This window comes from Zootoca vivipara, chromosome 4, assembly GCF_965207765.1.
Source record: "Zootoca vivipara chromosome 4, rZooViv2.hap1.1, whole genome shotgun sequence".
Taxonomy (NCBI): domain Eukaryota; kingdom Metazoa; phylum Chordata; class Lepidosauria; order Squamata; family Lacertidae; genus Zootoca; species Zootoca vivipara.
Window position 1 is genome coordinate 47,915,157 of NC_142587.1, and position 126,571 is coordinate 48,041,727.

General features: G+C 43.2%; 1 protein-coding gene and 1 long non-coding RNA gene across 4 annotated transcripts; both read right to left on the minus strand.

The window, feature by feature from the left end:
- Positions 1-264: 264 nt before the first annotated feature.
- On the minus strand, positions 265-75,611 carry AGPAT3 (1-acylglycerol-3-phosphate O-acyltransferase 3). Of its 3 annotated transcripts, XM_088667822.1 has the most exons (11): positions 74,086-75,611; positions 45,498-45,544; positions 25,340-25,566; positions 23,342-23,442; positions 14,407-14,576; positions 13,485-13,646; positions 11,844-11,997; positions 9,862-9,964; positions 7,641-7,716; positions 5,794-5,992; positions 265-3,523 (listed from the first exon to the last, which is right to left on the minus strand). In XM_088667822.1, exons 5-11 carry the CDS (start codon positions 14,566-14,568, stop codon positions 3,435-3,437), a joined length of 945 nt encoding a protein of 314 aa, XP_088523948.1. In that variant the 5' UTR covers positions 14,569-14,576; positions 23,342-23,442; positions 25,340-25,566; positions 45,498-45,544; positions 74,086-75,611; the 3' UTR covers positions 265-3,434. The 3 variants fall into 3 exon arrangements, with proteins under 3 accessions (XP_088523948.1, XP_034970679.1, XP_034970682.1); XM_035114788.3 differs by lacking the exon at positions 23,342-23,442; XM_035114791.3 differs by lacking the exons at positions 23,342-23,442; positions 45,498-45,544.
- An 8,460-nt stretch (positions 75,612-84,071) lies between these two features.
- On the minus strand, positions 84,072-85,032 carry LOC148685934 (uncharacterized). The gene is made up of 2 exons (XR_015949845.1): positions 84,905-85,032; positions 84,072-84,521 (listed from the first exon to the last, which is right to left on the minus strand). It is a non-coding gene; the product is annotated as an uncharacterized LOC148685934 (long non-coding RNA).
- Between the last annotated feature and the right edge of the window lie 41,539 nt (positions 85,033-126,571).

Below are 126,571 nucleotides of genomic sequence, written 5' to 3' on the forward strand. Positions count from 1 at the left end.
AAAGGAAGAGGCACAATATGGCATTATGTCAGCTGCGTAAAATGGAAAACAAACAAACCTCACGGGGCATGCTCAAGCTCTTGAATGTGTCTCAAGCAGGTCTTTGGATGCCAGCCTATGCATTTAAAAGTTACATTTTAATCCAAGACATCAAAACACAAATGGTGTGCTGACAATGGAAGGAAGGGGAAAGGGCTGCCACATTCTAATAATGATTAAAATTGAATAATGAAGAAAGACCAAAAGAAAAAGGAAAAGGAAAAGTTCATGATATATTTTGTTTATTATTGCTCTCAAAGGGCTTGGTAGTCAAATATACAAGCTATGTTCTATTAAACCAGAAGAAAATAGTGTAAGGTATAAAATCTATGCTCACTGTTCCAATCCAAACCGCTTGATATTCTTCATGAGACACACTTACTGCTGTTTCCAGTAATACTCTCTCACACGTACTCTGCATATTTATATAAAAAACTATTTGAAGAGACAAACCAAAATTTTAAGCCAAAAAGATGAGCTGCCATGTACTAGATTGTGCCAGTTGTACACTTCAGTTTTCAAAACGGATATGTCTTTCTAAAACTGCAAACAAATTAATGTATACTTTGCTATGTCTTCAAAAACAAAATATGATCAATATGTCATGATATGAAAACAAAACAGAAGGAAAACATCTGCTTTTTCTCTCCATAATGTACATGCAGTACTCCCAATACCTTTTAGCAGGAGCCATTTGCGCTAAGTGGAGGCTGGACACCTATTTTAACAGATCTGTACACTCTTTGTTTCCTTGCAGCGTTTCTTCCTGCACGACCCCCGCTTGCCCCACTTAATTCTGTTACAGTGTCTGGCCTTATCTATCAATACAGAACTCCTTGCTCACAAGCAATAGCAATGCACAGCCAGGGGACTTTCCCACTTTGTTTTTGTTATTAAGTGCATTTAAAATATATTCAACATCTTCTTCAGAAAGCAATTATACAGCATCTGTTAAACGGAGAAAAAAACAACCTTTCCAACAAGGAAGTGTTATTTATCAAGTACTTTTAAAAAACACAATCCTGCCTGTTCAGTCCTCGTGTTAGATAACAGAGAAGAAAGCTCTCTGCTTAGCTGTATAACTGTTTAAAAACAAAACAAAAAGCAGAATATATTTACTAAGTAAAAAATAGTCATGGCTGGATTCTCCCCAAGAAGCACAGGTTCAACTTCCAATGAAGTTAATAAGTTGTCTGCCCTTACAGTCAGGGTAGATTTTATTCCCTTTCAGGAAGCGTAGCTTACCGATTCCGGGACTGACAATACAATGTTATGCTGGGTGAAAGCAAAATTCATGGATACTGTGGGCTGTGACTTAAGAAGCCAATGAAGATCTTTTGCTGCAATAGTATTTCCCTCACTGAAGAGGCAAGCAACTGTTTTATTTGAAAAATGGCTTCTCTCTGCAGAAATAGGAACTGGTAGCGCAGTGTTCTAGCTGCATGAACCATTCTCTTGCATGCCATTTTCTACATGTTTGGATATTGGATGCTTTGATCATGGCTCCATAGGACAATTCCAAAAACCTTCCATATAGAAATCCCTAAGCAAACATTCATCAGCATGAGAAAGCTAAGATAAGCCATTTCCACAAAAAACCTTTCCAAACTTCAGAGTGGCAAGTTGCAAATAAAAGTATTCTCAAAATGAGCTCCTGCAAGTGAGGAAGAATAATTTAAAAATGCTAACATTTGGAAAGTAAGATGTCACACATTTACCCCCCGGCTATGAGAGGATGTGTGTGTTACTATCACATCATAAGGAGCGGTGGGGGCCCAATTCTGCTTTGAATCCCATTTATAGAGCTTAATTCCTATTGGGGTTTTTTTTTCTGGCTGTGGATCTGATTGCAAAATTTGGTCCCAGGACTGGAAGATGATATATGCCACTGCCATATACTTTCAAATATTTTTGTGACACAGAAATCAATTTGCAAAGCCCTATTAAAGGCAGCTGCACACAAAACAGTATCTGAAGGGAGACTTTGTGACTAGTCATTCACCTACAACATTCGTTATATGGAGTAAACCTAGAGATGCTGTGAGTCAAGACATGGTTGACTTGAAGGCTGTGTCAAGCAAACAAATGACTTTCCACAGGGAAGCAACCTCAATGCATTGTGACGGAGGGCAGCCACCACATCAAAAACCTTTCTATTTAGCTCTTATATGTGTTTTCGGAGCCAGAGATTGTTGAAACCAAACCAGTAGCTCTTCATGTGTAGCAGAAAATCCTCAAAAAGTCTGAACCTTTTAAAAAAGCTTCACTGATTGCTGGTTGACCTGGCGATATCATGTGATAATGTAGGCAAACTGACCATCCAGCCCTAAACACATTTGCCTAGAAGAGATTTTGACCTAAAATCATTAGTTTCCTTCCAAGTAACTGTGCTGAAGGCTGCAGAGGTACAGTACCAACCCTGTGTTATCTACTACAATTAGTAGCTTTTTGAATATAACTTCTTTCCAAGTTCCTCTGTTGTTTTATGCTGTTTTTCACCACAAGCTATACAGGAGATTCTGAGAACAGATCTTTTTTTTGCAGTGGGGGTGGTACTGCCAAGATTAAATGACTGAGCAGCCATAGTCACATTGGTAACAATTTCAGGGCCGTCATATAAGCTTTTTGTTTTGTTTTTTTAAAGAAAGAAATAGCAAGTCCAAGATCTATGTAGGAAACTGAGCTAAGCACATCCCTGTTTCAGCTGGGAGTGCATGAGGGGTAAGGAATGTGTTTGTCGAGTAGGGAAGCCTGGAACCGCATTAATTCTAGTGCCTTGTTCAAAGTATGTGCTTATCAGTCAGGTACTGCTGCCATTGGAATGCCACAGGTGTACAGAAATGAACAAATATTAACCTAAAAATGAAACATCTGCAAGGATGAAGTAGCTTTTCCCAACTGCTTCCTCCCCAAGGAGCAGCTGTTATTTAACTTGGAGATTGTGTTTTGCTGCAATTCATGCTGCCTTGCTTGTTTGTTTGTTTTAAAAAAAGATGCTATGAATAAGAAAATATTAAATTAGTTTTAGCAAGAAGAAACATTCAGTAGCTCCTCTTGCGAGCAAGTGTTGTACTCTTGAAAGACAAACCAGTTATCTGAAGATGCATGTAGCTACACCCATTAGTTCCCCCTCCCACCCACAAGAAAGCCAAAAATAAAATGTTAGCCCAGATATTTTTTTCTCCCCAAACTTATGAACACAGGGATCCTTGGGCAGGTAAGTAGTCAATTGTTTCCTCTTCCTCTTGAATCTTCCAATTTCTTCAGTCTTGGCTCAAGTATTAGTAGTTATCAGTTAATAAGAAAAAAAAGATAAGTTTTCTAAGTGTCTTTCTTTCAATGAAGTTAATTTGATACCATAGTCTTGTTATATGTTTGGAACTGTATCTGTGAAGTTACTTATTTTTCTTGAATTCTTGGTTGCCGTAGCTGGAGCCTTTCTCTATTTCTGTTACGCCGATCAGTCTGCGAACTCCAAATGAAGCTTTAAAACAGAAAGGAAAGAGAGATGACTGAGTTATGCCACTCCTTGTCAATTAACGATCTGTTATATACTGTAAACTATAGTGAAGGTAGCAAAATGTGTGCATATACATAATGTGTGTGTGTACACCCATGCACACTGGGCTCTGTGTGTGTGTGGGTGTGATATATATGTGTGTGTGTTGTGTTGATTCATTCTACACCAAAAAAACTCCTAAATTCCTAGCTGTTAGAAAGAGGAAGGACCAACTCAGCATGCTAAAGCCCCAGCTACTAGGAATCCCACTCAGCACTACCATGCCCCATCCCATAAACTCCACTTCTGAGTTTTCACTCGTTTTAAAGTTATCTACACACAGCCAATAGGAACCGAAAAGGGACAGGGAAACTACAGCCAGGGATAGGGAAGAAATTTTATTCAGTTTGTATTTAAAGGTGAATCAAATTATTTTGCAATATCCAAAATAATATATAAACTGAATGTCAGACATCTTTCTAAATTTGCAGTGCCATTTTCTAGCCAAGTAATGTAAACAAAAATGCACACAGTAAGGGAAACTGTGCATATGAATGCCTATCTTTGTGAAAACAACATACATAAATGTACCATATTATGGGAAATTAAAATACTAAGGAAATTAAAATGCATGTATTGCCAAAATTGCATAGTATGATATTGTATATTAGGAGAAAACTGCACTCCATTTGCAGATTTTATTTTTTTAAAATTGCAAACTGATGTGAAAATGTGGAGAACTTAACTTTAAGGTTGGAAAGATGAGACAGAGAGAGAAACCAAAATTGGTACCCATTCCTACCCGTGGCTTACCAGAAGTTGATGGACTACAATTCCCATCATTCCCATTGGCCATGATGGCTGGAACTGATGGGCATGGGAGTGCAACAACATCTGCAGTGCTGCAGGCCCCTTAGGACCCTGAATTTTGCATCATTAAATGCTACATCTGCACAGAACACCAGTGCAGAGATCAAGCATCTGATGAGGACTCAAAGGAGTAAAAGGCAAGAGCAGGTATAATAATAATAATAATAATAATAATAATAATAATAATAATAATAATTTATTTATTTATTTATACCCCGCCCATCTGGCTGAGTTTCCCCAGCCACTCTGGGCGGCTTCCAACAGAACAGAACATTAAAATACAATTATCTATTAACCATTAAAAGCTTCCCTAAACAGGGCTGCCTTCAGATGTCTTCTAAAAGTCTGGTAGTTGTTTTTCTCTTTGACATCTGGTGGGAGGGTGTTCCACAGGGCGGGTGCCACTACTGAGAAGGCCCTCTGCCTGGTTCCCTTTAACCTGGCTTCTCATAGTGAGGGAACTGCCAGAAGGCCCTCAGCACTGGACCTCAGTGTCCGGGCAAAACGATGGGGGTGGAGATCTATTTAACAATCCATTCAAACTGTGAGTGTAGCATTGTTTTTGTTTATTGCTATGTTATGCACTTTTGTGTTTTTATACTGTAAACTGCCCAGTGATCCTCAGATGAAGGGTGATATAGAAATACAACAACAACAACAGAATTGCAGCCTAAAACAGCACAGGCTTTAGTACAAGGAGAAAACTATATATACCGTAGGTGTCTATGTGATGCAGGGGTTAATGTATTAGGTTTGTCTGGATGGTCTTAGGAAAGTAACTGTTGCTCAGCCTAAACTTCTCATAGGGCTACTGTAAAAAGAAAATGAAGTGTATATTGCAACCTATCCTGAGCTCTTGACTGGGAAAGATAATCAAAATACAGTCGTACCTTGGATCTCAAATGCCTTGGCTCCCGAACAAATCAGCTCTCAAACGATCGAAACCTGGGAGTGTTCCGGTTTTTGAACAATTTTCAGAAGGCGAACATCCGGAGCGGATTCCACAGCTTCTGATTGGCTGCAGGATGCTACTGCAGCCAATCAGAAGCTGCACCTTGGTTTTTTAACGTTTCCGGGAATTGAACGGACTCCTGGAATGCATTCTGTTCCGAGAACCAAGGTACGATTGGACAAGATTCCGAGTACACTTCTCAAAGTGCTAAATATTACGTCTAACAACCACTGTGTTCCAGTACAGATAGATAGATAGATAGATAGATAGATAGATAGATAGATAGATAGATGAATGAATGTAGTTCTTATTTGTCTAACACAATCTTCCTTCCCCACCTCACTGCAAGTCAGCTAACAAGTTGAGCAAATGACCACGGCGTCTGGCTGTATCACAGGATACAGATGTACACATTCAGCTCGGCGTTTATTACCTGCTCCAACAAAGCCCATGAATGAAATAATCAGGAGAGGAGATCCGCTTGCAAAAATGCCAAAACCAAATTTGAAAAGAGGAGACAGGACAATGGTGGCCCAGAACAGGAAGTTGAGGAGAGTCCATGGTCTTCTGGGAGGTTTGATTTGCTCTCCAGGAAATGTACCCTCTTGATTATACTTCTCTTGTAAAGCATCCTTGAAGAGAGAAAGAAAAACCTTTCTAAATTTGGGGACACACAGAGGTGCGTTCATATCATTCAATGCCTGTACATTTTAATATGGTCACAGAGGCAGGTCTCCGTGACCCAGTACTCGTTGCTGCAGGAGCAATTTGTATTTTCTCTTCCATCATGATTACTTAAAAAGCAAAAACACCTTTTTAGTGTTCTAAACTAAAGTTTTAGGCTCTGCTACTCTATTGCCAACCAAATCCTTTCTATATTCATTGTGCCTTCTTCTTCATGCCATCACTGTATGGATAGGAGATGCGTCCCCTGATGGTAAAATGTGTAAGATGTGTTCCCTGATGGCAGGATATGGTAAGGGAAAAAATATATAAATAAAATACAGTCTCCCAGGAAGCTGAAAGGTGTGTCAATGTCACACTTTACATTATTCATGTAACCTAGTCATGAAGTGTTAACCTGAAACTACTGTTAATTCCATCAAGTGTTACGGCTACTGCTTAAACAAAACACAACTTCTCCTTAGAAGTATGTGGCAATGGATAAACCCAAGTTATTCTCAGACAGCCCTGAGCATTCAGGGCTCCATTCACACAATCAGTTGCAGAAAGTTAGAAGGTAGTAAACTTAGGCTGCATTTGCATGTAACCCCAAACCTTGGTTTTAGAACTGCATGAGCCCATACAAGCCTCAGGCTCATGTGCTTCCATTCTTGAGGCTTCTCCTTCGGTGTCTATTATGCACCAATCCCTTACATGAAAGTTGCTGTTACCGTGTAAAACCATCTTCTGTTTAAAGCTTATTATTCCCCTAAGGGGAGCTGCATCAAATGAGCTGTAACTGTATCAGGTTACCTTTTATTTCCCCCACTTATTTAACTGCTATATACAATACATGGTAATCAATCTCCAACTATTTCCACTGACAAGGGCAGCGTAAAGAAGCAAATAAGAATGCAGAGTGCCGCTGGTGAACCATAGTTTGCAGATCAGATTAGCACAGACCCCTCAAACCCTTTATCTGGTGCGGGTGAGGATTTGACTTGGGCAGATTCTAAAACACTTAAGAAATCAGCCCCATTGATTTCAGTGGGATTTTTATTTCTATGCTGCCTTAGGGATGGAATGTGAAAAATGAAGGAAAACAGGCCACCCAGCCGAATGGAACCTTTATTAGCAGAAGTTACAGTTTTCTCTTGAATTAGTATTCTCTCTCATATAATGAAGTATCATCTTTAGAACAAATCAGATTCCTGACGTTTTGTTCAGTGTTAGTATACCCATTTCCCCATATATATTTTTGCTACTGTGAAACCCCATTGGTCAGTAAAACTCACATGATACAGAAAAGACAGGATTGGGGCCCCATTTGTGGAGGAAGCAACGTTTTGCATCAGCATGGTCTAACAGTGAGTACTGTGTATACATTCAGCTTTGTGCACCTTTATCTTGAGGTACGAATGTGGACAAACGTCAAAGCACTTTTTGCGTGGTAGAAAACATGTTTATGTTAAAAGAACCATGGGAGATCTTCCATGAAGGACCTTCCATATCACATCCAGTTGCTCACTTACACATATAACAACGCTGTCTTCTCTGAGAATTCATTCAGTTAGCATATTATTCCAGAAGATCTTAAAGGCAGGACAAGTGATTTACCTTTTCCTGGTAAAGTTTATGGAGCCACTTTGCTGCTTCCTTTTCATCCAAAGGGATATCTTCTAGTGGAAACCTCCTAGTTTTGTTTTGGTTTTTTTAAAAAAAAATCAATAAAGAGCATTTAATAAAGAAAGACCATCACAATTATAACTTCTGTGCTACTTATACTAAGTGTTCTGCTCTAGATGAACACAAATACAAGTGAAAACCCTGTATTGTCACATCCGTACCATGAATTTGCCACTAGGGGGTGCCCACAGGCAGAATACATTCTTGCTTTGTACAAAAAAACGGATGGGTGAGTTTATTGAGAAGGAAGTGCTATATATATATATTTTTAAAAAATAGTGGTATGATTCTCTTTCTTTCACCCAAATGAAGGCTACAGGCCAATGGTGACCAAAGCTTGGGTCAGATAACCACAAGAACTTGAAGAAGTTAATGAAGAAATTCCTGTGGTCCTTCTCCTCTTAAGTAACAACAAAGGACAATAGAGATTCTGTTGAGGAACCACACGGGCTGTGATTCTTTGGAGCTTGGCTGCCCCTGTTATAGCTGTATAACAAATAATGTCGTTTTAGTTTGTTGGCTTGAGGAAGCTGGGAACATAAGACACAAGTTGTCCGTTGAGCTGAGCATTGTCTGCTCTGACTGGCAGCAGCCAAGGGTCTTTCTGAGCACCTTCTCTGGAGCAGGATCTCACCAGGGAGCCTTTGGATGCAAGTGGAACAGACTCCCACAAAAGGTGGTGGACTCTCCTTCCTTGGAGGTTTTTAAGTAGAAACTGGATGTTCATCTGTCTAGTTGAGATTCTTGCACCACAGGGGATTGGACTAGATGACCCCCGGGGTCCCTTCCAACTCTAAAAAAGGTAAAGGACCCCTGACAGTTAAGTCCAGTCGTGAATGACTCTGGGGTTGGTTGTGATGCTCATCTCGCTTTACTGGCTGAGGGAGCCGACGTATGTCCGCAGACAGTTTTTCCCGGTCATGTGGCCAGCATGACTAAGCCACTTCTGGCGAAACCAGAGCACACGGAAACACCGTTTACCTTCCCGCCGGAGCGGGACCTATTAATCTACTTGCACTTTTTTGGCGTGCTATCAAACTGCTACGTTGGCAGGAGCTGGGACCGAGCAACGGGAGCTCACCCCGTCACGGGGATTTGAACCACTGACCTTCCGATCGGCAAGCCCAAGAGGCTCAGTGGTTTAGACCACGGCGCCACCCTTGTCCCCTCTTCCAACTCTACAAATCTACAAAATCATGTGCTCTCCTACTGAACTATGACCCCTCGCCCCAAAGCACATGTCTTTCAGAACACAGTACCGGTGTGAGTAAAAATGCTTGCTTTTTTAAAAAAATTATTATGGTGGGAGAGGCAAGTAATGCCATGTCATTCCATGAGCTGTACAAAGGGCAATGTCTGGAGATGGTCAGTAATTTTTGTGAAAGGTGAGCTGTGGACCACTTTGGGGATCCCCAAAAGCCCCATAATCCTTCAGGGCTTCCTGTTTGACAGCCCTGAACTAGATAATCCTTCTTTTCCAAGGGCCATAAAAAGCAAAGACAGTGGCAAGCATGATGACATGTATATCTGTGGGGCACCAAAGAGATGACGAAGTCTCCATCATCACCATTCACAAGGGTAGAAATGACTTGCTTCAGATACGCCTGAAGCGGATCCAGTCAGAAAGCATTCCTGGCAAGTCTTTTACTGAACGAAACAAAGGCAGAGAAGATGGGCCATCTATTTATATGGCTGAACAGCAGGCCTAGCCGAGAAAGCGCAGGCAACTGGATCTCAGAACTTCGAGCCAGACTGGACTCAGCTATCTAAAAGACATGAATGACTGTACAGTACTATGCAATTCACCAATCTTTAAGAGAGGGCAGTACGAATTTATGGAGCTTTACATAATGTACTTTCCCACGACCACATGGGTCTGTCAAACCAAATATGGAAGATGCTGAAATGGCAGGCAGAGCCAAGTATTACTTTTACAGAATTCGTAGTTGTGCTGGATGCACGCAACAGCCTTCATCTTCTCTAATATTAATGGCGGGAAAGAGGCTCTTCCGTACTAAGCTTGAACAGCTGAAGTATCCCAAATCCATGCGGCGAAAGAACATGGGGAAAAGGAGGCAGGCTTATCACCATATTTGGACATTGTGACAATTCTGAAATACGTGCCAAGCTCTCAAAAACATGCCATGCTCACCTGACACACATATCAGCTTTGTATTTCTTCCCATAGAGGATTCCTAATAAGGAGGGGTTCTTGTTTCCTCTGAAGTTTAACGTTACATCGTACACTGCTGAAACTGTTGCAAACGAGAAGACGTCACCATTACTTTAACCTCTAGGATCCAACTTATTTAATTGTTATAACAAGGCTTACAAACAGAGTTCCAAATAAGGTGAGGCTCCTGAGACTGGAAGCACATCATTCATCATTCTCCATCATTCTCCCAAGTACAATGCTCCCAAGTACAACGACGTCAACACAAAACTGTGCTGCAGCATTTAAATGGGTTCGGACCAGCCGCATTCGTTGCATTGAGTGGGACATGAATAAGCATCTTACTGCTTTCTCAAAATTCCAAAAGTGTCCCGCTGTTTTACTGCTACCGAACATGTCTCTGGTTCATGCACTCCCCATGCCCCTCTCCTCCTTTGGCACAGGAGTGAAGAGAAGTTAAGAAGCAGCGTTTGTTTCATCTGAATTGGGACAAACAGTAGTTAGCTCAACTCATGGTTTGTCAAACAAGCTAAGATCAAACCACGGTTTCTGATATTCGCTTTCTGTGGTGTGGGGGGGGGGGAACATGATAAAGCTAAATGCAATGGTTAGTGAACGCTTTTGATCTCTTCCTTGTAGTCAAGCCTGGGGAGGGACAGGGAGCAGGTTCATGCATTTAATGCTAAACAGTGGTTTAACATGACATCTGAAGCAACTTGTGTATACAACACAACAGCAAACTATGGTTTGCTGCAAAAACCGAAATAATGGAGAGAACCAGATTGCTTGAGCATACAGGGAAGAAAAAGAGATGAGGGAGCTCATGAGTCAGAGCCTCCTTTATGTAACCCTAAGTTTGGTGATTAAATCTGAACTCAGCTTTAGTGTTAAGCTAATGGGTGTGAATCTTAGTCATGTTGCAGCCAACAGAAGTGAAAGAACCCTGAGATTATATATACAGGAAGACTGGTATCTATATGTGACTCACAGAAAAATTACTTCACATATAGAAAGAAAATAATAATAATATTAATATAAGGTATCTTCACCTCTCCAAATCTCACAAGCATGCTGAAATGCATGCTAACATATTTCCCATCTAGCAGAAAAGGGAAATGAATCAAAGGCAGTGTTTTGCTCAAGGCAGTTCTTCATCCAGATTCAACTCTGTTGTCTTTCCTAGATTCGAGTGGCTCTTATGGATTAAACACAATCCAGAGGAAAGTACGTGTAAATAAGTGCTCCTGAATCAATAATATTTAAGCACTTAAGTGGAAGCTAGACACTCTTTTATTTCCTCAAGATTTAAATCGCATTGATACTTCTCTGGGTTGTGCTGTGGAGGTGGGAGATGATTTCAATTTGCAAAGGGAAGCTCCATAATCTTTTATCAACAGAGTCTTTAAAAACAGTCACACTTTTAGAACACCTGGATAGATTGGGAAGGGAGAGGAATGTAGATGAGGAATGACATAAAATAACATGCTAAACCTTCCACCACTAAGTAGGGAAGGGGACACTGTGACTTTTTATGTCTTCCTAACCTCCCCAGATTCTGCAGAACAGATTTGATGCTGTTGTCTGGAAAGACATAGCAAAACTTGTAACCCACAATTGTATTTGGCCAGCCATCTGTCCTATTTAACAGCCTTGTCTGTGTGGCATAACACAAACTTACACCTCACATGCACACTGGGAGCATTAATTAGTCAATGTTTGCACACCACTTTAGAAATGTGAAGTGCTAAGTAGCAGTATTAATTTCTCTGAATTCAAAGGGGAACTAATTAACATATTAAGAACTAATTACGAAATAAAATCCAGCGGTCTAAAACGTCAACATTAAAGTCAATACCGATTTTCCACTGAAGAAAATAATAATCATCTGGGGACCAACAGCAATGAATGTGCTCAAGAATCACATCCACAAACACTGCAAGGAAGGCCAAGGAAATAGATACCTGTTCCCCTGAGACACTGGACGGCAGTTGTGAAACCTTTGGTTCTGGGCAGCAGGTGGTATTTGAGTTTAGGCAATCCTTTGGAATCTGCCACTTCCATACTGATACGATGCTTGGTCTCTGTAAAACGAGTTCCTTCACAGTACAAAAGAAACTATGGAACAGAACAAGAGGGGAGGGGTGGAAGAAACGTCCAAATGTTACTTCTCAAATAAAGAAATCATGTGGAGAGTTTGCTGGGGACCAGTATCTGGATTCAGAAACTTCTGCATCAGTGGAATGATTGCATGACACCAAGGACCCTGCTGGGTCAGGCCAAAGGCCCATCTAAGCCCAGCAGCCTTTTCTCATAGTAGCCAACCATATGCCTAAGGGAAACAGCACCCTGCCTACCTGCGGTTCCAAACAACTGGGTGGCCACTAGGCATAGAGCCTCCAACTATGGAGGCAGAACACAGCCATGGTGCCTGGTGGCCACTGATAGACCCTCTCCCTCCATCATTTCAGGCAGCTGCCACTGAAGGGAGAAGAATCCTTGGGCACCATTGCTTTTATCAATCATTCCTCTCCAGAACTCCCCTCAGCTTCTCAAATCTCTCTCACCTTCAGTACCATGCCAGTCCCAGAGCTGGCAACACGAGGAGACTTACCAGCATGGTTAGAGCATGGACCTCAGAACCAGAGCATCACCACATCTTCCGTGGGGAGGTTTTCAATGCTACACTCCTCCCTGCTGCACTATTTTATCCCCCCTCTCTGGAGACCTTTAACCAGCACTAGACTGCCACCCATGACTATTTGCTTGCTGGACGTATTCTGTTGAAGTGTTTTGCCTCCCGTCCCCATCCTGACTTGAACAGAGGGCGCAGCACTTTTGCTGATGTCTGAATTCCACCTATTAGGTCTTAAGGCCTCAGCCTCAAATAGGAGACCCTGACCCAGAACTCATTTAGAATGAGAACATGCCCATACCTCAGATTTCCTCACATGCTCAAAGCATCCTCTTTAGGGTCATTTCATCACTTAGTTCTCCAATAAAGATATTAAAAACTGTATATTTGGGTGGGGGGGGGGCGTGGATTCCCAACATGTAAATTTGGAGCACATCAGACCATTTGTGCATTGCGTGTTATTATTCAGCATAGTAATACCATATCCAAATGCAGTGATCTTGCAGGGTCAGTTCTGCAAAATCTGTCCCTTATACTAAAAAAAAGGGGAGAAATTCAAGATAACACTAAGGAGACTGTTCTGACTGATCTCCCCCCCCCATGTACTATTCTGGGGGTTTTCCTGACTGCTGCTCCCCACCAAGCCAATTTAGGGGGTTCAAGGGAGGAGAGTGGAAGGCTAACTGGGCTAGTTAGTTGAATCCAGCCCATACTTTTGTACCATACACAAACATGCCTGCCAATTTAAAGTTGGAATTCATTGAATAAGCTGTGCACATGAAGGGTTTAGACCAAAGAAGGCTGCACAACCTACCTGAGGTGAGACATTGAAGGCTATATACTATTAGACATGAATCAACATACAGATTTGTATATAAAATCTTAATATGCCCCCCCACACACACCATGCAGGAAGACCACACCATTTTGTTCAAAGCGCCAAGGACAGGCCTTGCAAAACTTAACTTACCCACATATACTCTGGATAATCGGACAATCGTTTTAGACCTTCAACAACTTTCTCTCTGTCTTCTTCCCATTTCCTTTTGCAGAAAACAATCTCCAGGAAGTACCATGTCCAGCCAATTAGGGGTACATACAACAGCTCTTTCTTAGCAAGAACTTTTGAACTCTGAAAGGAACACCACAAGATAGTATCCATTTGTTTACAACACATCATTTACAAATAGTGCCATTTCCAAAGCTGTTCTGTTTGTTTTTTGTTTCCTGGAAATTAGTAGTCACATCATATTATTATTAACTTTATTATTATTATTATTATTATTATTACATGTATATCCTACCTCCAAGGAGCTCTAGAAAACATGGCTTTCTCCCCATTTTATCCTCACAACAACCCTATGTGGTAGGGTGGGTTCTGTGCGTTTGTATGTTTGTGTGTGTAAAAGGGAAGAAGGAGAGAGATTGGTCCAAGGTCAAATGGACTGAATTGGGGATGTGAATCTCTGTCTCACCTGTCTGAGTCTGAAATGCTCAATCCTACTTTTGGATCGGATTCCTCTACCGGTAATTGCAGTCGTTAACAGCCATCAACAGGTTTACCATACCCATTGAGTCAATCACTCATCTCCTACTACCCTCCTGAAAAAAGGCCCACCCTACCCTCCCACTATATATAAGGGTCTGGTGACTTCTGCTTCAGTGTGTGTGTATATATATATATATATATATATATATATATATATATATATATCAACTGCGTCAGACCAACACGGCTACCAACCTGAATCCAAATTTTGCTGTTAGTGGGAAGGAAATTTATCCAGTGTGACCATTTAAACACCCACTCCAGCTGCCTCCCTTTCCCAAGGTGAAAAATAAACCTGACCCTACCCCTTAAATTAAAAGATATACAAGTTCAATGCACTCACCCCCAAAACGCCAAATCGCTCTGTCATGGTCCAGCCACACAGAAAGTCTATTTCAAAGTTGTGGTTCAGGATGATGATGACATGCTCTTTTCCGAACTTATCGACTGTGGCCTGGTCTGAGAACAAAGTGCATTCTGTACCAGACCACCATTCCAGCAACATCACTAATTCTAGGTCACAGGAGGAAACAAAGAAAGTAGATTAGGCCTTAATGTTTTACACCACTGTATATGGCAGACTATTATTTCCAACCTTTTAAACTCTGTTAAATGTGCAGTTATATACCATATATACAGGGCAGAAGCAAACAATTTGCAGGGGTTTTGTTTTGAACACCCTAGTTTCTTACTGATGACAATTTTCTTTATTTAAAAGCTCCACTTTCAGTCTTAAAAGATATGAATTTCAGGGCTGTGAGAGCACTTTTAAATCAAATTGACCGAAGTTTACAATACAGTTTCCAATGCCATAGAAGTCAGCCATTCTGATCAAGATGAAAATCTTTGATTCAAAAGCTGTTATGATTAGCCAACCACATTATCCAATTTCAATAATTTTTGCTGGGATATAAACATAACTCTGCCATTAAATTAACTATATAATTAAGTAACTGGGAGTGGTGCACATGACAGTTCATTTCTTTCCTCCACTCACTCTCTCCCTCTGTCCTGCAACATACATTTTCCCTGCAGGGCGTAACCACAGCTAACCCAGTTAACATTAACTGCAGCTATGTCGTTCCTTCCCTGCAATGTAGCCCAATGAATAAAGGCACCCAGGATCCCACCAGACCATTGGGAATCTTTGTCTGTGTTCACACATTACAGTAAACCATAGTTAATGGTCTACAAGGAATACAGAGATCACTCCTACTTCACTTCTCTCCTAGTGTGAGCAACAAACTACGACCTGCTGGCTTAGTGTTCTGCCCAGAGAGAGGGCTGTGGTTCATCTGGAGTGAAACAAATCTACAATCTCTCATTCGGATGTAACACTAAACTAGCAATGGTGGTTTGTTGTTTCTATTCTTGCTAGAGGAAGAGCACTTTCACTATGGCTTACATTGCTATGCAAACACAGCCACTATTTGCCTGTCTGCTTTTCTTAAGATAGGAACCCTCTGTTGCTACTGGACAGCCTGAAGAGGAACTTTTAGACTCCAGAAGTATTTCCCTATCTTTTCTGACAGTTCTTGCCAACAGCTTGAGGGGGAAGCAAAAGGAACAGAGAATTGGTTCTGAAGAAATGTTTGTAGCCTGACGTACTGACTTCAGTAGTGTTGGGAAAATCCCGAGATCCTTTTGCTTTTCCCGAGCTTTTACAGCTCCAATATTGACATCTTAGAAACTGAATTAATTTTTTTTACTTGTTAAGCGCTGTACAGAAATGCCCCACCCCAACAAATCTGACAGTGGTTCCTGATGTATTTTTCCAGTGGTGCATTTTATTCTTGTGTGGTCTAAAGTAGGAAAAACTGGAAGTCAGAGAAGTACATAACAATATACTTTACAGCAGGAATGGGAAACCTCCCCCACCCAGATGTTTCTGAATTACAACACCATTCATCCCTGGGAACTGGCTATGCTTGTTGAGGCTGATGGGAGTTGTAGTTCAGCAACATCTGAGGAAGGGAAGTTCGCTGGAGGTGAGGAGTGAGACAGAGACAGAGAGTGATGCTGGTAGGTTCAGCCTTAAGTATCACAACTTATATACTGCCCTGTGATCTTTGGATAAAGGGTGGTATACTAATTTAATAAACAAACTTTAAATACATTTTAACACATGTATAAAACTTTAGCTTTGTGTTAATCAGCTGGTCTCCAAGTTAATAAAATCCCCCCGTACCTGTTGCACCTGTGGAACGCCCTTCCATTAGATGTCAAGGAAATAATCAACTATCTGGCTTTTAGAAGACATCTGATGGCAGCCCTGTTTAGGGAGGTTTTTAATATTTGATGTTTTATTGCTTTTTATTATTATTATTAAAAGTAATAATCTGTTGGGAGCTGCCCAGAGGGACTGGGGAAACCCAGCCCAGATGGGCGGGGTATAAATAAATGAATAAATAAATAAATAATAGTCTGAATATTTGAAGAGTAGAACATCACTTAGCCTTAAAATGAAAAGAATGCCATGGCATTTTAAAAAACTGATTATACAAAACAAAAAACAGAAAAAGCAGCAGAGGGGAGGGACTCAAACACATCAAAAGTAATAAGGTCCAACTCCACAATTTGCTAAGCTGCAATGCACAAAAATCTTGCAAACAGCATACTATCCATTTAGATTTGGATGGAGGTATTGTTGCTAGGAGAGTAAAAACTGAAAATGCTGAGCTCCCCCCCCTTATTCTTAAGTCATCTGGAGGTAGCTAGAATGAATAAGGCTGGAATATAGATTGCCCTCATGAATTAAATATGCAGCAAAGTGTTTTCTCTTTGCAGGAAGTCAGACCAAACATCCGTGCTGCTCTACAACAGGAAAGAAGCTTTTTCAGAGAAGTGCAGCCCTGATCATTTTAGTTAAGAGCGGCACAGCAAGAGCTTCAAATCTCTGAAGGGAGCCAGTCTGTGAATGACTTTCACATGGCTGGCATCCCATGGTGAGGAAAAGGTTTACGGTTCTAAAATTACCTCATCAAATAGTTATACTGGGGTTTGTTTGTTTTTTAAAGTATGCAATGTATATGAAGCTCTTTTTTTTAAAAAAAAAGTTTAAATTAAGATATCCTTGAAGAGCAATCTAGAAAGGGGGATCTAGTCTAAAGAGGTCAGTTTATTCTGCACTATGTATGCAATGATCACGATGAACTTGCATCTCTTTCCACATCACACTAAATGCAATGCTTGGTGGTTCACATGCTCAGTTGCGAGTCCTCAAGAGACCTGTTATACTGAGTGTTGTGTGAATCAGCCTGCTTAAAAAGCATAGATTGAGCTCCAAAATGCATGGGTGCTTCAGCTGGTATACATAGGGGGAAAGGGCAGCTTTTCACTACAAACACCAATTTACTTTTCACAGCAAAATCTGCATTGGGGAAAAGAGAGGTGTGGGGAGTTGCAGCATTTTAAAATCCACCGACTTAGCATCCTCTAAAGCAAGGTCAAGAAGCTTGTGGTCCCTACAGATGTTGTTGGAGTTCATCTCCCATCAGCCCCAACCAGTGTGGTCAAAGATGATGGGAGTTGCAGTTCAACAACATCAGGATGAACACAGATTAGTCAGTCCTGATTAAGAGCCTGAGAAAGAATGCTAAGAACGCAGCAGTCATCACGGTCAGCCTAGTCTCAGGGGTGGAATTGGTATAAGACCTGGATTTTAACTGGCTACTTAAATGCTAGAAACCTTCTATTGCATCTTTGCTTTACAGCTGCAAGGCAGCTATATAAAAACCTAGTTATTTCTCCCCCTCCAGGTACCAAACAGTTACCTATGAATACAGGAAAGCCCTCAATATCCCACACAGCCAGCCAGCTAAACAGGTTTGGGAGATGACCTGTATACTCAGCTGCATTACGGAGAAACAGAATGTCTAGTCTAGCTCTATCTAACTATGATGGTTCAAAGCTCTCCAAGAAGTTATTAAGTAAGTAAGTAAAACCTTTATTGGCATCAAACAAACTCGCATACAAAATAATAACAGATTAAAACTGTCACTGTGGCAAACGCTGTGCCAAGAGAGGGAAGGGAATAATCCGCCATCCGCTTTCACGACAATGGGGCTTCCGGCGACTCAGACGACTGCAGAGTACAACGCCGAGAAAATAGTAAATTAAGATATTGAGCCACCATCTCGGTGAGAACCGGGTCCTTCCCCAGCAAGAGGAACCGCAAGATTTCCCGCTCTGGTCTCCCTCTGGGAATGCAGAGCCGGTCCAGGAACCGTTGACGAAGGTCGACGTAAAGGTTACAATGAAAAACCATATGTGGAAGGCTTTCCACCTGAGGGTCATGACACGGACAGATCCTCTCATCCTTCGCCCTGCCCGAGAATCTTCCCCACAGGAGGTTCGATGGATTTGCATTGAACCTGGCCAACGAAAATGCCCTTCTTTCCTGTGGGTTCAGTAGGAAGTCAAGATAGTTAGGTTTTGTTTCATGAGCCCACGGGAGGTGGAAAAGAAGGGGGGAACATGTTGTGCCTGCTGCCGCTATAAGATCCTGTCTCTCAATGTCCCACAACCTAGTAATGACTGTGGCTTTGGCAGATTGTAAGGACATTGAGCGGAGGAGTTCTATTGAAAGCCCCAGTTGCAGTACCTTCCTATTGAAGTGTTGCAGCCCTGGGGGGAGGAAGGTGTCCGAAAGCATTACCTGGAGGAAGGGATCTCTGTCAGAGTTGAGGCAGATTTTTAGCCAGAATATAAGGAATCTTGCCCAGGCGACAGATTCCACCTTGTGTTGAGCTCCCTCTAGACATAAAACTGCATATGGGACGCATCTTGGAACAGAGAAAATCTTGTAGAGAAAGGTTGATTGCACTTGCTCTACTGTCTGGGTGAACCCCGGGATCCAGATTGGAATGCCGTAGAGCAGTTGTGAAATGGTCTTGGCATTGAAGATCTTGAGCGCAGAAGGGATATGTGAGTTGCCCCTTGTTGTAAAAAATCGCGTAATTGCCTGCGTGGATATCTTACTGGCGTTCACCACCACGCCTCGATGTGGAGACCAGAGGAGCCTATGGTGATAGGTGATTCCTAGATAATTGAATTTAAAGACCTGCTGGATGGGTTTACCTCCAAAAACCCAGCTATAACTTGTGCGTGAGTTACCAAACACCAGGATTTTGCTTTTTTCAAAGTTCAAGCATAAGTTCATTTTGGCCATGTACTCAATGCAGGCAATTACCAGACGCTTTAGACCTATTCTGGTCCGTGAGAGCAAAACCATATCGTCCGCGTACAGGAGGATGGGAATGTTTATGGCCTGGAGTTTTGGAGTGTGGGCATCCACCTGCTTTAGTAATGGGGCTAGATCGTTGAGAAAAAGATTGAAAAGCGTAGGAGCAAGTACGCAGCCCTGTTTAACTCCTCTGTTGATACTGACTGGTGTTGTGATTTCATTCCCAGAATGGATTTTTATGCAGCAGGTGTTATTGGTATAAAGCTTTTTGATCAGGTAAAGAAGTCTGGGTTCTAAGCCCATAGCCTCCAATTTGGCCCAAAGCAACCTCCTGTCAATGGTATCAAATGCCGCTTGAATGTCCAGGAAGGCCACATGTAGATGTTCTTTATAGAATCGTGTGGATTTGGCGACTAGGTGAGACAGCACCGTGCAGTTTCGTAGGGTCGATTTTCCTGGTCTGAACCCAGCCTGTTCAGGGCCTAAGATGTTATTGTCATCGAGCCAGGTAGTTAATCTGTTTAACAGATGCTTAGCATATAATTTCCCAATGTTAGAGAGAAGACTTATTGGCCGATAATTTGCTGGCAGCTTTTTGTCACCTTTTTTGAAAATAGGGATAATTATGGATTGTTGCCAGGAGCTGGGCATAATTCCTGAGCTATCGACCAACGTGAACAAATCAGCCAATATCGGAGCCCACCACTCCGGTTTAGTTTTAATCAGTTTAGATGGAATGGCGTCCGGGCCAGGGGCCTTCCCTACTTTCATCTGATCAATTAAATTTATGATTTCTGACATGGATACTGGAGGCCACTCATCTAGGAAAGAGAGAGTGTTCTGATCTTGCCTGTCCGGTGGGATGCAGTTGTCGAAAAATACTGACTTGAAATGATCTATCCATGTGCCCGATGGAATTGAGGTTAGCTGCTCATTCTGTGGCAGTGGGGGATCTGCTACGGCCTTCCAAAAATTTTTGTGATCTCTAGATTGTATGGCTGAGAGTAAAATTTCCCAGCTTTTCTGGATATGTCTTAACCGGCCGAGCTGGATGGACTCCCTTAGTTGTTGAGTTCTAGAAAAATAGATGTCAGGTAGGCGGGAACTGCCCGAATCTCTGGATTCTCTGTACAGTTTCCTGATTTCGGCTTTCATAGCTAAAGTCTCTTTGTCGGTCCAATCACCTGGGCTCCTTTTCTTAGGAGGCCTATGTGAGTGCGTGTGGGACAGTTCTGTTATTAAGATGTTAATAAATTCCTCGAACCGAGTAATTCCCTCAGCTGGAGTAAGAGCACCTTTCTCTGCTGAAAACAATTGGGTCACGCGGTTGGTTTTTACCAGGCCTTGGAAGAGAGACAGAGTGTGTTCGTTGGTTTGTATCCTTGGAAGCTGGAGTCTTGGTTCCTGGGGGAGTGGGCTGTTTAACTGTACAGTCTTGCTCAATGGAAAGACAAGCTTGCAGTGAAGAGGGAGATGGTCACTGAGCATAGGATCGCCTATGTAAAACTCATCCACGAATGGCGTCATTCCAGCAGGTATTATAATATAGTCCACCACGCTGTTCCCCTGCGGGGAGATATGGGTGAAGTTCCCGGAGCCTTCCCATTCCGTTAGCCCATTAAGCCATGTCAGGGCCCTGGTGGTAGTCAACTTGGTGAGACGCAGACCCGCCTGGTTTATTACTGGATCCAGGGATCTGCGTTCCCAAAGACAGAAATCTGGGAGGACAGAAATATCCAGGAGCTCCCAGGCTTTTGTGTACACTTCCCACCCTTGGCCTAGGCGAGCATTAAAGTCTCCAGTTAGAATGATAGGTAAATCAGGGCAGATGAGGTCCAGATTCTCGAACACATGTGTAATGAGATTCCATTGAAGGTTCTTGACTGTGGCAGTGGGAGTGGGAGGAATATACACGTTGATCAGTAACATTTCCTGGTTCTCCAGCACTATCTTTGTTACTAGTAGTTTACAGGTATCATTTGTCGACAGGATGTGTTCGCATTTTATATGGGGAGCCACTAGAGTTAACAATCCACCTGAAGGTCTGCCTTTCTTGTGGCTTTTAGTTGCCGGAACAGAGTAAGCGTTGAAACCTGCAAATTCGATGTGATGTAATGACCAGGTTTCTTGTAAACAAACTACATCATGAGCCCTTAATAAGTTTGAGAACTCTGGAAGGCATAGCTTTGGAGACCACCCTGCCACGTTCCATGATATCATTTGCAGAGAATTGTGCACCTGACTCCTAACCGCGGCATCAAGTCAATCTAGGTGAATATCAGGAGGATGGTTATCGCTTGATGTCCCAGGCGGCCCCAGGCGCGTTTCCACCACTACCGTTGGAGCGTCAGTTATTGGTCCGTGGGCCCTGGAGTCTTTTGCTAGGATGATTTGGGGGACTTCTTCACTCTGCCCCGTATAAGGATTCCGACCGGCCTTAGATTGCTGGGAACTGGGAGACTGAGATGGCTTGGGTTGAAAGGCCAACAGATTGATGTGGCCGAAAGGGTCCTCGATGACTCTATTGCAGGTTACATGGCGTTCCGGATTTGTTTTGAAGGCATAGACTTCACCGGGTGGTGTAGATTGTAAAAGGTCAGCAACTGTATCTTGGGGTGGATCGATTAGGGGATTAAAGTTTAATGGGTGTTGTGGCTTGTCGCCTTGTATTGGGCTGGAGGTAACGGAAGTCTCCAGTTCAGGCATCGAGGCGTATGAAGGAGAGTGCATTTCAGATTGGAGTTGCTTAGGCGGACCGGGGGCGGGCGCGTCACATGGAGCGTCCTGGGAGCCAAGAGGAGGGTGTAAAAAGTCAATTAAATCAATTGCAGGCAGACTTTGGTACAGTGCACGGCTGTCCGAGTCCTGTTGGGCGATGGTGTTGCCCATACGAGAAGGTCTCGATTCCAGCCCCCCGTTCACTGGTTTCTTGAGACAGACAGGCCTAGCTTCAGAGCAGATGGCCCCTGTCCTGATGGGTAATGGTTTGCAGATCTGGTTAGCAAACACTCTTGTGAAATAGATATGCCATTTCCTTGTGCAACCGTTTAGTTTTAGGATTCTAGCAGGTGGATAAGTAGATCTAAAGTTAATAACCAGCCGCTTCAGAAAGGACCCAGTGGGCAACCATAGAATGTCCACAATCTCTGATGGACGTAGGACGTGCCCCAGCAGTTGGGACAGAGAGTTGGCAACTGAGAGTTTAGCTACCCAATTGTTGTAATTCAAGGGGTGGTTTCCCACTAGCACAGCCAGTTTATGAGGCTGGAGTTGTAGATTCAAGTTATGTGCTTGTTCGTCCGGGCCCTTTGCTTGTTGTGCGGAGTCGACCTGCAGACTTGGGCGGGGGGGAGCCGGACTGGCAATGTAGTCAAACTGGGGAGGAGTGGGTGGTCGTTTGGCCAGGCTGAGCACTTCCTCGAGCTTCTTTTCAATGCCGTCCAGCCTTTTATACAGGTTGCTGATTGTATGCGATATCAGTTCAGATTGGCAGGTTAGCAATTCCAACATCTCTCGATCCGCAAAAAGTTGGGTGGATGGTTGTGGTATTTCGGATAGAGAAGTTTGGATTTGCTCAGAGGGAGGGGCCTCCTCTTGTAATCCCGGGGCTGGCTGCCCCTCGCCCACCATACAGCCAGTCACTTTATGGGCAATACTAGAGGCAAGAGCAGCGAAACTGTTTTCAGTAGGGAAACTATTGCAAATCTCTGCCAGGTCATTATTGGGCAAGAAGTCACTGATTTTCATCTGTTTCTTGGCTGCGTCCACTGTCTCATTGGAATGGTGCCTGGAACGCTTTTTCCCTCTCATACCAGCACAGACGGAGAGGGGGAGAAACCCCACTTAGCCCAAAGCAGAGTGAACTGTGCTAGTTAGTGTGCGTTCTCTTTAACAACTCACTCCCTTTCAGTCTTTATCTACAACGCTGACTTGCAGGTTTGCAGATTTGCAGGTATGTGGGAGTGGTGAAAGCATAAAAGTATAAAAACATAAAAACAAGCTTAAAACAATCTTAAAATGCCATTAGTACCCTCGGAAAAAAGCTTGTGAGGCTTGTGAGGCTAAGTAAAGGAGAATAAGGAAGAATCTTTACCAGGCACTCTCCGAGGCTACCTTCAAGACGCCATCTTATTCCCAAGAAGTTATTGTTCTCAAGATTTTTAAACTGAAGATGCCATGGATTGAATCTGTTCCCTTGATACAAAAACAAGCTCTATCATTAGTAGGATGTCGTACCAATGTTCCTTCTGAAACAAGCCCAAATGGCCAGCTTTTGGCATTGAAGACAAAACTCCCAACCACCTGCCTGTTATCGATTCCCATGTCTCACTAAAAAGGTCACCTAATGAACCTGAATTGCCATGTCCTTCCAGCCTGCACACACCCCTCCAGTGTCAGCTGTCAATCTGCAAGATCCACCCTGAATGGGAGCTGCAACTGGAATTGTATGTTTGTAGAGATAGCCTTGTCATAGTAATATTCAGAGTTCTCAGAGTAAGTGAAAGAAACAAAGGGAAAGAATAGCAGGGGAAATGACCGTTCAGCAAAAAGCTAACATTTCTTCATGGATAAAGATAATAAAGTGAACAGTCTGAATTTAAGAATTGTTAGTGATATTAGTGCAGTGCTAGCCAACACAGTGCCCTCCAATTGCTGTTGGACTACAACTCCCATCATTCCTGACCACTGGTCAGGATGGCTAAGGCTGATGGGAGTTGGGAGTCCAACAAGATCTTGAGTGAAAGTGTTTGGGTACAATAGAAGCCCATTTAATGCTTTAAATGGTTTCCTTTTTATTTCCCAGTACCCTCTTATAAACATGAAGATAAGAAAAAAGTAAAAAAAATAAAAAGCACCCTTCCCCAGCCTGTTCCTGCCAGGTTGGTGGAAATGCTACTTTGGCATTTTTCAAAATAAGGACCCAAAGAGGAGAGCTTCTAGGCGACAACGTCAAAAAATGTCGCAAGCAATCTCAGTAATGAACTTGCTTCTGGAATAACCTAGTTAAAAAAATAGCATTTTAGCAACAGTTCACTATGAGCCAGTTCAACTGGATTGTTTGCTGGGTCTGTTTTCCACCTTAATAATTTTTCAGAGGAAAACTGTCCCTTAGAGCACTTTAAACTTTAAAAGATTTAAAAACAGTTAAATATTTAAGGTTCACAAGACTATTTTATGTGTGTTTGCTTTAAAAAACAAACAACTGAGATGGCTCTGCCTCTGGAATTTCTGTCTTACCTCAGGCTCTCTGAATAACCGATGCAATGTGACTACAACAGAAGACGTTTAAAAAAACTTTTGCCCCAAGTTACAAACTTGGGAAGCACTGCAGTGAATACTAGGTTAGACAGGCTGGTAGGGAGTAAGAAAACAGGCATTTGTGCAATAAATTTGAAAGTAAAAGACAGTCTGAAGGACTGAGAAATGAGACAAATGAACGAAAACAGGCACTAGAAAAGAATGAGAAAACATAAAATATACGTATGGGGGAAAGGTAGGAAAGCTGTAAGCTAGGAAATTACAAAAAATGAAGAGTGGAAAGAGGAACAAGGCAATAGGATATTTCATATCTCCTCCTCCACTGGCAACAGAGGGTGTATGTGAGAGTTAGGCTTGTTGGGACTAAAAGCAATGCCACAGGAGGAAGGAACAATACCCAACCACCTGCTGTATGGTAGGATGAAGAGCCTATCCTAGCTATGCATGCAAGTGGTTTTTCTGGAGGGCTGAGAGGGAAACAGCAGAGCTGGAACAGGGCCCCTCCAGATAGCTGGGGTTTTTTTGTTTTTTTTTTGTGTGTGTGTCTATATTCTGCACAACATGCCATTCCTGCAATAATAGTGCTTCAGAGAGTTCTCACCTCAGCCCCTGCATTTAGGTGCAAGGACATGGAAAAAGGGGAAAATATGGTACATGCAGAAAAGTCCACTGTGCAAGAACAATTCCCAACGCCTAGCACCAGCAACTATAGATCAGTGTTTCAGCATCTGCACCCACAAACATTGTTCCCCACTGCTCCTAAGGAGGCCTACCCGCTATTGCTGAAGAAACTACATTCCTAGTTGGCACATAGAAATCAGAGCATACTCACGGCTCCACAATGAGTAGGAAAGGCGGCAGTTCACTCTTCGATAAAACTGCTTGTTTATAGGCCAGAGGATTAGCGTGCATAGCTGGATGAAGTTAATGATGAACCCACTCACAACGAAGACAAACCCAATCAGGAGGTGAACTATAAACTGGGTCTTCAGAAACGCAATTAAGCCCATGATAACCACTTAGTAGCGCTTGCAAGGTCCTTCACTCAGAATTACCGTCCTACAGAAAAAAAAGAATGAAAGAAACAGCTTGCTTAGCAAACAAAACATTCCTAATCCAGAAGGGGAGGGGAATGCTGATATATCCTCCCTGCCAAGTAGCAGCTGGGGAATCATAAATGACATGTTCATCGCCAGGCCAATTTCATCCAGGTCAAGAGTTGGTTAGCACTATATTGCAGATCATGTTGGGAAAATGGAAACCATTCAGCTCTTGCACACCTGCAATTCCTACACAGTTTGATTTTCCAAAAGCTCCAGCTTCTGGTGTCACAATATATATGATGGTTTTGCATGGGCATTAACAGCGAAACAGAACCATTTTGCTTTTACACGTAAACAATGGTTTAAAAACCACCTTTAAGACAGCCTCCTCACTTAAGACTTTCAAATCATCCGGGGAGTTGGATGGGGAACACTGAGCCTTTTCCTATTCACTAAAGTCAAAAGGTCATCTCCCTCTACAAAAAAGGTGTGGGGAACAGGTAAGGGAAATGAATATCTGGAAATGGTGGGCCATGGGCCAAATGCATATTTGTGAGAGTGCTTTCTGGCCCAACAGTTGTCAGCCATAGAAGAGGCAGATGTGAAAGAAACATTGACTGTGGTGGTGAAATCTGTTGCTTTGGCCCTTACCCACACTCAAAATACTGATACTCTTTTTGCAAAGCTAGTCACTGAATGGGGCAAAATACCCTCAAATAGCATAGATGCTTCAGATTCTCACTAATTTCAGGACTATCTGTAATCTGATAACATTCGCCACCAAAGTCAGCCAAATTCTGCATCAAGAAAAACTGAATCCTGTGAAAGTTTCCATGCTTCATATCTATCGTTAAAGTAAGAGGGATCGGCTTAAAATGTGAAAAAACACCAATCATATTTAAAAAACAAACAAAAAACATTTGTCCTATTGCTATTAAATTTGGTATGCAAAATTCCTCAGGTATGGGGTCACCAGCAGTCCAAATTTCAAGTAAACTGGATTAAATAAACAGCTCGCTTACATCAGTTTAAGAGTGCCCACCATGACAGCCACATTTTTCTCATAGCTGTTTCTCATGATACAGAAGAGGCTTAAATTCATCTGTATGGAGCAGTAAATTTATATATATTAAAAAGAAAGAAAAAAGTGGTGTGTGCGGTGCAAAGATGTATCTTTTGTTTAATTTTTGAAAATCTGTTGTGTTTGGTAGGCCCCATGTTTTCCAGATTCCGCATTGTTCAATGACCTTAGTTTACGGATGCTGGGTAGCACCTGCCACTAGGGGGCGCAAGGAGAAAGGGTAAATTTGTAGTTGTCAGAAAAGAATTATGGTATACATACAGTAGTTTGATGTGAACAGATCTACTCTGCGGGGTACACCAGGTCTGCTAAAAATGTGCCACTGCATCCACTCTCCAAACTCATAGAAAAGAACGGGGTGGGTGGGGGTGCCAGGGAAAGCAAGCTTTATTTTGAGCGTAAATGTAGGGAGAATGGAAAATGGGAGAGGAAGTAAAAGCTATGCTAAATGACCGATGGTGTGTGAGAAAGCGGGATAGGATTTAACTGGGTGTTAGTGGGGAAAAGGAAGATGTGCTTGCCTGGGCTTCTGGGCAGGGGACAGTACTTGATTAAAAAGCAATACACACAAGCTCAATTCTGACAAATAATGCTTAGAGAGCTTGGGGCCTTAACCTGCCACAGCCGTCCCGGTCTTTTAATCCATCACTTACAGCCTGATGTGGTACAGCCCTTGTACACCATGAAGGCTGTCATTTGTTGTACAGACACACACAGTGTGCTCACCCACAATCGAGTCTCCATGTGCCTTACACTTTGTTTTTGCCTTCCAACCTTAATCCTTTCCCTTTTCAGGTAAGGAGAAAAACCAAAGCTGATAACAGGCACAGGGGCACCCTGCTTTCTCTCAGCTTTGGGTCTTCTCAGGCTGCTTGGTCGCCCACAACTCTCACCATATTGCCATCTAGGTATGATTAGTGGCTGAGCTCTCTCTGGATAGGAATTAACAAAACTCTGCATAGCCCAACAGCCAGGCCCTGAAACGTATTTTTCACTCCCTTAAAATCCTGGTGCTAAGTGTTCCTTCGGGGGAAAATGACAGTTTCCTTATTAAAAAGGCAAAATGATTCCAACTCCTACTCATCAGTTGCTCCCTTCCAATTGCAAGAATGCATCTCCTTGGTTTTCACACCACGGAAAAGCTGAGTGGGCTTTGATTCGTTCCAGAGTCAGACCAGGGAGGTGCATAGCTGCCAAGTTTTCCCTTTTCTCGTGAGGAAGCCTATTCAGCATAAGGGAATTTCCCTTAAAAAAAGGGAGAACTTGGCAGCTATGGGGAGGTGGCAAAATATAGTAAGAAGAGACAAGCCCAAGGCTCGCAAAGCAGGGGTGGCAAAGGCCTGGACCTCAAGGTAAGTTAACTGAAGGAAGTTTGAAGACAGAAAGTGTCCTTCTTCACCTGCCCCCCTGAGGCCCCCTAACTGGGAGTGCTCAGGGTCCCCTTCTGTACTTGGAATGGGGCTCAGGGAGCTGATGGAGAAGAAACATTCATTCATGGTGCTGTGACCCAAGAGTCCTGCAATGATCACAACACAGAGTAAATAAATTGTAGAGTACCTTGCTGCTGGAGATTAAGGGACCACTGAGCCTAAGCCTGACAGTATCACACATGACAACCAGCCACAGAGCCAGAACCTTCATGGACCCTCCTGTGAGCCCGAGAGCCATAGCTGCCAAGTTATCCCTTTTTTAAAGGGATTTTCCCTTATGCTGAATAGGCTTCCTCGCGAGAAAAGGGAAAACTTGGCAGCTATGCCGAGAGCCCAAATCAAGACCTGGTAGGTAGTAGGCTATAAATCACAGGAGTGGCTGTCCAGATCAGGGTGTTGGCCCCTTAAGAATCCAAATTCTCCACCATGCAAGTAGGAGCTTAAAGGGGCTCAATTTGCTTTCTACCTTTGTTGGGCACAGAACACTCTGTGGTTCTGCAGCTTCTGCCTTGTTCTCTTGCCCCATGGGCTCCATCCCAGCCCAGGACAGTACTTCCGTGAGTGCCTTACGATCCAAGCCCAATCTTGTGTGATTTCCACCTACCCCAGAACCCTAATCCCTATGCCAAATCCTCTATTATTTAGAAGCCCCCTCCAACATTCTAGAGAAGGCAGAAGTAGCTGCAGGGAGGATGGTATAGGCAACATTCCACTCTGAACTTCTTTAAGTTTGCTTATCATAGAATCCAAACCAGTTTGTCCCCATTTGAGCTACTTTCATTCAGATGCCAATGAAATAAATTATATCAGATAGGTAGATAGGCAGATAGATAGTGTACAGGCTTCCCCCCACTTACACGTGATCGACTCTCATGTGACCACATACATGCATATTGCCAAGAAATAGTTAAATAAATTCAAACCTGGAAATGACAGGAGAGAGCTGGAGAGTCCTTGTGGCTCATGAGGAGACCTTCCCTGGAGTCCAAAAAGGACATCAGTGAGGGTGGGGGGGAAGAGACCAGAGGTGCAGTGGGGCTTTGATTAGGCTGCTCAGCTTCCCCACCTAACAGCTGATGTGCAGGGTATCACAGCAGCTGCTACTTTCCTGCACATACTCCAGCCTCCTGCCAGCCCCAGAGCTTCAATTCTGGTTGTATTTTGGGATACAGTATTTTTTATATAGATTGGCGAGAGAGCAGCAAAGAGGGTGTTTAGAGGCTTTTTAGAGGGTACACCCCATTTTATGCAATTTCACTTATGTGTTCGGGGGACCGGAACTAACCCCTGCCTAAGTGGGGGGACACACACCTGTATATAAATTTTCATTACATAATGTAAGGATCCTTTTGCTTTCTACACTACCTACATAATTTCAACCTGTATCTGTAACCCTAAACACACTTATTAGGGATCATGGTGGAATTTACTTCCAAGTAAGCATGCCAAGGATTGTGCTGTTTTTTTCAACTAGCAGGAAATTATCTCTTGATGATGATCAAGCAGTCCTGGCACTTAGCACCAAAATTATCACTTTTCAACAGACAAGACTGCTCCCTTTGGATATGCTATTTAAAGTCCAGAAACAAGAAGCAAACAGCAACTGGGTAAGAAGAAGGCACAGTTGCCCACACATGTGGGTAAGTTACACCACAAAAAACAAGCCAGCTAACTTGACAGAAGGCTCTGTGAACAAGACGCAACAGCAATCTAGCATAATTAGTTACTTCCTCACACCATTACACATTTATAATTCCCAAACAATTTGATATTTCTGAAATGAATACTGCTCTGTTGTGCTGCCATTCTCTCACAGGGCAGAGGAATGAATTGGCCGCTAGATTAGAAAGAAATATTCTTGTTAATGTCAATAATGTTCAAATCAAATCATGGAGGAAGTCTAATAGGTTAAGTTCTTGAATCCGTGTATTAAGCTGTAATTTCTGGGCATTGATTTTTCCATTTCAGCACGTAGACATCACGACAAGTACTCAAGATAGCCTTATCCTTCCAACTCTACAATTCTATGAATGATCCACAAAGAATGAACTACTATCAACCTCACTGTGGACCAAACAACTGGCCATTTACATAGATTCTCCAAGTATTTCTGGCTTGAAGAGCTGACAACACAGAGCACATGCCGACGTAAAGGTAAAGGGGCCCCTTGACCATTAGGTCCAGTTGCGGACGACTCTGGGGTACAGCTTCTGGGTCATGTCCGGCGTACAGCTTCTGGGTCATGTGGCGAGCATGACTAAGCCGCTTCTGGCGAACCAGAGCAGCACATGGAAATGCCATTTACCTTCCTGCCAGAGCGGTACCTATTTATCTACTTGCACTTTGACGTGCTTTCAAACTGCTAGGTGGGCAGGAGCTGGGACCGAGCAACGGGAGCTCACCCCGTTGCGGGAATTCAAAGCGCCAACCTGCTGATTGGCAAGCCCTAGGCTCTGTGGTTTAGACCGCAGCGCCACCCGCGTCGAACATAAAAAGCAGCAAAAAAGGACATTTAGTAAAGCAGGCATCACAATGATATCTGGCGTAAAGCACTTTGATGTCCTCATGTCAAGACTTCAAATCACCTTGCAAGGCACTGCTAAAACCAAGTTAAGAGGCTTGCTTCAGAGACAGTGGCTATATACCAACAACTCATTCACCTAAGGAAACTGGTACATTTGGAGTGCTTCCTCTATCAAGTAATATGTGTTTTTAATGGAAAAATTGTATTACTATTATTAGTTTTCAAAGTTCTAAAGAAGCCCTTTGGAATGGGCAGGAAATAATAATACTTGAGAATATCCTATTTCCTTTCTTATAGGAAGGAAAGTGGTTCAAAGTACTGTACATACACTGAGGGGATGTGGGGAGGGGCAGGTTTTAAAGAAAAAGCATTACATTTGCCAGGATTGAATCCAATGGGGATAGATAAAACTAACCCAAGGAAGTACAGTACAAAGATAAGGCAGATATACTGTAGTTCTGGATTAAGAAGCAACAGTGGATTGAGAAAAGTTAATTTTACTAAAGCATGTGTGATTTAAAGTAAATACAAAAGTAATAATGAGTTTCATTCTGGGATACCAGTTACGGTAACAAAAGATGGTTCTGCTCTATAAATCACAAGCCTCATAATGTGATCAACCCAATATTAAATTTCAGTCTGAGGATCTTCTGAACTAAAGTTTGTGAAGAGATCAAACTGGAACAGGATTCAGTGCATTTTTTATGTGATCAAATGCACAGTGAAGCCACCACTATCATATTTCTATACAGCAGCTGTAATGTTTATGCTTTGGCATCTTAGTTAGGTATGTCAGGATCTCCCTGTTCTGCTGGCCACCGCCATGCGGCCACCACCAAGATGGCCGCCGGGCATGCGTAGAAGTGACTTCCGGTGCCACTCTGCCCGATTTCCGGTGCCCACATGGGAAGAGCGGCCCCGGAAGTTGCTTCTACACAACCTCTGGTGCCGCGCCGCTGCTGATCCCGCATTTTTCAGCGGGAGACTTGGCAGGTATGGTCCCAACCCACCCCCCACTGCTTTGGCTGTCTCAGGGTTCTCCCTCCCCCCCATGGCTATGTGTTTCCCCCCTCCCTTTGTTGTGCCTCATCCCTGTGCCCCCCCATTGTGAAAGGCCCTATTCTGTGTGTTTTTGCCTGTGGCCTACTGAATGGTGCGGCCTACTCAGTTTTCCCTGCTTGGCAATGCTGCAGCCTATTGAAAAAGCTAAGCCTTGTTGCTGCAAAAGGACTCTTTTCAGTTGGTTGCTGTGGAATTTTGTGATGTCATCTGGCGGCGCAGCTTTGGAGGCGGCAGGGTGCGAATCTGCCTTTCTATTGGATGCTGCTGGAGTTTTCAGAGCTTCTGGTGGTGACGTCTAATTTGGGTGCCACTTTTTTGTGTTTAATCATTATTTTAGGTGTGAAAGGTGTGGTTTTTTGGGAAAATTTTAATGCAAGATCATTCCCTGATGGACATGGAACATTGTGGCCAAATTTGTTACGTTACGGTTCAGCAGTTACGGAGAAAGGCTGTGACCTCCGCACGCGCAATGCCTACATTTATATACACAGTGGTGCCTCGAAGGCAATCCGTTCCGCGACGCTCTTCGTAAGTTGAAGCCTTAGGTTGCCGAAGCATCCATTGTGCGCATGCGCGAAGCGCAATTTTGCACGTGCACAGAACGCGCGCGGGGCGAAAACACTTTCGGGTTTGCCGACTTCGTAAGTCAAAACCTTCGTAAGTTGAGGCATTCGTATGTCGAGGTACCACTGTATATAGATTCAGTGGTTTAAAAGAAAAAAATCAGGCAAAAAAGAACCAGACAGTCAAAACGAGCCAATCAAAACTTTGCCAACTGACGTGTTTCTTTGGAGCATGCTTTTTAAAAAATCTATGACCATTGAAGACATCCTTTTTTATGTTGCTCAAAGCAGGAATGTTTATGGTTAGGAAAGTTAACTGTACAAATCACATAGCTGTCTTTTAAATTATACCACTGCTGTTTAAATTTATTTTTAAAATCTGTTTAAAATCTGGAAATATGTTTCCAGGGTAGTTTACCTTCACAGGTATCTTATTAGGCAGCCATTCAACAACAATGGCCTCATTTCTAACAGTAAAACTGATTTACCCAGAAAGCTGAGAATTTAAAAGAAACTGCCAAGGAAAATGTCAATGGAGCTGACAAGTTACCCCCTTTTTGCCACAAATGTATTTCTCAATTTTTCCCCCATATTATTTCCTCTTTAAAATCACAACCGCCCTGTGATCTTCAGATGAAGAGCGGTGCAGAAATTTAATAAATAACAACAATAATAATCTGCTTTTCTTCTTTAAATTGTATCTTCAACGGGATTACAATAATTCACAGCATGTTTGATTTTGACCTTGGTCTACAATTTAGAAATGGCACTCCCCATTTCAATTTCCACCTAACTTGACTTTTCCCGTTCAAACCAGCGTGCAGGCAATTTAGACCATGCCAAATTTTATTCTGAGCTGCTGTTCTCCATATATGTACAGTAAGATCTAAGATGGGACATTGCTTTCCCCTTTCAATGCTATTGCAACAATTAACAGTGGTGTACCCAAATATGTCCAGCTCAAACAATAAGCCGATTAGCTGAATGGGACTGAATTGCAACAAACAAAACCAAGCAACCCAACTGTGTGTGCTTAGCTGGCAGGCTGAAGACAAAGCCAAACTGCACAGGGTCAGGAGGGGCAGGGAGAGAGTCCTTGAAGACAAATATGAACTTAAGAAGAGCCTGCTGGCTCAAGCCAAATGGCCCATCTAATCAAGCATCCTGTTTTCACAGTGGCCACCTAGATGCCAAGCAGGACCGGAGCACTATTCTTTCCTTCTGTGGATTCCAGCAACAAGACAAAGTAGAAGACAGGACATAAAAAGACAACTGCAGTTAACGCCACGCATTCTGAACGGTGCCTATTTTGTTCCACATACGCTGTGAAAGAGTTTCAACACACGGATAGGAATTATATGTTTGTTTAATTCTATTTATGAATTGCTTGATATAAAACATCTCAAAGTGATTTAACAATAGAGGTGGATCTCATCTTATGCTGGTTTTACAGGAAATGGTTTTTCAGAAAATTTGAAATTAAAAAGGGGCCGGAGAGCAGGGGGGAACCCTGAAAGGGCTGTCCGAGATCTAGTGGAAGCCCTCATGTGACTTTCCAAAAGCCTGGAGAGCAAGGCTGAGAAGGGGCTTAAAAAGCTGTTTCCACCTAGTGCTTTCATGCCATGGAAAGAGCTGGAAAGGCCACATGAGACTCTGAGGGAAGCTCCCATGAGTTCATGAAACGACCCAACAGGGGGCTTTTAAAGCTTGCAGGCCCATCCAGAGGCCTCATGTTTCCTTCCCAGAGCCTGGAAAGCATGGTTTTAAAAGCTCTCCACTTTGTGGGACAAGGCCCATTCAGCGCCAGCTTCAGACAGGTAGGGATGGTCACGCAGGGCCATTCCAGGGGTTGTTCTGGCCTTGTGCAATTTTTCTTACACGCATGTTAGCTGCAAACGTAACCCTCGTATATGATGAGATCTACCTGCACAAATACAGACTGCGTCAAGTTACAGGTAGGTAGCCGTGTTGGTCTGAGTCGAAGCGAAATAAAAAAATTCCTTCAGTAGCACCTTAAAGACCAACTAAGTTTATATTTTGGTATGAGCTTTCGTGTGCATGCACACGAAAGCTCATACCAAAATATAAACTTAGTTGGTCTTTAAGGTGCTACTGAAGGAATTTTTTTAGACTGCGTCAAGTTAAGCACAACTTTATGTTCCGGTGTGAGTGAGGTCTCTTATGCTTCTGAAGTAACAAAAAGAATCTATAAAACCATGAGAAGAGCTTGCCGGATCAGATCAGCTGTCCATCTAGTCCAGCATCCTGTTCTCCCAGTAGGGCATCTGCAAGGGAGGACCTGAGCACAGCAGCATCCTCTCCTGCTGTGGTTTCCAGAAAATGGTATTCAGATGCATACTGCCTCTGTCTGTGTAGGCAGAGCAGTCATCATGGCATGTGGCCGCTGAATTAATCTTATCCTCACTTGAAGCCATCGTCTTTTAAAGCCATACCTTCCATTGTTTAACTATGTGCCATATGAAGAAGTACAGTACTTCTATCTGTTCTGAATATTCCGATTCATTGGATGTCCATGAATTCTGGTGTTATCAGAGAGGGGGAAAAACTTCCTTCTAGCCACTTTCCCTATGCCATGCATAATTTTGCAAACTTCTATCATGTAGCCTCTCACTCGCTTTTTCTCTTAACTAACAAGCCCCAAACGCTACAACCTTTCCTGCAACCTTGATCATTGTGGTTGCCCTTTCCTGAACCTTTCCAACTCTACAAAATCCTTTTCTGCACAAAGTCTACAAAATGATTAATTGATTTCAGTGGGACCTAAAGTCAACCAACTAGACTGGATCAAACTCAAAAAGACAATACAGCAAATACCAACAGCTGTAGAAATTCACCAAATGGAGGGAAAATTTAGACCTTGAGGTAAGGTGGATGGTGGGTTTTTGGTTTTTTTCACAATAGCCGGTGCCCCTACAGGAAAAACACTTCTCTCCTCCTTAATCTAGGCTCACAATAGGAAGGTATACAGAAAATTGTGGAGGATGGGGAAGAATGCAAGGGAGAAAGTCACTCCCTATGATACACAGATCTAAGCTATTTAAAATTTTAAAGATAAATCACTAGCACTGAAGTGAATAGGAAGCCCATGCAGATGAGCAAAAAATGGGCATATTAAATTCTCTGTACTTTGCACACTGACCTCTATTGTATACCCCGTTGATCAAGCTATGCCTATTGTGCCAGAAAGTTTAGCATTCCTAGCAACTAACTACAGTAATCAAATTTCAACCAGGCTCCTGCTCTCTGCATTTCATCTACATATGAAATGGACCCTGCTAACAAATGCATATCAAACAATTGCTTATTGTTGGCTCGGACACACCTGTGGAGTTTGGCATCACACAAGGTTAGAAATCTTTCCCTACTTTGAAGGGAGCATCTGACTGGCCATGGATTTGGGTGTCTGTTGGCTGAGCAGTACTCACTCAGGAGATCTCTTCCACCTGAGGCAGAGGCTAGATTTTGCTCTTTAAGACACCTTTTTGGTAAAGGATGCAATTTTTAGTAGCCTACGTTTTACACCTTGCTCTGCAGTTTTAGAACTGCAGTCCTAAAACACACTTACAACGGAACAAGTTCCATTGCCAAAAACACACATGGATATAATTCACTGCAACAATCCAAATTAAAATAAAAATACTAGTAAGAATTCTATCTTATGTGACTGAATTTAGGTTTCCCATTCCCTACCCCCTCAAACAAATATTGTATTCCCATTTGCTCCAGTCTGTTCAGAAGCTGTGGTGCTCACAAAATCTTCTTCTTGTAAACACAGAAGAAAGTGGCCAGGTGCAAAAGAGGAGACAGCTCCTGCACCCCCAAATAGTTGTGTAGAAGAGGGAATTTCAGAAAGCCAACTCAAGTTAAATAAGATACACACCGTCCCTGATCAGTTTTCCTTCCAACTGTCGTATGCCTCAGTCTAAGCTAAGGCATACACCTAAGAAGTAGGCAATGTGGTACCCTGCAGACTTTGTTGGACTCCAACCCTCACCAACCACTTCTGAGCATAACCAACAGCCAAGGATGATGGAAGTTGTAGCCCAGCAATGTCTGGAGGACAGCAAATTGGTTTCCCCTCTCCCAGGGGACAAAATAGTGGTATGTTCCCAGAGTTCCTTGCCAGTAAAACTATTGTTAGCCTACTCCCGTCCATGTTTAAAAAGCCACCCCAGGGAAATTCTGAAAGCACTGCAGTTCAAAAGTATAAGTTGTTGTTTGGAAAATAAGTAGGGCTCACTGCAGCCAAGAATCTAAGGGTTTATTGGCAGCAGGGCTGTCATATACGGACCAAACCAGAGGGTGGGTGGGTGGGTGGGTGCGCACAGGCACAGCACCATCTAGTTCAAAGCATTCAAGCTCCCGCCAAATCTATTAAGAGAACAGTCCTCAGCAGTACATTGAACTGTCTTCTGTGGTAACCTACAACTGCATTTGGGGCTATCAATATCCCAACTGAATGAGCAAGTTGCTCATTTATTTAGCATCTCCATCTGTCCTGACGGTAAAGAGATACAGAAATCTGTGCTTCACAAATGGCAACTTAAGACAATACTTTTTTTAAAAAAATGGACAGCGATCATAAGATTATTTTGTAAATGTTATATTTGAATGGTTTGATGGGCAATGAATCTTATGAGAGGCTTCACTCCAGAGAGAGCCAGATGTTTGATTTCCCCCCACCACAATTCGGTGCATCTCTGCTCAGAATTAAGTCACACAGCCTCTCTCTGGCACAGGCAGGAAAAGGCAGGAACCATCAGTTCCTAAGTATTTGTTTAAACACAGCTTATGATAACTGAACCAAACAACCTTGGCAAGTATTTGAATCAAACCAATTTCAAACTGTCGTTTATGAAGAAAGTTTCTCAGCAAAAGAGTTAATAATAATCACAGATGAAGATTCAAATGTAGTGTTAAACTTGTAGTTAACTGAAGATTGGGTCTGAAACCTTCCAATCTCCTCCTAACAGGCATACCAGAGGAGAGGGGTAGAATACATGAGCTTGCAGAGAGGTTAGGCTTGTCTCCCAACATGATAAGCCATGGTTTATTATTCCAGCTGAATGCAACCATTATAGTTAATGAGGCTTACTTCCACGTAAGTGTGCATACAATCTCAGGCTGCATTCAGAAGGGACTTTATTTCACCTTCCAGGCAATTCCTTACTTACTAATTTCTGAATTTTATATTATATTTCCTCAAGATGTAAAAGCTGCTTCTGGAAGTCTAGTGGAAGTTTAGCAGTAATTTCTGTGTTAGTTTGTTTCCAGAAAAAAACAAAACGGTTTGCAACCCTTTTTGTTGTTTAGTCATTTCCGACTCTTCATGACCCCATGGACCATAGCGCGCCAGGCACTCCTGTCTTGCACTGCCTCCCGCAGTTTGGTCAAACTCATGTTCATAGCTTCGAGAACACCATCTCGTCCTCTGTCGTCCCCTTCTCCTAGTGCCCTCAATCTTTCCCAACATCAGGGTCTTTTCCAAGGATTCTTCTCTTCTCATGAGGTGGCCAAAGTATTGGAGCCTCAGCTTCACGATCTGTCCTTCCAGTGAGCACTCAGGGCTGATTTCCTTAAGAATGGATAGATTTGATCTTCTTGCAGTCCATGGGACTCTCAAGAGTCTCCTCCAGCACCATAATTCAAAAGCATCAAACCCTTTTAACTCAGAAAATCATGGGAGCTTTGCACTGTAATTTCACATGGTGAAATTTGGGGTGGTATTCTGGCATACAGTACTTTCCCACCATTTAAAATTTAGCACAGCTAGGCAATATAGCCATCAAAAAGCCACAATTCCATAACGCAATAGGAACTGCAGTGTAAAAGTGATGTTAGAAATTAAAAGAAAAGTGCTAGCATTATTACCAGTAAAACTAATAAAATAAAGGCCCTCCAGTAGTGTGATGGGGATTCCCCCCCCTCATCCCATGCACCCCCAGTGTGCCCCCAACTGGCTCTGGGGAGGTCAGAAGAACCCCCAGAACAGCATGTGAAGGAAGGAAAAGGGGATTGTGCTAGCTGTCAAGGTAAAATGCTTGTGCTGATGGAAACGATTGCCATGCCATTAGGTTGAATTCCTCTGTGTACATATGTATACACAATAATTCTCTAATTATATTTTCACATTTCATCAAATTCTGACTTTAGTACTGTTATCAACCTCAGACCATTTGGAAGGAACAAGCTGTAAATACAATCAGGAAGGTTTATTTTAACTGTTAAGTGACAGGTCAAAAGGCTATCATTGGCAATAACAAGTTCTTAAAAGGGGGTCATATCAACACTTCTATTCAAGAGTATTCACACGGTGCAGGAACTCAGAGGTCAAATCTGGCCAAGCCCTCATTTCCCCAAGTCCAGTAAAAAATGTGCACAAAATTATACTTCTTGGCCCAAAGAATATAAAAGCCAAGAGGTTATAAACTCAATTACTCTCTGTAGAACTACAAAGGCCTTTCAATTTGAGAGGCAACTACTGTATATAAATAATTTTTATTTTTATTTTTAAAAAGGAAAGTCAAACAAAATTTGATAAACTGGGAGAAACAAGACAAGTGATTGCCTGGATATACATAGTGTACAAGTGACAATAGTATATAAAGTATATAAAGGTTAGCAAGCAGCACATAGGATAACCATTTGATCCAATCAAACTGCTCCTCTTTAAGAGTTCTTAAAATATTCCAAGCATGCAAACTGAAAATACAAGCATAGATAAAATGGGAATAGTCAAGGGTCTTAACCTAAAACTAACCAATGTATGCTCTCTATGAATTGCCCTTATACAAAATGCAAACAACTAATCATTTAAAAATATTTCCATATAATGCTCTGCAGTCTCTCTCTCTCTCTTTAACTCCTTCCCCATTTCTTCCAACTGCAATCTGAAAATGCAATAATTCTCAGTCTATAAAGCAGTGATGGCCAAACTTGGCCTGCCAGCTGTTTTGGTACTACAACTTCCATCATCCCTAGCTAACAGGACCAGTGGCCAGGGATGATGGGAATTGTAGTCCCAAAACAGCTGGAGGGCCAAGTTTCGCCATCACTGCTATAAAGGAATGGGTTTGGGAGGTGGGAAAACACTTGCAAAATGGCAAATAATAAATTGCCGTCTATAACACAGCACAGAAAACAAACCAACTGCTGGAAAAGGTTTAATTTAGTTATCCTCCAATGCTCTGCACAACCTCAATGGAAGGTTAGGTCATGTACCATTTCTTGGAATTGTTCCCATTTGTAACTGATCAATGTGAACAAGACTAATCTAGTTGTCAACTACTTGGCTAGTCCTAGAGACGTTTCAGCATGTTCCAAGCTGACAGGACACCATCAACTCCCTGAATCAAATCCTTATTGTAACTAGAACCTCTGCAGGTGTGAAGAGTGTCAGTTCCGATTTGTGACCTTCTCTGTGTCCCTTGTGAGTCTCAAGATTCTGCAGAGCAAAAGCCCTGCTAGATTCCTCGCGGCATCTTCCTAGTGTCCATTACTCACAGGGTTGCTCTCCAAGAGTAGTCAGAAACGACCACATAGCTGTTAGAATTAGGAGCATTTCCTTATCAACTGCTCCTCCTGCTCCTCTCTTATGGATACAATCCATCAGGGCTGGGAACCTATGGGCCTCCAGGTGTTGATAGACTTCAACTTCCATCCACCCTGACCACAGGTAATCATAGAACTGTAGAGTTGCAAGGGACCACAAGAATCATCCAGTCCAACCCCCAGCAATGCATGAATCTTTTTGCCCAACATGGGACTCAAACCTATGACCCTGAGATAAAAAGTCTCATGTTCTACCGACTGAGCTATCAAGCTATCAGCTCATTGACCAGGCCGCATGAAGCAGATGGGATATGGAGTCCAACAGCATTTGGAGGGCTAGTTTTCTCCAGCCCTGTAATATATAGCCCAAACCTGGCTGTTGCTACCTGACCAGAAGAATACCACAGTACCTTTCCTCATTTCTAGAAACAGGTCCGTCTTAAGCAGGTCGGGCGCCCTGGCGCCGTGGTGCGCGGATCGCTCCGGCGCCTCCGCCCCGCTTCTTCCCACGGCTGGTGGGCGGGCGCAGCGTGGTTTCCGCGCGGCTTCGACATGCAGCGCCCCCCTGCCGCCCCGCGCCACCCAGCCTACCCCTAGAGCCGGCCCTATCTAGAAAATAACCCAATCCAGCTTCTGCCCTGTGCTTCACAGTTCATTCCCTAAAAATGTGTTCATTTATTTGTGGGATTTACACCCCACTCTCCAAATGACTTTCCCAAGACAGCTTGCAATGAAATATCAGAACCACAAAGATACGTACAAATAATAAAATGTCAGAGAAAAGTTAAGCAGCAGATAAAATGTGACATAGTATCAATAATGAAAAATAATGCCATGTTTTTAATTGGGGATGAGGAAGTTATAGCCTTCCAGATGTTGCTGGACTACAGTTTCCATCATCCGGGAGCACTGGGCACCTTGGCTGCAGCTGATGAGAACTCTAGTGCCATCACACCTGGAGGGCCACAGGTTTCCCATCCCTGTTTTATAGGCCTAAGAGAATAGAAATATATTTTGCCCAGGACTGCAAAAGTAAGCAACAGGCAAGACCCAGTGTAGGGCTTATTTCCTAACTGCAGCACCAACACCATCAAGACTCTTTCTGCATCCAAGAAGCAAGAGGCTCAGTGCATGGAGAGGCTCACACGTATAACATTGCCTTCCTCATTTTTTTTTTGAGAAACTGTGAGATCCATATTTTTACCTAACTTAGTCTCAGTTATTTGAGAGAGTTGTTTCCTATAGTTAAGTAGGCTGCTTTGACCTCAATGAGAGCAAGAGACCACTGGCAGAATAACAGCAAAACCAGGTTAATCTCCCAATATGCAAAGCTGGTAGTCAGCAATCTCTGGTGTCATCTGATCAGTTCATCCTGACTGAAAAGAGCTGAGAGCTACACGGGCAGAAAATCTCAAGTATTTTTAAAAAGGAACACACACTCTCAAACATTCCTATAGAAACTGGGTTTCTTGTGCATGGGTTTCGGACTGAAACACTACCAAAGTTGGTGGCTACGAAAAGAGCGGCTTTTGTTGGATTGCCCAGTCATTAGTGGTGACATAAAAAAAACTTGGCAACAGCATTGTATGTTTCTCTTGAATCTAAACATTGAGAATCAAAGAGTACTTACAAAAGCCAAATTAAACTGAAGACTCCTGTCTCCATGTTCTGAGGTATATAATGATTGAAATAATTAGAGGTATCCACTTAAGCCATACTCACAGAAGACACATGGATATCAATGAGCTGCATTTGATGCTATCCTTGGGTGACTGGAAGAGCTTCTGATCATGCAGTGGGCCTTTGCCTTTCTTTCATCCCCTCTGTGGCCTCCCAGACATTGTCCTATGTTGGGGAACCCTCCATAACAGATTTGGGAGGAGGGTATGGAGAGGCACAGAAAATCCTGTTGCATGAGTGGAAATTTACTTGCCCATCCTTAGATTATGCCTCATGGAAATAGGTTATTTAAGTCCATTGCTTTCATTGGGTTTCCTCTGATTATGGCTAAGATTAGATATCACCCAATTAAAATTGCTTTAATTTGATCAAACGTATAGACAGCAGAACATTTTCCACTTTTGGTTTTAAGTAAAGCTTACAAGTGTAATACGATGCCCTACTTTCAGTATTTTTCAATATACTGTTTGGCCTAGGTCACTAAATATGGAAATTCACATTCTCACATTCCCTGAAGACAAAGTCAAAGGGCGCAGTTTAGGTGGAAGTGTACGCCTACAAGTTTCAGGAGAACAAAGGTATTCCCATTCCTACTGGATTGCCATTTTTATCAGTTTCTCTACACCCACAATATGCACTGGAATAGTTTCTCTTGCTACAACATCAATAACTTTGGTTAGATACAGAAGGAGCCCTACAGAGAAGAATAAAAACAATCCAAATTCCTTCATCTCTATAAAACATCCTAAGGCAGATATTACAGTTCACCTATGTAGCTAGTAGTAAACAAAAAGACTCAAGGCCAGTGTGGATATAAGAATCTGTAAACAGCAATAGGAGGCTAAAAAGCCAGACTTCTTCTATGATATTTTATCCTCCATTTCATCACAAAAGATTTCTCAAAACACCTGAGCTCCACAAATAATAAGTACTACTGTGAAGAAGGGGAAGATCGATCTAAAGTTACAAGCTACTGTACTAAAAACCACATTTGATACAAGCAAAGTTCTCAAAAAGACATGTGATCCCAGCCTTATGAAGAGGAAAAGAAACCCACAGAACTTGTTGCGTAATTTGCTACTTACCAGTACAGGTAATAGGCTAAAGCCAGGGCAACCAGCGTCGCACAAACTCCAGCTAACAAACATATTCCCGACTGGTTTGCCAACATCTTTCAAATTCACTTTTGCTTCCACAAAACAAGTAAGTGGTGGCGGGGGAAGGGGGGGAAAGCCACGGGGGGAAAACAGGAAGATGACAGTCCCTTGCTTGAAGAACAAATCAGTCTTGACAAGAAGGAAGGATTATGATGACAAAAGCACACTGTGGTAAATCGGGAAACATTGCTGTTACTTAAAAGCTGCTTCCTCGGCAACAAGAGACGGGCTAGTATCTTCTCCTCTTGTCACAGAGGCATCTTGTTAAACCACCCAAGTTCTTAAAGCTCCAGCACCAAAGAAATTAATGTAACATGGGCATAAGTGAATAAAATTGTAAATACCTTGCAATAAATGATAGTGTCAGTGTTGACATACTGAGTCTTTGCCCTAATCCAATAATCGCCTTAAGGCCAATTGCCATGCACAAGAATATATCACATTGTATGGTGGGGAGGAATGGCAGAGGATTGGAAAAGAAATACATACATACATACATATCCCAGACATTTTTTAAAGTAAAATCTACTATTTCAAAATAAAGTAACAGAAATCTTGAAAACTGTAGTTCTTTCAATATAAAACGCTATATACACACAGAGAGATTTATTATTAGTAGTATCATAAAGTGAAACAGGGCATAAGAAAAAACAGAAGGGCTTTGAAAAGAAAAAACAGGGAGGAATAACTCTTAAGTCCTATAAACTGGTGAACCATAATCCTACTTGAGCTTCTTGGACAAACCACAGGATAAGCAAAGAACAAAGAAGGATAATATTCTATTATGTTAAAGAACAGTACAGTTGGGATGTGAGTCAAAGAAAATCTATTATTTGCCTAGTGCCTTATTAATTATTTGTCTATGGTCAGATATTCCATGAGCCCAAGATGTCTTTATGTAAGTGGTAGCCTATCTTTTAAAATTGCATCAGGGATTTGTCTTGTAGAGAAGACTGGATGAAGCAAGGGTTCGCGCTGTTCCCTAGCCCAGAAAAGATGAGGGTGTGAATGCAGACATACAGAGTCATACTTACCCCCATTTCATTCAGGACCACACACAGCCTGCCCTACTATAAACATTTAAGTCTCTTAAAAAAAGGATGTTTTTATCTTCTGCAGTAGTTATGCACACATTATTGGTTAAGACTGCAATCCTTTATCCACTTATGTAGAAGTAAGCTCCATTGAATTGTGGATGTGTTGCAATTCGAAAACAACATATGTTTACGATGCAGACATATGGGTGGGGAAGGAAAAAGGTGCCCCAGCAGCTCAAACCCTAGGCCAAACCATGGTTAAGACATTAATGCTGCATTTACAGAATTCTGGCTGAAACAGAACTGATTACTTTTTCGGCAGCATGGCACTAGCCAACAGATCAGCTAGTAAGCAACCTGACTGGCTGATACAGTTGGGAAAAATACGAGAAAACCCCTTAAGAGTTTCCACAAATACAGAAGCATGAACACAACATGTTTTGTTTTGAAAATGATTCAACACTTGTAAAGCTATCTGCCAAAGAAGGAAAAGAATAGTTATTCTCCTTTCTTCAACATATAAAGATGCAGTAATTTCAAACAACAAATTGAAGCCTGTGATCATTCTCTTTTTTATAATGAGACTAAAGGTGGTGCAGACATCTGTGACCAGATGTTTGGCACATACACTTTCAAAATCATGATCAACCGCAATCAGTGCTAGTTGTTTTCAAACAGAGTAGGCATTGCCTGTTAAAATGCCTACATTGTTCAGAATCTGAACACTGGAGTGGACATCCCAGAAGAAAAACCTGGGTCTGAAGTTCATCAAGTCTGGACTCAGTCTATAAATGTAATGAGTTTGCCAAGGACATTGGGGAAATATTACATCTCTAAGAAGTCTAAAATCACAGTACTGTACATTTAATAGTGATTCTGTAATACCAAACCTTTGGATATCAGAAGGGGAAAGGAGTTAAAATAAAAAGCTGCTATTAGTATAGATTGGCTTCTGTACTTTTAAGAAAGTACATCAATATTAACTATATTGTGTTGCCAATTATGTTCTCAATAATAATTTGACTTCACAGTATTGAGACTAAGCAGAATTCTAAGAAAGAAAGAAAGAAAAGAGCTGTTTCTATAACTGAGAATATAAACTGTGCAATCAGGAATGCGTTCAAGAAACGGCATTTTCTAGTCTATTTAGCAAAATTTCCAGTATGTAAATTATGTCAAACTGCGATTCAAGAAATGAAGTACCAGAAGTCTATGCAGTTCTGGATATGCACATCAAACTGGGCCTGTTTCCCTCATCTTCCAGGCAATATCCATATGAGCACGTCATTGAATTTCTGCTTCAGCAATTTTCATAATCTCCATTGCATACTCCAGTTTGCAAATAAAAAATGCCACAGATGTGATATTGAGCTCTCAGCTGATGCCTTTGCATTGTCCATAAAAACAGAGTTTCCATGACCTCTCTTTCAGGTGCAAAAGGTAGCTCCATATGCTGTGCCTTGCAAGAAAACTATTCTACCTAAAAACATACCTGTGAAGAGGGGAGTTGTCTAGTTTGCTCTGTCTTGAACAACAAATGTTTCTCCCTCCCCAGAGCCTCCTTCATAGAACTAAATTGTGCATCGTCTATAAAAGAGCATTATTCAAATCTATCCATATTCAAAGTAATTCTTTGAGATATATTATGCTAACTGGAAGGAACTAAAAGTCCTATCCATGAAGATAAATAAAATATAAAACTATCTAGTGACAGAAAACACGTCTTGCTCTGTGACTTTGCCCCCCCCCCCAAATGATGCGATAGCCTGAAAATACTCCTCATGAAACTAGCAGGTAACAAATTCATAAATTAACAAATCACGAAGAAAATGGAGTGTTACCATTGCAGGAGCAGCTTATCCTGTCTTGAGTTTTCACCAGTCAATAGCTAAAAAAAGAAGAAGAAAAATGACAACTCTTGACTAAGAAAGGGTGTGCTATGGAAACAATGAAAAGTATCTTCCTTTTTTCCTTGATTAAAATCTTTGTTGGAAAGGCTATGGGAGTGTGAGTACTCTGTCATATGCCATGGTGGGCACCTTTATAAAATGCCCAATTTTATTAGTGGCATCAAAGAAACAGGTCACGAATTAGGATATTACACATGCTTAAGAACTAGGCTTTTCTGACACCAGGGGCGCAGGTGGCAGTGTGGTCTAAACCATTGAGCCTCTTGGGCTTGCCTATTGGAAGGTCAGCAGTTAGCATCTGCGCGACCGGGGTGAGTTCCCGTTGCTCTGTCCCAGCTTCAAAAGCATACCAGTGCAATTAGACAAATAGGTACCGCTATGGCGGGAAGGTAAACAGCGTTTCTGTGTGCTCTGGTCATGGTGTTCCATTACGCTAGAAGTGATTTAGTCATGCTGGCCGCATGACCTGGAAAGCTGTCTGTGGGCAAGCGCCAGCTCCCTCAGCCTATTTCTGACAATGAGGATTATTATTCTTGTAAAGACATGGATCACATTCAGCAGCTAGACTGGAGATCTTTGAGTACTGGAAAAATACGGAACCACTACCTATTTCTTAATGGCAGCAAATAACAAAAGGACACTTGCTCTCATGCACAGAAATTTCATGTACTTAGTGGTGCACTAAAGAATGAGAAAAATACCCAAAATGAAATCAAACATAACAGCAAACCTCAAAAGGATAATCAATAAACTAGAATAGATAATATTTAGGAAATGTGAAACTCAAATATATACAAACACTTAAGAACCCATAAAATGCACTTTTATAACTACAAATGTCTTTTATTTTATTTTAAGGACAGTTTATAAGCCACTCCAAAATAAATATATATGAAATGCTGCATGCAAAAAAAGCAAACCCCTGATGGCCCTCTAGGCAAATCATTATGAGTAACTTCCTTCATAACGCATATTCATGTATAACTGATACCCATACATGTTTCAACCATTCCAATCTTTCTCACTGGTTTACTGTAGTTTAAATAGTCCCAATTTCCGTATTATACATGCAAGAAATGTTACCATGCCTTTCAAGCCAATTTCCTCAGTCTCACACCACATTGTGAAATAACGTGATCAAGAACATTAATGACTCTATGTACGAAACTTGTACTCCTTTGCTTTTTATTCTTCCTCATCCTACCACCTCCTTTCTGTAGCTTCTTTTGCTTGACAAAGAGTTCTAAAGTTTGTAACTATTTTGTAATATTTTGGTTGGTTCCCAACTGGATTTTGGAGGTGGTTTTTCTTCTTCTCTTATGAATCAATATGACTAAAGTCCTAAAAAAACACCCAGTTCACAACAAGAAGTTCCAAAAGATGAGCACTTCTTACATTTGTTACATATGATTAGAAGAACACAGTGAATCCAGATAAGATTAGAATGTATTACGTTTGTAAGGATCACACCTTCCTCCCAGCCTTCATCTCACTGAAAGCTCTTTCTTCAGGCAATATCAGTACCCATAAAGTCACACAACAATAATGGATGAAAATAATGGAAACAAAGAATTTCTATTTCCTTAATTCTGTAACAACCCACAAAGGATTGCTCTGTAGCTCTCTGGGAACGAAGTTTCTTTGACAGTACTGTATTTCTCAACAAATGTTTTCTCTGACTAAAGTACTGTTGTTAGATTACCATTCAGAAGAAATTCTTGCTTTAACACATAATCTTATTAGTGAGCAGAAATTTCTCACACAGTAGAAGGGATACAGTGAAAAAGCAGCTTTGAACCTTTGAGCACCAGGCGCTAACGTACAGATCAGCTGATACGAGAGTTAACAAAACAGCACAGGTCTGCTTTGTGAGACTGTTTTGGACTGTTAGTAAGGCAAGTAAGCATAATGCTGCTGACGAAGACTAATTATGCAAGTCCAGGATTTAACTGTTTCATAGTTCAATTCCACAATTTATAGGAAAATCTATGTACAAGCTTTGGTGTAAACTGAAAGAAAAGGCCATCTCAATGTTTTCTCTCAGTGCACGGGACTTCTATTTAGCCAGCCTTTGATTACATTAAATGTTGTAAAAGATTACAATGGTGGATTTGTGTGTGTGTTTTCCAAATTGTATGTTACACAATTTCTAAAATATGATGAGTAACTAGTTTCCTGCACATTTCCTCCTCAAGCTATTTTTGAACTGCTCCCCCCTCAAACTGGGCTACAAAAATGAATATGAACTTGGTGGCGCATGTGTGGCCTGTGGAGCCTGTGCAGAGAGAATCAGCTTGGGGTGAAAGGGTCAAGCAACACCCACCCACCCACCCCCCCCCGGAATATATCCCACCAATTCCTGCATGTGGTTCCATCCTTCACTAAATGGAACATCAGCTTTTACCCGACATGCTTCAATCACATCCATTTACATGTGAAATCAGATGGCATAAGAAGTTTCAAAACACAACCATTTTGCAGCGTAAATAGGATTTTAAAGAAAATATCTGATGGGCACAGCATAAATGTCTAAATGCCTGATGGGAGAAACAAAGTCCAGTGTAAGAAAAAGCAGACAGCTTAAATGCACAAAGACCACCCAAATGGCCCAAAGGATCCAGTATTAATGAAAGTGAGATATCCAACAATAGCAAACATTTTGCCTATGCAAAGACTTAAAGGAAAAGGAGGCAACTTGGAGGCAAAGAAAATTAATTGTTTACAAAAGCATTTTCCTCCTCCTGCCTTTCTCATTTGCACTGTGATCTTATTTACCTAAGGTAAAAGGTAAAGGGACCCCTGACTGTTAAGTCCAGTCACTGACGACTCTGGGTTTGCGGTGCTCATCTCGCTTTACTGGCCGAGGGAGCCGGCGTTTGTCTGCAGACAGCTTCTGGGTCATGTGGCCAGCATGACTAAGCCGGTTCTGGTGAAACCAGAGCAGCACACAGAAACACCGTTTGCCTTCCCGCTGGAGCGGTACCTATTTATCTACTTGCACTCTGACGTGCTTTTGAACTGCTAGGTTGGCAGGAGCAGGGAATGAGCAACAGGAGCTTACCCCATCGCGGGGATTAGAACCGCCGACCTTCTGATTGGCAAGCCCTAGGCTCTGTGGTTTAGACCACAGCGCCACCCGCGTTTACCTAAGTGACCTTTATTTACCATTAGCCACACTTCCATAACTTCATAACAAGGACAAGCAAGAGAGACATTTCCCAGTCTCTCGGTGAAAGTGTATGTGCAGAGTGTTCTTTTCAGAATTAATAATTGTAAGCACAGGACCAGGTGGAAGAGGATATTCTGAGTGGATTACTCCAGGGTTGTGTGGCCGCAGATCAAGATGCATCAACAGTTTCTTACCACAATATTTATTTTTATAATAGTCCTCTTGAGACCCACTTGAGGTTGTGTTTTCCCTGTGTTAATTAGTTGAAAGCCCACATGGGAAACAAATAATACCTCTGAGGTTACAGAACAGTTTTATTATATATACATATATATTAAAAAACAACTCAGCAGAGACACAGGGTATACCCTCTTCTGCTTAAAGCAATTTTATCTAAAATATTACTAGTGTAAAGCATAAATGGCCCATCATCGTTCCCATCATCACCAGTTACATGGAATTATCTGTAGCGATGGCCTAGTATTCTGCTTTCAAGCCTCTTGGTTCCCAATGCAGTCTGCACTTAAATCAGATGGTTTGTCTATTTCTTGATGTTTCAACAACAAAATATGTTTTACTCAAGTAACCTTTTAAAAGCTGCCTGATCTTCCCATAAGTCACTTTTTCCATGATCTGCAACAAATAATTTGTCTTGCATCTGAATAAAATATGTAATTACAAGCAGAGAAAGGCTAATAATAAATTGAAATTTAAAGAAATGGGGAGTGATGTTTTGAATGATAGGGGGCTCAAAATCATATGGAAAATTATCCTTGTGAGCTTAATCACATTGAACTTTGCACTGCATGTGCCTCATTTACTCAAATGGCACAGGTATCGCAAGGAACTGAAGCAAAGTGTTGGCTATAACATATCTATAATATCTATAGCTCAAAAGAGTATGCATTTGCAGATGAATGGCTCACTATCTAATGCACCCAGCACGGACACCTGCTGCTAAAGGACCACAAATTGCCCCCCCCCAAAAAAAATATAGGAAGAGAAAGTGTAATGTTATGAGTAGAGAAGTAGGGAAAATTCAATTTCTTTTCATTATTTTAATGTGTATCAAACTGTACACATTCTTATGGTTTGTAGGAATACATATAACACTCAAACTCAGAGACAGACAATGAAGCTGAATGTTGTCAGACAAAAGAAAGTTATTCTTCACAGTGCAAAATCAAAGTATAATTATATCAAGTAAATTCATTGATTATATGCAAGTATTGATATATTTTGCATCAAGTAACTTTTAATTTCTTCTATTTTCTTATTGAGTCCTTTTTGTCATTGCAACATTTGCACTGAAAGTATAATTAGGGCCTCTCTTTAGTCTACAGAAGAGGCGGTTTTTTAACAACAGCGATTAAGTTTTGCCTTCTCTGTGTTTGAAAGTTTCATCAATATTTTACTTACATTCTTTATGAGTGTTAAAATAATATTTGGTTATCTGGTGCTTAACATCTATCGGAAATTGAGTTAACAAGAACATTATGTACAGCTAGACATTCCGTAGCAAAGACACATCTACAATACAACCTAAGGAAGTATTCTATCCAAACAGACTGAAACTCAAGTAGCCAAAGCCAGGCAAACTTTGAATCCTCTCTTGAGCTGCTTAACAGCAGCAGCAGCAGCAAAACTATGATGAAGAATGAACTCAAAACAAGAGCTTGCAGATTTATAGATGAGTTTAAGAATTGTTAAATTACAATTACTTTTCTTTAGTCAGCAAACAGACTACACCAAAGCACCATTCCTCATATTTACTAATGAAAAGCAATCTATTAAATTTCATGAGCTACACAGAGACTTTGCAGGTGCTGGATATTAATCTTCGCTCCTTTGAATCACGGGTAAAATATTATTTTAAAACTTCTTTTCCTCTCACACAATATCCCCTATACGATGTGTGAACTCCATTACTGTGAGCATAATTTTGCAGGTGGTGCACTGATATACTGCACTGTTTAGCTTCTGTAACTCTGTCACGAGGGGCTGCGCACTATGAATGGAATCACACTTTCAAGAATGCCAATAATAAACTGGAGATGAATTACAGTACTTGATTGTGAAGCTCTCATACACCCAGTTCAAGACTTTAGCCCCAAACCAGACATTTGGGAACAGTTAGACCTAAAAGTAGAACCCTGCTAATAATAAGCCTGCTGCTAATATCACAGCCTGTTTACGGGTGAAGAGATTAGCTTGGACTAATCTCAAGGGACCCAGGTGGCGCTGCGGGTTAAACCACAGAGTCTAGGGCTTGCTGATCAGAAGGTCGGCGGTTCGAATCCCTACAACGGGATGAGCTCCCGTTGCTTGGTCCCAGCTCCTGCCCACCTAGCAGTTCGCAAGCACATCAAAGTGCAAGTAGATAAATAGGGACCGCTCCGGCGGGAAGGTAAACAGCGTTTCCGTGTGCTGCTCTGGTTCGCCAGAAGCAGCTTTGTCGTGCTGGCCACATGACCCAGAAGCTGTATGCAGACAAACGCCGGTTCCCTTGGCCTATAGAGCGAGATGAGCGCCGCAACCCCAGAGTCGGACACGACTGGACCTGATGGTCAGGGGCCCCTTTACCTTTATAATCTTTGTATTCTGAAGAGGTTTTAGTTACCTGTTGTGCAATATTCCTGCCCCCCCCAAAGAAAGTTAGCAATGAGCAAGAAATATTTTTTTCCAGAAACATATGGAATTCAGTTGCCCATACAAGCAATTTTTATTTACAGTATTTATTTTGGAGATCATGGCCAGCATGGCAATAACCAGCCAACCAGAAGTGTCTCTAGCTGTGTATACTGTAAAATGGTTTCCCATAGGCATTTTGCTGGCCTTTGTTATAACAGGATGCTGGACTAGATGGGCATTTGGTCTGATCCAGCAGGGTTATTCTTAGATTCTTATGAAATATGGTGCAAGGGGCTAAAAGGGGAAGGGAAATCATTAAAAAAAATTTGCTTCACCCACTGATGGGATTGTCTGCAGGATCTCAGTCCCTTCCATCTGCAGAAGCCTACTTAGAAATCAAGCCAATGACTAAATAACCAACAGCAAATAAAAACAACAGCAAATAAAAACACCGATGGTGCGTAAGAGGTAACTAAAAACTTTTCAGAAAACAAAGGCATACAGTAGGTCTAGCAGAACTTCTGGAGCACAAACTAAGTGGAGCAGGTTATTGTTTAGCAATGTCAATGGACATGCCTGCAGTGTTCGTATCGGAAAAAAATTTCCTAAGGATAATCCAAGCTATTTAGAGCTTTAGGGATCAAAACCAGCACCTCTATGTACATCTTTTGGGAATTGTGATTATATAGAAGGAGACCTGTGGATACATCTTGGAACAATAAACAAATACATCTGAAATATTTACTAGACCAACATTAATGAATGTGCAGCAGCAATACTTAATGGGAATTTTAATTTCACTAGAAAGCAAACAGTTAAATTTCAAGAGACTAGGAAAAGCACAGCTTTTTATCCTAATCATGCGTCACAACTATATTCCCAACGGACATGTTTAATCAAACTGAAGCTATTGCAGTCTTGAGACTAACACACAGCAAGTGTTGCTACTAAAATGGTGTTAGCTCTGGAAATCAAAACAAAAAGAGTACACCAGTTCTAGAACTCTATTTGCTTCAGTGTTTGGAACAATATGACACTGTTGTGCATATTAGAGAATAACATGGGGTGGAATTCAAACTCTGAGCCATTAAAAAAAATGAGTCTGTGCAAGCTTATCAGATGCAACAATTGCCACTCTTTGTTGTGGGGGTTCTCCACAAGAAGAGTAGAAGAAGAGTTTGGATTTGATATCCCGCTTTATCACTACCCTAAGGAGTCTCAAAGCGGCTAACAATCTCCTTTTCCCTTCCTTCCCCCACAACAAACACTCTGTGAGGTGAGTGAGGCTGAGAGACTTCAGAGAAGTGTGACTAGCCCAAGGTCACCCAGCAGCTACATGTGGAGGAGCGGAGAATCGAACCCGGTTCACCAGATTACAAGTCAACCGCTCTTAACCACTACACCACACTGGCTCTGGGTCTGGAGGTCTGGAGGGTGGTAACACAAGAATGGGCCGTTTCTGCAGTGGCTCCCCGTCTGTGGAACCTTCTCCCCAGGGATACTTGCCTGGCACCATAATTATATATCTATAGGCACCAGGCAAAAATTCCTTCCATAAACAGGTCTATGGCCTTATACCATCTGTGGCCTTTTAGAAGTGGCTGAGATGCTTTTAATGCACAGTAGTTAAATAAAGCAACAAACAAATCCAATAAATAATGATTAATGAAGAAAAGTTGGATGAATCCCAACTATATTCATTTTATTCCCATAAATCACTCTCCCTCACCCATTTTTTATTTAAACTTATTTTGGGTGGTGACATGACTGTTGGCTCTTTTGTAAGGTTCATCACTAATTTCAATCAATCCACACCCAGAAGCTCTCTCTCATTTTTTTTAATTTAAAATTATTTTGGGTGGTGACATGACTGTTGGCTCTTTTGCAAGTTTTATCACTAATTTCAGTCAACCTACACCAAAAAGCCTAGATCCATATTCCCATGAGAAAAGCTCTTCATTAGCACACATGAAAAGCTTCTTTTGTAACTGAGTGTTTCCGTGAGCAGTTTGCGGTATGGTGTGGGCATCAAAGAAGCGTTAAAAACACCCTCATGATAAGAAGTTTGCCCAGCATGTGGTGATGAAAGAGCCAACTTTTACATAGATTCCACCATATGAAACAACAACTGCAGAACTTCGTCATGCTGAAGGGAAAGCAGTCTTGTCAAGTTGCTTTATGCTGCACATGAACTGCCAACCTAGCAGTTCGAAAGTGCGCCATGGAAGTAGATAAAAAGGTACCGCTGCAGTGAGAAGGTACACGGTGTTTCCATGCGCTCTGGTTTCTGTCACAGTGTTCCATTGCACCAGAAGTGATTAAGTCAGGCTTAACACAGTGATCAATTGGATATGTAAGGGATGTGGCAATCTTTTATATCTGACATGAATACCAGCACCCTGAAGCTACACAAACAGCTATTTGACAGCCACTGCAACTCCTTCAGTAATGGCATAATCTGATTGCAAAATTCCACCCCAGTGAACTGTTGAACCACCACATTTCCACTAGCTGCAGTTTCTGCATCAGCCTCAAGGGCAGTCCCACATAGAGCATGTTAAAGTAATCCAATCTGGAGGTTACTGGGGGCGGCTGTAGCAAGATCCTTACACATCTTACTATTCAATAGCACAAAAAAGCCCTTCAATACGGTCACTTGCCCTATCCCTTGGGGAAGAAACCCAAGGCATTCACAAATTCATTGGATTCTACTATCCTCTGGGGGTGGACCATCCAAATTGTACTCAACAGAAAGCTATTTATTTATTTATTGCCTGCTCTTCACCCTAAGGTCCCAGGGCAGAAAATTTTAAAAACAGTTTAAAATTTACAGATATGTACTCTCTAAAGAATCATGAACAGAAGTAGCTGCTGCTGAAAATAAAGCATTGCATGTTGCTGCTCCACTTAAAACCAGAAAAATATAAACTATGGGGTGCTCAGTGACAATTTTATGCCTGTGTGGGTCAGCATTTCTATTTTTGTCATGTTATCTTTCTTCAATTGTGCTAGACTTCTTGCAAGCAGACTTCCACCCGCATCTCCACCCTGTGGGCAGCTTTCTTCTTAATATGTTCAAGCACTGCAGCAGCTGGAGCGCAATTCTGCAGCTAGCAAATTTCATCAACTTTGCTCCACTCTGTAACCTCAACAAGCTCAAGAGGCTGAAGTGTTGCCTGCAACTGCCTTGTGAGATGTTACCGCATTTCAGAATCATGTTTAAACTTTCCCCCTTTAATGACTGCTAGAATAGATGCCTTGGAACGTCAATGTCCACCAGTAGGAGGGGAACTCCTGCTGCCAGACTACACTGCTAACATCATGGCTGACACAGCAGTGCATTGGTAAAGAAACAGGACCCTGGTCTGTGTTAATCTGTTGCCAATGTTCCCAACCTCAGTGCAGTATGGTGGTACCTCAGGTTACAAACTTAATTTGTTCCGGAAGTCCATTCTTAACCCGAAGCATGTTCTTAACCCGAGGCGTGCACTCCCTACATAGGCCTCCCGCAACCCCGGAAGCAGATTGCGTTCCTATCCCGGGGCAAAGTTGGCAACCCTACTTCCGGGTTTGTGGAGTTCATAACCCAAAGTGTTTGTAAGCAGGACTGTTCATAACCCAAGGTACCATTGCAAAGCAAGAAAGAGGAAGAACTGAAGTAAAAGGAGGGGGGATTAAGTGGGATTAGAGGCAGAAAATGGGGGTTGATTAAGCAGCAGCAGCAGCAGCAGGACAAAAAACATTAAGCTGAAAGGTGGGGAGAGAAGAGGGGAAAGAGCTGGGAAGAAAGAAGCTTTTGGGAAATAGATTCCTACCTTTGCTAGGGATGCATGGTGAGGTTCTGGGCAAGTCAGAGCTCCTTGAGATATAGGTGAAATCTACAGAGCTCAAGAAGCAGTACAGATAATACAATTACGTGTCCCTGTAGGCTTGCCTAAATAAAAAAGTCTTTTGGCAGGCATTCGGAGCATAGGTGGTGCTGTACTAAAAGGTAAGATCCCTCCCAAGGGCAGAACAGACATTAGATGGCATTTGTAAAAGTGTCATATACAGTGGTACCTCGGTTTAAGTACACAATTGGTTCCAGAAGTCTGTACTTAACCTGAAGCGTACTTAACCTGAAGCGAACTTTCCCATTGAAAGTAATGGAAAGTGGATTAATCCGTTCCAGACGGGTCCGCGGAGTACTTAAACTGAAAGTACTCGAACTGAAGCGTACTTAAACTGAGGTATGACTGTACATTGAAAAACACATTGAGTTTGTCCCATAATAAATAGGCCAGTGGAGATCTCTGAGCAAGGATGCAATATGCTGACAGGGTCTCACTCCTGTCTCCAATGGTGCTGCAGCACTGGAATCCTATTGAAGCTCAAAAGCAGGATGTGAAAGCAAAGTCCATCCCTGCTGTTTGCGCCTAGTATCTGGTACTCAGAACTTGTCTAACTTCAAGTCTACTCCAAATATAACTTAGTTGGATACAGCTGTTGTATGAAACTTGAAATAATCACCTTTTCTTCAACTTCGCCTCTAGCCGGTCTCTGTTTTCTGTACTGTACTCCTACCGATTGGAGCCCAAAACTCTCTACATCGGGCACTCCCCTTAAAGGCACACGAGTGTTTTCATTAATTTCTATAGCACAACCTTATGTAAGATGTGCACACAAAGAGCTTTTTTTCCAGCATGAAAACAGAATCCAGACTTGCAGAGGACAGCTGAGTGATGCAAATAACGTTTCACAGGCAATAAGCATTCATAATTTACATTATGCCAATGGTGAAGCAACTTTCAAACATCACACCTTCTCCTATATAATTCTGGACATTAAAAACTGACATATTGCTATGCTGAGCAATATAATAAAGTGTGAGAAACTTTACCTTGCCACTGCTATTATACAGGGATCAGGTGAAGGCAGGTACTGAGGTCTATGCAATTGAAATGAGATATTGAGTTACTGTGGGTGTTGCAGTACTGTACGAGACTAAGATGCATGAAACCAAGCTACTACTTGTTAGTTTCTACATTGCTTTCATATAGTCTACTAAAAGTTTATAGGATTCATATAATCTGTAAACTAGACTAAGTCTCAACTCAGTAGCCAGACGCAGTTAAGCATTTGTACATTTAAGCTAACATGAGTAACAGGTTCCTAGTAGACCTGATGAATCATAAGTATAAACTATCAAAGGAATTTATTTTCTATTTTTTAAACAAGGTGGTGGAAGCTTCATCACAAGGAAATGCTTCATCCTTGAAGGAAAGGGGCAAGTGCCACAGATGCAAAAGGAAAAGCAGATCCCACCCAAAGTCTCTAGGGCATAACATAGTGCAAATCATCATGAATTTGTTTATTTACTTGCTCGTTCTATTTATCAGTTGCTCAATAACAACCTGTCTTCAAACCAGCCTTCCTTAAGGTGGTGCCCTCCAAATGTCGTTGGACAACAATTCCCATCATCCTATGTTGGCTGCAACTGATGGGAGCTGATGTTGAACATCTAGGGGGTATCACAATGGGGAAGGCTCCTTTGGGTGATGCTTCAGAATGATTTAAAACGTTTAAGCTCATTAAAAAACATATAAATAAAGTTCTATACAGCACCAGCACTATTTATTTATTAAATCAGAGAGGTCTAAAAGGTTTCATCAACACTTTTGTATTTTGATTGTATTGTGTACTGATTAATTCCCCTGAGTCTGACAGCTTTTCTTGTTGTTCCATGGCTGGTGCCTTGGGAAAATTCGATCTTGCCCGCTGAATCAAAGTTCAGCTAAGCAAAGTGTCCCTTTGGATTTTTCACACATCTGATAGAATTCGATTCGGGGGGCAAGACTGAATTTTTGCAAGGCACAGCCACAGAACAAGGAGAAAAACTCTCTGACCCAGGGGAATTAACTGGTACGAAATACAATCAAAATATGGGTTAAGCAAAAAGGTGGATGAACCTTAAATATCAGAAGCCACAGTACAAGACCTAACAAGTTTCACAGAGTAAATCAGCCAGATTGAAACACAGCATAATACTAGAGAGTAAAAACACGATTTAAAAGGCCTGTGAAAATAAATGTGACTTTGCCTGTTGCCAAATAAGAAAATATATTGTGGGAGGTATGAATATAGAGCCTAAACTTGCCACAATGCTTCAGAGATATCATTTTTGTTATCCTTACAACAACCTTGTTAAAGAAGCGAAGGCTGAGGCAGAGAGACAGTGGCTTGCCTAAAGCCACCTGGAAGCTGAAGTGACTAGAGGGCCCACCAACCTGCTCTCATAGCAACTATGCTGCTTTGCAGATGAAGAAACTAGTCTTTTGCCATAGACACACACCGCTCACCACAGGCATGCCTCTCTTGTGAAATCAGAATTTGGTTTTCTGTAAATATAGATAAAAAAATTTCCCAGGCAAGCACTTCCTTGATTTATTTTCTATTTCCCTGAAACTCCAAAGTTTGACTGTTGTTACACTGGAAATAAAGGTATTATGCAAAGAGGCTTCAGATAAGGGAAAGTGTGTATGCAAGTATGTACAAGCCATGCCATCTTTTCCCTCACTTATTCAGAACTGCTCAACCCACAGACCTTTTCCTCAAGCAAAATTCATTTCCCTCCTCTCCCCTCTCATCTCGTTTTACACATATGTCTTTCACTTTCAATGGTTTTTTAAAGGCTGTAAATATTCTAAAAGAAATATACAATTTCATTTAAAATGAAATTTTGTACCTCCTTGGTACAGATGCTTTCTGGGTTTGCTGTCTCTCAACCGAGGCTAGTATATTCTTGGAACAGAACAGAATAGGATTTTCTTTGGAATGTTTTTTTTACAAGTCCCAAATCCTCCACTTAGTGCTCAAGTTAATTATTTTCTCTGTAATTAAACTGAAAAGAAAAAGGAACCCTGACACCTCTGCAAAGGACAATTAGAACAAGAGCAACAGCAGCCAGAAAATTCTGAGTAAAGAAATCAATTTATTCCTCCTCCCATAATATTCTGCAGAACCTCATTTTATGCACTGCTGAAGTGGAGCTCTTTCACCACAAGCAGAGAGTCACTGGCCCAGTTCACATGTAATGCTAAACCATGGTTTGCCCTATGTGCACAAACTGTAATGAGCCAAAGCGAAGCCTTGGGATCATGCCCTCCCTGCTCCTCTCCTCCCATGTGGCCAGGAGAAGGACTTTCCTAGGTTTTGTCTTTACTTTCCACTCATCTTGGTTTATCATGTTATAAGAACCAGAGATGATGATTTAAGACAAACCCTGGTTAGTTGAAAAGGCTAACTGTTTAACCCAATGTATGAAGCGGGTTGTTCTAAACCACAATCTCTAGTGCATACATAAGGACAATCAAAGATTGGTGAAAAGTGAAAGAAAACTTGGTGAAGCCTTCCTCCCAGCCACACAGGAAAGGAGAAGGTGAAGCTCAAGATCCCAAGGTTTGCATCAGCTTCTTCCTGCTCATGCACAAAGTACTAAACCATATTTTAGCGCAATGTGTAAACACTGCAGAATTCATCTCATTCACATTCCTGCTTTTACCACACAGGCATACCGTAACTGCGAAACACTGCGGGGGGGGGGGGTTGACCCTAATCTCACATAGATATGTAGTTAAATTTGATGAAAAGTAGCAAATCCCCAGCAAATGTGTCACACTTAACACTCTTAGTACTTCCATAAGTAAATAAAGAATATGTACTGGATTACAGCTATCCCCTGAGCTTCTGAGCATCTTTATATGTTTTACATTACTATTTTCAGATTACTCCTCAAACAAAAGGTTTACATTTTTATTTGAAAAGCCACTTTGTGCTCTATGAAACTCAGCTTTAAGCATACAAAGACAATGGCCAATCAGAGGAGACTCTTCTTCCAGCTTTTCCCCAGCATATTTTGGCACAAAAACATCTGACTTTTCCTTTTCCTTCCCAGCAATATTTTTCTTAAAGAGGTTGTTATAAATATGCCTGTGAATTTGGCAAACGATTGTTCAGTATTCATCTTCTAAATATATACATAAATTTGTGGAAGCAGAATAGTTTGCTACCAACTCTATTTAGAGATTATTTAGAGATAGCCATTTAACTGCCTATCACAGGACTAATCTTAAAGGGTGCGCCCACATTTTACCAGCAGAAAGACCTCAACATTTTGGTCATGGCTACAGTAGTGAACATGTACTTAGGGAGAAAAATACCCAGCTGGTTCTGGGGAGATATGGGGTCAAGCAATGACACACTTGCATTGCCAAAAAAACGGCCATGCTCAACCTACATGGCAAAATACAACCACAGAGGTTAGTTCACACGTTTCAGATAACATATTTCATTGATTCATAGGTTTTTTAAACCACCCCAAATACTTGGTTGGTGGATGGTCATCAAAATGTCACCAATGAATAAATGAACTGCTTCTCCTTTGTCCACTCAAAATTATCACTGCTAAATAGTATGTTTCCTTTGTGAAGGCCACATTTACATTGCAATTTGAACCCCGTATCCACTACTGCATTGTTTTAACCCACTGGAACTACCAGTCATGTCACTGTGGTGTCTCTGGTGCCCTTGTGTGCCTCCCTTGCCCTCCATCTTGCACAAACAAGACCTACTGATTACAGGTTCATTGGCAGCTCTGCCAGGAAAAGCCTGTGGGCTCTTCTAACTTGTACATTGTGTGGGGAAAGTTCTGCAATGCCATTCTGGCATTGCACTCCTTGCTATGTGATGCTTGCTGCCTTCCAAGCATGACTAAAGTAGAGGTTTCATTAGCAAGCATTATTGTGGTTCTGTTCTTGCGCTTTTGACTTCACTGCTTGGTAGAGTATACGTTTCTCAGCCACACTGCGTTAGTGCAGTGCTGGCAGATCAGCCGCCCAGCATAGCAAGACCATCGGATCAGCCTCTTGGGGGAACTTTGGCTAACTTAATGGCAGGTACTAAATTATGAATCCGGAGAAGGGGAGAAAGTGATTTAAAAGATTGATATAGAAATCATGCTGTTGCCCTCATCACCTCATATACTAAATGTAAGTTCTGAAATGGAAAAAATAAAGAATAAGAGTTAATTGCAGCATTGGAAGAAACCATCCCCAAACTACAGTACTTGGAAGATTTATAAAAGCATGTATACAAGCAACTGTTGTCATTAATATGGTTAGATTATGCATGCTACCGTGTTTCTCCTAAAATAAGACGTGCCTATAAAATAAGCCATGGCACGATTTTTTAAAGGCAAAAAAATATAAGACATCCCCCCCAAATAAGACGTGTTGGGGTATTGTTACGGTAGTGGTGGGAGCAGGTCTGCATGGCGCTTCTTCGGCGCGCTGCTGTCTCTACTGGGTCCCGCTGGGTCGGGACTTGGCGCGGTGCGCGCTGCTCTTTGCCAGGTCCTGCTCAGTCGGGGCTCGGCGCAGCGCGCGCTGCTGTCTTTGCCAGGTCCCGCTCAGTCTGAGCGGGAGCCGGCAAAGACAGCAGCGCGTGCTGCGCCGAGCCCCAACTCAGCAGGACCCGGTAAAGACCCAGTGGAAGAGGCTTCGGGGAAGCTTAGGTCAAGATCCTGGCGAGAAATGTGGATACTTGGAAAAAGGCAGCCTGGATCTGATTCTGCCACCCACCCGCCCGCCCCTCATTCAAAAAAGCAAAGCCCCCTGCAGCCCGACTCTGTGCACGCTTTACACGGAAGCAAGTCCCGCCAAGTTGCACGGAGCTTTCGCTCAGGTAAACGCGCCAGGGATTGCAGCCGTTTTGAATGCGAAGCCTCTTTAGCAGTCGATGCACGCTATACTGCTGGGGGCGGGGGGAGAGAGGGCGCCGGTTAAGCGCTTATTCATTCGGCGTTTGTCCTCCATTTCATCCCGCCAGGCGAAGCGGCTCGACGGAGCTGGGGTTGCTACAACAGGAGGCAGCGGCAGTGTGCACGGCGAGGCGGCAGCCACTGCTGCTCTTCGCTTGGGCATCTTGAATGGGCGCGCCGCTGTTCGCTTGCTTGGAGACCCTGCTCTGCAGCCAAGGCTTTGCAGACGCTGCACCCCGAGCAACAGATTTTAGAGGGGCATTTGGGGGGCGGGGGCGCCGTAATGATGGCTAAATAGCGACTGTCTGTGTTTGAAAAGTCGCTTCTCAGCTTTGATGTTCGATCTGCAAAGACAACACACACCCCGCCCTAAACAAAATATCACGCGAGAGTGTGGAGGGGCGCAGTCCTGCAACCCGGAGGGGAAACTTAATCGCGTGAGGAAGTTTGCTGTTGGGCAGCTGCTTCTCTGGAAGCTTGTAACAAAGGCAGTAGTGATCCGGGCAGCCGGCTGCTGACAAGGGGCGGGGGGGTAGTCGCCGCAGCAGCCGCTCTTTGCTTAGCAAGTAACCCACACACCCCTCCGAGCGCCGAGCCCCGACTGAGCTGGAGCCGGCAAGGACAGCAGCGTGCGCCGCACGGAGCCCCGACCCAGCAAAACTCTCTGAAAGCTTAATACCGGTAAAAAATAAAAAAGCTTAACAAAAAAAAATAAGACATCCCCTGAAAATAAGCCGTGGTGTGTTTTTTTGGAGGAAAAATAAATATAAGACGTGTCTTATTTTAGGAGAAACACGGTATAAGCGAGACTGCAGCAAAATGTTGCAGAATGGAGTGCTTCTATTCAGGGTTCCTTGCAGCCATACCAATTTCTATGATACTCCCTTCCACACCTCCTGGTCCCATCCCTGCTACCTAGCAAAAATCAGTCTGCATTCCAGGCTCACTGGGTAGTGGCTGTTTTCTCCATAGGATTTCTTGTACTTCTCCAAACCGTGACATTTCCCTCAAAGCTGCTGATACCCTCATCACGTCTGTGAATGACAATGTTTTAGCTACAAAGGGCCCATGCTTGGAGAACAGATTTCCTATTAGTATCTAGGTTTGATCCAGTTCTGTATATTTGAAGCAAATAAATAAAAAGGAAACCATGCCAGGAAAAACTTTTAAAAAGGGGGGGGGTAGAATCAGATTTAACTTTTTTAAAATCACCTGGTTAAGATTAAGTTTAAATACAGCTATGTAAAACCTACCTATATTTATACCGGTAGGTTGCTTTGAAATGAGTCAATGACAACCTAGAAAACACAGTAAGTTAAAGGTCCCAGGCTACACCTTGTTGAAGTTAAGCCAGCCAGGGTGTGATCAGTGACTGGATGGGTGGTCATCTAAGAACCACATGTAGACCACCTTGGGTTCCGTGACCGTAGAAAAACCAGGATATAACTACTGTATATTTTATTTTATTTTTAAACTGCTTTTCTGCAAATAAGGAATCATGGGGAAAGAATCTGTTTTTCAGATCAAACATCATCAATATGACACAATATGTAACCATTCCTTTTATTTTTTCTTGGAGTGGAGGGGAAGAAACAAAACAAGAATTCTTGAACCCCAGTAATGAGCCCTGTCAACCTTGCTGTTATTTTACATGTGAATAGTCCAAGTCAGTTCTCTTTAATTACTGAAGGCAATTCCTAGGCTGCTCAGAAATGCCCTTCTGAATAGCGTATATCCCTTCCTTCTATCCAAGCAGCCCCATAAGAGAACTACAGGTTGTAGGTTCAATTCCGGTATGGGACAACTATATATTCCTGCATTGCAGGGGGTTGGACTAGATGATCCTCAAGATCCCTTCCAACTCTATAACTCTATGATTCTACTGTTCCTGGAACCACATTCCAGTTAGACGAAGGGCACAGAGCAAGAGCCAGAGATGGAGATTGTTAGCATAAGGTCAAACATTGCAGATCAGTCAACACACACTTCTGGGCCAAACTAAGCCTCTTAACAGAATGATGTGCGCTCTTTCTCGCTCTCTTACACAGCCAACCTCAAGGTGAAATAAGGATGTTTGTCTCCAAATAATGGGGCTCCAGTCACCCCACTCAGCCCTGCTCCCTTCTTGCAAGCAGCTCTAAAAAAGAAAAGAAAAAGCCTAGCTGCAGGCCAGTATTGTATTCTGCATTTGAAAATGACTGTGATGTTTGGTGGAAAGAAGTGTAAACAAAAGACAAAAACTCCACAATCATCATTCTCAGTGTAGGGATAAGTAAGTAATGCAATGGGGATGTACACAGCAGGTGCTGTATTGTATTGATGCAAGCTGGCAGACCTTCTCTGTGAAAGACTAGAAGAAAGAATGACACCATCACAGGCCCTAGACAACCATGACAAGGGTATCCCTGGCAACGACACAAGCCAGTAGCATTACCTCAAGTTAAGACTAAAGATTCTTTGGGACCTGCCCCGCAAACAAACCATTATTGACTTTCTTTCTAAACATCCACACAGTCTGCAACATTTCTCTCTCTGCCGCCACCCCAGAGAACACACGCTTTCCACAGCTTCCATAAACTAGTTAGCATCTAAGGCTAACGTTTTTAGGGTTTTAACTCTGGCGGATAGATTGCTTTGTGACTTTAGCTGCTCTTATTGCTAGGTTTGTTCTGATGATTTATGGCTGTTTTATGTAGTTTCATAGAATCTGTAGCTTGAACCCTGCCATGGGAATCCATCACGATGAAGGGTGAGTTATAAACGTTCTCAATAAAATAAACAAATGAATAAGTCTGCTTGTTGTGTGTGTGTTTGTTTTCTAGTATCAATTTAACACTTGTAGGAGAGAGGATGGAATAAATATATGGTGACTTTTTGGGATGGCGGGGGGGGGTTAAAACACAACTCCAAAATATGCTGATATTGCAAGAGCTCTTATGCTGCTTGGCAAGGACACGTAATCAAATTGAGTTGGCAGCGCTGGTGCAGGACAATGGATTACTCAAGTGTTGCATATATATTATAAAGCGAGAGGTAGTGGTGACCTGCATCACTGCACCTTGTGATGATCTGGTTGTAATATTCCATCCTGCCTTACTGTTGTTCAGTAACGGAACCTTTTTTCCCCTGCATGGAGGTCTCACTTGTCTTTATCCAGTGGCTCTTGTAATTGGTGAATACCATATTCTGGAAGATTCATGAAGAAACGAAATGTGAAATCAGGAGGATGGGAACAAAACGAGAATGAATTGGCTCTACTTGTCACTGGTTCTTACCATAGCTATCAAGTTTTCCCTTTTCTCGTGAGGAAGCCTATTCAGCATAACAGAATTTCCCTTTAAAAAGGGGAGAAATTGACAGCTATGGTTCTTACTCCACCTGCTGCTACCTTCCTTGCCTTTTGATCTGTCTCTATGGGCATCGGACACCAGCGCTCATTGCACTGTTGGGAGGTTGAATGTAAATAGTAAAAAAAAATATAAATCCTTCACATCACCAAAGTCCTGATTCCTTCAGAGGGTAGAATCCAACTGCTGCCCTTGCACTTTCAGAAGGGCTTCTGATCCAACAATTGCCTGGGAAGGAGGAGGTGATTTCTGCCTATACCACTCCCCCTCCATCCGCTAAAGCAGGCATGTCAAACCTGCAGCCCTCCAGATGTTTTGGCCTACAACTCCCATGATCCCTAGCTAGCAGGACCAGTGGTTGGGGAAGATGGGAATTGTAGTCCAAAACATCTGGAGGGCCGCAGGTTTGACATGCCTGCGCTAAAGCCTTCCACACCACCTCCCCCCCCTGTTCTGGAGCCAATTTTCAAAGGCTGCTGAGGCAGCGGGGGCGGGGAGGGCATGGAATCAGCAGAAATTACCTCCCCTCTTATTTTGTTTGTGGAGGCATCCACTGGATCTGAATTTTTCCCATAAACTTAAGAACACCAACAGGATTCCAACCATATTCTGCAGCGTGAAATTAACTGAGATCCACTCTCACAAGCATTTCCAGTGAGCGAAGGGACAGATTTACAGATATCCAATAAATTGCTACCAACGAAAAGCTCAAATTATTAGCATATCAAGCAACCCTGACAGTCTACCCCTATTGATAAATGCCACCATTCAAACTTAAAGAGAATGATTCACTAGCCAAACATGCGACAGAAATGTTGGGATTTCTTTTTCACACTTTTTTACTTCTACCAGGCAATGAGAATTAAAATGCTACACTTGATTAATCAGTGGAAACTACTCAGGCTCTTTTCAAGCATGAATTTAATGCTCACAAAAGCAAAAGATTTGGTTTGACTGGAGCCAGGACTGCCAGGGTATTGCAGGTACTCTGCAAATAAAGCTTTAGTCCTTTTACCCTTCTAGCGCCAGGACAAAATAGGGTCTATCAACAGCAATTCTTCAGTGAACTTTAGATTTACGACACAATCTTGGACATGTCTACTTGGGAATGAGGTTCCACTTAGTGCAAAAAGGCATACTCCCAGGAAACTGTGTAAAACAATAGCACAGTTGCAATCCTATACACATTTATCTAGAAGCAAGTATCGATGAATTTTGAGTAGACATGGAAACCAAGGAAAAACTAAGTAGACTGTGGGGAAGCGGAGGAGAGAGTATGAGGACATGTCTCCTTTGGCATGGTGTTTCCAATGAATTCTAAATAAATAAAAAAGTGGTACAAAACCAATGTAGAATACAATAATCAGTGCCGCCAAGTAAATTATCTTCCAATCCAAATTTCACTCAAACCTACGAAAATTGCACCAAAGGGGGCATCTGATGGATTGAGCCCCACAGCAACTTAGTCTTCCCACCTAACTTCATCTGAGGTGGCTTGCAATGAAAATATCATAACATTAAAAGGAATACTGTAATAAAGATACAAGTTATACTACCTCAAATTATAAAGAACAGTGATCATAGCAATTATTTGGTTTGATTTGGATTGGATTTGGTTCAGATTTTATTATTTAGTTTGAATTGTATGTGTCATTACCACCTTAAAAGCAACAGAGGCCAGCTGAATATTTTTTTTGCCCCAATTAATTGGGAAGCATCTTTTTAATCAAGTGTTTTAGTAAAGTAATACAGCCAATTAATCAGCTAAACAGTTCATACCTGATTGGCATATATACTGTACTTTTCCGTGTATAAGACGAGTTTTTTTAAAAAAAAACACCTAAAAATTATGTTAAAAATAGGGGTTCGTATTATACACAGATAGTGCATAGGGACGATGTGGGACTGGTTGTTGCCGCAAACCGGAGATTGTCAGTGGCTATTGGGCGTGTTATTTGTGGCTGCGGCAAGGGCTGGTTTTGATTGGCTGTTGCTGTGATAATAGGGTGGGTGATAGGAGGCTTAAAAGGCTCAACAACTCTGGGCAATCCTCCCCCCAAAAATCTCAATAACTCTGTGCTGTTTCGATTGGAAGCAGAAAGTTCAACTTTATGAGCTACTGAGATTTTATTAGTTGTATTCTCACCTCCAAATTTGTCTGTAGGCCACATGAAAATCACCACAAGACAGAATTCAGTCTGCCAGTTATCAAAGTAATTAGCTTGGAACCCTTCCTAGTCTTACTTTAGGTATTCATACACCTGTGAAAGCATGAGTCAGTAACCATATTTCAAAATGGGCAATCACAGATGTGAAATAAGATTCTTTGTGATGCATCATATAAAATTTCATCATGGCAACAGAAAGAGTCAGGCAACCTCAAAATGCATTTCCAACTCCTCCCCCCCCCACTTTAACAGTCTACACGTCTAACCATTTCTGTTAAGTGCTCCATTTAAGTTATTGGTATGCAACTTGTGTACATATCTACACACAGAGAGCGTTTGCACTCTACCAACAGTAGTACTTTCCTACTGCTCCCTCAGTAAAATATGTGAAGAAGAATCCTGCACACTTTGCCATTCTATCCCATGGATAGCCTGTCCATTTTCAGATAAAAAAGTTCCTAGCTGCCACCCACACATTTTCACCCATCAAAGATTATTATTAATGTCTATAAAGGCAGGAATAAGGGTGGGGTATAAATAAATAACAAGGAGGAGTGCAATCCAGGCAAAAAATAAATTTCTTCAATTTCAAAGGAAGAGAATTAAAGTACATGCTAGTTCCCCTAGCAAAATCAATAGTACACTGAACTTCTGGTTTATTGCACCCTACAATGTTTAAATTCCAGAGATTCAAACTGGATTGTAAAAAAATCAGTAAATCCACTATCAACATGCACTACAACACAAACCACTTAGGCCAGGCTTCCACAACCTCGGCCCTCCAGATGTTTTGAGACTACAATTCCCAGCATCCCTGACCACTGGTCCTGCTATCTAGGGATCATGGGAGTTGTAGGCCAAAAACATCTGGAGGGCGAAGGTTGAGGAAGCCTGACTTAGGCCAATTACTTTTGTTCAGTTAAGTCGTTAGAAGCAATAATGTTCTGCATCTTCTTCTAGAAATAGCACACATTGGTGAGTCTTGGAAGGTATTCCATGATACTAGGAACACCCCAAAAAACCCTGTTCTCTCTCTCTCTCTCTCTTAATATACAGTGGTACCTCGGGTTACAAATGCTTTGGGTTACAAATGCTTCAGGTTACAGACTCCGCTAACCCGAAGTAGTACCTCGGGTTAAGAACTTTACTTCAGGATGAGAACAGAAATCGTGCAGCGGCAGCGGGAGGCCCCATTAGCTAAAGTGGTACCTCAGGTTAAGAACAGTTTCAGGTTAAGAACGGACCTCCGGAACGAATTAAGTTCTTAACCAGAGGTACCACTGTATAATTTTTATTAAATATTCTGTTTTACAATTTATAATACTCATTTAAACATCCTTAAAATATCAATGACTTCCCTTCCTCTCTTTCCATGGTTCATTTTGTGTATCATAAATCCCTGCATATTTTACAAAAAAATAAACCATTCAGTACAGTACTCCATTATATCCATCAAAACTTATTTACACTGTTGAATTTATCTTAATGCTGCCAATGTTTTCAAGAGTACACAATTTTTCCCCATACTGTATACTGAATAAACATTTTTCAATCTTCTCTAAATGTACGTTCTACTTGCTCTCTTATTCTATATGTTAAAGTCTGCAAGCTGCGCATATTCTGTCAGCTTAAGTTGCCCCTCTTCTTTAGGTGAAACCTCGCTCATTTTCCATTTTTGGGTTAACAAAACACGGGCCACAGTAGTGGCATACATAAATAACCTTTTTTGACACCTGGGAATTTCTGTCTAAATTATCCCCAACAAAAAGCACTCTGGTTTTTGATGGTTTGTTTTTTTTAAGTACTTTGAAACATTTTTTTCAATTCATTATGGATTATTTCCCAATATTCTTTTTACCCTTTTACATGTCTACCACATACGGTATGAAAGGACATTCCCTCAATCTCATAGCATCTCCAGCACTTATCTGAATCAGTCTCATACATCTTAGCAAGCCTACTCCTTCAAATAATAACATGTTGTAAACTGCTAATCACTTTTCCAAAGTTTTTCCCAGAGGTTAAAATCTATACTGTATTATGTCCCATATCTATTGCCCAGTGTATCATAGAGGCTTTGACAAACTCTTCTTTTGTTTTCCAATCCAATAACAGATTGTACATTTTAGACAAAACCTTTTCTTTGTAGAATTTCTTTTTCAAATTGTGAGCTTTGGTCCGAAAAACCATTTTCCCTGTCTATTTTAAACATTTCATGTAACTGATGATATTATAACCAACCCATAACATGGCTCCTTACATTTTCCACTGATTTCAGTTTAGGTTCCCCCTCTGTAAAATGCAGCAATTTCCTGTAAAAAAAAAAAAAGCCCTGTTCTCATCTTGCCTGCCTGGGTAGCAGGGCCTCCTCCGTTAGACTTTAAGGCATGTGATAGCTCTTTCAGTACCAAAAGCGACATCTATCATCTAAAGGAAAACTAATAACCTTCAATACTTAAAAGAAACAATAGGGACACTTATTCTACAAATAGCCAAGAGTCCATTAGCAAAGCAGTGACTGTTAAACCTACTTTGTCACAGTCCTGCTCTCCCCAACACATCCTTCTGAGCGCTTGCCACCCTCTCTCCTGCTCTTCCTGATGCCAGTGTCTGATCTGATGATCTGTTCTGATGTCACAGAGGAGTTTTACAGGCAGGAGTGTCACAGACTCACTTTTCATTGGCTTAGCTCTAATTTCACAGAAGGAGACCAGGGAGCTGGGTCATTAAGCAGGACTTGGGAAAACTTAAATATCAAAGACTGCTTAAGAAACTTTTCCTAAATGTAACCACTTCATCCTTGTACACACATTGTGGGCTTTTAGAAATTAATGCCTCGCAGCAAGTGCAGAACAGTTAAGTGGTTTTGGAGACTATACAGTACAGTACTTGAAAATCATGTCCTATAACAAGACACAAATAATCACATTTTCATATGTATCTCAAGGTCTACAATATGGAAGTTTTTGGAATATGGTACATTCTTGGCTAGCTGCGGCACTGAATTCTGCAGTAAGATTTGACAACATTATATACCACCTAAATAGAAAATGTCGAGAAAGTTCCTGTAATAGGTAGAAATTAAAAACCTATCAACTATTCCTAAGAGCATGGGTAAATATGTACATCTATTATTCAAGAGTTATGATATATTGCTAAATGATAACTATTAAGACAGTGTCACCCAATACTTATTAAAAGTTGGTTACGGTTCATTTTGGTATTATGCACTAGGGACATTGTCCAAAGCTCTGCAACTCATGGAAAAGAAAATCATTGGAATCTAAGTGATAATAAAATGAAAATTAAAAAATTGAAACATTAATGCATTATATATACATGAAAGCATATATATGAGTGTATGTCCATAAAATAGAAAATTATAAAATGCAAGCTGTAGCCACTTTATTTAAAACAATGAAGTTACCCAAACAATACCAATACAGTGGTACCTGCGGTTACGAACTTAATTCATTCCGGAGGTCCCTTCTTAACCTGAAACTGTTCTTAACATGAGGCATGCTTTTGCTAATGGGGCCTCCTGCTGCTGCCACGTGGCCGCTGCGCAACTTCCGCTCGCATCCCGGGACAAAGTTCGCAACAAGGAGCATCTACTTTGGGGTTAGCGGGTTACTTTGGGAGGGGGCTGCTGACCCAAAAGAGAGGTTCATTTGTTAATTTACAACAAATGGAACACAAATTCTACCAAATATTATTAACCAGGAAGGGCAAGAATACAGATGGTCACCCACACTTGTCCAAGTACCTTGACACCCACGGAAACTCATCCAATGGCATCTGACCAGACTTCTCTGTAGACACCCCAAGAGACTGACCTACCATGACAGTCTGCATCTCTATGGATACAAGTGATTTTATCCTAAAAATGTCTAGCAAATAAGTCACAACAGGCTGTTGAGGGCTCTGCCTCTTTCTTTGGGCCAGGATATAAAACACCACACCACACAACACAACACAACACAACACTCTACATTGCTCCGTTGCACACCAAGTCAAGGAAAAATTTGCTGCACAGAAGTTACCCTACTTTGCTTACTTCACTGCCACAGAGTAGGCTAGATAATCCACACATATGTGTGTTCAGTTGTATTCATTTGGAGTCTTTATCTGCTTGCATTCTAGCAGTCTTCCAGTCTGCTTCATCAGCCTCCACTCCAGGGTATACCACTTTCGCTTCAACATGGTTTTGTCACAAGTGTCTAGCACAAAAGCCAGATAATGGTGGAATTGACACTACTACAGATGCCACATAATACCTGTTTTTGCTGTGGCAGACAGCACCATTTTTGCACGTTCTTTTTTGTTGACACAGAGTGGGATTCAACTATGTTGTTGGGTGCACAGAACAAGGTCTGCTCACACAACGGGACTCTCCCTTCCCCCGCACTCCCTAAATCTGCCTTGGAGGGTTGAGAGAAAACCCATAGCAGGTTTACGGTGTGCATGGGGTAAGGATGGGGTGGGGGAAGTCTCATTGCGCAAGTGGACCTCATGGAATTCCACCCACAGCAACTATGTAGATCTTTGGTTGCATGGAGAATGACAACTATTGGGTGTGTTTTTAGCATTTCACATTTTCTGGTTGACAGAAGTTTAAAAGTGCCACTAAATTAATAATGTATCAAACAGAGGGTTTGACTCTAGCTTATCAGTGATAACAGTCTACCTAAAACAAAGGTAGACAAAGCCATGCCATCCAAATGTTTAAGAATGCAACTCCCATCAGCCCTAGTCACTATGACTAATAGCCAAGGATAATGGGAGTTGTAGTCCAAAAATCAGGGATGAAGAACCTTATGCTCTCCAACTCCCATCAGCTGCAGCCAACAGGTCCAATTGTCAGGGATTGTGGGAAATGTAGTTCAACAACTTATGGAAGGCTACAAATTTCCCTATGTCAGGACCTCTATGATGATCTGCCATATTCAAAGGAAGAGGAAAATGGACCTTTGAGTAAAGGTAGGTAGGTAGGTAGGTAGGTAGGTAAAGATAGATAGATGTGTGTGTATAGATACAGATATACACACACACACATATACATACACTTTCCAATTAGGTTAAACTAACATGAGAGCTCTATATTCAGACTTGCTTCGGAAGCAATATTTTTCTCTACCGTATATAAATAAGTACATATTGAAAGCGGTGAGAGAATTTATTCTGTTACACTCTAAAGATCCCATGGTTACATATTACTATTGCACCACACATCTACACCCAATGTTTGGTTTAAAAAACAACTCACTGTGACTTGCCACAATAATTCAGATAACTAGATAACCAGATAACTAGATAACCAGATAATTCAGATAACTAGATAACCAGGGTAGTCTGCTCAGTAGTACAGTGGTACCTCGGTTTATGAACACAATTGGTTCCGGAAGTCTGTTCATAAACTGAAGCGTTCATAAACTGAAGCAAACTTTCCCATTGAAAGTAATGGAAAATGAATTAATCCGTTCCAGACGGTCCGCGGAGTAAGCGTTCATAAACTGAAGCGAACTTTCCCATTGAAAGTAATGGAAAGTGGATTAATCCGTTCCAGACGGGTCCGCAGAGTACTTAAACTGAAGCGTTCATAAACTGAAGCATGGGTGTAATTGGTTCCGGAAGTCTGTTCATAAACTGAAGCGTTCATAAACTGAAGCAAACTTTCCCATTGAAAGTAATGGAAAATGAATTAATCCGTTCCAGATGGGTCCGCAGAGTTCATAAACTGAAAATTCATAAACCGAGGTGTTCATAAACCGAGGTTCCACTGTATGGGCTCACAGACGAGATATCTGGTGTGTGCTGCAGCAACTATCTAATCTACATACAGTGGAAAACTCACGTTTCACTTTACTTTATATGCTGTAACATTTTACCTATGAAGCCACAGAGCCTTCTCTGTGCTGACACACCCCCCCCCCCCCGGAATGCCATCCCAGGAATGCCTTGCACCAACTTCGCCAACCTTCTGCCACCAGGCAAATATGTTTTGATTCTCCAGGGCATTTTATCAGTGCTAACTGTCTGGCTTTCAGTGTTCATCCTTATGTGGGTGGGATGGTTGTTTTATTTTTAAGTGGTATTTTTTGTAGATGAACACTTTTAACATATTTGTTTCATTTTAATTTAGTTTTATGGTATTGCAAATCACTTTGGGGTTCCATTTGTGAAACACAAATTGAATAAATCTAATCTGATCAGAGAGAACAATGTACTCATACTAAAAGTAGAATGGCAAGTACGTACCGTATATACCTTAATTTTAAGGCCCATGCCCTTTAACAGACCAGTGTCTACTGATTCATTTAAAAGCACAGAGTGAGCAAAATAAATAGCAAAAACCTCTTAGTTCTCTCAAAACTCCCAGGGACAAGATAATTGAGTAGGACGGGCCCTCAGGAAACATCTCTCGCATCTCAAACACATGAAATCGAGACAGTCTGGTGGGAAAGATATAGTCTTTTCCAGTTTCTGTCACTAAGAATTCCAACCGCTGAGCATCCCTGTGACTGAAGAAATGCCTCTTAACAATTCCTATACTGTACAGTACAATCCCAGCCCACAAATGTTAAGGCTAAAGAGTAAGTAATGAGTCTAAAAAGAGCCCACCCCACGGTTTGGAAGCCCCTCCTTTTATTGCAACACCACAGATACCCAGGCAAAGCGGCAACGTACAAGCCCAGAAAGCATACCTCCAATTTCACAATCCTTCGGGGAAGCAGATGGGGGCCTGAAGCACAACCATAGGAAAGGGTGTGTGTAAAGAGACAAGGGCTGCTTCAGCATCGCAAGGCTAACCCCTGGTGTGTTAAAAAAACAAAAAAAAACCCGAAGAGAAACTCAGCCAAAAAGTAAAAAAAAAACCACCCACACACTGAAGAAATCCGGCAGACATAGCTCTCCCCTCACTACCACAGCACGGAAGCAATTAGGGAAACGGAGGAAATTAAGGGAGGAGGGGACGCTACTACCCGTATCATCCAGCGGTATTAAGGCAGCGGCTCGCACAATGCAAAGGGGAGAGGGCGAGGGGGGAAAGGAGACTAATCCATTAAGGTTCCCCGGGGGAGGGAACGGGGTGCAGGAAGAAGTTGGCAGCCGGAGAACAAGGCTTGCGAAGGGGAGGGAGGCGCCCGAGGAAGGACTGCAGCAAGCAGAGGGCTGCGTGGAGGGGCTGGGGAAGGCATAAAAGGGGGAGGGGGCGGGCAAGCAGACTGAGCCCAGCGGAGCCACCTGCAAAGAAGGGCAAGCCGGGGCCTGCGCTGTGCTAGGGGAGAAAGGGGTGAGAGAGGTGAAAGGGTCTCTCCTCATGGGAAAGGGAGGAGAGGAACCAGATATGCCGGCAACTGCACGAACCCGCCTGCACCACCCGATCCCTTGCCGGAGCAGCACAAACCTGCAGCAGCAGCAGCCGACGCTGTCTCGCCTCCTTCCTCCTTTTCTTGCCCCGCGGCTGTCCTGGCCCAGCTCCGACCCAACAGCCGCGGCCACCTCCGCCGCCGCCTTCCCCCGAGGAGGAGGAGGAGGAGCAGCGCCGCCACCTCTTTCCCTCAGCGCCGGCTACCGCAATTGGGGCCGCCGCCTCTGGTACTGCGGCGGCGCTTCGGAGGGCTGCTCCGATGAGGAGGCGGGCGGGAAGCCTGGGGTCGCGGCGGCGCCGGGCTCCGGTGCGGAGAGCCGAGGGCATGGAGTGCGGCAGACCCAGCTGCCTCCGTGTGTGTGTGTGTGTGTGTGTGTGTGAAAGAGAGAGAGAGATCTGGGGTGTGTGTGCGCGTTTGTGTGCTCCCAGCAGCCGCTACTTCCTGTGCAGCGACAGTTCAGTTCCTCCCGGGCCACCGGGGGCAGGAGAGTTGGGTTGGAAGCGAGAGGAGGAGGTGGAGGAGGGCGCCACCGCTGCTGCAAAAGGACGCCTTGGCTCCAAGGCAGCCGGGTTCCTGCCGTTTGCAAGCTCGCCTGCAAGGGAACCCGCGCTTGCATCAAGGCTGGTCCTCGCGGGCGGCGGGAGGCATTGTTCCCTGACGACGACGACGCCTCTCCATCCCTCCCCACTTTCCAGACGCGCACGCCTCTCCAGAAGTACCGCGGAGCTGGAGAACCGCGGCCTCCGCAATTCTAGCCCGAATCCCGTTCACTGGGGTGGGGCGAGGAGGAGGAGGAACAACGCCCGCACGCCGCTCCATCTCGCCGCGGCAGCGGACACTCCTCCGCCTGCTCCTTCTCAGGCTTATGGGGGGCGAAGGGTGGTGGGGAGAGAGAGGCGAGAGTCGAGTCACGGGTGCAAGACTTCATCCTCGGACGTCGGAGGCTGTTTCAAATGACTTCCACGCTGCAACCCGCGCGTCCCAGTAGTTGTCATCATTCCGTAATGCAGATTCAACTCCCAACGACCTTAAGTCTTTGTGTGCAACAGCCCCCCCCCCCGAGGATGAGGCGTCCGAAATGGGCATTATCGCATGCATTTTTAGAATAGGCCCTTCAGTCGTTCAAAACGGACTTGTGGAGTGGCGCTTCGGTGTTCCCATGCTTAGCCTCCGCGTGTTCACTATTGCCTTTTGAACAGGAGCACACACTGTGTGGGACACGCCTGCAGGGGGGTAGCATTTGGTGGTGACCCACAGAGCGTGTGTGGGCTGCCTACCCTATAGGACCCGTGCACGTGTGTGTGTGCAAAGCTGGGGGCCGCAGACAGTAATTGTTGGGAACATGAAATACACGCCCTGGGCTCTTCCTTTTTCTTACATTGGGATAAGGGAATAGGGATCAGATTGTGCTGCTCCCGAGTACCTCTTCCATATGCCAAATCCCTTGTGGCAAAACTTTTGTTGACTGATGTTGTAATGTATTTTTAATCTTTGTTGGAAGCTGCCCAGAGTGTCGCGAAACCCAGCCAGGTGGGCGGGGTATATATAATAAATTACTATTACTGTATTTATTTATTTATTTATTTATTTATTTCTGCTTCCTGGGGTTTTAGTCTTAACAAGTCTTCTGACTGGCCTGTTGCTGCTGACCTTCTCCTCAGGAAGGCCTCATGGAGTTGTAGGCCTATATCAGGCATCCCCAAACTTCGGCCCTCCAGATGTTTTGTACTACAATTCCCATCTTCCCCAACTACTGGTCCTGTTAGCTAGGGATCATGGGAGTTGTAGGCCAAAACATTTGGAGGGCCGCAGTTTGGGGATGCCTGGCCTATATCCTTTATACAGGTATTACGTTTAGCAGATACACAAACTAACATTCCCTCATCAGCTACAAGGCCCTCTGTTGGAGTGGTATAACTAGTCAAAGGGACATTTTCAGCATATGCTACACTCTTCCTTGGCTGTAGCTGCTTATAATAATTATTATTTTATTATTTGTATGCCACCCATCTGACTGGGTTGCCTCAGTGAGCCTTCCCTTCTTCAGCCATCTTCCCTTGTGCTTTTTTAAAATGTTGAAAATTATAATTGCTCCAAAATATTGAGTGGTAGGGACCCAGGTGGCGCTGTGGTTAAACCACTGAGCCTAGGGCTTGCTGATCAGAAGGTCAGCGGTTCGAATCCCTGTGACGGGGTGAGCTCCCGTTGCTTGGTCCCAGCTCCTGCCAACCTAGCAGTTCGAAAGCACGTCGAAATGCTAGTAGATAAATAGGAACCGCTACAGCGGGAAGGTAAACAGCGTTTCCATGCGCTGCTCTGGTTTGCCAGAAGCGGCTTTGTCATGCTGGCCACATGACCTGGAAGCTATACGCCGGCTCCCTCGGCCAATAATGCGAGATGAGCGCGCAACCCCAGAGTCGGTCACGACTGGACCTAATGGTCAGGGGCCCCTTTACCTTTACCTTTAATGACCACATTACAACACCATTTTTACCTTATTATGGCTGTTACCTTATTGTGGCAATTGTGCCTACCTGCCAGAACTGAGTTTAGGTTGAGAAAAAGCCCTGGTGCTGACCTTTAAAGCCCTAAATGGCCTGTATACCTGAAGGAGTGTCTTCACCCCCATTGTTCAGCTAGGACACAGATCCAGCTCCAAGGGCCTTCTGATGGTTCCCTCTCTGTGAGGTTACAGGCAACCAGGCAGAGGACCTTCTCAGTAGTGGTGCCTGCCCTGTGGAATGCCCTCCCATCAGATGTAAATAAACAACTATCTGACTTTTAGAAGACATCTGAGGGCGGCCCTGTATAGGAAAGTTTTTAATGTTTGTTGTTTTACTGTGTTTGATGTTTTAATTTGTGGTAAGTCTCTCAGAGTGACTGGGGCAACCCAGTCAGATGGGTGGCAATTAATATAATATAATATATATTATTATTACGTATTTGTGTGCTGCTCCAAAGGGCCAAACATGTAGGATGCATAGAGACCTCATGTACACCTCAAATGATGCTGACACTTCATCGTTAATTTAGTTAAACTTAGGATCCTATTGAAATCAATAGGGCAAGTTAGGCTAACAGCAAAAGTCCCATTGATCTCACCTTTTATCTGGGTCTAAACCACTAGCATTTTGGAGGTTGGTCACAGAGTGTGCAGTATAGGTATTACTATCGGCCAGGTTGATGATATGGGAGGTTGCTATATTCAGAAACCCCCATTCAGTGGGTTTTATTCCCAAAGCAGCGTGCAGGTAAGTGCAACTTGCATAGATTGATTTGTGTTATGAGGCTATATTGAAGAACAGCATGTGCAGTCCTTAAGGGGGAAGAAAATGTGTAGAAGGAGATTGCATTTAACATGTGAGAAGCCATCAAAATTAAAGTAGGATTCCAGCAGATAATGCTTCTATTCTCATTTTTTGGGTGAGAAAGAAAGAATTCTTTCTTACTGCTGTCAGATCAGCACTCTTAATCTCATATCATTTCTATTTAGCCACATAGGTGGGGCCAAAATTTGGGTGAATTTTCATGGAGATGGTGGGTTTTTTAAATCTGTGGGTGTCTTAGAATCTCCTTTTGGAAACATTACATTATTTTGACGGATTTCCCCCTCATAATATCAAAATCTCATTCATTTAACTTCCTCTCAATGTACAGTGATAACCAGCACTTTAAATTTTGCCCGGAAACAAACTGGTAGCCACTGCAGCTGTTGTAACAGCTGTTATTCTCCCTAAAATCAGCCCCAGTCAGCCATCTGGCTGCAGCTTTTTGAGCCAGTGGAGGTTCCTCATCACTTTTCAAAGGCAGCCCCACATGGTGTGTGCTCCAGTAATCCAAATGGGATGTAACTAAGGCTGTGGCCAAACCAGACATCTCAGGAAACAAGCCCAGCTGATGCACTAGCTTCAACTCTGCAATTGGGGGGAGGGGGTTTATTGGTTTGTAGTGTTGTTACGTATTTTGTGGTTTCTTTTATACAGTATAAGAACTGCCCTGAGATCTAAGAATGAAGGGTGGGGTACAAATTTAAAAAATAATAAACTCCTGGGGACCCCTGAGACCTGAGTACCCATACTCAGGACCGAATCTAATAGCATTCTCAAACTGCAAATTTGTGCCTTCATGGGGAGTGTTACCCCCACCCACCCAGTTCAGACTGAATTCTTACTCGTTTTTGTGCCTTCTGACTAACCAAGAGCACCTCTGTCTTGTCTGACTAAGTTTCAATTTGTTCACGCTCATCCAGATGACACGTACTGGTTTAGAACCAAGACAGCTTCCTTGTATTTAGGTGTAAAGGAGAAATAGAGCTGGGTGTCATCAGCATCCTGGTGACACCGAACCCGGAAACTCTGGACAAGCTCTCCCAGTGGTTTCATGTAAATGTTAAACAGCATGGGGGACAGAACAGAACACAGGGATTCTGCAGGCCAATGGCTGAGGCATCTAAAACCCCCAACACTACCACCTGGGTTTGCCCCTCCAGGAAGGAATGGACCCACAAGCATAATACTTGACATGTTCCTTCATTAAATTGTGTCTCCCCCATAATTAAATCATAGCTGTATGGCCCTGTGAATATAATTTAGCTACGTATTAGTTACATTCATCTCAGTGAATGAACTGTAAAATGATGTGTGGCTTGCTGAGCTGTATGTTACTACAGCCAGTTGCTATGCCTAGTGTTCCAAAAATAATGGTGCTATTAGGATGCTTAATAGATATAGTTTACTACAGCACTACTGGGGGGGGGGGGCAGGAAAAGTGAGAGATAAAGACTTATTTCTTCATATTCACCCAGAACTATTATATTGAAGGCAAGTCAGGTGGAAGTGGTATAATTGTGGCTTCCATCTGGAAAGGAGCAGATAGATTTCCTGTCATCATGAGGAACAAAAACAAAATCTCTTTGTTCACCTCTGAAGAATCAGGGATGGTATTTCTAGTGGCCACTGATGTGCTAAAAGGGTCCCCTGGGAGTGTATTATTAAAATTCTATTACCAAATGAAGGGGAGGCTGTGGATCATTTTCACATCGGTACACCTTTGCTGGATACTTATAAATCATGCCTTCCCAAGATGTCCTATCCCGCTCTGAAAATTACTACTGTCAAGGAAATTTATTCTTTCTTTTGGAAACACCAGATTGCATCCAAGTCACATACTATTTTAAAATATATATTTCATACACACCCTTTTCTATCTTTTTTTTTTTAGTATTGAGCAACCTAGTTCATAGAATCATAGAGTTGGAAGAGACCACAAGGGCCATCCAGTCTAACCCCCTGCCAATCAGGAAACACCATCAAAGCATTCCTGACATGGCTGTTAAGCCTCTGCTTAAAGACCTCCAAAGAAGGAGACTCCTCCACATTCCTTGCCAGCAAATTCCACTGCTGAACAGCTCTTACTGTCCGGAAGGTCTTCCTAATGTTTAGGTGGAATCTTCTTTCTTGTAGTTTGAATCCATTGCTCTGTGTCGGCTTCTCTGGAGCAGCAGAAAACAACCTTTCTCCCTCCTCTATATGACATCCTTTTATATATTTGAACATGGCTATCATATTACCCCTTAACCTTCTCTTCTCCAGGCTAAACATGCCCAGCTCTAAAAGCCGTTCCTCATAAGGCATCGTTTCCAGGCCTTTGACCATTTTGGTTAGCTTCCTCTGGACACGTTCAAGCTTATCAGTATCCTTGAACTGTGGTGCCCAGAACTGACACAGTACTCTAGGTGAGGTCTGACCAGAGCAGAATACAGTGGTATTATTACTTCCCTTGATTTAGATCAGGCATCCCCAAACTGCGGCCCTCCATATGTTTTGGCCTACAACTCCCGTGATCCCTAGCTAATGGGACCAGTGGTCAGCGATGGTGGGAATTGTAGTCCAAAACATCTGGAGGGCCAAAGTTTGGGGATGCCTGATTTAGATGCTATACTCCTATTGATGCAGCCCAGAATTTCATTGGCTTTTTTAGCTGCTGCATCACACTCATGTCAAGTTTGTGGTCTACCAAGACTCCTAGATCCTTATCACATGTACTGTACTGCTCTCAGGCCAGATGTCACCCATCCTGTATTTGTGCCTTTCAATTTTTTTGCCCAAGTGTAGTACTTTACATTTCTCCTTGTTGAAATTCATCTTTTTTGCTTTGGCCCAGTTGTCTAATCTGTTAAGGTCATTTTGAAGTGTGATCCTGTCCTCTGGGGTATTAGCCACCCCTCCCAATTTGGTGTCATCTGCAAACTTGCTCAGGATGCCCTCAAGCCCATCATCCAAGTCATTGATAAAGATGTTGAATAAGACTGGGCCCAAAACAGAAGCCTGTGGCACCCCACTAGTCACTTCTTTCCAGGATGAAGAGGAGCCATTGATGAGCACCTTTTGGGTACGGTCAGTCAGCCAGTTACAAATCCACTGAATGGTAGCATTGTCTAGCCCGCATTTTACCAGCTTCTTTACAAGAATATCATGGGGCACCTTGTCAAAGGCCTTGCTGAAATCAAGATAGGCTACCTCCACAGTGTTCCCTTTGATGAGTTTTGCATTAATATAATCTATGATGTTGTAGAAATTTGATTTAGGTAGCAGTCTCATGCCCATTTATTTGGAAGTAAGTCTCATTGAACTCTGTGGGGCTTCTGAGTAGAGATGTATAGGATTGTGCTTTTAATAATGTTTGCTTTGTATGCTATATACAGTTCTCTGCCCTGCATTTTATGTTTGTTATGTGTTGTTAAGAGCCTGGTTTGCAAAAATAAATAAATTCTTGTCTTAAATAGATTTATGCCACTAACATCCTGATTCTGTACAGCTTAAACCCCAATGTGAACTTAGGCTCGTTTTCCCCCAAATGTGCATCACTTTACACTTAACATTCATTGAATCGCATTTACCATTTTAATGCTCATTTACCCATTTTGGCGAGGTGATTGTATTAATGCAACAGATAGTAGAAATACAAGCATTAATTATTGCTGCTTATTACTTGACTCATAAAGGGACCCAGGTGGCGCTGTGGTTAAACCACTGAGCCAAGGGCTTGCTGATCAGAAGGTCGGCGGTTCGAATCCCTGTGACGGGGTGAGCTCCCGTTGCTTGGTCCCAGCTCCTGCCAACCTAGCAGTTCGAAAGCACGTCAAAATGCAAGTAGATAAATAGGAACCGCTACAGCGGGAAGGTAAACGGCGTTTCCATGTGCTGCTCTGGTTTGCCAGAAGCGGCTTTGTCATGCTGGCCACATGACCTGGAAGCTCCCTCAGCCAATAATTCAAGATGAGTGCACAACCCCAGAGTCGGTCACAACTGGACCTAATGGTCAGGGGTCCCTTTACCTTTACCTTACTTGACTCGTGGTTCTCAGTGAAACCCTGAAATTCATTATATACTAAAGGGATGAGGAACCTATGGTCCTCTAGATGTTGTTTGGACTGCAGCTGTCTTCATCCCTCGCCATTGGCCATGCTGGCTGAAGCTACTGGAAGTTGCAGTCCATCAACAACAGGAAAGCCACAGGTTTTCCATCCCTAGTATATCTTCTAGTATGTAATATGATTGGCTCCATGGTACTCAAGGTGACCATAGGGTGGTGCCTCAGAAGTTGCTGTGCAAGAGTTGTAACACTGGACTGCATGACCCAGAAGTTAGTACACCCCTCCCTAACCACATTTTTGCTAACGTATCCAACAGGATTGTGCTGTATTCTTGCACTGCTGACCAGTAGCAACCTTCCACAGACCCAAAAAACAATTTGTAGAAAAGTATATGTGATTAAAATAAATTTTATAAATACCAACAACCACATTTATAAGAAAACCCATCCCCTGTATTGAAAATGCAGTATGTTTGTCTTGGCAACGCTGTTTAATTTAGCATTTTTATGTTGATTTTTTCCTGGCTTCCATGCTGCTATTCTTTAAAGTCCTAATACAGGACATTAGGGCTCACATGAATCCAGTGCTATGTATTGAAATCAGTGCCTGTCTCATCTCTGGCAAAAGCAAGTTGGGCGTCTGACTTGTCTAACCCGTACTATCTGCACACATGCTAAATTTAGGGATAAACCAGCCACCTCTACCCCTCCCACTCCCATCCTGCTCTCTGGTGGTGCCTGAATTAGAATGTTCTACTTCCTGGTGGAAAATCCTGCTGAGCAAACCAAACTGTCTACTCTTCAGTCAGCACAGTGAACAGATGATATCGCAGCTGCAGCAGCAGCAGCAGCAGAAAAAAGCAAGGGAGGGAGTCCGTAGGGAACCTGTTCCATCTCCTAAAGCTGCAGCCAAGAGGTGTAAAAGGCTCTTGGAGGAAGAGATCTGCACATCCCACACTGGCCTGTCACCTATCCTGCACAAGCACCTTTTCCCCACAGTGTCCCCACCAATTTTATGCACTGCCCCCATGCCTATGTCAAGGAGGAGGCAGCTGGCACCCCATTTATGGAACGCCCTCCCAAGGGGCGCTTTCCTGACACCCACATTATGGATTATTTGATGCCAGGCAAAGGGACCTTTTTGTTCTCCTAACTTAAGTCTTTTAGTTTATAGCAGGTAGGCATTTTTCGTCTTTACCCCTTACTGGTTTTATGCTGGAATTAAGTTGGTTTTATGATGCTGTATTTCTGCAGCCTGTGGTCTGCTCCTGCAAGTCTCTTTGTGTGTGTTTTTTATATCTGAGACCAACAAGGATGGACAGCTGCATGACTAACATTACAAGTCGGAATAAACAGAATGTGCTGATGTTACACATTTCTCCTGTTGCCATTTTCCAAGGACAAGGTCGTTGTCATTTTATTTCCTTTTGCAGATGTCTTTAACAATTAATAAAATGGCCTGCTGACACAAAGCTCATTGCAGAGACAAAGGTGACTGGCAAAATGTTTCCAAATTCATTCATTGCTATTATTTCGTTTTTAAGCCTTCTCACAAAACCCTGAAGAAAAAGCTTTGCATTGTATGCAATCTTTAAATGCTAGTGAAAGAGGTGACCTCGCAACTGAAACACTGGTATTTAGGGGAAAGGTTAGAGATAGCAAGGACCATGTTGCAGAAAGCATTTCAGAAGAGCTCAGTATAGTAACTTTGGCACCCACTGGTAAAAAGACTCAGAAGCAACACAGATAGATAGCTTTAAAGAGTGGCCAACAAAGTCAACATATTCTGGTGCAGTGGCAGTTTTCTTGCATTCATCTGGCACTTCCAAACTGTCCCTATTTTTGGATGGGATTCTTTCACACACTGGGAAATTCAAGTTGCAGAATTAAAGCAGATTTGGAGGACTTCTGCAACAAACCTGCTCCCCCCAAAGACCAGACTTTTAGTGATAAAGAAACTGACAGGAAAATGTAGTGGAAAGTGTCAGATAGCACTCTTTGGTGCAACATCATCTAACATCCCTGCTCAATAAACGGGTCATCTAGAAATGCCCTTAAAAAAGCCCTTTGAATAGAAAGAAAACCTCAAGTGAAGAATGGGGCAAAAGCACGAACACTCATGAATACATAGAGTCAGAGGAGATGCCCTTGGGGCCAGGTACCCAGAAGGCCCTCACCTCTTGAACTAATCCTTATCTCAGCCCTGGGATACATAACCAGAGATTAAACAAGTTGACTTTCTTTTACCACTAGCTAATTGCCACCAGATTAAAACCTTGAGGGCAAAGGCTGTAGCTTCCAGACCACACCTTTCTCTTTACAAATTAACTATTGCCTCCTTCCAGAACGGTAGTTGTGTAGCTGTGTTGCAACCACCACACAAAAGGGTTTTTCTACACTGTTGATGCTTTCAGATATATCACATCCCAGCGAGTTCAGGTTGCACAATTAACAGTTAATTTGGTACTCTTTCGCAACAAACCTTCCATCTAAAACCAGACTTACCGCAGTAAGCAAGTTTACGGGGAAATATTGTTGCACGCCACCCTAATCTCTGAGCGGTGCAAGATTCCAGGGGTTCCAGGCGCTTACCCAGGTTTCATGTTTGCTTTCGGATTCGGAATGAGGCACAGCAGAGACACTGGTGTCTTGAGAATAATAGGATTTATTTACACATATATACAACTTGAGTCTATGATGGAGGGTTTTACAGCATCAGCACCCCAAAAGGGTATTGTTTCTCCCAGAGCCACAGCCTTGGATTCAAACAGAAATCATTACTCTCAAATGTTACTCAGATTCTTCCTTCAGCTTGCTGCTTTACTTCAAGGTCACATTACTGGAAAACTCTCAGCTTTCAGCTGTGGCTTTGTCTGTTGAAGGAGGACACTCCACTCATTTGCTGCCTTGCACCAAGATCCTTAATCCCCCACCAACCTCATTAGGAAGCTAGTTGGCTATTCCAAGAATTAGAAGGCATAACTAGCGTTTAACACTTGCTGGATTCAGGGATTAGAGGGGTCTGGCATACATCTTTACACGTTGGTTCTCAAAGAGTGTGGTGCAAGATGGCAAGTGTGGCGGGAAGATTCAAGAACTATCAAAGAAGAGAAATCAGAATGATTGTTCAATAAATAGACAACATTGCTCAATCTCCCTACGAACCTTGTGCAAACAGATCAGAATGAAGGCTCAATAAACATTGGCTGGAAACAGCCAAAGGGTATTTGGACATCTAAAAGATTAACACATTTATTATGGCACAAGCTTTTGCAGACTAGAGCTCACTTCATCAGGTGCATGAACTCGCTCCCGCTCCCGCTCCCTTCCCCTTCCCCTGCCCTGGCCTTCGCAGTATCCTCTTCTACAGTCAGTGGGACTGCGTGGTGCTATGTACCTTGCCCCCCCACACACAAATGCCCCACCTAGGAATGTGGAAGTATAATAAGAAAATCTGACTACAGGGCTGGTGCAACTCACCCTTCCCCTTCCAGGCTTCCTGCATCCCTGCCCTTGGGAAAATGATCTGAGAGATCACTTCTGCTCTATGAAAATCCAGTCTCCTGATTCCAAGAGCAAGTTTTTCAGCTGCTGGGTCCTACTTAACGTGGGGTTGCTTTGCCCCGTAGGTCTATTCTTAATCAATTGTGTATACAGGCTGAATGTTTGGTTTATTTACAGCACAAGCTAGTCGGCTCATACGGAAAGGCTTGGGTTAATTCTGCAGTGCACCACAGATGGCTTAAAAATATATTTCAGTTTCACTCAGCCGGCTCTGCTTCACAGACTCTGGTGCTGGATTGTTCCTATTCCTTAATCCTTTTGTTAGAGAGCAAAATTAAGCGGACTCCTACACAATGCAGACATGCCATCTTTCGAAGACTCAGGAGTGGGAGAGTTTACAGATTATTCACACTTTCATGAATTCACACATTCAGCTCTACAGGCCCTCTATCTGGCCTTCAAACTTCTCCCCAGGCCATGGGCCTCACCGGGCCCCACTTTGCATTCTGAGTGTTCTTGCCTGACCATAATGTTACTTGAACTCTTGTACTGCCTCTTACTTGCATTGATGGAGGATAGAGAAACTAGTCTACTGAGCAAAGGTGCTCTGCCAGCTTCCACTCTGGCCCTGCCAATCACTGGCTTGCCCTCAGAAGGTTATTGAAAACGGTTCCCCACCTTTGCTATAGCTCTTCCTCCTCGCATACCTCACCTCCATGAAATTTGGTGTTCATGTGAATGTTAATCTCAGCGTGCATATGATATTTTACTCATAATGAAACCCCAAAATCAAATATTTTAATGTTTGCATTTATTCGTATAGCTTAAAAAAATAAAAATCCAGATGCCTTAAGTAGCTTCTAGATGAGACATGGTGAGTTGTGCAAGCGATCAAACAAACCATGGCTTGCTTCTCCAACTTTTGTTTTGTTTTACAGCTGCTCTTGCCTTGTGCCTGGAGAGGGGTGGCAAACAAACCATGGTTAAGGAAGAGTGCTGGGATCATACACAATGATAAGCCATAGTTCAGGCATTCCCAAACTCTGGCCCTCCAGATGTTTTGGCCTACAACTCTCATGATCCCTAGCTAACAGGACCAGTGGTTGGGGAAGATGGGAATTGTAGTCCAAAACATCTGGAGGGCCGAAGTTTGGAGGTGCCTGCCATAGTTGAAAGAAATCTAAGTTCATAAGTCAACAGTAAACCGTGGATTAGGTTTGTTGTTTGCTTGCAATAAACAAATCACAGTTAAGCTGTTGGGCAGCTGCTTAATAAACCATGCATTAGCATTATGTGCCAACCAGGCTACAGTGGATAACAGAGATGGACAGAAGGAGGAAGCCTCCTCTTTTCTGCTCTTTCCTCACTTCAGTGTCTTGTCATTTACATTCCTGTTGTTTTAATCATAAAAAATAGAAAGCAGTCTTCAACTATTATGAAAATAAGGACTCCTTGTGTGATTTAGGGAAAGGGTGTTTTTCTTAATTAGTTGAAAGCCAGATTGCAATGGAGACTATTACATGAGTTTTCTTAGCATCCAATATGTCACATTCAGGGTAGAAACTTTTTTTAAAATGCAGTAATTAATGCTTGATTTTTTAAAAAAACCTGCTTGATTTACTCTGAATTACTTTTGAATTATGGCGCTGGAGGAGACTCTTGAGAGTCCCATGGACTGCAAGAAGATCAAACCTATCCATTCTGAAGGAAATCAGCCCTGAGTGCTCACTGGAAGGACAGATCCTGAAGCTGAGGCTCCAATACTTTGGCCACATCGTGAGAAGAGAAGACTCCCTGGAAAAGACCCTGATGTTGGGAAAGATGGAGGGCACTAGGAGAAGGGGACGACAGAGGACGAGATGGTTGGACAGTGTTCTCAAAGCTATGAACACGAGTTTGACCAAACTGCGGGAGGCAGTGCAAGATAGGACTGCCTGGCGTGCTATGGTCCATGGGGTCACGAAGAGTCGGACACGACTAAATGACTAAATAACAACAATTAGTTAGAATATTAATATTTAATGGTACCACCACCTCATCTCCCAATAATTTTGTATCTCTATCTTTCTATTTGAGATTTGCCTTAGCCTACTTTGGACCTGCATTCTTGGGTTATATACACACTATTCCAGGTATCCCCAGACTTCGGCCCTCCAGATGTTTTGGACTACAATTCCCATCATCCATGATCACTGGTCCTGTTAGTGAGGGATCATGGTAGTTGTAGGCCAAAACATCTGGAGGGCCGCAGTTTGGGGATGCCTGCACTATTCACTTAAAAAAAGCTGTGCCTGTTTCTCTCTAGCAAAAAGTCCGCCCTTCTCTTCAGAGGTTTAAGGGGATAAGTGGGTGACAAGTACCTCAGGCTTCCCATCAGGCTCTGGGTTAACAACATCTCAAATGAAGGAGAGTCTACCACTTTCCTAGCTAGTCCATTCTACTGTTGAGCAGCTCACCATAAGTTATTTGTAATGTTGAGTATTCTACATATTGAAAAGCAAACGACTCAAGTTTAAAACAAAACATGTGCTGAATTCTCACAAAGAACTACCCACCACAAATAACTACTGCAGCAGAAGTATGATTATATTTTCTGAGCCAGCTGAGGGGGAAACTAAAGTAGGTAATATTTTGCTTTTCCCTTTTCATGAAACAATCCTAAAGCAAGAAAGCTTGAAGGCTTGTCAATTTGTCATCCTGTCAAGCAAGAAAGCCCTTTGAAGTTTGGTAGCGAACAATAATGGATAGAATTTGGTTATACGGGGATCATGTTTAACACAAGTGGCATCTCCAGACCCCACATGCTCCCTTGTCAAGTTGAATTCCTTGCGACTACAAAGTGTGTCAGGTGGGAAAGTGCCACATCTACAATGCTAAGTTTACAGTGCTCTGTTCTTTCGGTTAAAAATATATATAATGTTTTCTGTGTTAAATTGTGGAACACCCCAAAAAAATTCTCACTGTGCTGGGTGAGAATAAATTTGCCTTCAAAACAATATTTCCTGCCCTAGGATTATGAAAAACCTTTTTCTTCCTGATGTGTGAGAGTGATGCCGCAAAATCAAATAATTTCAATTTCTTGATACTCCGTTTGGTACAAATGGTGATAATCTTGATGTTAGCAACAAAGTCAACATTCTATTCAGGTGTTTAATAGTATTTTGGTTTAATATTCCCAAGGGACATTTTAAGCAGAATAGACCATTTAAGGCCATTAATCCTCAAAACTCAATTTTATTTGCACCATCTACTCAAATACACATTATCTGAGCCAAATATTGTGATGTTATAATATATAAATTTATAAAGCTTCAAGTGAGGAACTCAAACTATTATCTTTATTCTGCCCTGCGTGTGAAAACGGTTATGTCCATGGAGATTCTTTCTGTCCATATATGGTGTTGTCTCTTTCACTTCCCAGGTGTTGTTCTCTCCCATTGTGACTTGGGGTGGAACTGAATCTTGAAGCTTCTCAGAGGTCTTATCTCTCCATCCTTTGCTTCGATGTCTCGGAACAGGTCACAGTCTGCTAGAAACCATTCTGTCTCACCAGTAAAAACATGTCGCAGATCTTCGCTGTTGTGGGGGCTGCCTCCATTAAGGCAGGCAGAATCAGAAGTGATAGGTGGGTTTTCAAACCCGTCTGTGTAAGTTGAGTCACAGGAATGAGGATAGATAAGGATCCAGTCTGCCAGGACAAAAATGGACAAAAGCTTGAAAAGCCATGGGATGATTGACAGAGGATTAGAACAGGCATAGCCAAACTCGGCTCTCCAGATGTTTTGGGACTACAACTCCCATCATCCCTAGCTAACAGGACCGGTGGTCAGGAATGATGGGAATTGTAGTCTCAAAACATCTGGAGGGCCGAGTTTGCCTATGCCTGGATTAGAACGTTGTGTGAATGCTCCATAAATAACCCAAAATGGGTAGGGTCTCCTCACCAAGCTAGATACCGGTAGTTTATAGCTGGCTCCCTGAATCTCTCCTTCAGAGCAGGCTGGCGGCAGCAAGAAAAGTGTTGATAGGGCAAAGATGGCACGTCCTCTTCCTCACCCCCTCCTCCAGCAGCTAGTGCTGAAGATGTGTCAAAGATGTGTGGGATGGATGGGTGCATTATAGTTTTTTCCCCCATATATTTGTTTTGAGACCAATTTTACCGTGTTCTTCTTGACAGATATTCATAGCTGCCAAGTTATCCCTTTTTTAAAGGGAAATTCCATTATGCTGAATAGGCTTCCTCGCGAGAAAAGGGAAAACTTGGCAGCTATGCAGATATTACCTATACGGAACTTAAACTGCAGATTTCCTTTTTTTTAAGTGGCGGGGGCAGGATCTACATCTCCAGGGCAGATCTGTGTTAGTTAGACTCGATTCCATATTTAATCTATCTTTTTTAAAAACAACTCAGAATTCAGGTTTTTGAGCGTCTAGATCAGGCATTCCCAAACTGCGGCCCTCCAGATGTTTTGGCCTACAACTCAAATTATCTCCAGCTAACAGGACCAGCGGTTGGGGTAGATGGGAATGGTAGTCAACATCTGGAGGGCCGAAGTTTGGGGGATGCCTGGTCTGGATATTAGTGAAGTGCAAAATATAGGAAAAAACTGATGGGCATATATGGCACAACTTGACTAGAGAGGCAAGTGCTGCATTGTTCAATCTTAAGAACCACAAAGACATCATATCCAAGCCAGCTGACAACGTAGTTATTTTGAATGAAAATGATTACTTCACAGAAGCATTATTGACCGCTTAAGAATACTGTGCACTATACTAGGTGCCATAATGATCCAATCACACAGACGAAAAAGGAAAGAGCAAGAATAAGTAGCTTTGGGATTACCGGAAGGATATATTGATAGGTCTTTTTCAGACATCCATGCTCAATGAGTAGGAATTGTCTGTGGATGCAATGTCAAAGACATAGATCCAGAAAAATAATTCTACTTCAGTTTTCACAAGCAATGCATGAGCAGGGCTTTATTTGGACATCAGTCCCATTGCAATCCATCCCAGCGAAGGCTACGTTGTAACAAAAATAAATACTAAGCCTTAAAATAAATGCTTAGTAAATGAAAGTTTGTGCCAATGAAAGATCCTGTCTCGATACACATGCATGTCTTTTCAAAGTGCCACTGCAAAACTGTGTGTCACTAAAATCAAACTGGGTAGTTCTGAGTAAATGTTAGGATTCATTCACATATCCAAAAGTAGCAAAATATACTATGTAATCAGAATACAGTTTTGAGAGGTCCTTTGATTAGTTAGAGGGTTCGCAGTAAAGGCCTGAATCTGCTCTTAGTAATACCCTTGGTAGAGGCTCCGGTAACTACAGTGGGATGCATTTCCTGAAGAATAAACAGCAAGTTCAGATAGGTTCACTGAAAGGCTTTACACAATATTTAAAGTGCATTTCCCTAGAAAATTCATGGTGTGTCATTCTCTTTCAATATGCAGGGGTTCCATTTAACACATTTCTCCTGACTGAAATGGGAAAGCATCAATAAGGTTCCATTTGCAGCTTCTCATTGGCTCTGGTACTTATATTCTGTGCAGTGTATAATCAAAGTGAAAAAAATGAGGTATGTTACACAGAGGGCCATTGAAATATTTGCTTCAGATCCATTAAAATGAGGTTATTTTTAGAAAGAAACTACAGAATCAGATATGCAGCCATTTGTCAGCAAGGCCAAAGCTCTGGAAACCACCAGGCTATTTTGTGAGGATCATATAGGACGGCAAAAGAACATTCTGCCATTGCTGAATAATTCCAACATGCACACCCCCAGCTAATTCATTGTCTCTGAAGTGGGAGACTTTGAAACAACACTGTTTCTCTCTACTGTACTTCCAGCAGTGCTAGATTATGAATAACATCACAATTTTCATGTTTGCGCCAAATGCCAAATGCCACTGGTCTGCAGTGTCGTTTATGCTGGACAACAGAATTGCTGTTCATGATGGTGGTAAATGGGGTTCATTTTCCCAACGCCAGTTATTTCTTTTAAACTTGGATGGGGAACCTGTGGCCCTCCAGATGTGTTTGCACTTCAGCTCCCATCTGCTGCAGCCATTACGGTCAACAGACAGAGATTGTGGGAGTTATAGCCCAGCAACATTTGAAGGTCCGCAATTTCTACACCCCTGCCTTAAAGCATCTACATGCAACTTTCAACCAAATGCATTCCCATAGGTGTGGGTCCAGCCCACTGAAAGCAGAGACATTTCCCCCACCAAACTAGATCCAAGGTAGATAGCAAGGATACTTCCACATGGGACTCTTTTCATCATTCAAATGCACTCATGCATGGAGTGCTTTTGACTCCTATAGTTCACATTCTCTCTGTTCTTCAGCTAACTCTCTGTTCTCTCATCTGCCTGTGTAATAGAGCAGAGAGACCTTTGTTAAGCACATACAACTGTGTTTTGGGTCATCTTTAGCATATGCGGTGCCGGGGTACAAAGATCTTCCTAGCACCCCAATTTTGGGGGGGGGGCAGGTCAAGGTTGCTGAGCTTTTTTTCAGAAGGGCAGCTCAAAGTTGCTGAGCTTTTAAAGAGGGGAACAGCGAAAACCACTAACATGAAAAAAATAAAGAGCGGCAGCGATAACTCCATCTTTCCGTTTTTGCGATTATGCGAAAGTGAAAGACACCACTAGGGGGCGCCGCCGGATACGTTGATTCTGCAGCTCTTCCACAAAAGAGAATGGAAATGACCCATCGACCGCAATCATCCGGGAATTGCGGTTAAGAGCTTAGGCGGCTTCAGCGGCAGGCGCCCCCCAGAATTCGGCGCCTGGATGCACTGCACCCCTTGCACCCGTGGGTAAAGACGGCCCTGCCCTCACTGACTGGCTAGCTAGATGAGATTCCAAGTGCTTGGCCTATATTTGTGTATACGGCACTGATATATGTAACAAGCACAGCAAAAAATGATAATGTGTGAAATGGCCCCCAGTCACAGACTTTACTTAGCTGCATCCTAAGCCCAAGCATCTTTGAATAGATTCCCCTGTTTATCTTGGCCTGTTTCAACTTGCGGATCTCCCAGTCTACCAGAAATGCACATACTTTTAATGCAGGGAAGGATGTGGGGTTTTATTTATAGCACAATGAACACATAATCATGACCATGATCCCCATAGCAGTCATGGCCGCAAAGGTGTTTGTGCGTCAGCTGCATTGAGTATGATTAGGACGCATCATAAAAGGTGTCTGATCTATTGTTTAACACAAGGTGGTCAACGGCAACCAGTGAGTCCTATCGCAATTGCCTAGAGAGGCACATGGCTCTGTAAGGGTGATCTAGATGCAGCTGAAAGCACATTCTATAAAGCCCATTGTAAGCAGCTTGGCAGTGATTTGTGGTTCCTGGCAGGTGAACAAAAATGTTTCCGCTGGAAACTTTCTATCAGGACTTTGAAAGCAAACCCCAGGGCTTGAGGCCAGCAAGAGAAGAGAAAGGGACTCTGTATAAGGATAAATACCACATGCTAAGGATGAAAAAGAACAACATGGTATGCAAAATAGCCAGCATGGCTTGGTAGTTACTGTGTTCAGCTAGAACCACGGAGATAGGAGTTCAAATCCCTACAAAGCTCCTGGAATGATCATGGGTGACTGCTGTCTCTCATCCTAATCTACCCCACAAGATTGTTGTAAAGATAAAATGAGCAGGTGAAGAACTATATTTGCTGCCCTGAGATACTTGGAGAAAGAAATAATAAAGGAAGTATACAAATGAGGAAATCAATTAACAAAAACCTCATGGGGGTGTTTACATAATGGAGGGGAACTGAGTTGGGTTGCTTGATTTCTCATCAGCGTACCATCCTCAGATATTTCTGTGCGTACACATTACCATCAGGGCTACGAGGAAAGTGCTTGTATGGCTTTGTGTATAGTGACCTCCAGCCCTCAGTGGTCTGTGAATGTACAAGAACGTTTATCAGTTGACTGACTTTCCTTTATGGTCCATACAAAAGCACATGCCACTTTCCATAGAGAAAGCAGTGCTTTTTTTAATCATTGCATCTGTAGACTATTAAGCGGCGGAAAGCTATTTTTATTCCAGTGCGGCTTTGAATTGCAGAAAATGTAAGGCAATATGTAAGGAGATAGGTCTTTTTAAAATCTGAGGGTACTTCAAGCTGTATTATTAGACACTGCTGCTTCCCCTCCTTTATCCTTCCAAGCCTCATGGTTAAGAGGCTGATGCTCTTAACAGGGTTGGGAACCATGGCTATAGAGTAGGGGACCCCCTTTTCTGTTGAGGGCTGTATTACCTCAGATGCAATCTATTTGGGGCTGCATGCTGACACTGCCCAGGTTTGAAGCTAGACCCAAATGTGGGTTGGGCGACACACACCCATGTCCTTCTCTCTCTCTCTCTCTCTCTCTCTCTCTCTCTCTCTCTTCTGCTTTTGTGCTGCATTTCTGGCTCGGGGGCAAGCACCCCCCTTTTTCCACCCAAAGATTGCCCCTGTTCAAAAAAAGGGGGGGGGAATCACCTATGAATTTACTCCTAGGAGGCCAATTACTGTGAATTCCTTTGGGAACTGAATGTGTGAACTGGGAGTGGACAGAGACCAATTAACTTTGTTTTCTCTCCTTATAGGAGGCAAAACTGGGTTCACGGGATGAAACACTGGCGCTGTAAACATATGTGTGAAAAGCATAGGTTTTAACATAAATAAAATGTCCAGCCATCTTTGAAAAAAAAAGTCTAGGACAAGCCGCCTGGCACAAAGCGTTGGCGCACAGTATTGCTGCTTATATTTCTTGCCCCTGGAGCGGACAAGAGGAGTGGCAATTCCTTGCAGAACACCCCAGATCTCATCAAGTTCAATGAGAGGGGGTGAGCCTTCCAGTGGTGGTAGAAGTGGGGGTGGGGCATGGCAGTGTGGGGGCAGGGAACAGCACATTCCCATTTCGTCTTAGGTGGCAAAACAGGAAGAACCATCCCTGCATACAGTGGTACCTCGGGTTACAGACGCTTCAGGTTACAGACTCCGCTAACCCAGAAATAGTACATTGGGTTAAGAACTTTGCTTCAGGATGAGAACAGAAATTGTGTGGTGGCTGTTGTGATGTGGGGTTTGTGATTTCAGCTCTCTTGACAAAACATGCTGGAGACAGTTCTCTAGTAACAGCTCTTTATTAAAGTGAACAAGACTGACTGTGAGGGCAGGAAGGCTACATTTATAGGGACAGGGGACTGGCTAGGAAGGGATACATTTTGGAGGGAACAATATCAGGCAATCACAGTGCTGCCTTTTGGAGGGAACCAATAAGACAGAGGATCCAAATACAGCAGCTTAAATGAACCAATAGTAGCTGTACCCTCTGGAACCAAAAGGCAGTTACTTTATCCTAATGCAAATACAGACAATAATAATACAGATATAAAATCCTTTGACTCAATACACAACACCCCTCCCCCCCTAGTGAGCACAGCAGACGTAATCCCTCAGGTACTGTGGGGTCCTACAACTTCTACCTGATCTCCTGACAACAGGTGTTGCAGGTTCTGGATTGGGTGTTACCTGTGGTGGAGGGGCTGCTATAGGGGTTTCGTCAGGAACAGATGGAGTCCCAGACACCTCAGGGTCCCCTACCTGTACCTCGTCATCCTGAGGACTAGCAGACCCTGGTTCATTTGCTGAAGCCCCTGGTGACTGCACCTCTGGGCCATCTTCACTCTGGTCTTGCAGCTGTGCGTCATTAGCCAGGGATGAATTATCTGACTCCTCCCTGCTGAGCGCCCGGCGCCTCAGCTGATCTATATGTCTCCTCCAAACTTGCCCATTTTCCAAGGTCACATAATAGGACACAGGTCCACTAGCCCGGGTGATCACACCGGCCACCCACCGCGGACCTCGTGAATAGTTCCTCACCCAGACCAGATCTTCAGGGGCGAGATACCTTGTTGTGTCAGTCTCAGCCTGGGGGGTTGCTCTTGAATTACGGTTTGGCATTTTATCTGGGTGGACATAATCCAGCACCGTTACCAGTCTTCTACCTAAGAGCAGCTCGGCTGGCGACTTGCCCGTCGCAGTACACGGCGTCGCATGCTGCAAAAATAACATTCGTGCAATGCGAGCCGACCAGTTACCCTCCATTAAGCGCGCAATGGATTCTTTGGCTGTTCGTACCATGCGCTCAGCCTGCCCATTGGAGGATGGGTGAAAGGGCGCGGATGTGACCCCTCTTATGAAGTTATCAGCCAAGAATGCCCTGAATTCTTGGGATACAAAAGCTGCCCCATTATCTGATACAATGGTCTCAGGTAACCCGTGGGTAGCAAACAGCTGCCTCAACACCTTGATTACGGCAGCTGATGCCATGCTAGGGACCATCGCCACTTCTAACCATTTGGAATATGCATCAACGATAACCAAAAAGACCTTCCCTTGGAATGGCCCAGCAAAATCTATGTGCAGCCGGCTCCAGGGAGTCCTGGACTGCTCCCACCAGTGGACTGGTGCTCTGGCCACTTCTGGCCGCACCTCTTGGCATGCCTTGCATGTTCGTACCCATTGTTCTATGTTCTGGTCCATTCCAGGCCACCACACATAACATCGGGCTAGCGACTTCATCCTGACCATTCCTGGGTGTCCCATGTGAAGCGTCTCAAGAACCCTGTTTCTCAGTGGTGCTGGGATGATCACCCTATCTCCCCATAGGAGACAACCCTTATGCATGGACAATTCGTGCTGCCTTGTCGCATAAGGCCTGAATTTTTCTTCATGCGGACCACCTGGCCACCCCCTCCCCACCCAAGTGAGCACACGGGAGAGAACAGCATCTTTCCTCGTTTTCTCAGCTATATCAGTAGCTGTTACAGGAGCCCCCGGAAGTGTTTCTAGCATCATAATGTGCTCCGCCGGAGCAGGATCCTCATTGCTCCCGCCAGGAAGGGGCAATCGACTCAGCGCATCAGCGTGGCACAACTGTTTCCCCGGCACATGGGTCAAGGTGTACTGGAACCCATTCAGGAATATTGACCAACACAACATTCTGGGGGAGAGAATTTGTGGTGTTTGTTTGTTTGGGTTGAACAACCCTAACAGTGGTTTGTGGTCCGTTTCAATGGAGAAATGGCGACCGTACAAATAATCATAGAACTTTTTGATTCCTGACACAATTGCTAGTGCCTCTTTATCAATTTGAGCATAGTTGCGCTCCGTGGGTGACAACGTACGGGAATAGAAAGAGATGGGCTTTTCCGACCCATCCGGTTCCCTATGACTCAGCACAGCCCCCAGGCCGTATTGAGAGGCATCACATGCCAGGACCAGCGGCTTCGACTCATCATAATGAGCAAGGACGCTCCTGCTACTCAGCATTTCTCGCAAGGAGTCAAAAGCCTTCTGCTGCTCCCGCCCCCATCGCCACACAGTCTTTTTCTGCAAAAGTCTATGTAATGGTTCAGCTACCGAAGCTTTCTGGGGTAAGAATGAATGATAAAAGTTAATAAGTCCCAGGAATGACTGCAACTCCGTCTTGTTCTGTGGTCGTGGTGCCTCGATGATGGCCTTAATCTTAGCATCTGTGGGGTGGATGCCTGATGCATCAATTTTAAACCCCAAGAAATCCACAGTTGGCACCCCAAAACTGCATTTTTCTTTTTTCAGTTGCAACCCCACCTCCTTGAACTTGAGCAACACTGCACGGACATGCGCAACCAGTTCCTGTGGGTCTTTTCCAGCAATCAAAACGTCATCAAAAAATGGCAAGACCCCCGGCAGACCCCTTAACAGGCGTTCCATGAGCCCTTGAAAAATCCCTGGGGCCACACAAACTCCGAACTGTAATCTGTTAACTCTGAACGCCCCTTTATGTGTGACAATAGTCTGTGCTTCCGCTGATTGTGGGGTTACTGGCAGCTGTTGGTAAGCTTGTGCCAGGTCAATTTTGGTGAACACCTTGCCCCCAGCCAGTTTAGCCAACAGATGTGATACGACTGGAATGGGGTATGAGTTTCCCCTGAGTGCCTTATTGATAGTACATTTGTAATCTGCACATATCCTGACTTCCCCATTTGCTTTAAGGGGCGTGACGATTGGAGTCTCCCACTTAGCAGAGTCCACGGGTGAGAGAACTCCCTGCTTGACCAATTTATCCAGCTCTGCCTCGATCTTGGGTTGCAGTGCAAATGGCACTCGCCTTGGTTTGAGTCGGATTGGGGCCACCCCGGGGTCCAACTCAAAGTCAACTGGGGGCCCTTTATAACAACCCAGTTTTCCATTAAAGAGACCAGCAAATTCCTTGCATAATGCCTCGCTCATCTCAGGGCAGGTTTGGATTGAATTAAGCCCTGAGATACTCAGTCCCAGGGCGGGGAACCAGTCAGTGCCCAGGAGACTGGGGCGACTGCCCTTCGCAATCACCAGTTTGAGTACAGCCTGTTTGTCCCGGAACTGTACTCTCACGGCACACATTCCCATAACATGGATGCGGCCTGCTGAGTACGACTGCAAGGTTGCCGGGAAGGGCTCCAGAGGGGGCAACTTACCCCTGGGGAAGAATGTCTTCGCAGTCTGGTCCGACACGATGGTGAATGCAGATCCGGAGTCCACCTCCATGTCGCACTGCTGACCCTCAATCTTCACCTTGACGTGTGCCTTGCCTTGTGCTGGAAACTGCACGGCCCTCCCGTTGATCTCCGTTACGTAGTGGCAGTCCTTTAGAAAACGAGGTGCTGTGGGCGGTCTGCGATGCTCCAGTCTAGGTGCTCCTGTCGCTCCCGACGCCGCCGATCTACAGACCCTGGCGATGTGACCCGTCTTTCCGCACGTCCGGCACATAGCATCCCTGAAACGACAACTCTTCCGCTCATGGTTTCCGCCACAACCTGGGCAACTGCCTCGGCGATCTTTGTGCACTGTGCAGGCCTAACGCACCAACTCACCCCCACGGACTGGGCTCTGGCTCGGAGTAGCCTCTAGCTCGTCCATGGCATGCGCAACTTCTATCTGTGGCTTAGTGGCCTTGCGACTGGCATCAAGCTCCTCTCTTTCATAATTCTCTGTGGCGGTGGCCTCCTTCAAGGCTGAAGCAAGGGTAACCTCTTCTTTAGCCACGATGCGTCTTCTGGCTTTCTTGCTGCTCAGACCACCAATAAACCGATCCAGGAGAGTCTCTTCCAGATTTTGGAAGCCACAGTGCTGAGCGAGCTTCCGGAGTTCAGCCAGAAATGCGGATACAGACTCCCCAGCACGCTGCTGCCTCTTATGGAACTCCATCCGCCGGGCCATCTTGGTCTCAGTAGGCGCCAAGTGGCTTGTTAGGCAGGCAAGAATATCTTTGAGAGATGTCTCACTCAGCTTCGCTGGAGCAAGTAATGCCTTGGCCAGCTTGAAGGTCTCGGGCCCACAGTAGCTCAGGAATGTGGCCCTTCTTTTGCTGGCATCGGTGATCCCTTGAGCCACTGCAAAGAACTCGAAGCGTTCGACGTAGTCTTCCCACGTGTGGGGCTCTGATGGCTGGAAGGGCTCCAATACCCTTGGACTCTCCATTGTCCTAGCGGGCAGGGTCGTCTTCTCAGCTGGCCAGTGAGTCTTGTTCTCAGCTGCAATCCGGACTCTGAGGCAGGGTTGTGTTTAACCGCTCCTCAGCATTCCGGATCCCACCTTCGTCGCCAGTTGTTGTGACGTGGGGTTTGTGATTTCAGCTCTCTTGACAAAACATGCTGGAGACAGTTCTCTAGTAACAGCTCTTTATTAAAGTGAACAAGACTGACTGTGAGGGCAGGAAGGCTACATTTATAGGGACAGGGGACTGGCTAGGAAGTGATACATTTTGGAGGGAACAATATCAGGCAATCACAGTGCTGCCTTTTGGAGGGAACCAATAAGACAGAGGATCCAAATACAGCAGCTTAAATGAACCAATAGTAGCTGTACCCTCTGGAACCAAAAGGCAGTTACTTTATCCTAATGCAAATACAGACAATAATAATACAGACATAAAATCCTTTGACTCAATACACAACAGTGGCAGCGGGAGGCCCCATTAGCTAAAGTGGTACCTCAGGTTAAGAACAGTTTCAGGTTAAGAACGGACCTCCAGAACGAATTAAGTTCTTAACCCGAGGTACCACTGTATAGTGGTAACCCAGGAACCTCTTTGCAGCCTAATTAGTTTGGTTTGTGCCAAGCACAAAAGGCCAAAGGATTACATCGTCAAGGGAATAAAATAACATGCCCTCCATCTGCTAGGTTGATTTCTATTGACTCTGTATCAAGTGTATCTTAAATCAATATCCAGATTTTATACTTTAAAGACTACCATGTGGGTTTTTATAAATCCCTGCTTTCTGCCCTACACAGGAGCTTAATGTTCCAATAAGAAGCAGATCAAAATCAAGGATGGTTCAAATTTTTTTTTTCCCCAGAAAGAAAGTGGCCATTGTTTATTTGTCCCAATGTAGTTTGCTGCAAAATAATACTTCTTGTACTTTGCACAATGATAATAATAATATAATAATTTATTATTTATACCCCACCCATCTGGCTGAGTTTCCCCAGCCACTCTGGCCGGCTTCCAGCAAAAGATTAAAAATAAATGAGCGAACCTTATTAGTTTGTGAAGAACTTCCTGAACTGCCATCTTAAATGGACCCTCTAGGCATCCTTTTTATTGAGCATTCGTGATTATTTCTGCTCAATATGTTATTGGGGCGAGGGACCCAGGTGGCGCTGTGGTTAAACCACTGAGCCTAGGGCTTGCTGATCAGAAGGTCGGTGGTTCGAATCCCTGTGACGGGGTGAGCTCCCGTTGCTTGGTCCCAGCTCCTGCCAACCTAGCAGTTCGAAAGCACGTCAAATTGCAAGTAGATAAATAGGAACCGCTACAGCGGGAAGGTAAACGGCGTTTCCATGTGCTGCTCTGGTTTGCCAGAAGCGGCTTTGTCATGCTGGCCACATGACCTGGAAGCTATACGCCGGCTCCCTCGGCCAATAATGCGAGATGAGCGCGCAACCCCAGAGTCGGTCACGACTGGACCTAATGGTCAGGGGTCCCTTTACCTTTTTATGTTATTGGGGCAGTCACAAGCCATCCTGCTTTCAATACAGGTTGCACCTGCAAAGGTTTTGGGGGAGTCACACTGCTTCATTGCCAATTGGCACATGACATCACCTATAACTTCTTGGTGAAATCCTGTTACCTTTTATGTCACAAAAGTTCTGATTTCCTTTGCGTTCCACTTCTGTTGTGCTATAGCCCTTCCTTGCAGCAATAATGTGGTAGCAATGGGGAAGCATTGCAGAACAAACTGAAGCAGAATAAATCCATCATTAATCATGCACTGTTATTGTGTCATGAACATGTCACAAAATACAGCTGCAATAAAATAGCAGTCTGGAGGGGGACCAAAGTTGCTGTATTTTGCAGATGGGCTTCCATTATGTCCTGTATCCGCAGCATTCCCCGCCTTCTTTTCACTCCCATGTTTTTGTGTAACATCCAGCCTGAGGGAAAGTTCCTTGAAACTCAATAGCTAGCTCATTACTTTACAGCTTCCTTGTAAGGTATTATGCCACTGCTTGGATTTTAATTAAAGGATCAACAGAGCTTCCAGCATGTTTTGTCTACTTTGTTGATTTGTGTAAATATTGAGCTATGACTGGGCAACATATTGAATTATTACTAGGATAAACCTGAGTACTTCCTTCTCTTGCATTACAAAAGGGCAGTACACAAAGCATCTAAAGAAGATGTTTCATGGCTGTTCCTTCTTAGTGGTTTACTGCCTGACAAAAAACTATGAAGAAGTTATAATATAGAGCAAGCTGTGTTAAGTGACAAACTTCACAAAGAAAGCCTTTTGTAATTTACTGACTCACATTTGCGTGTTTGATGTTAGCCGCTCTGAGCCCGGCTTTGGTTGGGGAGGGCGGGATATAAATAAAATTTATTATTATTATTACTACTACTACTACTACTACTACTATTAAAAAGTTTAAACTGAGCTCAGGTTGCAGGTGGATTTGTCTTAGCAGGTACTCGGCAGCATAGCTGCCAAGTTTTCCCTTTTCTCACGAGGAAGCCTATTCAGCATAAGGGAAAATCCCTTAAAAAAAGGGATAACTTGGCAGCTATGCTCGGCAGCCTTTTCTTCTCCTTCTCAGACTTTTCTCTTTGTGCTTCCTGGATCAAGCAAGGAGCCATGTGGCCAATAGCTCTCAGCTGCAAGTAAAATCAAGTGAACTGCATCTCTCCAAAATAGAGATTTGAAAGCCTGCGTCTTTGCTAACCTGAAGACTGCACGATCCTTTTGGTAAGGAAACCAAGTTCTTTTTCATTTGGAACCTTTTCCATCTTCATTTTATTGCCAGCAGATGGAGACTTGTTTGGTATAACTTCTGGAAACTTCGTGAGTAAAATATTCACTTATTTTGAAAGCTCAATGTTTGTAATTGATTCTAGCTTAAGTATTTTTATGGGGATCATCTGTTTAAAGGTGGGTGAGGGTAGATGCCCGTGGAGCAATCACCACTGTGCAGTAGAGAGTAGGAATCTCTCTTCCAAACCTCTTTCTCCAACAAGCCTTGCTTCTTTTCTCCCTATGATGCCCACTTCTTGTTGTGGCTCAGATCTTAGGCCATGGCTCAGGGGTAGAGCACCTGCCTTGCATGCAGAAGGTCCCAGGTTCAATCCCCATCATCTTTAGGTAGGGCTGGGAGAGAACCCTGCCTGAAACCATGGTATTGCTGTTGCCAGTCATGTATTTAGTATCAGTAGCTGCATGCTGTGAGCAAAATATACAAGATGTTCTCCTGTCTTGTGAATTTGCAGTACAAGCTTAGGATCCCAGGCTGTGACTCAGCTGAAGGCTGTTGCCACAGTAGCAGCTCCATAGTTTATATGGCAAGGGCTGTATATACTCTGGCAATCGATCAAGCAATCAGGAGTCTGCTCCAAGGTGACCTAGATTCTATGCCAAGATAAATTACCTGCTGTGAATTATATGTATAATGTAAATGATGCATATTTGCATGGTTTATTTTGGTTCTGCTAAGCATAGCTGCCAAGTTATCCCCTTTTTAAAGGGATTTTCCCTTATGCTGAATAGGCTTCCTCGCAAGAAAAGGGAAAACTTGGCAGCTATGCTGCTAAGTCTGATGATGAGCAATGCAGGGCTGAAACCCCACGCCTGATCACAGGAAATATTGCTCAACCTCTTTTGAAATTTCATCAGGCTTTAGGATATGAAGATCTATTTTTTATATATATATACCAAGGACCAGACATGTAGGTTACAAGCAGGGCTTTGGACAGACTTGGACTACTTATGTGTATAGCAGACCTTCCAAGTGTCCCTATTTTCCAGGGGTGTCTCTGATTTAGAGAAGCTGTCCTGGTTTCTGTTTTGATCCCAGAATGTCCTGTTTTTCTTTAGGATGTCCCTATTTTCATTGGAGAAATGTTGGAGGGTATGGAGTTATCTGACCCCTGAGCCATCTGAAGGCAATTCTGTATAGGAAAGTGTTTTTTTTAATGTTTAATGTTTTCTTATGTTATTATATATATTGGAAGCTGCTCAGAGTGGCTGGGCAACCCAGTAAGATGTGTCAAATAGTCAAATTATCGTTATGGAATGGGAGGTCCCTATTTTCATCAGAGAAATGTTAGAGGGTATGGTATAGAACCTGGTTTGAATTGCAGGTTGTATACAAGATGGGAAATATGCTGTCTCCCACTATGTGGATATTACGTGTAACCCAGGTGTTGACATGAACTGGCTCTGAATCAGATCATTAGTCTAGCTAATCCTCTGTATTGTTTACATGGATTGTCAGCGGCCTTGAGGGAGATATTTTCCTGTTTGAAATCCTCTGTTCTTCAAGAGGTTGACCTTCTGTGCACAAATCACATGCTCTTCATCTGAGCTATTGGCCCTCCCCTTCACATTGCCCATATGCTTTCCAAATCCAACACCACAGTCCTCAGACCTTGAATCTTGCCTTTGAATACAAAGGCCAAGATCTGGAGGCTCCTGCCCGGTACAATCAGAGAGAGGAGATAGTAGTTGCGGAGGGGTATGACTGGTTCCCCTTTGACACCCTGGCAAAATGCATACATAGACTGAGCCTTGTAGTACATAAAGGTAAAAGGTAAAGGGTAAAGGGACCCCTGACCATTAGGTCCAGTCGTGACCGACTCTGGGGTTGCGCGCTCATCTCGCATTATTGGCCGAGGGAGCCGGCGTATAGCTTCCAGGTCATGTGGCCAGCATGACAAAGCTGCTTCTGGCAAACCAGAGCAGCACATGGAAACGCCGTTTACCTTCCCGCTGTAGCGGTTCCTATTTATCTACTTGCACTTTGAGGTGCTTTCGAACTGCTAGGTTGGCAGGAGCTGGGACCAAGCAACGGGAGCTCACCCCGTCACAGGGATTCGAACCGCCAACCTTCTGGTCAGCAAGCCCTAGGCTCAGTGGTTTAACCACAGCGCCACCTGGGTTGACAATAAAAAATAGAAGAAAAAAGTAACTGTTGTGACGTGGGGTTTGTGATTTCAGCTCTCTTGACATAACATGCTGGAGACAGTTCTCTAGTAACAGCTCTTTATTAAAGTGAACAAGACTGAAGACTGAGGAGAGGAAAGCTACATTTATAGGGACAGGGGACTAGCTAGGAAGGGATACATTTTGGAGGGAACAATATCAAGCAATCACAGTGCTGCCTTTTGGAGGAAACCAATAAGACAGAGGATCCAAATACAGCAGCTTAAATGAACCAATAGTAGCTGTACCCTCTGGAACCAAAAGGCAGTTACTTTATCCTAATGCAAATACAGACAATAATAATACAGATATAAAATCCTTTGACTCAATACACAACACCCCTCCCCCCCTAGTGAGCACAGCAGACGTAATCCCTCAGGTACTGTGGGGTCCTACAACTTCTACCTGATCTCCTGACAACAGGTGTTGCAGGTTCTGGATTGGGTGTTACCTGTGGTGGAGGGGCTGCTATAGGGGTTTCGTCAGGAACAGATGGAGTCCCAGACATCTCAGGGTCCCCGACCTGTACCTCGTCATCCTGAGGACTAGCAGACCCTGGTTCATTTGCTGAAGCCCCTGGTGACTGCACCTCTGGGCCATCTTCACTCTGGTCTCGCAGCTGTGCGTCATTAGCCAGGGATGAATTATCCTCAGTCTGTAAATTCTCTGCATCTGACTCCTCCCTGCTGAGCGCCCGGCGCCTCAGCTGATCTATATGCCTCTTCCAAACTTGCCCATTTTCCAAGGTCACATAATAGGACACAGGTCCACTAGCCCGGGTGATCACACCGGCCACCCACCGCGGACCTCGTGAATAGTTCCTCACCCAGACCAGATCTTCAGGGGCGAGATACCTTGTTGTGTCAGTCTCAGCCTGGGGGGTTGCTCTTGAATTACGGTTTGGCATTTTATCTGGGTGGACATAATCCAGCACCGTTACCAGTCTTCTACCTAAGAGCAGCTCGGCTGGCGACTTGCCCGTCGCAGTACACGGCGTCGCATGCTGCAAAAATAACATTCGCGCAATGCGAGCCGACCAGTTACCCTCCATTAAGCGCGCAATGGATTCTTTGGCTGTTCTTACCATGCGCTCAGCCTGCCCATTGGAGGATGGGTGAAAGGGCGCGGATGTGACCCCTCTTATAAAGTTATCAGCCAAGAATGCCCTGAATTCTTGGGATACAAAAGCTGCCCCATTATCTGATACAATGGTCTCAGGTAACCCGTGGGTAGCAAACAGCTGCCTCAACACCTTGATTACGGCAGCTGATGCCATGCTAGGGACCATCGCCACTTCTAACCATTTGGAATATGCATCAACGATAACCAAAAAGACCTTCCCTTGGAATGGCCCAGCAAAATCTATGTGCAGCCGGCTCCAGGGAGTCCTGGACTGCTCCCACCAGTGGACTGGTGCTCTGGCCACTTCTGGCCGCACCTCTTGGCATGCCTTGCATGTTCGTACCCATTGTTCTATGTTCTGGTCCATTCCAGGCCACCACACATAACATCGGGCTAGCGACTTCATCCTGACCATTCCCGGGTGTCCCATGTGAAGCGTCTCAATAACCCTGTTTCTCAGTGGTGCTGGGATGATCACCCTATCTCCCCATAGGAGACAACCCTTATGCATGGACAATTCGTGCTGCCTTGTCGCATAAGGCCTGAATTTTTCTTCATGCGGACCACCTGGCCACCCCCTCCCCACCCAAGTGAGCACACGGGAGAGAACAGCATCTTTCCTAGTTTTCTCAGCTATATCCGTAGCTGTTACAGGAGCCCCCGGAAGTGTTTCTAGCATCATAATGTGCTCCGCCAGAGCAGGATCCTCATTTCTCCCGCCAGGAAGGGGCAATCGACTCAGCGCATCAGCATGGCACAACTGTTTCCCCGGCACATGGGTCAAGGTGTACTGGAACCCATTCAGGAATATTGACCAACGCAACATTCTGGGGGAGAGAATTTGTGGCGTTTGTTTGTTTGGGTTGAACAACCCTAACAGTGGATTGTGGTCCGTTTCAATGGAGAAATGGCGACCGTACAAATAATCATAGAACCTTTTGATTCCGGACACAATAGCCAGTGCCTCTTTATCAATTTGAGCATAGTTGCGCTCTGTGGGCGACAACGTACGGGAATAGAAAGAGATGGGCTTTTCCGACCCATCCGGTTCCCTATGACTCAGCACAGCCCCCAGACCGTATTGAGAGGCATCACATGCCAGGACCAGCGGCTTTGACTCATCATAATGAGCAAGGACGCTCCTGCTACTCAGCATTCCTCGCAAGGAGTCAAAAGCCTTCTGCTGCTCCCGCCCCCATCGCCACACATTCTTTTTCTGCAATAGTCTATGTAATGGTTCAGCTACCGAAGCTTTCTGGGGTAAGAACGAATGATAAAAGTTAATAAGTCCCAGGAATGACTGCAACTCCGTCTTGTTCTGTGGTCGTGGTGCCTCGATGATGGCCTTAATCTTAGCATCTGTGGGGTGGATGCCTGATGCATCAATTTTAAACCCCAAGAAATCCACAGTTGGCACCCCAAAACTGCATTTTTCTTTTTTCAGTTGCAACCCCACCTCCTTGAACTTGAGCAACACTGCACGGACACGCGCAACCAGTTCCTGTGGGTCTTTTCCAGCAATCAAAACGTCATCAAAAAATGGCAAGACCCCCGGCAGACCTCTTAACAGGCGTTCCATGAGCCCTTGAAAAATCCCTGGGGCCACACAAACTCCGAACTGTAATCTGTTAACTCTGAACGCCCCTTTATGTGTGACAATAGTCTGTGCTTCCGCTGATTGTGGGGTTACTGGCAGCTGTTGGTAAGCTTGTGCCAGGTCAATTTTGGCGAACACCTTGCCCCCAGCCAGTTTAGCCAACAGATGTGATACGACTGGAATGGGGTATGAGTTTCCCCTGAGTGCCTTATTGATAGTACATTTGTAATCTGCACATATCCTGACTTCCCCATTTGCTTTAAGGGGCGTGACGATTGGAGTCTCCCACTTAGCAGAGTCCACGGGTGAGAGAACTCCCTGCTTGACCAATTTATCCAGCTCTGCCTCGATCTTGGGTTGCAGTGCAAATGGCACTCGCCTTGGTTTGAGTCGGATTGGGGCCACACCGGGGTCCAACTCGAAGTCAACTGGGGGCCCTTTATAACAACCCAGTTTTCCATTAAAGAGACCAGCAAATTCCTTGCATAATGCCTCGCTCATCTCAGGGCAGGTTTGGATTGAATTAAGCCCTGAGATACTCAGTCCCAGGGCGGGGAACCAGTCAGTGCCCAGGAGACTGGGGCGACTGCCCTTCGCAATCACCAGTTTGAGTACAGCCTGTTTGTCCCGGAACTGTACTCTCACGGCACACATTCCCATAACATGGATGCGGCCTGCTGAGTACGACTGCAAGGTTGCCGGGAAGGGCTCCAGAGGGGGCAACTTACCCCTGGGGAAGAATGTCTTCGCGGTCTGGTCCGACACGATGGTGAATGCAGATCCGGAGTCCACCTCCATGTCGCACTGCTGACCCTCAATCTTCACCTTGACGTGTGCCTTGCCTTGCGCTGGAAACTGCACGGCCCTCCCGTTGATCTCCGTTACGTAGTGGCAGTCCTTTAGAAAACGAGTTGCTGTGGGCGGTCTGCGATGCTCCAGTCTAGGTGCTCCTGTTGCTCCCGACGCCGCCGATCTACAGACCCTGGCGATGTGACCCGTCTTTCCGCACATCCGGCACATAGCATCCCTGAAACGACAACTCTTCCGCTCATGGTTTCCGCCACAACCTGGGCAACTGCCTCGGCGATCTTTGTGCACTGTGCAGGCCTGACGCACCAACTCGACCCCACGGACTGGGCTCTGGCTCGGAGTAGCCTCTAGCTCGTCCATGGCATGCGCAACTTCTATCTGTGGCTTAGTGGCCTTGCGACTGGCATCAAGCTCCTCTCTTTCATAATTCTCCGTGGCGGTGGCCTCCTTCAAGGCTGAAGCAAGGGTAACCTCTTCTTTAGCCACGATGCGTCTTCTGGCTTTCTTGCTGCTCAGACCACCAATAAACCGATCCAGGAGAGTCTCTTCCAGATTTTGGAAGCCGCAGTGCTGAGCGAGCTTCCGGAGTTCAGCCAGAAATGTGGATACAGACTCCCCAGCATGCTGCTGCCTCTTATGGAACTCCATCCGCCGGGCCATCTTGGTCTCAGTAGGCGCCAAGTGGCTTGTTAGGCAGGCAAGAATATCTTTGAGAGATGTCTCACTCAGCTTCGCTGGAGCAAGTAATGCCTTGGCCAGCTTGAAGGTCTCGGGCCCACAGTAGCTCAGGAATGTGGCCCTTCTTTTGCTGGCATCGGTGATCCCTTGAGCCACTGCAAAGAACTCGAAGCGTTCGACGTAGTCTTCCCATGTGTGGGGCTCTGATGGCTGGAAGGGCTCCAATACCCTTGGACTCTCCATTGTCCTAGCGGGCAGGGTCGTCTTCTCAGCTGGCCAGTGAGTCTTGTTCTAAGCTGCAATCCGGACTCTGAGGCAGGGCTGTGTTTAACCGCTCCTCAGCATTCCGGATCCCACCTTCGTCGCCAGTTGTTGTGACGTGGGGTTTGTGATTTCAGCTCTCTTGACATAACATGCTGGAGACAGTTCTCTAGTAACAGCTCTTTATTAAAGTGAACAAGACTGAAGACTGAGGAGAGGAAAGCTACATTTATAGGGACAGGGGACTAGCTAGGAAGGGATACATTTTGGAGGGAACAATATCAAGCAATCACAGTGCTGCCTTTTGGAGGAAACCAATAAGACAGAGGATCCAAATACAGCAGCTTAAATGAACCAATAGTAGCTGTACCCTCTGGGACCAAAAGGCAGTTACTTTATCCTAATGCAAATACAGACAATAATAATACAGATATAAAATCCTTTGACTCAATACACAACAGTAACTATGTGGTAAAAGTGTATTTAACAGATAATGTACAATGAGAATGTTTGGAAGTCTTTTTTAAAACCTCAGCTACTCTTTCTTTCTTTCTTTCTTTCTTTCTTTCTTTCTTTCTTTCTTTCTTTCTTTCTTTCTCCCCCCCCCCTTCATAAATTGTACTGTCATGTGTATTGTAAGGTATACGAAGTATATTTGCTTCAGTTGCCATCATTTTCTTTTTTGTTACAAACAAAATCAGAGAGTGTTGTATAAATGTATATTTTAAAAAAATAATAAAGATTGAATTGGGGGAAAATGCATATATGTATTTGGTATTGATATAAATCAGGGGGTTGGGACCCTCAGGCCCTGGGACCAAATGCAGCCCTCCAGATATCTCACTGGGACTTCCCAGGTCACACCTTTCACCAGCCTTGCTCTGTACCCTCCTGGAGTGTTTGTGCCTGGCTGGAATGTGCCCTTGAGCTCTGATAGTGGCTCGTGCCTGCCTGGATGTGGAGTAGAGGGATGTGTGTAGAAACCAGCCTACTGTACACTACGCATGCAAAATTCACCTTAATTGCTCTGTCCATCTTTTGCCTTTGGCCCCACCTCCAGGACTGCCATGTGGCCCCTGGACATTGTCTGGAAGGGAATGTGGCCCTTGAACTACAAAAAATGTCATTTGTTCCTGTTATACGTTCAATAACAGAGCTGAAAAGCCTGCCTTGTTCAAACAGTACGTCTCCTGTGAGGCCATCTGACTAAATGAGAAGAAACTGACATTTCTATCTGCAGGGAGAGTCGTGAGGTTAGGGTTCTGAAAGCACGAATGGAGGCTTTTCTTGCGATTTACTATCAGTGTGTTTGCTTGTATAAGTGAGTGCATGGCTGTCTCCAGCCGATAGGCCCTAATAGGGCAAGTAGTACATCATCATCTCTGTCCTCATTAAACATTGTTCCAGTCAGAACAGATGTTCGTTTGCTGTGTTCATCTGGGGGCAGTTGTAGGTTGCATTCACAAGAGAAGCTTAAATCTATACAGTATATATTTAATTTCCCCTTGCATGGATGATGACACATCACATTTCACTGGAACATTTTTTTTTCTTAATGGAGGGGGTGCATCTGCAGAGAATGCTACTTTCTTTTCTGTGGTAAAGATAAATTGAATTTGATGGTTTTTTTCTGTTTCTATACATGTATATGTGTTAAGACATTCTAATAGTGACAGAAAGAAGAAGGGTGCTTTCGGGAAGCAATATCAAGCATTGACGAAATGATGCTTATCAAGGTGCAGGGCCATCTCTAGGCCTGCGTCCGGTGGCGCAGGGTGCCAGGCCACCAGGGGCACCGCTGCACCCACTGAGAGGCACGGTGGAGGCCGCCCCAGGCGCGCCTATCAGCTGTTCAGCGGCTTCAGGCCGCTCTCCGGAGGCGCACGGGCCTGGGGCCACCTCCGCCGCGCACAGGGGCATCACAACCCTGGCCCAGGGCCGGCCCTATGGCCAGGCTTTGTTGCGCAGGGCTCTGGCCCTCCAGGTGGCAGCCGCGCTGCGCCCGCCCGTCGCACTGGGAAACGGGGCGGGGGTGCCAGAGGGATCCGTCGCACCACGGCGCCAGGTATGCTTAAGACGGCCCTGTCAAGGTGTCTGTGTAACAGCATAATAAATTGGTTGCTTCTCTGACTCTCCAGTGTCCAACAAGGTATGGATGTGTGGTAATTCCCTTCCACACTTACAGAAGAACAGAATCCTGCCTGGTTGCATGTTGCTTGCTGTTTATGACTTTCTTCATTCAGTGTCCCTTGTGCAAATGCCTTTATACTGTGTGGCAAAGCCTCCAAGTGCTTCAAATAGGTGGTTATTATATTTTATTCTGCACTTTCCCCCTTAAAAAATAGAAACTGAGGCACATTTTCTAAAAACATGAATCTGTGCAGGACACTTAATAAAGAATCATGGAGAGTGTGTGTGTGTGTTTAAGGGACGGGCTTTGAATGATTCAGGATGGGAAAGGAAAAACAATTTCTCTGTGGAAATTAACAGCTTCCTATTACACAGACTACTTGGTGTAGAAAAATTATCTGTTTGCCACCAGAGGGTGCTCCTTTCCTTCCTCTTAACAGCTGATTGTCCCACACCCACATTATATGTTCAATCCACAATTAAAGAACATGGCTTCTCCAAATGAATCCTGGGAACTCTAGTTTACACCCTCAGAGCTACAATTCCCAGCACTCACAACAAACCAAAGCTCCTGGCATTCCTTGTGGGCAAGCTGTGTGCTTTAAATCTATGTCAAATGTGATTTAAATGTACGGTATGGGTGTGGGAAACGGCTTCAACTCAGTAAAAATAGGTACCTCGTGGTTCAAAAGTAGTAATTCCTTCAAGACAGCTTTGTTCTACGCTATACTTCCCATCATTTCACAGATGAGGTGTGGATATGCTTGCTGCATTCTAATTGCCACAAGATGGCGGCATGGGTTGAAAATGTAGCTCAGGAGGCGCAAGGTGTGAAATGCTCTGCATGATGCCTTAATGTTCATGTGCACGCACTGACTTACAGGTGCACTAGATCAGGAATGGGGAACCTGTGACGCTCCAGATAGTGCTGAACTCCAACTCCCATCAGCTCCAGCAAGCATGGCAAATGGTCAGGGATTATGGGAGTGGTAGTCCAGCAACATCTGGCCACTGGTTTAGCCACCCACTTGCACTAGAAGCAAGATGGAGCCACCCACTCAGCACATTTTGCCTCAGCCAGGGTGTCGGTGCAACTGTCCATTCCACAGCACTTTTGAGCTTTTCTCTCTGACTAGGCCAGGCTATTCCTCCATCCTGTCTGCTGTGGCAGACTTCTCTCAAACACCTGTACTCCTTCCCACAAACTCCTGCCAGACAGCTGCCATTACAAGAGAGACTTGAGAAATTGGATCACCTCAGAGGCATAACACCTATTTATATCCCCCTGAGCTTTCCCCTGGCTCCTCTGTCTCACATACCGTACTATCTCCGTCTTCTTACTACCACAAAGTTTTTTCCTCATGCCCTCACCTTTCCTTTCTGAAGGTTACCTCATTTTCCAGAGCATCGCAGCTTCATAGGTAGTAATGGGCACCCATTTCCTCCCTCACAAAAATCCCATGAGTTCTGCAATCTCAGGGCAACAACCTCCCCTATCCTAGATGAGGCAACCCAATCACTGTATTAAACTCCACTGAACTGAAAATAAATTAAATTTGTTGCAGTAGGGTTTCCCATTGTCTCAGAGATAATAATTCTGCCTGGTTATATAAAAGCATGGCTCATTCTTTTTTTTCTGTGATCATTCTTGCCTAAAGACAAATTCTCATAGTAAGATGGCATTTCCACCACACAAAAACAAGCTCAAGAAACAGCGGTTCTGGAGCCATTTCTCTGCTTTGCTCACTCTGTTATCAGACATTTGAGCACCTATATTGAAGCTTTAGTCAGGGAAACCTAAACAGATATTGAGGTGAAAGAACCATGAATACTGGAGATTGGGATAGTATTAGAACTTGAGGTAATCCAATGAAGTTGAATGTTGGAAAATTCACGACAGACAAAAGGAAGTATGTCTTCACACGACACATATGTGAACTATGGGATGCGCTCCCATAAGTGGTAGTTTTGCCCACCAACTTGGATTAGACAAATTTTCATGAAGGATAAGGCTATCGATGACTGTTAGTTATGATGTGAATATCAGTTGCTGAGCCGCATGTTTGGAGAGAGTGCTGTTTCCCTTAGGTCCTGCTTGCAGACTTCCTTAGGCATCCGGCTGAACCAGATGGGCCTTTGGTCTGATCCAGCGGGGAATCCTTTTATGTACTTAGGACTGAACTTCTTTGTGCTCCATCTGGAGCTTTCCTGAAGCAGCTCAAACAATTTGTTCATCTAACCCAGTATTGTTTTCTCTGACTGGCTGCAACTTTATAGGGTCTCAAGACAGAGATCTTTCACATCACCAATTTTTTAAAACCCTTTATAGCAGATTGCAGAGATCGAACCCTTCTGTGTGTAAACTGTGCTCCGCCAGTAGCTTTTTTAAAAGAATTGTTTTTAGTTTTGGGGGTTGTATTTTGTCATTCTTTGTTTCAAATTCTATTTCTGTGTTGTGCATGGATTTTATTCACAGTTTTTGTACTTCGTCGTGATATTTTTTTTTTTGCAGAGGGATGGTTAAGAAATATTGTAATTAAATAAATATTTGTGGTCACGCAAGTTGCTTGGAGGAAACAGCATCATCTGAATCTAGTATGTGTGAGAGGAGGTGGGAAAGAGTGTGAGTTCAGCACCTACCTGAGATTTGTTTCATCATTTCCTGCTGCTTCCCCTTCTCCCTGCACTGTACCTGTGAACTCTTCTCCTTTCTAGCCCTGCTTTCCCCCATTACTCTATCAGGAAGTAAAAACCAGGAAACCCAGGACGCCCCATCACAAACCAGGAAACCCAGGACGCCCCATCATCTCAGGTATTGGCACCATTACAGTGGGTGTTTCCGGCTATATGGACTCTGTTCTGAAACCATATGCTATCAGTGCTCCCAGCTACGTACGTGACACCACAGATTTTCTGAGGAAAATACAATATTTGAACAATCTTCCTAACAATACTATACTAGCCACTATGGATGTGGAATCTCTATATACCAACATCCCACACAATGATGGTTTACAAGCCATAAGGAACACCATTTCAGATAAAACCACAGCGGACTTTGCTACCAAACTCTGCCACTTTGTCCTTACCCACAACCACTTCAAATTTGGTGATGACCTGTTCCTCCAGATCAACGGCACAGCCATGGGCACCCGCATGGCCCCACAGTATGCCAACATCTTCATGGCAGATTTAGAACAACGTTTCCTTAACTCCTACCCACTCAAACCTCTCCTGTACCTGCGATACATTGACGATATTTTTATTATCTGGACACATGGACAACAGACCCTGGAAACCTTCCACCAGACATTCAATGACTTTCACCCCACCATCAACCTAACAATGAACCAATCTATGCAAGAAATACATTTTTTGGACACTACTATAAAAATACAGGATGGACGTATAGACACCACCTTATACAGAAAACCAACTGACCGACAAACATATCTACATGCTTCTAGCTACCATCCCAAACATACCAAACAATCCATCGTATACAGCCAGGCCTTACGTTACAACCGCATCTGTTCCAACTCTACAGACAGAGAATCTCACCTAAGAGATCTACAGCAAACCTTTTTAGAACTAAAATATCCACCTGATGAAGTTAAACAACAGATCAACAGAGCCAGACAGATACCTAGAGAGAACCTGCTGCAAGACAGACCCAAAAAAGAAAATAACAGAACACCACTAGTCATCGCATACAGCTCCCAAGCTAAAACAGTACAACGCATCATCAGAGATCTACAGCCTCTCCTGGACAATGACCGCTCCCTTTCTCAAGCTCTGGGAGGAAGACCTTTCATTGCCTACAGACAGCCACCCAATCTTAAACAACTCCTCACCCACAATAATACAACCACCAGACTTAACATGGACACTGGTACCAGAGCCTGCAATAAACCCAGATGCCAACTTTGCTGCCACATACACCCAGACAACACCATTACTGGCCCCAACAACATCCAACATACCATCTCAGGACTATTTAATTGCTCATCCTCTAACATTGTGTATGCCATCAAATGCCAACAGTGCCCTTCAGCTCTCTATATTGGACAAACAGGCCAAACCCTACGCCAAAGGATAAATGGACATAAATCTGACATCAGGAACCAGAAGACAGAAAAACCAGTAGGAGAACACTTCAATCTCCCAGGACATTCTATACAAGATCTCAAAGTAGCTGTCTTACTACAAAAGAATTTCAGAAATAGACTGGAAAGAGAAGTTGCTGAATTGCAACTTATCACCAAGCTCAAAACCATGGAGGGACCTGGTTTGAACAGAGATATCGGGTTCTTATCTCATTATACATGATAAGCGATCTTCAGCCATCTCAACCCTTGTTTTTTCATGCAAAACCATTTGCAGTCGTTTGCGGTCATCAACAGCTATCAGTCAGTCAATCACCCATTTCCACCACCCTTCTGAGTGATCCCCCCTCCCCATCCCCACCCCTCCCCACCCCTTCTCTACATAAGTGCCTGGAAACTTCCATTTCACTGTATCTGAAGAAGTGTGCATGCACACGAAAGCTCATACTAAAATAAAAACTTAGTTGGTCTTTAAGGTGCTACTGAAGGAATTTTTTTATTTTACTGTGAATAAAGAGGTGGTAAACAGTTTTGTTTCTGTAAATAGGTTCAATTGCTCTTCTTGTAGATTACTGATCTCGTAACTGTCCTGTGCACTTAAAAACCCATTCACAGCTTCTTAATTCAGAACACTCCCTCGGTAAATTAATTCTCAGGTTGCCTGAGCTGTGTAAAGTGTTTCCCCTATATCCATTTTAGAAGTCTCTGCTCATTAATTTTATAGAGTGAACCTCTATATTAGCAAGTATAAAGGGAGCAATCTCTTTTATTATACTCTGTTAAAATCCTAATAGACTGCCACTTAAAATACCTCCTAACTCCTTTACCTTTGCAATTTTAGCTTTGGAAATCTCATGGTGTGCCTGCAGCAGAGGTGTCAAACTCAATTTATGGAGATGCATGAATTTCATGCTTGAGTATCATTCAGGCACAGTTATACTTGAAAGTATACATTACAACGATCATCTGCTGACTGTTTCATGTAGTTTTGCTGGAAAATAGGTGACAACAATATCTGTGGTTTTAGCATCTCATCTGCTTTCCCCCCCCTTATCCATCCTTGTTATCTATCCTAGGGAAGATAACAATATAAAAATGCAAAATTGAAGTAAGTTTCAACAATTTTTAATCAGAACAGGGTAGGTCCTAAAAATACATCTCTCCTATGTCAAAAGTCAGGGTTTACACAAGCAATGTTTACTGCCTCTTTTTGTAATTTTATGCCCATGGATATAAAATATTTAGCCATTCTGAGCCTAAACTGCGCACTTAAGATATAGTCCCTCCGATAAGCCATACAGAGGTTAATTAACAATTTGAATATTGGTTAAGAATGGAAGGCAAAGTTCTAAGGCTTGGGAAATAAATAAATTTTATTGTGGTGGGGAGTAGAATTTAATTTTACAGGATTAAAATATTCCTAATAAGAAATGGCAAAGACTTTCACAAAAAAAGCAAGCCCTGTTGTTGTTGTTTTTGGTGTGTGTGTGTGTGTGTGTGCATTTATTAATGTATGGCATTATTAGTAGATTCTGAGCGTTGCCCACAGAATCTTCTCCACAGAAAACCAATTGAAACAAATGGAACCTGTTAATGGCAGTGGACTTTGTGCTGGATATGGTCCTGGCAGAGTGCCCTCTGGTGGCATAAATAAACTTAGCAAAAAATAATCTTGCAGCAGATTTGACCATTTCCATATCTCAGTACAGTAAACCGTTAGCATCAAAGCCTCTCTTGGGCTTCACTGATGCTTACAATTATCTACTACATAGCTTGGGAAGTTGTTAAGTTTCTTCATTCTGTGTGTAATTGGACACATTTTGGTCTAATTGGATACAGATGGAAACCATTTTGAATCAAGATGATAGACTGAATCTTTCAAAACAGTACTGATCTTTTGTGCCTTGGGATTCCCAAGCAATGCTGGGCCCTTTCTGCGGGTTGTTATTTGCTAGTTTAGGAGAAGCTGAGAGTCAGTTTCCAGTTAGATAGTTCATAACTCACCGGATTTCATATGAGAGAGATCCTCCATTTGGCAAAGTCACACATTTCTCGAGCAGCAAGAAGGCAGAGATGTAAAGTCTGATGAACCATTCTAGCCCTATTGTGTGAACTGATCTTGTGCATTAGCCCAAAGCTGTCTTATATTGCCATCCTTTTAAAGGTTTGGAAGGAAACAAAATTGCCTCATTCCATCAAAGATCCAAGTTCTTTGTCACGACGCTCTATGTAGTGACTTCTGTGGCTTGGACTACCTTTTACCAGCATAGCTGTCAAGTTCTCCCTTTTTAAAAGGGAAATTCCCTTATGCTGAATAGGCTTCCTTGCGAGAAAAGGGAAAACTTGACAGCTATGTTTACCAGGTTCAGCTGGTACGTCAGCTGCAACCATTCCAGTTCATGCATCAGTATCCTCAAGAGGCGCTGCCCTTGTATCTGGCCTGGAAGATACAACTAACGCAGTGGCCAGACTGCTCACAGGAGCAAGTTACTGGCAACATGTGACTCCTTTGCTGAGAGAACTGCCCTGGTTGAAACTGGCCCAGTAAAATAGGCAGCGTTCTTGCTTTAATTCACAGATCCCTAAACAACTTGGGGGACGTGGGTGGCGCTGTGGGTTAAACCACAGAGCCTAGGGCTTGCTGATCAGAAGGTCAGTGTTTCGAATCCCTGCGACAGGGTGAGCTCCCGTTGCTCGGTCCCGGTTCCTGCCAACCTAGCAGTTCAAAAGCATGTCAAAGTGCAAGTGTAGATAAATAGGTACCACTCCAAGCGGGAAGGTAAACGGCGTTTCCATGCGCTGCTCTGGTTCACCAGAAGCGGCTTAGTCATGCTGGCCACATGGCCTGGAAGCTGTATGCCGGCTCCCTCGGCCAATAACGCGAGATGAGTGCCACAACCCCAGAGTTGGTCACGACTGGACCTAATGGTCAGGGGTCCCTTTACCTTTACCAAACAACTTGGACCCAAAGCACCTCACTCCTTGGGCTCTGCCTGTGATCTTCTGATGGGGCACTGTTGGTTCCTTATGCCCCTGTGCTTCCATCAGCCTTCACCAGAGACGGAGCTTTTAATGTTGCAAGCCCTGCCCTGTGGATTCCTTGCCAAGGGAAGTCTGGCAGCGTCATTCCTTTAATTCAGAAAGGCCTTTAGAATTATTAGCAGTTTATTGACATACTGTTGATGTTTTTACGAATGTGATTGTATAATTGTTTCTATGTTGTATACCCCCTTGTTATATTTCTTATTAAAAATGTGATTTATAAACATTTAAATAAATAATATATGAGCTGGAAGTTGGAACGCTGCTTTATTTTTTTTAAAAAAAAATGCAGAGCTGCTCCACAGTGATAACCTACGTATAGCTACAAAGAAACACAACAACAGTCACTCACGCCTTTGTTTAATTATATGAAGTGGATGACATAGCATGACTGAATACCAGTTGCTGAGAATCCCAGAGGGAGACAGTGCAGTTGCAATCAGGTTTTCCTTGCAGGGATTCTACAGGCATCTGCTTGGCCATTGTGAGAACATGATGCTGGGCTAGGGATGCCTTTGGTGGCCAGGGAAACCACTATGGTTTGTTTTGTTTTGTTTTTTTGCAATAGCCATTTAGCCACACCCTCTTTCCCCAACTACAAATTGAACACTTCCATCCAAGAAACGGTGGAGCAGTTCCCACCATCTTATTTAGTTCAAATGCTGATTGGCTTGACTCCTTAGTTTATAAGGCTGGTAAACCTTTTAAGTTTTTTGGGACGCGGGTGGCGCTGTGGGTTAAACAAGAGCCTAGAGCTTGCCGATCAGAAGGTCGGCGGTTCGAATCCCTGCGACGGGGTGAGCTCCTGTTGCTCAGTCCCAGCTCCTGCCAACCTAGCAGTTTGAAAGCACGTCAAAGTGCAAGTAGATAAACAGGTACCGCTACAGTGGGAAGGTAAACAGTGTTTCTGTGTGCTGCTCTGGTTCGCCAGAAGCGGCTTTGTCATGCTGGCCACATGACCTGGAAGCTGTACGCGAGATGAGTGCCGCAACCCCAGAGTCGGTCACAACTGGACCTAATGGTCAGGGGTCCCTTTATCTTTACCTTTAAACCTTTAAGTTTAGCTTCAGTAGTGCCATTTCTCTATTATTATTCTTATCAAGTGTCTGAATTATTGCCAAGGGGTGATATCTACTGTTGCTTGAGTGGACTCCATGTCCCACCCTGCCAGTCTTCATAAATCTGAACAAACTGACAGAGAACACTGCAGAGAATGCACCTCCCAATTCCTTACTTTCAGAGTGATGCACAGGCTCTGGGATGATATACCTTTTTGGAATAATAAATCCATAAATCATAATTCTTAGCTCAACAGTAATTAATTATTGGCCTTCACTTAGGTAGTTCATTGACTTTATTATCATCTTCCTACATATTTTAGCATGTAAACGTTACTACAAAATGGATAAAAGTCACATGTGGCAAACCAGAAAGTATACAAACAACATTTTCATTGGGATTGTGGCCACTGACATTAGACACAGTTACACACCACGTATTATTATTATTATTTTTTCTGGCATATAAACAAGTTATCTACTCTTTGTCCCTACAACTCAAGAACAATTAATAAGAGGTATAAACATATAACAGATCAGTTTCTTCAATACAAAGCACTACACAAATGTCAAATACATATAAAGTTTGCTTGTAAATATTTATCCATTTAATATTTTAGAGCTAAAAATATATTTCAAAGGCATCTTTATATATTAATTAAATCCATCTTGGGCTGTTGGGATTGACTGAGCTACTTTTCTCTTTTCTACAGCCACCCTCTTCTAGCCAATCTCGCAGATTTACATTCCTGGAAGAGGCTGATGTGGCGCAGCTGAGACTTGAAATCATATTACAGTCTATAAAAATATATATATATTTTATTTCCCTTTCTGAAGGCCTGCACTGCCAGCCCTCCTATTCTACTTCTACCCCGCTGTAGCTAGAACTTCAGTACATACAGACACAGAGTACACATGCCACATTCTCCTAGACACAATTATTATTCTAAGTAGCAATGCAATAAAAAGGCAGTATGTAAATAATGCATGTCATTTCCACTTATTATTATATGGCACAGTCTGTTTAAGGTTAGAAATGCTTTCAGTGTCCTTCCTTTACTTTATTTTTCTGCACCCAAACTATTGTTTTTAACAGAAGTCTCCAGTTCAAGAATGCATCCTTGCTCAGAAAAGTACATGCCCGAGACCAGCAAGCTTGGAATACTAGAGTTCAGTTGCATGGATAGCAGCTGTTTGTATGACTCTGGAAGTGGAATTTTGAAAAACTGCATGGAAGGAGTGGGATGACTAAAAAGCCAACATTTTCTACCCTTCTGGGCAGATTCTTTTTAATTCAAAGGAAACAAGTGAACAATTTGTTTCTTCTGTTCTGCATTTTACCAGAATTCCTCACTAGGCATGATTTTTGAAGACCCTGTTCTTATGTTTCCACAAGATAGCTTAATTTTGCCCCCTAAATGTCTGAGAAGTTACCAAGGCACAAATGCACTTGCATAAGTAGAATCCTTAAGAGGGGAACTTCATCAGTGCTCCAATTAGGCTGGAATTCTGCTACTCATGCCATACAACTGCTCTGTCAGCTGCACAATCTGTTTATTGGGGCAGTGCAGAACCTAGTTCAGCAATGTGCTTCTTCAACATTCAAAGTCAGGCTGCCTTATGGAGAAATGTATGGTTCAAAGAGAGACTGGATCAGGGGATAAAGTATGTACTTAGGGTCTCCTTGGAGAGGGAAAAATATATCCATGTACACAGCCAGCAGAATATGCATGCCCTATCATATTTAAGGTCCAAGACCCAAAGGGCAGGGGACTACTGAAAAAATGGGGAGGCTGTTAGGATTCTCTGAATTGGTGGTTGTTGCTGGCTCTAATATCCTCTCTCCACTGGAGGGTCCTAGCTCTCCCAAGCAGAGATATTTCTACAAACAGCCTGAAGAAGGAATAAATAATCCATTTACACAACCCAATCCTTTAAGTCCACCACCATCAATACACTTCCTCACCAACTATTCTGGCAGAGAATACAAAAAAAGGCATTTGATCTAGAATCAAGCTCAGATTAGTCACCTATCCAGGCATGGCAAGCTATGAGCCCGGGACTCCTGTTGGGATGAAGGGACCTGACAGATTTTTTTCAGTCAACAAATTAGTAACTCTCACAAGCAGAGGAAGAGTCAAATCCTGTTACCTAAGGGGTATGGCAAACAATGAAGTCCCATCTCACACTTGACAGTAAGAGTTTTTCAGTAAGTCCTCTCAAGAGTTTTTTCTGGCATGCATACAAGTAATCATTTCACTGCGTAGTCTACCAGACATTTTACCTGTAGATGTGCATTGAGATCCTCCTCATAACCTGACTGCATGATACAGATGACCACACTATGTTGAAGCAAAAGTGCTCATTAAAGGGTAGTTTGGCCATCTGCATGGACCCTCTCATTCTGCGCTTCCAGTGGCTTTACCTTGCTTCCCCCTTGGATATACTGTCTGTGGGCCCTGCCCCTAAACCAACAAGGGTTCACATTTTAAAATATGGGATGAAAACTTAATAAAAGGCCACCCGATTCAGCAACACTATCAAACTATTCATGTTCCGATTAATTATGTAGTGGTTAAACATATCCAAAACAGAATCTAACAATAGTTATGCACAGTGTTATTAAACATACAGTATATAGCTTTATTACAATCTTTCTTGCCACATATTGTAAATTGAGACTAGTACAATCACTGCAAAAGTACCAGACAGACAATGAATTAACACCATCCAATCAAGATACGTATAAGGTTACTCTTAAACAAGGCAGTATCTTTAGCTAGAAATCTTGGTCCTCTTAATTCTTTTTTAAAATATTGCGCTGAGCACAGATCTCTTGCATATTGAATGCAATTTGGCAAATAAACATCTAAAACATAGCAAGTTTTAACACATATGCTTCTTAAAAGCACATTTAAAAGTAAGATTTCACAAATGACAGTTTCTATTTACTTTTCTAAATGCCGTTAAGTGCAAGGAAGTCAAAGTATTATGGGTACATAAAAGCTAGATTTAAGCTTGTGAGATACTTCATTTTGCATGAGTTTTGGTCCTGCTGAGGGACTGATTAAAGGTTATGTGCAAATGCATGTAACAGATTCCCGATGCTGTGCATTTTAAACAACAGAATTGGAAGGGGGAGGTTTAAGTGAAGTAGTGGAGGGAGTGCTTAACCTCTTCCCCTGCCCATCATTTTTATGCTCAAAACCATTGCCTCACAAAGCCATTAGTCTTTTTTTTGAAAAAAGAAAGCTTCAAAGCTCTGTCACATGTACTTGCACATAAGCTCTTGCTAGCCCCTATGCTTCACAAAGAATTGAAACCACAATAATAAGAAAAATAGCTGCACGGGTACATTGAGAAATCTTTACAAAAAATGGAATTAAACACAAATTAGCAACAGTGGATGATAACCCTAACTTTCCAGTTGAAGACAATCATAAAAACAGTGCAGTATTCACTTAACTTGTGCCTCTGGGACTATTAGAGACACATGCTGGTTTGCTTTAAGCCCATCTTCTTTCCTCTAAGTCTGATTCTCTGGGCGAGCTAGTCCCGGTCTACCCTATATATGGGGGTTGGTGGAAGGAAGAATTCCAGATCCTTTCAAAAAAGCAGCTTAAGTGGTTATGACGGAGAGAATTAGCTTCATTCGAGTTTCACTAGGCAGGGGTGGTGAACTTGGCGCTCTCCAGATGTGTTGCACTTCTACTCCCATCCACTCCAACCAGCATGGCCAATGATCAGGGCAATGGGAATTGTGGTTCAATATCTGAAGGGTGCCATGTTGGCCGGCTCTGACCTATGGCTATAGAAAGACCGCCTCTCTCCAGATCTATCTCATTGCTCTAGAGAAAAACAATGGCCAAAGGGATCTGACCTGGCTTTATCAGCTTTTCCTCACTGTCTTTCTCTCTCCATAACTTATCCGCTGCAGAAGCTGATACGCTAGTGCAGAGGATGGGGTCTCACATCTGAAGGGATTGTATTGGCTGGCACCCTATTGAGGGAAATGCTCATGTGGCCTCAGTAATGGCTCCAGCTGATAGGTTCATGCACTGCAGTTCTTTCTGGAGGGTAAGGCTCCCTATGGGCGGATCTGTAAATAGGACACGACCCTTACGAGATGCTCACTCCTTTAAATAAATGTGCCAAAGTATAAAAGGGTGAAGTAGAATATTTAATAGCTGTTCCATCTGCATCTAATTCCAAAAAACAAACAAACATTGGAAACCTTGGGTGTCTGTTACAGCTAAATGAAAAGAAAAATCAACATGTTAGCAGCATAAGACTTACGGTACTTAAAATAAGGAAGTGCTGTAAATTAATCTGGGTAGAATCAAGATCTAATATGAATATTTTCTCTAAAAATCTCACTAAAAATAGTATTTTTACTTGTGCTTTTTTGATGTGCGATTTGTCCTGCGTATGCTAGAAATTAAGTTGAAAATTGGGAGGGATAAAGAGTTTTCCTTTCTCTGGATTCCTGGCTAATGTCACAGTTCATATTGGCTTGTCCAGTGTTCTATGGGCAAAGTATCTGGGAAAGTTTCATATATCAAAACCCCACATTAAATCAAAATTCACCTCAACAATATTTTTAAGACGCATACATAATGAAACTACTTATCCCCATTTATCTATGGAAAACAAGTGCTGCAATTTTAATGAATGTCTAATAGCTCCAATACAGTGAAGAGGGACAAAGACAGTATTATGTGGATTTTGTAGGATCTTAACTAACTCACATACCAAGAAGGCTCAGCTCACAGCAGATCTATACTGTACTGTATATAGCATTGGGTAGTTTTCAATATTCTTTATGTTGTTTGAAAAAAGTGTCTGAATATTTTAATGCTATAAATCTATTGATGTTTTACCAGTAACAAACCCACCAAGCACAGAGAAGGCCAGGACTATCATGACTGTTAATTTGCAAGCTTCCTTAAGCTGCTGGGGATATTAACACAGAATGTTGTACTCAAAAAGAAACTTTAATCCTTTGAGTGTTCTGTGATCGGATGGGGTTAATGGTTAAAATGTATTTGTGCTTTAGAAGTTGTCTCTCCACGCAGCTACGTTTTGCTCAACAACTATATCCCTCCAGCCTGAAAATTGTGTTGAGTATCGTTATGAATACAGGGCAGTGTATATTGTTGTATGAGAATAGGAAAATTATTACCGGTTTTCAGCTGTTAACCCAAGAGCCTACTTTGGCACTGCCAGCATGAGAAAGGGCAATAATCATCTCATGCAATTAAAACTACCCTTTTTAAATCTATAAAAGGCAATTTCACAACATGACTGAGCCCTGAAACTAGCTGTAAACACTGTGAAAAAGCAAAACCTCAGCTTGATGTAAGGCTTAGACATACATAAGCCACATTGCCATTGTTGGTTCTGCTAAAGAAACCCAGGTATTATTTCCCATCCATTCAGGGCATATTTGGATGTTGCGCAGAAGTAGAGGGAAGACAGTATAAGAATCTCTTGTGTTTTGCCTTTTCACGCTTTCTGAAATGTCTACTCTTCCAAGGTGAGATGAGCCACTCATGCTCTTTCTCATCTCACTTCTGTATAATATATGAAGCACCCTCAGTTACTGGATGGATGGATGGATGAATGAATGAGTGAGTGAGTGAGTGAGTGAGTGAATGGTGCCATTCCAAAGCTTCCTATATAACCGTTTTGTGGTAAGAGAAGCAAACACTGCTTCCAAAACTAATAGAGGAGGCCAGGAAAAAAAAAAATTAGGAAAGCACTCCAAGAATGCGATGCAGTAATTCCAAAAGATCTCTTAGGGATACTTAGGGTGGTATGAATCTATGATGGAAGGCTGTGGCTGGAATTTGTAAGGAATGCTGGGTCAATATATGTTCTGAAAAATAGCAACTCCTGATTTAATTCATACTTTGAAGTCTGCAGGCAATGTATATACAATGTAAAGCTTTTGTAAACTTTAGCTCATGTGTGTGTAATGTTTGGCCTCTGAAATGTTGCTGAACTACTGCTCTCATTATTCCTGACCTTTGGTCATGCCTGCTAGGGTTGATGGGAGATGCAGTTCAGTAACATCTGGAGAGCCAAAGGTTCCCCACTCATACTTCAGCTGTTCTGATGAGTTTCACCACCTTCCTGTGACTATGCCCCCATGTTGCTGTCGTGCTCATCTGAGGCTGGTGGGAAAAGCTTTTATTGAGAAAAACCTTGGCAGGCCATACATTGTCCTATCCCTGATACAGGGAAGGGGGGGGGGGGAACTTGTGCGACACTGGGGACCACAGTAGGAATAAGTTATCAACAAGCTTACATTTACAACCACAATGATTAGACAAATGGGTATTTTAAATGAATGAAAAAGCTGAAATGTTTCAATTGCAGCTCCTCATTTTTAGAATGTTGTCCCCATCAAGGCCTACCTTGAACCAACATAAACATCATTTTGGCACCAGGCATATGACTGTTAATGTAACATTCTTATGTACAGCTAGACATTTAAATTGGTTTGCTTAGTGACAGTTATGAACACGTTTCTTTGGAGGCGCTATGGTAGTGGGAGCAAGGCTGGTGTTGTTTTTTTAATTGTATTGAATGATTTGTTGATTGCTGTTACCCCTGTTTTTAGTTCTTGTCTATTTCTATATTGTTTTTGTTACAGGTAGGTAGCCGTGTTGGTCTGCCATAGTCGAAACAAAATAAAAAAAATCCTTCCAGTAGCACCTTAGAGACCAACTAAGTTTGTCATTGGTATGAGCTTGCACACGAAAGCTCATACCAATGACAAACTTAGTTGGTCTCTAAGGTGCTACTGGAAGGAATTTTTTTTATATTGTTTCTATATTGTTTGTGTGTTATATTGCAGATCACCTCAAGACCATTTTTAGTAGAAGGCATCTAAGAAATTTAAAACATTGCAATAAAGTAATTAAAAGCTGATTTTTAACAACAGCAAACAACAGTTTGCACAATGGAGCTTTAAGACTCAAGCAGCACACCTGTTAATGGCAGCACTTTTTGCAGAAATCCTATTTTCCAGAGAGATCCAGAGAAAAGGATGTTCTAATAAAAATTAGGAGAAAGTACCCTGGTCATTTGTGAGGAAAGAGGAAGTAACACTGCAACAAGTGTTTTACAAAGTGCCAAGGATTGCTTCAATACCCTGTTTTATCTCAAGAAAATAACAAGAAATAAAACAAAGAGTACAAATGTCAATTTATCCATAATTCTTCTGGGGTGGGGAACAGAGAGAAGAGAAACAGGAAAACAGGTTTAAAAGTCTAAGTTGAATTAATATGCTTAGTCCTGGCACTATTAAATTATCAACAACTAAGAGGAACTGAAATTGTTTTAATAACTTTAACAGATTATTGCATGTAACAGAATCTAGCACTCTGTGTTGATTCCCAAGGTATTCAGACATGCTCACTGGAGCATCCAGAGTGGACCATCATTTATTTTTTCAAGTGAAAATTTGTCAATAACTCCTGTAAAATTCCTGAAGGTATAGGCGTTGCATTGATAAATAATATGGGTAAAATGCCTCCCAAACGTCTACAGTGCAACCTATATCCATTTCTATCAGGCTTGCATGAGATTCCTGCCTACGTGTCATTGAAAGGCATGGAGGTTGTACAACAGCAGTGGTTGGTGTGTAGTGCCTTTGGTGGAAGTGTATGTCTGGAGAAACCTATTGATTATACAGTCTTTTTTATCATCTATCCCAGAAGCAGGAGCACGCTAACCAGTGGTCATAAACAGTGAATTGGTCTCAACAAACAACAAAGACTTTCATTCCCCTCCTGACCTAGCCATTACAAGATGAAATGGGATATTCAGGTTTCATAAGAAGTACTTATTAAGGAAACTTGCATCTTGTGAGTCTTTTGATAAAACTGTGTCACGTGTATTCTATCAGAGGTAGAACCACCATTGCCTTTTACTCATCTGTATTTTTGTGGAGAGAAAGAAGGGGAAAACAAAACAAAAAAAACCTGACGACTTTTGGTTGCTTAATATTAAAGGGTTAGCACCTCTGGATAGTGGAGTCTTGCAATTTTTCACAGACCAGACATGGGAGCTGTTCTCAATAACATATTCTTATACTTCCAAGGGCTGTACAGACAGAGAACCTAAAAGCTAACCATATGCAGACCCCTCTCCACACTTGGCCTGAATCTCTCTCTACTTTTTGAGGTACTAAACACTGAAGCAGGCTGCCAAACCACTGCATTTAAGGGGAGAGGTAACCTGCTCAATTGGCACAAGATGCTTTCCCACAGTTTATACACACTAACAAATGCATTCTGAAAGTCTTTGGCAAG

Coding starts and splice junctions, on each gene's coding strand:
- AGPAT3 (XM_035114791.3), bottom strand. CDS start 25,517: ATGGGCTTAATTGCGTTTCTGAAGACCCAGTTTATAGTTCACCTCCTG. Junction 5,993..7,640: donor ATAAACTTTACCAGGAAAAG/GTAAATCACTTG, acceptor TCTCTCTTCAAG/GATGCTTTACAAGAGAAGTA. Junction 3,524..5,793: donor CATGGGCTTTGTTGGAGCAG/GTAATAAACGCC, acceptor TCTGTTTTAAAG/CTTCATTTGGAGTTCGCAGA.